At 34.2% G+C, this 126,281-nt stretch overlaps 5 protein-coding genes, 1 long non-coding RNA gene and 1 pseudogene across 8 annotated transcripts; 6 read left to right on the top strand and 1 right to left on the bottom strand.

Moving 5' to 3' along the window:
* Nucleotides 1-428: 428 nt before the first annotated feature.
* LOC126811694 (beta-1,3-galactosyltransferase 1) lies at nucleotides 429-2,869 on the top strand. Its single transcript, XM_056098859.1, has one exon. The coding sequence runs from the start codon at nucleotides 1,728-1,730 to the stop codon at nucleotides 2,757-2,759; it is 1,032 nt and encodes a 343-aa protein (XP_055954834.1). The 5' UTR covers nucleotides 429-1,727; the 3' UTR covers nucleotides 2,760-2,869.
* An 8,912-nt stretch (nucleotides 2,870-11,781) lies between these two features.
* Nucleotides 11,782-47,230, bottom strand: LOC126809997 (protein sidekick). Of its 3 annotated transcripts, none has more exons than XM_050534876.2 (34): nucleotides 47,047-47,230; nucleotides 45,717-45,995; nucleotides 37,953-38,240; nucleotides 36,285-36,396; nucleotides 35,415-35,638; nucleotides 33,906-34,056; nucleotides 33,230-33,357; nucleotides 32,612-32,728; nucleotides 32,279-32,443; nucleotides 31,129-31,422; nucleotides 30,343-30,483; nucleotides 29,851-30,042; nucleotides 28,960-29,583; nucleotides 28,515-28,613; nucleotides 27,839-28,030; nucleotides 27,127-27,497; nucleotides 26,201-26,450; nucleotides 25,484-25,599; nucleotides 24,731-24,917; nucleotides 23,800-24,090; nucleotides 22,965-23,163; nucleotides 22,512-22,615; nucleotides 22,320-22,390; nucleotides 21,755-21,977; nucleotides 20,097-20,212; nucleotides 19,499-19,682; nucleotides 18,714-18,851; nucleotides 17,553-17,714; nucleotides 17,199-17,324; nucleotides 16,291-16,464; nucleotides 15,675-15,809; nucleotides 15,119-15,272; nucleotides 14,473-14,617; nucleotides 11,782-14,052 (listed from the first exon to the last, which is right to left on the bottom strand). In XM_050534876.2, the coding sequence occupies exons 1-34, from the start codon at nucleotides 47,153-47,155 to the stop codon at nucleotides 13,795-13,797; spliced, it is 6,519 nt and encodes a 2,172-aa protein (XP_050390833.2). In that variant the 5' UTR covers nucleotides 47,156-47,230; the 3' UTR covers nucleotides 11,782-13,794. The 3 variants fall into 3 exon arrangements, with proteins under 3 accessions (XP_050390833.2, XP_050390834.2, XP_050390832.2); XM_050534877.2 differs by lacking the exon at nucleotides 21,755-21,977 and adding an exon at nucleotides 20,827-21,052 and having other exon boundaries at nucleotides 14,473-14,614; XM_050534875.2 differs by lacking the exon at nucleotides 21,755-21,977 and adding an exon at nucleotides 20,827-21,052 and having other exon boundaries at nucleotides 11,783-14,052; nucleotides 47,047-47,229.
* A 15,355-nt stretch (nucleotides 47,231-62,585) lies between these two features.
* On the top strand, nucleotides 62,586-81,068 carry LOC126810577 (85/88 kDa calcium-independent phospholipase A2). The gene is made up of 17 exons (XM_050535723.2): nucleotides 62,586-62,700; nucleotides 64,489-64,660; nucleotides 65,028-65,132; nucleotides 65,864-66,079; nucleotides 67,071-67,248; nucleotides 67,944-68,134; nucleotides 69,869-69,965; nucleotides 70,400-70,582; nucleotides 71,380-71,495; nucleotides 71,970-72,118; nucleotides 72,841-72,950; nucleotides 73,426-73,579; nucleotides 73,886-74,036; nucleotides 74,907-75,037; nucleotides 76,015-76,169; nucleotides 77,011-77,178; nucleotides 78,092-81,068. The coding sequence occupies exons 2-17, from the start codon at nucleotides 64,557-64,559 to the stop codon at nucleotides 78,314-78,316; spliced, it is 2,433 nt and encodes an 810-aa protein (XP_050391680.2). The 5' UTR covers nucleotides 62,586-62,700; nucleotides 64,489-64,556; the 3' UTR covers nucleotides 78,317-81,068.
* A 2,119-nt stretch (nucleotides 81,069-83,187) lies between these two features.
* LOC126811003 (glycerophosphodiester phosphodiesterase 1) lies at nucleotides 83,188-90,538 on the top strand. The gene is made up of 6 exons (XM_050536462.2): nucleotides 83,188-83,571; nucleotides 86,295-86,470; nucleotides 87,847-87,952; nucleotides 88,566-88,658; nucleotides 89,202-89,410; nucleotides 90,067-90,538. Exons 1-6 carry the CDS (start codon nucleotides 83,371-83,373, stop codon nucleotides 90,200-90,202), a joined length of 921 nt encoding a protein of 306 aa, XP_050392419.1. The 5' UTR covers nucleotides 83,188-83,370; the 3' UTR covers nucleotides 90,203-90,538.
* A 2,443-nt stretch (nucleotides 90,539-92,981) lies between these two features.
* On the top strand, nucleotides 92,982-96,740 carry LOC126811004 (glutathione peroxidase-like; annotated as a pseudogene).
* Nucleotides 96,741-100,769: 4,029 nt separating this feature from the next.
* LOC130010257 (glutathione peroxidase-like) lies at nucleotides 100,770-102,629 on the top strand. The gene is made up of 3 exons (XM_050536464.2): nucleotides 100,770-101,087; nucleotides 101,412-101,555; nucleotides 101,980-102,629. The coding sequence occupies exons 1-3, from the start codon at nucleotides 100,785-100,787 to the stop codon at nucleotides 102,250-102,252; spliced, it is 720 nt and encodes a 239-aa protein (XP_050392421.2). The 5' UTR covers nucleotides 100,770-100,784; the 3' UTR covers nucleotides 102,253-102,629.
* A 7,829-nt stretch (nucleotides 102,630-110,458) lies between these two features.
* Nucleotides 110,459-122,083, top strand: LOC126810752 (uncharacterized). Its single transcript, XR_007675288.2, has 4 exons — nucleotides 110,459-110,568; nucleotides 111,367-111,394; nucleotides 119,846-120,369; nucleotides 121,936-122,083. It is a non-coding gene; the product is annotated as an uncharacterized LOC126810752 (long non-coding RNA).
* Nucleotides 122,084-126,281: the final 4,198 nt, after the last annotated feature.

Here is a 126,281-nt window from a genome sequence, read left to right as displayed (position 1 = left end):
ATTTCTAACTTAAAAATAAATTGGGGAATGGGGTAGGGGATAATAATTCTCTTTAAAAAAACTAAAGAGATGAATGTTGACAGTTGTTGTCTCAATGAGCCATCTATTCTGTCTTCAAAACTATGCCATTCCTGTTAGAAACCATTAATAAATAAAGACACACTATAATGACAGCCATTATTCAACTAAAGCTTTTGGAAGTTGAAATTGCTCACCTTGTTACAAGAATGTATTTATAGAAAACAAAACGTATATATGTGGAGTTTAATACTTGCTTGTGGTATTGATTTGTTTATAGGACGATAGATAGCAATAAACTCTGCTTTAAAGCTAACATGAAATATTGGCCAATTAAACAGTTGGTCCTATTTGACATGCTTTTATTACTAGACAAGTTGCCTATTGATTCTTAGATGGTACAACGACCACTATACCATCAAATTACCATAACATTTGTAACGGTTTTCTGTCTACTGGGTTGAGACCACCATTTACAAGTTATAAGTGATCATCGAAGCTCTCTGAACGTTGTACTGTACAGAAATACTATACAGACCACGAAGCCGATAACTTTCTCCAAGTTCAACCAACCGATTCCAACTCAGTTCGTTATTGGAAAATAGACAACAAAAATCAGTTACATTTCTGGAAATATCAAGAAAACGTCGATGTTACATGCAATTTATTTTTGGTTGATATTTTACGGTGGAAGTGTTGGCCAGGATCCAGATTGGTAAAATTTCAATTTGTATTGAAATTGTTTATCGTTATACTAGACGTAATATGATCACGTAACGGGGTGTACATGTGTGTCAAATTTGTCAAACAAAGATGTTAATCTGAAGTAGTGAAAGTAATGTGCATTTATCTATATCGTAAGGAATGTACTCAGAAACTGCAGTGTTCATAGACAGAGAGATAAAAATATGTCAAATGCATTCTAAGGATGTGGAATAATTCATATAAGATCTCGTATGTATGTAAATTATATATTAGACAAAACCAACTATAAAGTGCTATTGCTATATCGTCCGGGCTTAGAATAAAATAAAATAATTATGGCAAAGTGGAAGTATTTTTATGAATTTGTGGATCTCCCAAGAGAATAGAATCGTCGTGTTGATATCTGCTAAATGTGTGTATTATTTATATGTATCTATTGAGTGCTGGTCTTTTCAAACCTTGGAAACAGTTATACCCAAGGGGAGTATATATACATTCATGATAATGAAAACTTCATCTAGGTTTTTATCTATAAGAAATATATTAATATCGATTGGTGGTGAGACTCTGGGTCTACAGAGTATTGTTAGACATTAGGCGCGAGACATAACTTTCATAATATTTCTCCTGATAAGATCATATGTTCTAATCATGTTCTGAGTTTGTAATACGATTAGCGGCCATTAGGGAATAATTATCCTAAGCACGCAGACATTTGTGGCGTATTAATTGAGTGACAGTATAAAATAGCACCAGCATAAAATGTAAGGAAAACTCAAGCAGATTTAACTTCCGAAAAGACATAATTCATAACTGAAAACGTTCATAGACGGAACGTTTTGGATATGTAGACTTTTACTCGATGATAGATGTCGATAGATAATAAATATTGGAGATAGAAAGTTTAATGCTAACTTCATCCCAGACGATAATGTGCTATGGAGAAGTTAAGGGGCCCTTTAAAGTCTTTCTGAACGAAGTCTGGTCACCAAAGTTTAATAACTATGGTTAAATGTCGACGTAAAGTGTGTCTTTCAGTTGTGAAAATTGGTTTCATTTTTTATATTTTTGTCTTCCTACTTCAGTTCACCAAAAATTATTACAGACTTCCAAATGGTGGTGTTATCGATGACGTCAGAATCAATGACGGGGTTAATGTGAGGGGATATCATTATTCTCGGCTACCAACTTTAGGAATCAACAAGCTGAAACCAGAAATTAATAGCAGGTCAACAATCTCAGCTCCCTCTGACGTTCATTTCAAGAAGTTCTTGGCGCCAGCTCTACTCATTGTTGTTTGTTCCCATCCGTCTCACGTGCAACATCGTTTAACAATTCGAAACACATGGGGTTACAATTTGTCTGAGGAGGTGGGCGTCATGTTTGTGGTTGGGAGAGACAAGAAAGGGGCGTGGGGGTCTGTAGTAGACAGAGAAAACGTGCTTCATCAAGATCTCATTCAAGTCAATACCGTCGAAGATTACCGAAATCTGACACGTAAAATGATTGCTGGACTTAACGTAATTATTAACGATTTTTCTTCCGCTCAATACGTGCTTAAAACGGACGATGATGCATTCATTAATGTGCCTTATGTTCTAGAAGAAATAACAAATAACCGATACTTCCTGAGTGAGTCCCGTATAATGGGTGCCTTGTGTATTAATGCCACAGTGATCAGAGATCCCCGTGATGTGTGGTCCGTACCATCAAAAACATTTCCCAATAAAACGTTTCCACCTTATCTAGCAGGAGGGGCGTATTTGTTTAGGACAACAACTCTGATAAAACTGATAAAGTTTGCCGACCATGCATCGCCTTATCTGCATTTAGAAGATGTTTACATTACAGGAATATTAGCCCAATCTGCAGGTATTAAGCATATTAGTCATCCCGGCTTCTCGTTCTGGAACAGTAAAAAAGCCAGCGCGTGTGATATTGTCAACAGACGTCGGATATCAAGTGTCAATATGTCTGATAAACAAATCAAAATATTATATAAACAAATACACAAATACTATGTGAAAGGGTGTTAAAACTTTCTAAATATAATGGTATAATATAGTGTTTTATCTTGTTCGTGTAAGATTCTGATAAAGATGATTGTGTTCATTTTCATGTTCATGAATCATGACACAGGCACTTGAAGGGATTAAAATAAATAGTCAATCAATATATATATAATATATATATATATATAATATATAGTCAAGCAGTAGTAAGAAATTTTATTTTAATCCCTTCAAGTGCCTGTGAATCATGAATATGTCTGAGCTAATTAAACGTTGACTTTTCTGTTGTCAGAGAATGAAATGGAATGGGGGTTTCAAAGTCTCTTCAGCGCAATTAAAGGAGCTAATTAAATCGCTATTCTTTGGCACGTCTAGAAATGGACACAGATGGGCCAGAACGCATATAATAATGTAATGTGAATGTATATAAACTGATTTATACATTCAATAATTTCTGTGTTTACTTTAATTTCAAATCAGTTATGTTTGGCGAAATACGCGAAGAGTCTGAATTGAATGTCGGGCTTTGGTGTCTGGCTATTCAAGTCTACACCGGTCCATCGAGCCGCTATACAACTGGCGCTCGAAAGCATTCTGGCATATGATTCGTGTGCCAATTTTAAAATTTTCAAAATATTGGATATCAGAAACCCAACTTTTCACGGTAAGATAACAACATAAATGTTGATTTAAATTGAACAATAAGTTGTGCTTGCAATCTCGAAGACTGTGGGTGATACTGAGTTAAAGACTTGGCTCCTTTAAATACTTTGGCCATTTTGAGACTAATATAGTTATGTTTAAAACCTTGTCATGTGTGCAATGGGACACGATTTGCGATTTGTTGTTGTCGAGGGCGGGGTGAGGGTCCACTGCCAATGTGTACACAGGGTCTTGGTTTTGTATACCATCTGGGCATTCTTGCATTTCCAGGAGCATCCCCTAAAGAGTGGGAACCAGGGGCGAAGAAGGGGTGAATAATTGTAAGATACCGTTTAGGTGACCTTCAAGTTAGAGATTTAATGATATCACCCGGTATCGCGGCTTGCCTCAGTAACGAGTTTGACTTGCGTATCTATTTGCTTTCCCCTTTTCATATGTCTCCTATTTTTTAACAGCCGCGAATTGATTATCGAGTTGCTTGATTTTTATTTCATTGTTTGGCTTCATGTAAGTCCACGATTTTCAGCATTCCAGGCTGTTTACTTCCAGTACATACCTTTGATTTAGTACGGTATTTGTTATTTATTTAAAGGCTCAATACCACTCTTGTTGTAACTGAATAATATGACACAATCTTTATTCTTGTCAACAAATTGCACTATTTTAAAATATTCCAATTAATTGATGATACAAATTCCATCTTAACACACCTAATTTAAAAAATTGGAAAAATTCAACTAAATGATTTGAAAAGCCTGACGTAAAGTTTTCAAATGTGACTTGGATTTTTAAAAAATTTTGAACCCTCTGGACAAGTAAAATAGGATTTAATGGATAATTTACACAACAGGTACTGATTTGGTATGGTATTTGTTATTAATTTATATATTTTATTTTGATATGGTATTTGTTATTTTTGTACTTGATTTGGTATGGTATTTATTATTTATTTATATATTTTATTTTTTACTGATTTGGTGTGGTATTTGTTATTTATTTATATATTCTACTCTGTATTGAATTGGTATGGTATTTGTTATTTATGTAGATGTATATATTTTAGTTTGTGCTGAATTGGTACGGTATTTGTTATTTATTTATATATTTTATTTAGTACAGATTTGCTGTGGTATTTGTTATGTATTTGTATAATTTACTTTGTACTGAATTAGTATGGTATCTGTATTTATATATGTATATATATATTTTATTTTGTGCTGAATTGGTAGGTATTTGTTATTTATGTATATATTTTATTTTGTACTGATTTGGTATATATTTATTTATACATTTTTATATTTTACTTCCATATTATAGACCTACTGTTTCATGTATTGTGTATAAACAAGGCCTATTATTTCCCTTGAAAACAAGTCTAGTGATTAGTATGGTGTAGCTATGATATGACACCATACTAATTCAACCTCAGACCAATTCTGTTTTGAATCCGATATATAGGCGAGTTTCTGTGTGACATCAGTGTTGTTGATCTACACTATTGTGACACCGGCCTAACCCTAGTGTAACGCAGATAAAGCCATAACCCAACCTTAACCCAACCATAACACAATACATGGATTAACCTAATTGTCGAAGCCGTGGTAAGTTTTTAAGGCAACTTCGGATGAACTAAGTTTGAAAAACTTTAAAAAAATTTTAAAAATCCAAAGCTGGCTTTTTGAAAGACATGAGTGCTTTCTGCAGTTTACTACGTACGGTTAAAACATTTCAAACTCGGTATAAGTCTCTCTCGTGCCATAATGTACAACTTATACGGAGTCCTCTATTCTATGGTGATGTCAAAAACCACTATACAAATTTCAGTAATCTATATTGATGTTTTTTTCTTTTTAATGTTTACAAATCAACCAATAATTTACACATCGGTGCATGAAATTAGGCTAATCACCGTAGATTTTACGGGTAATAAATTTGTAAGATCCGGAAATGGGTTTGAATCCGGTGGTTATTAAATACGTCTGATACCTTATCAATTTTATTGATCTCTATTATGGAGAAAGGCAGCGAATGGCGAGCGAAAGGTCTTTGGCCTCCAAATCTGAAGAGGAACTCTATGGCTTATAGTCCAGACAGATAATTAGGCACATGTAGCTGTGCAAGGTAAATTTAGAATGGCGAAACAGTGTGTGCTGTATCATTAAAGGGAGAATAACACTCTTGCTGGCTTGAAAGCTCCAGAAAATAAATAATATCTCTATCTAAGTACTAGATGTTTAAGTGTCCTACCTGTTGTGTAAATTATCCATTACATCCTATTTTACTTGTCCAGAGGGTTCGAAAATATGTTTAAGTCGAAGTTTCATTTGAAAAGGTTTGCGTTAGACGTTTCAAACCATTATGTTGGATTTTTCAAAATTTTTAAATAAGGTGTGTTAAGATGAAATTTGTATCATCAATTAATTGAAATATTCTAAAATAGTACAATTTGTTGACCAGAATAAAGATTGGGACATATTATTCAGTTACAACAAGAGTGGTATTGAGCCTTTAAAGAGAGAGAAAGAGAAATGGGGTTTCGAAACCACGACAGCTGACTCAATGACAGGCCTTATGATACAGCGCGCACTTGCTAACCATTCGGCCATCCAAAGCCCCCTGTATCATTAAACCGTTTAAACAGGACAATGAATCCTACTCAATCTTATTCAGAAGCCAGGCCTTAAACTATGCATCACTGACATGGGCGAACTTCAGATTTTCATATCACCTGAACGGCTATATAGAGTCTATAATTATTGCTTTTCATGCATAGGCAAACGCGCCATGGGTCGGAGGAAGGGGGGGGGGGCAGCTACCCTCTTAACTTTCGGTCAATCTGACTTTTCGGACAAACGGGTAAAGTGAAAATAAAAATATTTCATCTAGATGTCAAAATAAAATGCCAAAATCTAATTTTAAGTAACTTTAAATTGAATATCACGAATTTGTACTGAATTAACTATGGATTAAAACATTTTGTCGGGAGCACAACTTTGTGCGACATTTTCGGGTATCGATTATTAATAATGAATGCAGCTGCAACAGTGTAGTTGGATGGTGGGTGGAATTCAGGTCGGCATAGAGTGGGATTTTGGTTACAAAACCATTGGACAACTTTGGAGTTGCTTAACTCAGCAGAAAAGCGCATTTGCGGCTGTTAAATTTCCAAAATCTCCGTGGACTGTAAACGATTGATTGGTTGATTGGAATTCCAGTCAGCCATCTTAATTTGACTACATTAGACCACTTTGCAGTTGCTGTATTCACGGGCTAGAATAACAGGAAATGCATTTGCGGTCGTGGCGGGGTGGGCGGGAGGCTGTAACCCGAAAATGTTTCGGGCGTTTCGGATTCTGCCCCCCACCCCTAACTATCATCGAACCTGTACGCAATCTGTTTCACAGAGAATTTCGAGTCTTCTAATATCTCTGTAAAAGATGATTGCCTTTATTTAACACGTGCCGTTACTGCTTCGGGCAGAATGCTGTCTTTAGTCATTTTAATACGCATTTGCACTAAATAGGAAATAATTTTTACCTACAAATACGTCAAACGTCTTTATTTATTTTTCTAATACATCAAAAAAATGTTTTAGAATTTAATTTGTTGGTGGAGAAATGTTAATATTTGAGACTCATTATCAGTAATTGTAGAGGCCTAGCGAATATTCACTGCTGATCAGTGTGACCGATACGCCGAGGTATTTCATGACAGCGACAAGTAGTACATATCTAGAAACGTTGAAGAGTCGGCCTAAAATGTTTTAGAGAGAGAGAGAGAGAGAGAGAGAGAGAGAGATGCCCTACGTGACATGTTCACGTCTGACAGTTGTGTATTCAATTTGTGTGTTTCAATTTCCGTTATTGTGTCTTGGATTACCAAATTGTATTGCTGAATATCAATAGCTACAACATATGGGATTCTTTCTTACTGTTGAATATCCGTAACTATAACGACAGGCTTCTCTATGGTGTAAATCATGACTTTGTCAATTTCTATCATTTCAGTCATAAAAAATTGAAGAATAACCATTTTTGACGTTCTGAAAACCCATACAACTACAAGCATGAAGTCTTTAATAAACCAATGTCAAAAACAGGCCACGAAAAGAATAGAATTAGAAAGCAGTAATCTGTTATATTTATATTAAATAATTTTCATACACAGACTCGATTACAATAGAGCCAGTAATTTGTGATATTTATATTAAATCATTTTAGATTTATGGTTTATAATTAATTTTCCGGCGTGGTTTCCCCTTGTCAGTGATGCAGGACGGGGGGCCTGACAAGGACAGTTGTCTAGTCCTTCAGATGAGACGAAAACCGAGGTCCCTTGTATATATTGGAATGCACGTAAAATATCCCCTGGCAGATGGAATTCGATATAAGAGTGGGCAAAATTTCCCTCATAGCACACTGTATGGCATATGCCCGTCTTCATTAGCCCAGTATAGGAGCAGAACAGTAGGAGGTTAAACCCCATTTCATTTCATTTCATTTATAATTAATTGGTGCATTTCAAGGTGTTTGTATAAAGAAACATTAAAGTGTCGGATATAGGACAAATGAGGCCCTGTGCTATATAGTTAGGTTATGATGACCCTTACTTGGCACAATGGTAAATCCGGCACCGATAACATATTATTAACCATCGTCATACGTATAGCAATTATGGAACATTGTTTACAATGGTTTGGCAAACTAATCAAAATAGTTGATACAACCTCCTCTGGTGTTTTACCTCAAACTTATATTATAATAAAACTCCCACAACTTTATCAAAATTCTCAAGGTTTATTATTCGGAACTGAAGACAGAAACAATTCTGAAGAATTTTTTTCTGAGTACATAACTTCCTCGACATTTCCCAAAGATTTTGAAAATTCCGTATGAAAATGTATGAAATATAAATCTTCTGAATGTGGTTTGTACATATCGTGTATATAGCGATATTATAACTTAATAGTTCCTCTACTTTTCTTTTTTTTTTCCTTTTTAACATCTTTTCAATATATATTTATGTTTATACTTTTATGGAGAGGGGGTCTCCAATCCAGTTTCTGTGAATAAATATTGTTTAGAAAAAAAACAACAACAGTTATATATATATATATATATATATATATATATATATACACGCAAACGAACATCGATTAAGTAAAGCCTTTCTGGTATGTTTAGGTCAAAAGTTCATTTCAATCCGTTTATCATTATCAAAGATATTGTGAGTTGAAATCTTGCGACTGTATCTGAAGCACGATACTGGATCTTGGCCGATCTGGAAAATATCTTTCCATGTTTATACCCACAATTCTAACCCTAACCCTTCAGAATAGTTTTATCCACAATCCGCCGTTTTTACAGCTTCAATTTGTACGTTTGACATGTAAATTGTAGACATAACCCTAACCCTAACAGACTATATAAGAAAGATATTTTCCAGATCGGCCAAGAGCTAGTATTGCGATTAATTAGATGAATATGCCCGTGACCATTGCTTTACGAATCTTCAGTCAGCGGGCTATCAGAATTCAGCCGGGGAGCGCGACAACGCAGGTAACGTACGTATCGCCGAGATTAAACATTTGAAATTCGATCCTCTTACTAACTTGAGAATCCCTTTAGAAATATTGTCAATAATTCATTAGACATAATATTCAATCTATTAAATTTCTTTTTATATACTATTAGTTTTAATGAAGTAGCCGATGTCTAGATATAAATAGTTATCAATTATACAAACAATATGATTTATTGAAAGCCTTTATTTATAATTTATTGATTTACAAAATAATTCAGATACCGTTAGGCTATTTCTATTCCTAGCCGTTGAAAAACCGCTTTGTTAAAGAGACATCTTGCCGAGGTCGATTAATTATACATCTCGTTTGTGGTAAATATCCGTGCCTTATGGAAATTGAAAATCTGTGATTCGAATAAAAGTCCAAATATTTTCATTCACTTACAATGTACTGGTAACATTCTTTTTTTAAAAACTAATCCTTTTTTTAAAAAAACTATTGTTGGTAAATTGTACTTTTTGTTTCAAAAGAATCTGTTATGTAACTAAAAAATCGGTTTTTTTTACTTAATCTCTAACTCAATATCTCACCCAAAGTCTTCGACATTGAAAACACAAATTATTTTTCAATTTAAATCAACATTGATGTTGTGGTCTTACCGGGAAAAGATGGGCTTCTGATATCAAATATTTAAGACAAAATAAACATTTTACGTTTCAGCGCCATTTCTAATAAGGGACTCGAAGAACGAGGCTAGATATATTCCACAAGTCATGTCAAACGGTGACAACATATTCTTATCTGGAGTGCATGCGCAATAAATACTTTCGATGTAGACTGGAATAACCAGACGCTAGAAATTGTCATTCGATTGAGACTTAATTGGGATATTTCGCCGAACATTACAGTAAAAACAGAAACGATTGAACGTAAATCAGTTCATATACATTCATATTACATTATATTATGTGCGTTGCGAACCATTTGTGTCAATTTCTAGGTCCTAAATATTAGCGATTTAGGTCCGTTAAGCAAGGAGTACGTCTATCGGAAGTCTTATGCATGCAGGTCATTGCAATAACTTGCAAATATATGTTCATTCGTTTAAATATTGACCACGCTGATAGCCTCGTTAATATAAATTTCGTTCCGACGTGCGCGAGCAATAGAGAAATACAAGATCAAACAAAATAAAATCTCGACAAACTATCCCTTCAAATGACCTTTTTTAGAAATTGTTATAACACATACCTAAAATACCTTATAGATCTGATTAAACTAATCAATGAAGTGTGTCTGGTTTATTATATATAATAATAACTTGGTTCATATATAATTATAATATATTGATTTTACCTATTGTCAGAAAAACCTACATGCATCATTACGTTATTCTTAGATAATAAATACACGAAAAAACAATTGTGGCTTGCCATGGGTAGCTTATTTTAAACGGTAGTATTGTCAGGAACTACCATCCAACCATGTGAAAGAAAACAAAGCATATCAATGGATGTTGCTCAGTCAAAGAAGAAAAACGCCCATTGCAAAAACTCTGATATTTGGAATAAATATAAGGTTTTGATGTCATGGCATTGTTTTTATGACCAAATCCCAACGGAAAGCTAAAGGATGGTGTACTGTTGATACTTGATGTTTTGATAAAAGTACATTTCAGACCAGATGGGTTATTCTCTGTCATCTTGTGACCATACCAGGGTAGCTACAAAATATGAAATTTATCTGCCGAGGTTTATCACTTTGTCAATTCTTCCAATTCAACAAAAGAACTTTTATATGTCCACATTTAATTCTTGAAAATACACTTGACTTGTTCGTTGACTCATAAGGAAGAACACAGACAGGGCGTACATTTCGATTTTGTTTTAGCAAAAATGAGATCGACTGACGCAGCCACGAACCGAGCACCGCAGATTCGAGTTTTCTAGGGTAGTCCGGGGACATGCTCCTAAGGAGAAGTTTTTGAATCTAGAGTCTCTGAAATGCCATTTCCTGGACTTGGAGGAAGATTTTGCAGAATTCCGTTGGTCAGAAAACACTTATAACATGAGTAAAATTTGATTACTACGCATAGGAATTCATGTTAACTATTAATAATTTGGCAAGAATGTACAAAGTACTGTGAATCTGTGACAACTTGTGAAATGATTACATCATTTACATGGACCTACATGTATATCTTTGATTTATTGTTTTGGTGAATATAAATAAATTAGCATATGTCGTCATCTTTTCATCAAGCGTGCACCCTTAGTCAAGTTTGACCACAGAACAGCGATTTTGCCACGTATTGTGATATCCAATCGACGCAATCATACATATATTCATACATATTTGAGATTCCCTTCTATTTTGGCACCGTTTGTTTACCTCATTAATTCGATTTAGTCCCTGATGCATAATTTTGAGACCGACTGCAGTGATTGAACTTATTTGGAGACAACCATCCCACATTTATGCTCTGGACATCGCCAAATAAAATAAATTCTATTGCACATCCTGAAGTTGTCTCTCTGTATAGGTTTAATCTTCGGAAAACTAGTTTTTGCTGAAATGTTTTAAGACTGAGAGGTGGGGGATATACAGAATAACACTTTTTAATTTCAAAACATTCTAATCAATTTCAAAACGCTTTGCATAGTTTTTATTACAGTCATATTTCTTGGGTCAAGGAAGAAGACTACTAAACTGAAAATTTATATTTACCTATGTCAAGGACCGTTATCTTTAGAATTTTTACTTCTACTTATGGGCATTTAAAGGGGTATGAAATAGGCAATAATAATTTTATTATTATTTTGTATAAATAAAACTCAAAACTCAGACCATCATTTTAAATTTTTTTAATGTTAATTTGCATTTTTTGGTATAAACTGTACATTTTATGATTATTTAATTACTTGGGAAAAATTGGACCATTGCAAATGAGAAAACCATGCTTAGAAAAATAATTTACAAGACCAACGTGATTATACAAAAATTGTTTATCAAAACTCTAATAAATACTACTTTCACTTAAAATATATTTATATCTAATGGAACAATGCATATAATTAATATAGAGATATGAGACTTTGTATGAATGATAAAGACTTATTATTTAATAAATTATTGTATTTCAAAATTCATGAACGAATGATAAAGACTTGTTATTTAATAAATTATTGTATTTCTAAATTCATTTCATTCTGAATACAATTAAGTCCAGAAAAATTTAATAATATCAAATGGTGAAATATTTGTGTATCTGGGTTCAACATCACATAGAGGCTTTATTTCTTTACAAACAACAAGAATATAGTAATGAATATATGAAACAATTTTAAATAATATTAAACTGTATTCAACATGGAACAAAATCTTTCTTGATGTATATTCAACATGGAGCAAAACAATTTTAACTGAGTATAACATGGAGCAAACATTTTTTTACATGAATTCAACAGGGAACGAAGCTATTTTATGGAACAAAATTTTATGTATTTAGCATAAATATCCCAATAGCAGACTCAATAGAAATATAACATAAATAATGATAAATCAATTTTAAATAGAACAATAATTAAAATTAGAAGAAAAAATGAGACACAGATATAATCAGTGCCATTTTGTGTAACTGGTTTGAGCTGACAAGAGACAGTAATATATTACAATGATCACTGAGTGATTCATGAACAGTACCAAATAATATTCTATGTGAGTGCAATAGACTATATGACCGGCTCTGTGAATTGGGTGGAGAAAAGTTAATGTAATATGGCACCACAAAAATAGTTCAGAGCATATTAAATATATACTAAATATAGTAAAGAATTCTATCATTTGTACAAGAAGTGACAATAGTAGGTGATATTAATGTTAGGAAAACAAACTTATTAAAATCATATATTTATAGCAATATGCTATTTGTAATGCTACAGGGGAAGATTTTGAACTGAATTAGAGAAGCACAAGTTCAAACTGGTAGACAAACACAGCATAATTATATCTAAATATAATATACATTTATTTCTTTAGCAATATAAATAAAAAAAAAACTATTTTGTTAATTTAAAATAAAATAAAAAGGCACTGTTACAAATTTCTATTCAATAGAAATTCTAACTACAGAAAATAGTCAAAAGTGGATTAAGTATCAAAAATTCATTCTTTTGCCAATAAATTTTGACTATAAATATATAGCTCTGCCATTTATATGTAAACTGAGGCAAAATGGGCAAAACAAAAAAACAAAGAAAAATATCTACATATGTACATAGAAAAATATGTAACGGGATGGCTATATTTACATGATTCACAATGAGATCTAGATAATGAGAGTGATGGTATGGCATTTAGTAATCAAATACAATATCTCAATTAAACACAGAAATCACAAATAAAATATATATTGTAGTTGGGAGTACACATTCTGGAAATCAATTACGTTGGACTCAAAGTTACACCACTAACACACATGTACAAATAATGCTATATATATGCACTGTTAATATAGTGACAATGGTAGCACACAGGGAGATGTATTGTATGTAACAATATAAATATAGCATACAAATCATAATTACAATAATTGAATAATCATTACATTAAATCTTTCATACATTCTATATTGCAATCGTATATGGGACTGGAATGCTTGATTTTAAAAAAAATACTTTATCACATTATCCCTGGGCATATTCAACACTGCATTGTCTTTTTTCAATTTTTTTCTTATAAGCACCTTCCAGATCAACATATATAACTGACAGCTAAAAGTATTTGATTTCGTAAACGGTGCCACTTTCATGGAAAGGAGTTAGTTCCCATGTATTAATGCAGACACAATTTATTGAACACACAAATCAGCTGTCACACAAAAGATGAAAACCCAGCTAATGGTGTCCGTGAACGTGATTGATTAAACACAATATTTCCATTATTTAAACCCATGGCATAATGGCTGCTGTCTGCTTCACTGTCTGTATAAGCGTAAGCATTATAACCTTGGTTCAAGCGTACAGACTGTCTTACATCATAGTTATTGGCATAATGACCTGGAAACGGTGGTGGGGGTGGGGAAGCTGGTACTTTTGTTATACTTATATCATCACTTTCATCATCACTGGGCTGAAAATATCGTAATAAAAATTATTCAATTAAAAGTGAATAAAGCTAAACAAAATAATTCTAGTTCCTCCTTGATAAATTCATGTTTCAAAGGGCAATAACTATTCTTTGTTGCTAAACTCTGCCCTAATTTTGGTGACAAGGGCAGTAACTCTACAAGAATCAATGTGTGATTTAATTTTGATAGGATTCCTCCTGAAGACAAGCTGACCAAATCCAGTTGGTTTGAAATTTAAAAAAAAACCAATTCGGACAGGGTTGACAATATACTCCAACATGAAATGTGAGTGTAACAAGATTGATAAAGGTTATAGAAATAGAAAATGAAAATTCATTCTATAAAAACAGACAATGATGATTATTATTAATTTATTTCTGAAAAGCAGGATCTATTCATAAAAATAAGTTTAAATATCATACCTCAGTTGAATCATCCATCTCGGAAGGTTTATCTGTAATACTACTGCTATTATCATCTGGTAAATGAGATTTAGATGTTCCTGTAGCCAAATCTTCACCAGAATATGTAACACTAGCAGGACTTGGTCTGGGTGGAGATCTACTACTATAAACACATTAAATAAAGTGAATAAGTACTTTAATAACTATATCAATAGCTATAATTTGATATCAATAGTTATTTTTTTTTTAGCAATAGTTGTAATTTCAAAGCAATAGATAGGTTGTCATGAAATGAAACTTAATGCTTACAAGTCATCTGAGCAGTTTAAAAAGGTTGTCAGATATTTATTCTTTTGTAGGAAAAGGGAGTATTTACAAGACATTAAAAACTGATAAAGTAACTTGTTAAGTAATTAACAGAAATAATTAAACAAAAAAGGTACTGGTAATATTTTTGAATTATCGCAAATCATTAAATAGGATTCTCAGAAATAATATGCATAAATTTAAAGTCAAGCCTATATTTATAATCCCTGGCCCTCTCAAATCAATCAGATGATAACTTTAGCCTCCAGAGCGTCTACAAGCAATTATGTACTCCTTACAGCTAGGTCGAAGACAATATACGAACAAAATTTCAATGAGGGTGTATGAAAACACTTACCTGGCATATATATTTTTATTGTGACCATTTCTAGGTAAAGTACGACGTTGTGCTTGTGATTGTCGATACATCTCTATGTTTGTAAAACCATCGTCATCTGCTTCTGGTGATTCAGACATGACAGTCGTATTTGTATGAGATCTCTTCATTTCTTCTGGAAAAGAGTACAATAATAAACTTAAAACAAAATTTTATTTCAAGCAAAGAGAATAACTGACTTCAATTAAACATGTCTACTAAAATCCTACCACTTGTTTTGTTGCTTTACTAATAATCCAATGTTTTCATTTTATATTGCAATTTCAATAGTCATGTAACAGTTTGATTCTACAATTAACACAGGCAAAACACATTTCTTAATGCTATAGTTATAAATATTAAATAATTAACCTCCTGCCTCCCTTCACCCATCGAAGTGAAACAAATAATATAAGACAGTTGCACAAAGTACACACCGCATCCATTTGTCTGCCAAATTAAGATACATCCACTGTATCTTCTTATTAGAGTATAATGTGGATGAATGTATGGTTATTAAATAAACGCAGATACTTACTTTGTTGAAATCGTCGTTTACGACCTATTAGACATAATAATGAGATAATAATTAATATTATTATAACTCCTGCTAATGCTACTATAACTAAGAACCACCATTCCGTATGGAAGGGTTTAGCCACTGCAGCTACAGCTGTAAGAAAAAATTAACCCTCAATTAGACTTTTTAACAACCTATTTCACAATTATTAATAAAAAAGACAGATGGAGACGACTGGGACATTTCGTCCACAAATTGAGATATTTCGACTTATCTTTGGCTTTGGGTAGGGTTCATTTTATGGACCCAAAATAGACCTTATTTAATCCCTATAGCTCATACAGTTATGATTTAATTTTCAAATTTCAACTAGATCCACAGAATGTGATCATAACAGCCAGTTGATATTATAGAAAAAGTATTTTATTAAAATATCAAGCACCACGCAAATATCGCAAAGTTTTTTTTTTAACTCTTTTGGGTCTGAATATACAGTAAATCTTTCCATCTGTTTGAGGGTTGTTACTTCAATGTGTAAAATTCTAACAGAGAAACACACAAATTTAATCAAGTATTGTAAACATGATCTTTTTCTCTTGCAAATTAATGAAGATCCATTCAAAAGTGTTTTTACCTGGACCTGGTGTTTTAAATGTTTCTAATGAAGATGTAGGTTCACTGATACCATAAGAGTTGATAGCCATAACACGTAATTTGTACTGATGGTTTGGTATTAAACTCTGGTAACTAAGGACAACAGATGTTTCTGGGGAATTCTTCTGTAAAACTGTCTTCCAATTCTTTTTGTCTGTTGGGCATAAAGAATAGCATTATAAATTGATGTGCTACAAAAAGAGTTATTCTTAATTTCTAATTAAATTTATACATTCTAGAGTGCTATAGAGTAGAAGAAAATTAGTGTACCAGCATACAAGGCTTCATGTGTATCTATGAGTGATGACGGATAGTGACAGTGTCTACATATGTAAATGTTTTATTTTTACATCAACAATACATGTATGTTCAATCCATAGCTATCAGATAATAATCTATGTATATGAGACTTTTAAATTAATTAATAAGTTAAAAGATCACTTGTTAAAAGATTGGGCTATTTGTAAATAATAATAAATAATTGGGCTATAATAAACCAGTGATTGTTGTGTTTTTAATGTGCTAAATTGCTAAATGTCACTAAAGATTATATCTCATCTAAAATGCGATTTTAAAATAAGGCATCTCATGTAAAAGGTAACCATCTTCTTTAGGCCTACACAAAGTATTAAGTTACTTTCTTGATATAAACGGAAGGAAAATAAAATGTTATGGTCTGGCACTGTGATTTTATAAATAAACATGAAATTATTCACAATGGAATATCTCATGCAGATACTATTACGCTTCAAGAATTGGCACTATATCAAACAAGGCACAGCAGTGCACAAGATAATATATAAAAGCATGCAATATTAATAGGTAGTAAAACTTCTGGTGCATTATTCAATTTCAAAGAGATAACTCTGATATGTGGAGATCATTTACCTTGGTCAAAAACTTGTACCATATGACCATATATAGGTGCATCTCCTTCGTCACCCTTCATCCAGTTCAATATGACAGATTTATCAGTAGTTATTAATGTCAGATCTAAGGGCATACCAGGTGATCCTAGAAAAGTTAAAAGTCTATATTTGAGAATACATATAGGTAATTATAACATAATAACAATTTTATATTTTAATATTTCAATATAAATTTTAGCCTACACAACAATTTTATGTCAAATATATTGAACAAAAGATAATTAAATTAATAAATTGTTCAATAATTATGAACAAATATATCAGGTGTGAAAATTCATGCTGTTCATAAAACATTCAAATTAAAGGATCTTACCTGGTTGTGGTCCGGTTCTAACACTAGATGACCTCTCTTGACCTAAACCCTTTGATGTTCTAGCACTAACTTGGAATGTATAATTACCATATTCTTCTAGATTCTCTACACTAATACGGTGCTGACTACCATTTAACGTTAATTTTACTAATTTAGTTTCAGCTGTAAAAATAAATACAACAGTTATAATTTGATGATACGTTCAATTTAGGAAATTCTAGTTATAGGTCTGTACACCGGGTACACCCAAAACTTCTTTGTCTAAGCCATGGATGTTTCCAATTCTTCCTACTTATTTGGATGGAATGGAAAACAATGTCAACCTGTGGACAAATTTGAATGCACATAAACGAACCCTTGATAGTTGGAATGTGAAGAATAGGCAAAATTCTCCTTCGTAAAAATGCACACATTCGTGGTATTTAAAGAGGCATTATACAAGAGATAAATCTGCCTATTGCAGGTCTTTCTTTAGACCTTAAATGTTATAGAAATTATTAATTGGACAATTAATTAACATGACAAGAACATAATTAACACTCGATGCCATCGGATGGGTCCGATTTTAAGTTGATTAGAACAGGTTCAGTCATTTAATAATTTAATTTAAAACTGGATAATTGAAACTTTGTTTATTATCTTAACAACGGTAACAATGACAATCAAAGCTACACTGTTCTTCTAACCTATAACTTGGCTCAGAGTGAAGTAATCTGATTGAAATTTTCAACATATTCCCTTTTCATTATCTCTTTTTAAACTATTATAGCAAAAACTGTCAACTCTTTGTCTTATCTTACTTAAAATACAGATGTGACGTCACCCTTTGATGTTGGCGTACCATTATTTCAAATAATCGTACGGGCAACTTGCCAATCGTACCTTGTCAAATATTTGACGTATTTTACTGTAAACGCACGTGCAGAGTGTCTGTATTTTAAGATGTTTAATGGTCTCGAGCTGAGACATTGCGTAATATATTGTAAAAACACTCGGACCTGACGGTCCTCTTGTTGTTACAATATATTACTTAATGTCTCGCTCTCGACCATTAAACAATACATAAGCCCCTTTAAGGTCACTATTACTATGAAATAATAATCTAAGTTCCCATATTTTATTCTGAGAATTAGTAACATGATATTGTTCTGATATACTTACCATCATCTGGTTTGTTTAAAAAGTAGACCAGTTCATATTTGATTATAATACCATTAGATTCATCTGGTGGTAACCATGACACAGTTAAACTTTCTAATGTTATATTGGTAAATACTAGTGGTCCAGTTACACCAGGCACTGAAATACATAATACTCATCTGTAATATACACATGTTACTGAAATACAAAATACTCATCTGTAATGTTAAGCAGTGGACACATTAGCCGAATCATAAGGCCGAATCGTTCGGCAGAATGGGTAGACACACTAGGCAATTGCTTCGCCGGATTCACCAGTCGATTGCATCACCTTTCACGTCACATGATTAAACACGCTGGCGTCTATATTTCTTCAAACAATCAAGTGACTTCTCGATATGAGTGGATGATGAGTGGTGATTGGCTTATGAATTCTACATTCGGGCGAATGCTTTGACGAAGCGGACACACTAGGAAAATATATCAAACATGTTTGATTCGGTCGAATAGAAATTTGACAGAATGACAGTGGACACACTAGGAGAATTTCACTGTCAATTGATTCGGCCGAATCATTCGGCTAGTGTGTCCACCGCTTTACTGAAATTACATAATATTCATCTATAATATACACGTTTGCATTTTTTGAACAATATTTATTTTTTTTAAAGATCAATCCAGGCTTCAATTATCTAACTTATCACAAATATGTGGGCACCCAGTAACACAGCATAATTCTTCTAAGTTTTTATTATTCACATATGTTCAACTAGAAAACAGTGAATACAACCTGGATTAACACCTACCTGCTTCATCAGTACTAGCTGACTGAATAGAACTTTTGGGTCCTTCACCAGCCAGATTATAAGCTAGTACTGTAGCATAATAATATGTATATATCTCCAGTTTTTCTAATATAACATATGTATTAACTACTATCACTGGAGTTATCTTTCCACCATCATCAGTAGTATTACTCCAATACAACACCTTAAATTATAAAATAATAAACGTAGGATCGATCAGTCAAAACTGTAGACTTAACATATGAATTGATGTACTGGGCAGACCACGGAAGAGTTTGTTAAAATTGATGTACTGGGCAGACCTAGATAGGGTTTGTTAAATTGATGTACCTTGTACCATTGTGGGATAAAAATGGATGAATTGATGTATGAAACAATGGATTGAGGAACTGATAGATTGATGTACTATAGTATTCAATGCTAGGTTGGTAAGTAGTATGCACAAAAGCATTGATTACTGAATTAGTGAATGGTGAACTGCAGATCAAGTGAGAAATTATTGGAGAGAGGTTTCAAAGAGTGTATTGTTGTAATGAAGAGTATATTGTAATATTGTTGTACTACAGGGAAAGAAATCTTTAAACCATTCACTTCTTACCTTGTAACCAGAAAGTCCACCATTTTGTGTATCTGGAGGAGGTGGTTGCCAGGATACTTTAATTTCTGATGAACTAATGGTTTCCATTCTAACTTGTGTTGGAGGAGCGGTTGGAGCTGAGGGGAAAAACAAATAAATAGACATCCAAATACATCTAAACCATTTAGTAAGTAATACAGATACACAATTACTGTATATTAAACATTGTATTCATTTCAATGGTTCAATTTTATTTCAATAATTCGCTTGCGCCTAGGGGTCTTTAGGAGTGGGAGTAAACCAGATGACCTGGAGAAAACCCACGAGGTTGGACAGGCGACTCTACACCTTTTCACTAACAACCGTGGAATTGAAATCATGGCAGTTGACTCAATGACAGATCTAATGATATAGCGCGGACGTGCTAACCATCGGCCATCCAACCCTCTCAATCGTAAGGATCATAAATAAGAATTAATTTTACACAAATATATCACAGTGGAATTATCATATTCATGTTTATTCATTGTTAAAAATACCACAAATCTCAATATTCTATTAAAATATTCCCCAGAACCCCTCAATGTTGGCATTGTGATTTATGAAAAAAAGAAAACACAGAGGAAAAATAGCAGACATAAATTAAAAAAAATGAACATAGACGGATATTTGCAATTCAAACATGCAAAATTTGATTGAAAGCATTTTCAAGTCAAAATGACAGAGATTTAATTACAAATTATTGTCTTACCAGCTTCTCCAACAAATATTGTAGTAGGTTTACTAGGTGGCCCCCGACCAACATTATTTCTGGCCAAAACCCGCACTTCATAATATACAGACTTAACAAGTTTTGATATAACAGTTGAATAGCGATTATAAGGAACTACTTCTTCCGCGTAGTCTAACATTGAAAGTTGTCTGTATTGAACTATATAAGCCTGGATGGCACCATTCCAAGTAGAAGATTGAGGTGGCTAAATAAAATAAGGAGAAACAACCAAAGAAAATAAAGATATGTCCAACTAAAGAAAATACAACATAAAAACAAGGTACACCTTTGACCATATAAAATTGAAGGTGAGAAGAAAAAAATAATAAGCTTTATCACATGCAGTATTAAACTAATATATCTCACAAATTTCAGCGTAATACGTCGTATGTTTAAAACTTCATTCGATAGTCAAATAAGTATTTAAGAACAGCACATGTGTATGTGGGCTTTAATTAGGTCATTTTGGGACCAACATATGGTATATCTTTATTTCAATAATTCACTTACGCCCCGGAGTAAATTTAGAAATGAGTGAGTACCTGGAGAAAGAAAACCCAAGAGGTTATATAATGTGTATGTCACATAAAACCTAGTATCTATCTCTTGACTTGCATAGATACCAAGCCTTTTGATTGAGAGCACACACATCAGAACACTCACTTGGCCACCCAAAAGATTGATTAAAGACTTATTGAATAGAAGCAAATCTAATAATTTACTTCATCAATATAGAATTTGTATCCTATGAAATATGTGAGTATCTAGTTAAATTCTGCATGTATATAAACACATTAATAAGTGTAACTAAAAAATCGTAAACATAAATCAACAAAAAGTGTAAAAAGCAGCACTAAAATAGAGAAGATATTACAATATCGAATATGAATAATGCTTCTTTATTTACCAACTGACAAAGTGACAAATAGTGTCTCACTCCAAGGGCCACTTCCCCACAAATTATATGCTTGAATATTGACAATATAGGTTTGTGAGGTATCTAAATCAGTGACTGTTATTGGACATACACAATCATTAATATTAAATCTCCATTGAAGTGAGTATTCTTTCTTATATCGAAGTCGGTAACCTAATATATTGTCACTATTCCACATATCAAGGGGTGGTTGCTTGTAAAAAAAAATTAAAAGTTTGATAAAAATTACATATATAAGTTATATAAATACAATGGTCAACCATCACTTGGTACAAAATTTGTTCTCCATAGTCGTTTATCAAAAACGCTGCTCATCAATGCAGAGTTTAACATAATACTTTAACGTTCTTGGGATCAATTTGACATACCAATATGTATTTCGTATTGGCACTTACCAAACTATTGGAGTTTTTCCCCCAAAATTTATATTGTCTATGTACTATGGCCTGTCAAGCCTTTTAAATGGGTTTGAATTTTTAAAAAATCAAATAAACTTGAAAACATATAAATAATGGAAACTTGCGGATTATCTTACCTCCCATGTTGCATTTATAGATGTCATAGTAACAGCAAATACTCTTACATTTAAAGGTGCCCCTTCAGGTTCTGTTAAATACAAAACAAAATTAGCTTTTTTGTTTTCATACCAATTCTGATCATGATATTTTGTTCTACATATCTATAAATGTATTGTTAAAAATCATTGACAAGTTAAACAAAGACTTACTATCAGGTAGTGTTTGTACATCTGCTGAAGCTAAACTGAAGTCACTTGTTCCAATATCATTAGTTGCAGCCACTCGGAACTGATACCACGTATTAGGTCGTAAACTGAAAGGAAAATGAAATTGGTTAAACACAAGAGGTAAATGTTGTGCATTAATATATGTGTATCATAAACCAGACCTAATTCACCACAGCAGCTCCATATTGGGACTAAAGTTCCCACATTAACTAGATTCTAAATACCCAAGAACTAAACATAAGTGATGAAAAGGACATTTTTAAAGACAAATTTTCAGATTCAACTGAATAAAACAATTATACCAAATGAAAGGTTCTTTGTTGGAATCAACCATACTGTAATGACATCATACATCATATGAACTGTTCAAATTTTAAATGGACACATGTCATATTTCATAATACAAATAAGGAGAATAAATGATGAAATTCTTACTCTGTAACTGTGTGAGATGATTCATGTGGTGGAGTCTTCTTAGGGTAGGTAATCCAGTCACCATTACGTGGTTTATACTGTATTGTATAGTTTCGAAGTGGACCATAATTAAAATTACCCGGACTCCAACTTATTGTAACATTTCGAGAGTATACCTGAGAACTACCAATCTGTGGTTTAGATGGACTATCTGGTCTAGCTATTAATAGAAAAAGGCAATGTTAGAATCTAAAAAGTCATTACAGTCCTCAATATCTATATGCAAATAGGAAACATCCCAGTAGAATTAAGGATCACAGAAAAGAATAGGGAGTAAAATTTTTGACTGACAATCCCATCTTTAGTCTATACTATCATCAGTGAGTCTGTTTGTAGCTTCCTACCATAAAATAATTTAAAGATTTCTTGCTAATAATATAGGTGACCAATAACAATGTGATCACTACTGCGATCTAGGGTTAACATGGATTTGACTATATGCTATAAAAAGAGTTTTGTTACTTATGGCATTGTTCAATTCTGGTGCCATTCATCCAAAAACTCAATTAGCTCTGGGAGCTCCACATCAACAAACGATCATAATTATCTTTCAACAGCGGTAGACCTTCAGATCAAGCGAAAGTTTTGTAACTCAAAATCAAAATGCAATAAGTTTTGTAACTCAAAATCAAAATGCAATATAATTATTGTATGTCAGTCCATCAAAATTTCGAACTTATTCATTCATACTGTCCGTCTTCATAAGCCCTGTTGGCACAGAACTGTATGATGTTAAACCGTATTTCATTTCATTCATATTGTTATGTATATTTCAATCATTATAAATATTACATACCTCTATCAACCATTGTATAGACTTCAACCTCAGCTTTCTCACCCCATCCCAATCTTGTTCTAGCTACTACAGTAAATATATAGTAGGTTTCTCTAGTTAGACTAGTTACTGTATGATCTAATGTAGAATGACCCAGCTCTACAAAACTAATATCTATATTATCAGATTTCTTTCTATATGACACTTTATATCCCGTAATAATACCATTGCGTTCACTTGGAGGATTCCATACTATCTGAGCAGCACTGTAGTTAACCATCGGAAAATATATTATAATTGGGGGACCGGGTACTGAAAGTATAGAAAACATTTGGATTTTAATTTTTCTGATATACAATTTAATTGACAATTATTGCCAGCCAAGTACTGACTGACAAAAATTACCCATTGATATCGGAAAGGGAAGAGAAAGAGGTAGCGACAGAGGTGATATTGTTTTTGGATTAACATATGGTATATGAAGAAGCAGAAACAGGAAGAAACCTGCAAGGTCAAAACTACATAGACCTGCTGATCATCAACTGCTGGGTATATTGCATGAGGTGAGGTATGCTTACTCTTGATACTACTTCTCATTTAAGGAGTTCACAAAGTTAACAAATGTTGTAGTCAGATATGACAAAACGCATAAACAGGGATTAGGCAATACTCAGAAATTATCATTTTTATTGAATATTTTAATTTCCCGACCAGGGAAATAAAGTTTCAAATATCTCAAAATTTAAGACAAATAGACATTTCTATCATCTACCAGGCTACCAGCGACTATCTACATCTCTGATTGGCTTTTTCATGTTCAGTCATTCTCATCTTTTTAAAAGTGATGTTTGGTAAAATACTTTCACGAGTCGGCACTATATTCAAATTTAATGAATCAATTTATATTCCCAATCATCCAAATATAATTTACAAGTAAATAATGTATCCTTACAGTCCTCTTCTGTCTGTGCTACGGCTGGTCGACTAAGTACACCATCTCCCATTCTAGTATAAGCCTGTAGTTTTATCTGATATGTTACAAATTTTCTTAAACCTGTTAATACTAATCCCATAGATGCATTGCCTTCTACATCTTCATATTTAGCTGGTATTCCTTCTGCTTCAGATTGATATTCAACCTACAGAAACATTTATTTATAACAAACTTACAAAATGAAATTAAACAAGTCTCATAAATCTAATAGAAAACATTTGGCCTTTTAAGTGTTGCAATTAATTGCTAATCCAACTAGATTTGTAGAATAATGCTGTGTCACAATACAATCTGGGTTTGGTAAATACTGCGGTGCCGGTATTTACTTGAAAACCGGTATAATGCCTACCATACGAATAAAGAAACATACTTTATATCTGCTGTAAATAGACAAAATCTTGCATGTCTTCATAAATTTCACCAATATAACCACTGGGAAACCTAAGTTCTTTTAATTTTAGTATGATCCTCATTTTTCTGAACAAAAATCATTCTCGTGGTACTACCTAGGCTAATATTATCATTCCAAGCCAATCTACTTAACCCAAAACACAACCTTTTGTGTATGAATCAATGTTGACATTTACTGACCAATACAATTTGTGTATGAATCAATGTTGACATTTACTGACCGATACAATATTTTTTATATCTACTGTTCATTTATTTATTGCGAATAAAATGATGTGCGCTAAATATTATATTTCTTACCTTATAGCCTTGTATCATACCATTCTGTTGTAAGAAAGGTACTGGACCCCAAGTTATATTAATACTAGTAGAAGATGAAGGTAATGCTTCTACATTACTAGGACTTGCACTAGGCACTATAATAAATAAAAATAGAAACTTTTAACAATTTGCTTTAATAAAATCCAAGAAGATACATATTCTACACCAGAAAAATTCTCCATGGTTCATCAGTTTCTATAGTTTAAATAAATGTAGAAAATGATGACAACAACTTTTGATCAAATTTTAGAAAAATTCTAGGTTCTCCCTGTTCCGAGTGCTACTCTTAATCAAAAGAAAACATTAACGATGTCATTGTCACTACCAGATGTTTCAATCTGAAAATGGTGATGCTTGTAATAAATCAGTGAAATTTGTTTATTTTGTGTGCCGAGATCAACTTTTAGTTTTGTTTCCACTCTTCCCAAAGACAACTGGTAGTTCTTGGGCCTGTTTCACGAAATTTTAACTAAGATAAAATCCAAATTTTAGTAGATACTTCAAATTTGATTGACTAACCACTAAAATCAATCTAATATTATCCAATCAAATTACTAAAATCTGGATTTTATCTTAGTTAAAATTTCGTGAAACAGGCCCCAGGTACCTAGTGACTTCATTAACACAATTTTTAACTTAGTATGGAAAATGTCTTTCAAATGTGTTAGAATAAAGAAATAGCTGTATGTATCTCACCGGATTCTCTTGTACGTTCTGTAGTGACAGGACCAGATGAACTGGTACCAACCGTATTATACGATGACATTCGTACATCATATTCTATCCATTCTTGTAAATTAGTCAATATATAACTCTCTACATTCATACCATTAACTATTTTATGGGTAGTAAATGTAGAATCAGGTATAGTACTATTATTAGGTGTCATACGATAATCTAGATTATAACCAATGTCTTCAGAATGCCACTCACGTCGAGGTACAGGCTGAAAAATAAATCATACAAATGTATAGGGTTTTAACAATCTACTCTTCTGCATCAATAGGGCTAACGAAGATAGGCATGAGTACCAGAAACATCGACTGAAGGTTTGGACGGAATCACACCATCTTGAAACTGATGGAAGGATGTGGCTTAGACAGCACTTTATATTGTGTAGAGGCAGAATGAATGCCCTGTACTACACGGAAAATGTGTTGATATGTTAAGTCGTGCTATTTTTCAGATGACATATCCGCACGTTTCAATCAACTTGGCAGTGCTTGAAAGACCATCACTATCTCCTAATATAACACCAATTGAGCATCTATAGGACAATATTGATGTTTTTCTTCTAGGATTTCTAAATGAGAGCAGAAAAGGATCCCATAAGCAGCCATTCAGAGCTTTATCTCCTCCATACTGTTACAATGCATAGTGTGTGTGGATGCTAGAGGTGGAGACACAAGTTACAGACTCTGGATTTTTAGCTTTTTTGCAAACTTTCCAATATAAAGTTGTTACAGCCTCGATGGATTAAAGTTTTGATGTCGGTATATATCCAACTTACAATCATGCCAAAAATCACATTTCTGCTGTACTATGTGTTGCTAGCACTCCCTCTCAAATCAACGGTGTGTTTTCTTTGCGTCTCAGTATATATTACAATAAAAACTACTTACTGTCCAACTGATTCTAAGAGCTGTGGAATTGAGAGCTCTAACAGTTACATTCCCAGGTGGAATACCCGGTGCAGCCATCTTGGTTTGAACAAATCTTGTTGGCTGACTAGCGTTACTTCTACCCACAATATTTACAGCAGTAATACGGAAACTGTAGCGTGTAAAAGGGGTCAAGTTAAGGACAATTATTTGACTTGCTGTAGGATCAGATATAGTGTATATCTCCTGCCAAGTTGTACTTGACCCCACAAGAGCCTCAACAATCCACAGTGTAATAGAGGTTTTACCATTATAACCTTGTCCGAACTGTATAAGTACAGAAGTCGATTCTATGTTAGTTATACCAAGATTGCGTGGAGGACCAGGTTTCTCTACAAAAACAAAATAATAGAGTAAACATTTCCATGGAATTTTTACTACCAATTCGGACTTAACAGTATTTGAGCTATGAGTAGGGTCGTCTGCTTCAACCCATACCACCAGCCTTTGTGGATTTGGCCCAAATCTAAATTGATCACATAAATTCCTGAATTGGTATAGACAGTGTTTAGTTTAAACAATATTTTATTCAATAAACGGAATTGGATTGAACACAGGCAAAGGCCTTTATAAGTTCTCTCCAAACTCCAGATGGAGTTTAGTCAGCATGAAAATCGATTTTTCTTTCTACAGCATTTTTGTGATAAAAAAAATAGGAATAGTCTAAATTTACCTGGTGGAACATTGGATTCTATATCAGCTGATTTAGATGGTCCAGGTCCTTTCTTTGTACTAGCATATACATATATAGTATAATTTGTTACTGGTATTAATCGTCTTATAGTATAGGTTGTTAAAGATGGAGGTAGATCTATTTGTTGTCGGGTGTCAGACTGATTCTTTTTCTCATATAATAATGTATAACCTGTAATTAAAAGAAAACTATTGATGCATGAAATTAAGAAGCCCTCTCATTTGTCTATATTTGTTCAAATTTTAATTCAGGGCACAAATTTAGAAAAATCGGGGGTCTAAATGTTTCAAAATTGAATTCACAAGCCATGCACATTGTATTGAAAGAAATGAAGTCAGTCAATGGATTTCAATAGTTGTTTTATAAATGATATTCTATAAAATTAATAGACTGAAATAGTATTTGCTTAAAATAAATATCTTTTATCAATTTATCATTTCTGAAAGTGTGTTTTTGCATTTTACCACAAGTCACTTCACTATCCATTGATAAGATGTTATCAAAACTAATCATCTTAACTTATAACTAGATGGGGGGGGGGGGGGGGGCTTTTTATCATAACTTTCAACGTAACTTTTTTATTTGCATATTACGTCATAAAGATTACATAATATACAATTTAAATCAATAAGGCATATGTTATAATCAATTTCACCTTCTAATATACCATTTACTTCAGCAGGAACAGACCAGTTCACTCGTACAGAACTATCCAATATCTGATCAAATTTGAGATCACCTACTGCACCAGGTACTATAAAGAATAAATGTAGATAATTAACAAACATTAATCGAGTAAAAATACCCCGCTGAACAAAAGAATTAATGAAATTTAAGCAGTTGCTATAAGGGTCTCGCTGTAAAGTAAGTACTGTGAGTGAATCCCAAATTGTCAGTGCAAATGGCCAAGCGCTGGTACATTAATTTAATGCTGAAATGAGTAAACATTAATTAAACCCCATTTTTGTAATACTTAGCAGAGACTTTTTAAATTGTAACAATACTACCATAATAAATAGGAATCTGGATAGAAAGTATCATTGTCACCATCGTTAGAGAAAAAGAAAAATGATGTGGAAAATGTTCTGGACTATACTAACCATCTTCTTGTGTACGAATTGTTTGTTCCACACTAGCAGGTCCTGAACCTTGAGTTGTACGACAAGTAATCCGTATAACATATTGTGTATACTTTAATAAACCATAAATTTCACTCGACATAGGACCTAGTGGATTATCTGCATTAGAAGGCACAAAAATAGCTCTTTCCATTTGAGGTACTGATTGACGACGTAATTCTATAGTATATCCCTGGTTTACTCCGTTAATTTCAAGAGGATCTGGCGACAACCAACTTGCTCGGATTGTTGTTGAATTAATAGCCTCAAAGGAAACATTTCTTGGGGGAGATGTTGGCCTCCCTTCTAAGGTCCAAACTTTAAATACATTACTGAAAACTCCAACACCTTTGATATTCATAGCAGCTATTTTAACATGGTATTCTTTGTGAAACACAAGACTTCGTAAAACATAATTCGTAGTTGACCAACTGGTAACATTCTGCCTATTTTCTGCGGAATCAGGAAGACCATCCACTTTATAACGTATCTGATATCCTGTTAAATCACCATTCCACGTATCTTCTTCTGGTGGTTGCCATTGTACTAATATCTCTTTATTTGGTCGTGGACTGCAGTAGAAGTTTTTAGGAGGAGCATTTGGAGCTGTGAAAAACAAGGTCATTATTAATATTCAGTAAAGTATGTTTTTTTTTTCTGAATATGTTAATAAAATTCTATTGGATCAAAAGAGTTTGGTTTTAAAATTTCTATAATTCATTACAAAATGAACCCAAACAATTTAATAAGTCAATAAAATCATGCGATCTGAACAAAAATATGTTAGATGTCAATATTGTACAAGAAAATAAATTGAAACTTTAAAGACATCAGATTTGTGTATGTTTTTGTGTATAGTATTGTATGACTTACGTTGTGGAGGTAGTTGTATAGGGGGAGTGGGTTTACCGACACTTGGTTGACCTTCACCTACAGCATTTATAGCACTAACACGGAATGTATAATAACGTGAGGCACGTAGATTAGATACAACATATGTAGTAACATTAGGTGGTATAATAGCTGGATATGGGTCCCATCTTGCATTTTCAGGTGCAGCACCAGCTGAAATAAATGAGAAATAGGTCTGACATGCATATACTATCTATAAAATGAAAATATATAGTAATATTATTATAAATCTTATCATATATCTTTAATAAATCTTCAATAGGACAGGATTCCTCTTGCTGGTCCAAAAGAATCTTAGGAACTTTAAAATGATCTATAGGATAGGCAGATGGAATTCAGAAATGCAACCTTGTCTAAACACACAAAAGAAATGTATTAACAAGATATTAATTCCAATGCTTCACAATAATGTTTGGAAGAGATCAAAATATTGTTCAATTTATAATAGTTTACCTTGATCGTTGACTATATAACTAATAACATATCGCTTGATAGGACTGTTACCATCGAATGTAGGACTCCAACTAACAATAACACTGTTTGATTGTGTACTATGTAGTACCACACTAGATATTACTGGAGCACTTGGTAACTCTGTAAAACAATATACATATATCACAAATATCAAGCCATCATCAATAAATTTTTATCCTATGAATATAGTCAATGACTTCAATTCTATCAACGAAAACAAAAAAGATAGAGAGAGAGAGAGAAATTGGGTTTAACGTCCACTTGACACAAACTAGGTCATTTCGGAACTAACATGGCTCAATTTTATTTCAATAATTCGCTTGCGCGTAGGGGTCTTTAGCAGTGGGAAGAAACTGGAAGACCTGGAGAAAACCCACGAGGTTGAACAAGCGATCCAAATCCTTGTCACGTACAACCGGGGAATCGAAACCACGCCAGTTGACTCAATGACAGACCTATGATACAGCGTGCATGTTCTAACCATTCAGCCATCCAACCAACAAATAAAGACAGTGACCAGTAGAATCAATTTTATGTCGGCTATTTTATTAGCAGATTCAGAACAGAATTGATGAAAATCTTGTCCGTAAATCTTTGTTATACTGCCATAAACTCTGATGATGTTAATCATTCAACCATCCAACAAGAAATCCCAAATTAATTTATGCTATACCAAGTCGACATATAAGTTAACTGGTCTCCCTAAAAATAAGTTACTAAGAACAAAAAACAGAAAGGAAAAATGAATAATGAAAAAATACTTACCAACAACCATTAATGTTGCAATACGACTGTCATTACCACCCTCCGACATAACAAAACATTTATATTTCCCTATATCAATACCAGATACACCGCTAATAATTAGACTACCATCGTTGGTTATTAATCTATGACCCAAACTAGCTATTGTCTCTTCTTCTTGTGTTGACCTTTTATAGAAATACCACTGCCATTGTGGTGTTATCAAATCATCATTCTTAACCCCACACTCTAATGTTACTGATGTGCTTAATATCGCTGTTATATTTTGTGGGGGACGAACGATTTGAGTTTTTGCTGAAAAAAAACCAAAATCATCTTTTATTCAATACCAATCAATAAAAATGGGGCTCTGTCAACTCGGGAATAACAACAATATTGTTGATTATTTGTTTTTCAATGAAATAAATAAAGACATGCCTATGTTTGGTTATCTGCCGAAATATCTTTAATCTGTAAACAAAACGTGGTAAACTGGACACTAGCAACACACAAAGTTGTTGATTGTTATTTCAGATTTTATTTTTACGCTAAGATTTGATCTAAAACACAAGGAAATATTTCATCTTTGTCGAAATTGTAGATCGCATGAAATAGCCACATGAACAAACTTTTAAAATCAATTTGTCTTTCTATTCAGCTGGCAGTCAAGAAATGCTTGATGGAATAGGATGCAGAAACAATGTTTATTTAAAAGCCAAATGATAAAATTCCAGTCCCAAATAAACACAGGCTCCATTAAACTGTTGCCATGTTAATAAATTTAAAGGAAAAATCTGACATAAATTTGTTAATTCAGTCCCAAGCAACCATCTGAAGATCTGTGATAAGCTTTTAAAGATATAGCAGTGTATAATTGTTCAGTGGAGGTGCAGACGAGCTTCTTGACTAACAATCATTGAGTATCGTAATGGAATCGGACGGTTATTGCTGCATTTCATTTGCCTTCTCGGAAAGATTACAAACAGTAGTTACTTTTATCAGGTTACTAAAAAAAAACTAGGTGGTGATCGAGCATTCTAATGAATTTACATAACCCATATATCTTGCCATAACAATCATTTCCAAATGATCAATATTTTTAGATGTAACAGGTATAGGATATGTCTTCACATTTTTTCCCCAGAGATCTTATACTTGAACCTGAACTTACTTATAACTTGTAGTTGAGCTTCAGCTGTTGCTTCTCCCTTTAAATTAGTAGCAATACATCTATATACAGCTGTATCTGATTTCTGGGCAGTTGTTATCAACAATGCTCTTTCTAATACCTGAATACTACCACCACTAACAATAGTTTGATCACCAGCACTTGTTACTGAAAATCAAAGTATATAATATGTAAAAAGATAATCAATCTAGAAGATATCAGTGGATCAAATTGACAAAATAGAGCTGCAGATGAATTAAAATAGATAAGAGTAAACTAGAAATATAATTATTAATTTGCCTTTAGTAATTACATGTATTATTCTATAAAACTTACCTTTAACCCATGATATAACAGGCTGTGGTGCTCCTGATGCTTCACAAGGAAATCTTGCTTCACGTTCTTCTACTATTGTTAAATTACTGGGTGATCTGGTCAGTCTAGGAGGAGAACCTACAATTTAGAAAGGATTATCATTTCTTTTGTCTACAGGAAAAATATATACCACACATTCTAATATAAACTATGACCAAATATACAGTAATTTGATATAGATACTGTGTAATATTCAATAGCCAAATATCTCTAATTTGATATACATGTACATACTGTGCAATACCCAATAACCAAATATACACAAATTTGATATACATACTGTTTAATACATAATGACCCAATATACAATAACATGATACACGTACTTCAAAACAACCAAATATACATTAATCTGTTATATGGAACCATATGCAATAACTGATATACTGACATGCAATGTCAAATACTAATGCAAAATATACATAGTTATGTGATTCAAAACTCTGGATTATGGTGGTTCAATAACAGACTGGATTTTAAAGTTTAGGCTACTGATATATTGTGGTAGTCTACAATTACAAAAATATTTATCAAATGACTGGTTTCTCAGCAGAAATTATAAATATTAAATATACATACTATTGACTTGTAGCCACATGGATCCTGAGTCTTCTCCAACATCATTTCGAGCAAAGCACTGATATATTCCAGCATCAGGTAAGTCTACATTTACTATCTTTAATGTTCCATTCGCAAAACCAAAATGTCTGTGAAACAAAATGCAAACTAAAATTAAGATAATTTCATAGTACCGGTATTCCCTTAGAGAAATGTTAAAAAAAAGTTTGCTGTAGAGTTTGTGATTCTGATGTTTGAAACGAGCGATTAAACTGAAGAGACGGTCTTTGAATCTTCATTTGACTTAATATTATAACCTTTTGGAATGGAATGGGCTTAATATAACGACACTTTGCTAATAAATCAGTTTCGATATGATCGTCATAGACATTGCTTCAATGTTTAATTCTATTTAAATCATTTATAAACTATAAATGAACTGAAATGAAATGGAGTGTTACATCCTACTGTTCTGTACCGACTGGGCTAATGAAGGTGGGCATATTCCAAACAGTGTGCTATAGGAAAATTTTGCCCAGATATCTGCACTATACAGCCTATTCTTATATCGAATTCCAACTGTCAATGATTCTTATACATGCACACCAATATGTTGTACACTGGACTTTGCTTTTTTGTCCCATCTGATTGACTATACATTGTCTAAAAACTACAATGAAATTTACATTAAACTTACCTTCCAGTTGTAAGAGTCTCTACAGCACGACCATTAAAATACCAGTGTAAGGTTGGTTCAGGTGTTCCTATTCCTTGACATGTTAATATAGCCGTTTCACTGAAATCTTTCTCCATTACGCCATCTAATTGTGTAACTATCTGAGGTACATCTGGTATGAAAAATATATTTACATATCATTAAGAAATTTCAAATAGATGCTACCACAACATCAGTAGTCTCTACCATTCTGAATTAAATATCTAGCAAATTCAACAAATCTTAGATGGGAACGAGTCATGCCTCAATCTAGGTATCATGGACAAAAACTGGTGAGAAAAATGAGGTTTAACAGCCATTCAACAGTTCATTTTTATTTCTATAATTCGCTTGTTTTCAGGGTCTTAGTAGTGAGTAACCGGGGAGAACCTTCAAAGTTACACAATGTTCACTACTTCAGATCATGTACAGATATGGGACCAAACTCATGCATGTGTTAGACCCCTCCTCGGATAGAAACTGATATCTTACTATTTTAGTAATGTTATTGATTTATTCAATGAATATTTATTCTACAAGATAATATCGAGCCACATAAAATGGACATGTCATACTCCACTGTCATCTTTGATTTTCAAGTCTACTTCAATAATATAATATTACCATATATTCATTAAAATAGCATGTTTTCTAAAACAAATTAGAAACATCACCTTGTTTTGACAAGCCCGTTAAACCTGCTTGCACAATAACAATATTGTATGACTGCAGTATGTCAATGATATTCTAATACAAAATCAACAAAATGTTTTCAAAAATGTCACAGATTCAATTTGGAGTCTGTTTTCTACAAACAATTTTAAGTGATTTAAAAATATTGAGTAGAAATAAGGAGGCCATTGGTCTAATAACATTGTGTGTCCACATTTTTGTTTGTAATAGGATGAAAGTTTAAAGACACATTATGCAAGATTTTGATAAAGAGTTGACTGGTTTTGCTATAATGGTTCAAAAACAGAAAATGAAAAAATATATATACTGAAAATTTCATTCCAGGGGCGTGTGCGGAAAAATGAGCCGGGGGGAGAAGGTGGGGGTGGGGGTGGGCTGATCTGGCATGACTAACCACAGAGCCTTTAGAGGGGTATTTGGTTCTCCCCCCCGAAAATTCTGAAAGTTTGAAGTTGATTTCCTTGTATCTGAGGCCATTTCTAGTATAAATTTACTCTTTTAAATGTATAGGTTCTTTCCTAGATCTCTCTTGTACAGAACATTTTATATTCTTTGAACAATGGAAAGTGCACAAAATGAAATATTTGTTTAATATTGATTGAGACATAATTAAAATGCCGTAATTTGCAGAAAATGGGGTATGGTGTTCATCAAATAAATTTTGTAAGTAGACTCTTTCAGTGTCATGCTTCTTTGGAGTTTAATTTATGGTCTCCCTTAGAAAAAGGTTCTTGGTGCTACGAATAATAACTGTAAATACAAAATGTCTGTCTAATTAACACTTGTAAATTATTTTACCTCTAATAGTGATATTAGCTTCAGCTGTTATAGAAGCGTAAGTTGGTCCACCAACGATATCTAATCTAGCCTCACATTCATACATTCCTTCATCACTCTTTACTGGATTCTGTATGAACAGTTGACGTTTAAAGGCACTGATGATATACCTATTATTCTGTTCTATTTGTGTTCTAGTTGATCCTCTATACACATACCAATCGATTCTCAAACTGTTGATAGGTCTGTTTGAAATTTATAAAATAAAATGTTTCACTTAATAAAAATTATATAAAATACATGTACTAAATTGACAGAGAGAGGAGAAAAAAATGGGGTTAAACGTCCACTTGACACAATCTAGGTCATTTGGGGACTAACACATGGTTCAGTTGTGTTTCAATAATTTGCTTGCGTGTAGGGGTCTTTAGCAGTGGGAGGAAAGTGGAGGATCAGGAGAAAACCCACAAAGTTGGACAAGCGACCCTTCTCCTTATCACGAACAACCAGGGAATCAAAACCATGGCAGGTGACTCAATGACAGACCTTATGATACAGCGTGCTCATGCTAACCATTCGGTCGGCCATCCAACCCACCCTAACTTGTCAGGAAGACTTGTCACTGCCCAGGTAAAATTATTTTCTGTCCCATTGTGCATATAATATTAAAATTTGGGGCATTAATAAATCTGAATTTTATATATTTATTTTGTACATCAGGCAATGAGTTACACATATCTAAACTTAATCTATTCAAATTCACTTGCAAGAACATCCAATCAAATATATCAATAACATTAAATATTAAAATCTAATTTAGTGAAATTTTCAAAGATCAAATTTTTATTTAATCAAAATTATTTTCAAAAAATTAAATTAAGAAAATCTCACCTTGCATTAACAACGCATTCTAGTTGAACTTGTTTATCACCTATTGTAGCAAAGGTATTTTGGGGTTGAACTACAAACTGTGGTGGAATATGGGAACTAGGATCACCTGAAGCTGTACAAGAAAACAAAAAATTAAAGATGTGCACTATGAATGTTATATACCGTTCAGACGCTTATTTTTAAACCAGTTCAAAATCGCCAGGGTTTTTAAGACAGCATCGTGTTGTGTTTACACGTACTATAAGCCAAACCAGTTTAACTATATGTATTCTGACCTCTTCGGTCAGAGTTAAATGTGCATGGGTAGCTTCATATTCTTTATTCAGTTCTCGCACGCTTTCGATAAGAATGGCACTGTCTGACCCTGATATTTTCATAGGAATTTAACTTACTTCATACTGCACATGCTCAAAGCAAGCTGGAGCCGGGGGTTTTTAAGCCAACCCGTTCAGACGGCCAAGTTGAACCAGTTTAAAATAAAAAAGCCTTCTCGAAGACAGGTCGCGAGCTGGGGTTTTTAAACTGGTTTATTTGTCCCACATGTGCATTCAGACGACAAAGTTAAACTGGTTTAAACCAGTTTAACTTAAGTGCCTGAACAGGCTATAAGTTGATTGGAAAATCACTTAATGACCCTTTTCATTAAATAAATCACATTAACGGTACTCCTAAACATTAAATCAATGTGTGTAAATAAGACCTATACATGTACATATATATAAACAGTCACATAATCATATTTTTTTTTTCATTTGCAAACAAGAAAAAACTCATTGATCAATATCCTGTACCATTGGACATGTTTTGGAAGGTACGGGATGGACAATCTCTGTGTTCTTGTTAATCAACAAGAAAAGACATGTATATGTATAGCAAATGGTATGGAAACAAAATCAGAACGGAGCCTATTCAAATAACTCTAACTTTGTTCACTGCGATATAAAGTACCGCATAGTTATCTTCAGTGCATATATTTATCAAATATATCATCAAATTTAAAACCTGCAGTAAAAATAAAATAATCACAGTGATTAATAAGATGAAAAACTAGTCAATGTTGTCCATAACTATCTGATGTAACTGGGGCCTGTTTCACGAAATTTTAACTAAGATAAAATCCAAATTTTAGTAATTTGATTGGATAATATTAGATTGATTTTAGTGCTTAGCCAATCAAAATTGAAGTATCTACTAAAATTTGGATTTTATCTTTAGTTAAAATTTCGTGAAACAGGGCCCTGGTATCTTACTTCACAATTAAACTTATAACAAATGACCCATCTGTTATTTTATAAAACAGTAAAGCACCACAGATAACATTGACGTCACATACTTAAATAATGGTTGGGAGCTTTTTGAGGTATTTTAAATAAAATAATCATGGTGATCAATGAGATGAAAGACCAGTCAATGTTGTCCATAACTATCTGATGTAACTGGTGTCTTACTTCACAATTAAACTTATTACAAACTTAAACAAACCACCTTTCTGTTATTTTATAAAAGAGTAAAGCACCACAGATAGCATTGATTCATTCCCTGATTTTAAGTATTTTAAATGGATACAAAGGTGCAACTCATGTTTTGGCTTTATCAGGGTTAATGCAACCATAGAATCATAAATATCACTGAAATTCGCAAGATTAGACAGAGTGAAAAATGAAATACCTGTAACAGTTAAATTGTAGAATTTTTCAAGCCTTTGACTTGTGGCCACATTATAAGCAATAGCTTTATATTGTTTATTGTTACTCGTCATTTTTACAGCCAATAAAATAAAATCTTGATTTAATGATATTTGATGATACATATCTTCTTTAGACATGGTTGTTTCGTTTTCAAGCCATTCTATCCTCGGATCGGGAACACTATTTATATTAGGTTTATTTAAAATCACAGCATTGCCTTGATCAACTTGTTTCACTTCTACAGCACTACCTTGTAACTGATCCATATCTAAAAATATATTAACGAAACAATTAAAATAATTTGAATGAAATATTCATGAATAATAGAATTAGTTATATAAAACAAAACAGTCACAAGGTTAGAGGGGTCACAGGTATACCTTGTAATTTTCTGGTGTTAATAACCCTGAGAAACAGAAACAATGTTATAAGGTGAAAAATTGTAAACAGAGTGGAATATGGATTGGAATATTAGTCTTAATAATTCTTGTTAGAATTTAACAATGATTGCCCAAATTTTGACGACCACATTTTCCAAATTTTCCATCAATAAATATTGGGATGGGGGGCACTGAAAGTTCCTCTGGCCCATATGCCACTGTTAATCTAACAAGCGGTTGGCATGCAAGATATGCCCACATTTTGCAAGAGATGGACAGAGAACAAGCTAAAAATAATGCAATTTTTTGTACAATAAGGGGCCATAATCCAGGACGTTATGGTGCGATATGCACAAAAACTTTTGGATACAAACATATATTTTAAGTTTCATTAAAATTGGATACATTTTAAGTTTCATCAAAATCAGATAAAAAATTGTGACTCCTAGAGGGTTCACAACCTTGGTATTACATACTTTTACATTATTTGCATACAAGGAGCAGCTATTTTGACGGGCAGTTTTGGTTCGATTTTCGAACTGAACCATCATTAGGGTGTAACGGTGAAATACTCCAGCAGTGATATATTTAAACATTTTGTAAATCAGATAAAAATTGTGACCTTAGGGACCTTAGTCCAGGGAGTTATGGTCCGATATGCACGAATATTGACAGGAACCAAGATCTTTGGGTTATAAACATACATTTTAAGTTTCATTAAAATCAGATAAAAATTGTGACTTCTAGAGGGTCTACAACCTTTGTATTACATACTTTTACATTATTTGGGTACGAGGTGCAGCCATTTTCGAAATTTGAACTCAATTATCATTAGGGTGTGAAGGTGGTATGTTTAAACAGTTTTTAAAATTGAATACAAATTGTGACTTCTATAGGGTCCACAAGCTAAAACAATCAGGGACCATATTATGGGCGCCATAATCCATTAAGTTACGGTCCTTTACATGCCAATTTCAAAAGGAACCAAGATATTTGGGAGATAAACCTATATTTCAAATTTCGTCAAAATCGGATCAAAATTGTGACCTGTAGAGTGTGGATGGACCTACAAGGGCGGCAACAACAATATACTTCAACATGATATGAAATGGGGTTTAACATTCTACTGTTCTGCACCAACTGGTCGGGTAATATAACATAAAAACATTTGTGCAATGACACTAATACTTTTTTTTACAAAGGGCTGGCTTAGTTTACTATAATGACAATAAAATGAACCCCCTTTGCAACAATAACCATGTATATTTATATTACAACCTGCAACATATTGACAATAAAGGTTTCCACTAATAAACAGTGGCTTTTGTCGACCAATATGTTTTTGTACATAATGTAATATGAAAACCATTACATGTTTTAATCATTTGATTACATAAGCATGGCATACAGTACATCAATCATTCATATCAACATTTATATACTCTATTTTTGTATTTCTTTGATAATTCCATTTGATCAAATTGGAAAGTACTGAGGAAAAGCGATTTATGTAATTTTGGTGTAAAACAGTTCAATTTTGGCACTTTCATGCCATCTTTATTAGCAAGTTTGGTTCAGAAAAGTAGGACATTAAACCCCATTTCCTTCATTGCACTTTCATCTCAAAAACAATGTATACATTTATTGTTTCTAAGAAAGGACAGAGGAGATTATAAAACCACACAAATATCACACTATTAATATATATTTCATTTGTTTTATCGTATCTTTTTAATAAATGCTTGTTTGATATGAAAGTGTTCTGAGCAATAAATGTATATGTGTCAAGTATTTTCAAACCTAAGATTTCACTTACATCCAATAAATATGAGAAATATATTTCAGATTTGTATCATAGAACATGTATTAAGATACTTAATATTAAGATACTTAAAGTTTCCTTCCCTGAGGGAGATACAGACTATGACATTGACATTTAAAATATTTTCGTGGTATCTCTACTTGACCTATACTTTACTTTGTCATGTTAGTGTTTATTGTGTAACTGACATTATAAAAAGAAACGATCATTTATCATCTTCATGGGGCTGGATAGTAATGTGTAATAGACATGAAAATTATCAATCAAGTTTAAAAGGGTGTGCATCAGCTTAGAGCATGTCACAACTGTGATATGGATTTTAGAGCAATATAAGACTCATTCAGGGCTGGGCGGAGTTAACTGGAAATCTATATACTAAGCTCTTTGTGAGTTCAGTATGATTATTTTCAACTTATGGACTTGTATATGAACAGAAACAAATCACCTTATGTAAAAGAAAAAGCATCTGCAATCATTTTCTTGCATGAAAATAGTAAAGATGATTAAAAATATTAGATAATTCTGTAGTGTCATGTTGGATAAACAGGAATATCTTACATTTGTAGACATATTTGCTATGTGTTAATGTTCGATTGTAATTTTGACTTTTTAACTTTTTTTTTAACTAGTTGAGCCAAAATTTTGACCACGCCCAACCCTGGACTCATTGTATTAATTTGCTTTAGGATGCATGTTTAGACAAATTCAAAATAGTTTAGTCTAATAGAAACATTTTACATGTAAGAAATTATTGGTTTCCCGACTTTCCTCTATTGAAGCTCATACTTAAATATCTTGTTAGCAGATTAAATTTTTAAACTAGGCTTCCACTTATACATTGGAAAATGAAATAGGTTTAACATCTAACTTTTCTGCAGGTCATATTGCCCTTGATTGTGTCGTAGAATCCTATCAACAACCCAATGATATTTTACAGTATCAAGATTTTACTTTTTATTTTCCAAATGATTTACAATGTGACAAACTTTATGGACTACTCAGACCTGTTGTGGGCTTATGATTTGTTGCCCATCAACAGAAATGATCTCTTAGATATTCAGTTTGTTACCTTACTTGATGTATTATTGTACATCCTGGCCTATATGTGGATGGGCAACTTAACCAGTTATTGACCCTGTGCCTATGCCAAAACCATCCAAACCCCTGGTAAATTAAATTGAACACAGCTGAAGTTAATGTCCCAATGCACAAGTTTAAGCAATATGAATCACTTGCAAACGAAAATATTGTGCAAGATGAATCTCTAATAGGAATATCAGTCTAGTAATGTTTCAATTTCATCCAGTATTTACAAAGATATGTGGAAATGAAATTTCATTGATCTATGCTGCTCGCTATGCAATAAATCCATCAAAATTTTGTTTTCAACAAAAAACTAATGATATGCCTGTTTTAAATTGATTGAATCTATGCTGGGGCATTACCTATCATTTGTATTTTGATTTTGTTTTCTTAATTAAATTTTAAATATTCAATTTGAGTACATATTAGTGTGCATTAAAAAATGAATAGAAATGGGGTGTAATGTCCTACTGTTCTGCTCAACCTGGGCTAATGAAGACAGGCCATGCATTAAGCTAGGAGAAATTGTATATTTTAGCGACAAATACCAATAGTAGATCTTTACTTAAATTGCCAGGGTAGAATAGGTGTCTTCCTAAATTTCTAATATATTAGATTAAGTAAGTAATAAAAATTCAAAAATTCCAAAGTCTTATGAAATGAAATGAAATGGGGTTTAGTTTAACGTCCTACTGGGTTAATGATAACGGGCATACCTCTTACAATGTGCTAAGTGGGAAATTTTGCCCGCACAGCGGCACTATGGCCTACTCTTAAATCACATCCAAGCGACTAGACAGCTGTCCTTGTCAGGCCCTCTGTCCTGCACCACTGACAAGGGGAAACCCCGTCGGAAAATCCCCCAAAGTCTTATGTACACAAGTAAATATCCTCTGGCTCATGAATGTTAAACTGTCTAGCTTCAGTTCATTTGATCTCTGATCAGACATCATCATTGATTCATGACAACGCTCTATTTGATATTGGCCTCTTCTCCCCAATTAATCATTTATAAATAAATACACTGTACATTGCTTACTACTTAATAAGCTGCTTTAGACAGAAAGATCTACATGTATATCATTTAGTTTAGTAGAAATAATCAATAAACACACAAAAAATACTGTGTAAATCAGGTATAAATTAAGTGATAACCCAGGTGACATCAACGATAAACTTAGTCTACAGAAAATAGGTCAAAACTATTCAACACTTTTGTAAGGTGAAACCTGTACAATCAAATCTTGTAGGCTGTTCCCAAAGGATATTTCAGTAAAAATATATTTTATTCTAATGTTTTTCATATTGTGTCTATGTAGCCCGAAGTAAAATATTAGTCAAGTGGAACAAAGTAGATCAATAGGTCTCTTTCTATATATATGATGAGGCATTTCTATGTAATTAAGACGGTTAATTATTGATAATTACATATTAATCATCTTTAGTAATACATCAATATATGTTAATAAATGATATACAAGTTGTAGGACCTCAGTATTTTAATGTTCATCAACCTTCTATATGTGTAACAGTATTATTTATAATGTCTTTAAATCAGTCATACTTGAGACTGCTCAGCTGCCTGGATTATCAGTACTCAAAGACCACTCAATGTCCCTATTATCTAAAAAACATACTAGGGTAGGCCTGCACAACAAGGTACCCCCACCACGACTTATCTTTTAACAACTTTTAAAGATATATTTCCTCATGAAATAAAGTTCCTATATTATTAGGTGACCTAATCATGGTCAAGGAAACATTATTAAATACCCTTTTCTATCTAAATTAAGTACATACACACGTAAATAGTATATATTTTTTCTTATTTTTGAATTTATCTTCAGAAACCCATTTCTAACCTTTCTTTGGATCAATATTAGAACCTGTCAATCTGATTAAAACACAGATCTATATTTTGTTTCGGTTTTATTATACTTTCGATGGCCTACACTACATGATGATCTGACAAGTTGTACTCGTAGGTTGTGTCAGGGGTCGTACAAGTGGCTTTTGACCCTATGACGTCAAACATTGATTAATCAATCAGCGTTGGCGTTTCTTGTGGTTTACCCACAGTTTCGTGCATGGCACGCCAAGAAGTCACCATAACAGACTGATTCATTGGCTTTTCCATCACTTCAACCAAAACGCCAGTAATATAACAACTCTTCCAGATCCTAGTGTAGTTAAGACGAGTGAAACGAAATTTTGAACTATAAAAAACGAAACGAAATAGGATCTGTGTTTTAATCAGTTTGAGAACCTGTCCACCAATTTTTTAAAAGTTTCGATCAAACCTGTCTGTACGTGTACCTGTAATATGGGTAATGTGAGTGGGGAACAGATTTTAATTCCTAGCCAGAAACTTTATCTAGAAAATGTGACTAATACCTATAATTTTTATATCAATAACCCTTACATGTAACATGCAATTCTCAAAATTTGCATTACGTTATTTTATGGATGTAAATCGTCTACATGCATATGAAATAAAACATTCGCTTCAACAATGAATGGACTTCACGGTAAATTAAGTTCAAGTAAATGGAATGAGAAACAAAAGTAACTGAACAATTCTAATTCCACTCATAAAATAAACTAAATGTCATTTAGCATCCAATCTACCACTAACATGTGAAGACGTTTGCCAGGGCAGTGGCATTAACCTCTACTTATATTTAAATGTGACAAATTCCACTTTCTCCTAGAAAAATGCCTGTAACATGAATTATATGTGCTGTTATAATTTAGGTATAGGACCACCGGTATACTTTTTTCATCTTTTCCAAATGAGTAGGAATGTTCTAAAATAAAAATACTCCACATTTAGTTGAGAAATGAAAAAAAAAGGTCCTAATATTAAATGAGTTAAATTGCTAATATTTGGGATCTAGAAATTGACACAAATGGGTCACAAAGCATTATAATAATGTAATATGAATGTATATAAACTGATTTACAATCAATCGTTTCTGTTTTTACTCTAATTTCAAATCAGTAATGTTTGGCGAAATACGCAAGAAGTCTCAATCGAATGGCAATCTCTAGCATCTGGTTATTCCAGTCTACATTGGTGATATTTATTGCGCATGCTTTCCAGATATGAATATGTTGACATGGCTTGTGAAATATGTCTAGTCTCGTTCTTCGAGTCCCTTGTTACAAATGGTCTAAAACACATGGTCCACGATTTGTGTACCAATGGTAAAATGTTTATTTTGTCTTAAATAATGGCTATCAGAAGCCTATCTTTTCCTGGTAAGATCACAAAATCAATGTTGATTTAAATTGACATATAATTTGTGTTTTCAATGTCGAAGACTGTGGATGATATTGAGTTAAAGACTTAGCTACTTTAAAATACATGTATTGGGTACAAGTATAAAGTATTAAAGTCCCATGTCTATTAAGATCAGAATGCTGTGAATGGACATAATAGGTGACAGACTTTGTTTAATACATTCAGTCTGTTGAAATACATCACTTCAGTTAAATACATACATGTACATGAACAGGAGTTGATGCACATGAATACAAATTAGGTTAAAGTTATTGAACTCTAATAAAATTCTTTCTTAGTGTTTACATGTACTGATTACTGAAAGCTAAGCTGATATATATGAGTATCTGGGAGAATGAAGGGGTAGAATCTCTCTCAAAATCCTTCAAAATGTCTTGTTTTCTGTTAAAGACCATTTCATCCCCTTTTGTGGGCCTCTAAATGGTATTTATCTCTAAATCATATCAAGAAAATGTTCATCATCAGAAAATCTCATTTTTATCTTCCTCAATATAGCATGTAAATATTAATAGCCTTACTCAATACATGTATTTGTATGCAGCAATTTGTGCAATTAATTTTCATATTTTGCATTATATATTTTAAACACGAAATAAATACATGTACATGTATGCAGTAGATGCACCATGGCAATATTATGTGATTCAATGTTCAATTATCCAATGCCAATTACATATATTTTTCTTGATAAACATTTCATGATTTCATTTCTTCAACATATTATTGTACCTATCCAAATTTGTTGTACTTGTATTTAATACTTTGTATATTGTATGCTGTCCTCAAAGGACATTTCGCTGCAATAAAATTCTATTCTATTCTATATACTACATGTATTTGAGAGACTGTAAAACAGGATAAAACATATTTCTCAGGCAAAAGCAGCATTTACAATATGGTACTCAGATTCAGAGCATATAATTCTGTCATCTACGTGTACTCCAATATGAAGTCAAGTCTTAAAGATGCAGAAACAGTGTTACAGGCTAATGTTTAATCGCAGAATTAATAATCTTCAGAAACAGAATTTCTCGATCAGAAGAGCTTCAAACAAATTGAGTTACCAGGAAATAAATTGTCTGGGTTCCATGTGTTGTGTAAGTATACAAGGAATGAAAACTTACTCCACCTTATCTATGCCAGAAAAATACTTACATGAAATGTCTATTTTAACAGCTTTACTCAACAGAGCACCTTTATCATTGCTGGCCAGACATCTATAATAACCTTCATGGCTACGATTTAAATTATATATCGTGAACACAGATCCAGAAGAATTTTGTGAGACTAAAACACCATCTTTTGTCCAACTATATACTGCTGGGGGATAACTACTTAATACACTACATGTTAACTGTTTACTACCCCCTTCTGGCTTAGGTATTCCTTCTGCTGGTTCTTCTCTAAATACACGAGGTGGATAATGGTCGATCCCTGAAATAATAAAACAAACGAATGAATGAAATGGGGGTTTAATGTCCTAATTTTTTGCCCCAACAGGTTTAATGAAAATGAGATAAAAATACAAGGCTTTAAAGATACATTATGCAAGAGTTAAATCTGCCTATTGCAGGTCTTTCTTTAGGCATGAAATGTTATCTAAATTATTAATTAGACATTAATTAACTTGTCCAGACCATAATCAACTGTCGAGGGCATCGCTAGCCTGCAATATTTATTGGATTAGGTTTCGATTTGCTGTTCGACTTCCATTCATAATTAAATCATGAAATGGATAATCGAGACTATATTTTTTATCCTACCGACTTTAGTAATGAAATGAAATGGGGTTTAACGTCCTACTGTTCTGCTCCGAACTGGGCTAATGAAGACTGGCTTTATGATCGAGGCTTGGCCGAAAATTCAATCGCTAAAATCTCGGTTCATAGTGGATCAATTTGACTGAAATTTTCAGCAAATTCCATTTACAGTATCTAGTTTTTAACTATTATAATAAGAACTACAGCTCTTTATCTAATCTCCCATAATGTATCTTTAAGTATTATTTGACAAAACTAAATCCTATGCAAAAAAAACTATAAATTACGTAATGGGTAGCATTGAATATTTCTTTCTATCAAGAATAGTTTAATAATATAAATTGGTTTGTTATTAACATTTAAGTTATTATAGTTTAAAAAGGAATTTTTACTTTTGTTTTACTGTAAATTTGGAGTGATTATAGAATCTGTCCACCAATTTGGCTTACATTATTTGTTCCCTGTACATGCAAAATGGCTTAGTTGAGCTAAGGGCAGATTACAATTAAATCTATTCCGATGGCACAGCAAATTTATATCCATGTGTACTTCTAGAATGGAAATCCCCCTCATTTATTCTACATTTATAATGGGCTTATGACAATTGTGTTATAAATTATATCTTTTAAAACACTGCATCAAAATATATGAAAAATAATTCATAAAAATTAATAAAATATCAGTTTGGAATGTAAATAATTTTTTAAAATAATAAAATATCTCACCTTGACACAGAACAACACAGGTAAATAAATATAAAAGTAAATAAAATATGACGGTAGAAGCACTGATTGGCGACATTCTTGAAACAACTATCATTTTCTTTCTATACATCTTGGAATATTTAATATGAATTGCAGATATTGTGCAATTTTTCACACCTGACACCTCCTATATAAGGCTTTGATCTTCTGCATGCAGTGCAGTCCCAGTCAGTCAATTAATCAATCAGAAATTTTCAAACAGTAGTTAAAACCCGGGGAATTATTTTCATTTTCAATATCCATCATTTATCCGTTGAATACCAATACATTATTCCAATTAACACAATATTATAATCCTAAATGGGCCTGGTGGTGAAGTGGTTCTCCGCATCATTGCAAATTTGATGTCAAAAGTTTATGTCGGGTGTCGACGCCATGATTGTTGTTTTCATTGGACTAACCTGTTGCACAGCTCTAAAACTAAAAGTGTAGTAACACAAATATTCACACGTCCAATCACAAGCTTTACAAATACATATAAAACAATACTTTCCGATATTACGTATTATATACTTCCTGCGTGTTTAATCTACTTGAATTTCTTGTTACAATATAAGTATTCCATATATGTAATTATGTCAAAATATCGGTTCAATTCAGTCCATAAACTTGCCCATGCTTTGTGTTTGAATGCAGGTGGTCACATGACAGGTAGAATCCAATTTGATTGGATTACAGCTGAGTCATAGCCAGGTAAGAGGGTTGATCAAAAAGGTGAAATGCCGAAAAGAAAATACCTGTTGTGTGACGTGTTGAATCAGGACATTAATCAAGGGGAATCCTTCGCTATTATCAATATTTTCATATGACTATCCCATTTAGTAATTACAGATTGTAGGATATGGTCCATCAGTCCGATTTTCATATATAGGCAAATTATATAATGATCACGATTGGATATCCTGTCTTACAAATTTGTACAGCTTACCCTCCCTTAAAAAAATATAAAACGATACAAAAGGCTGAATTGAAAGGAAGAAGTACCAGAATCAAATTATATCCGAAATATATCCGTATCAAACGGTTCGATGATTTTATTTTTAATATAGCTGGGTTATCCCCCCGCACCCATCAGTTTAATTTTCGCGTAAAACTCACGAAACAGCAAAATGTTTTAAATGCAAAACCCACAAATATTCTGTATTGATTTTATTGTAAAAAAAACAAACACCCCAGCCATAAACGTTTTTAAAACGCAACACACAAAAACTGTTTTTAGAAAGTTGTTATAGACATGGACTTTTGTAAATTGAAAGGTCTAGTCTTTTTTAACACTTTGTCGCCATAACGTAAAGTGTTAAATGATGTTGTCAAACACATTTCTGTAACATGTAACAAAGATTAAACAAATTGTAGATGTGCTCACGACCTGCGAATTACAACGATTCCTTACATTCCTAATATAAATATTAGTTGTTTTGGAGATTTAAATCAAATTAATAATCTTGTCAAATATAATTTTTCTTATCCTAAAGCCCTCGTGTACGAGAGGATATTTGCCACATTTTTATTTGCTGGCATGCATAGCTTTTCGTCAAATAAATGTGTCAAAGATTTGGAACTTATGCTCGTGTACGATAGGTCGTCAAATAAATTGCTGGCTTCATACACGGTCAAAGAAAATTTGAAGAGACCGTCAAAGAAACTTGTCAAATTTGCTTTGCTCGTGTACGGCGGGCTTAATACTGGGCCTGTGGTCGTGTGGTTATAACACTTTAATTATAAGTCAAGCAGTTTTTGAAATGAAATGGGGTTTAGAGCGTCCTACTTTTGTACTCCATCCGGGCTAATGAGGACGGGCAAACGTCACGCAATCTGCTATGAGGGACATTTTGCCCGGACGGCAGCGCTACGACCTAATCTTATAGATGTTTTACGTGTTCGCCAATGTGTACACGTGACGTCGGGGTTTCCCATCCGTACAACTAGACGTCGTTCCAAACCAGACCCTCAGCTCCGCACCTCTGACAATTGTTGAACATCTTGGAAGATGAGCGTGTTTATCTCAGGACTATGTTTTGTTTAGCCATACAAGAGACAATTGATCTAAGTTTTACAATTAAGATTTATATTGCAGATTTTGGGTTGTCTGGTTTCTTGCATTTGAATGTAAGGGACATACGAGCAAATAATGTTCGTCATCTTCGAAATTGTGACTTAGTGTTTCCATATTACCAATGACTGATGTAATATTTTGTGATGACACTGCAATGACTGTGATAGACTATATAGCTCAGGGCAAAGATGACGTGACGTACCTACCTTTATAAATTTGTAAGACTATAATAAATCAGTTAAACGAAGTAAATCTGACCGACCAAATCGACGAGACATCAAAATTAGCACCATTTACACAGATATACTTAAATGAAAAGTCTGTTTTAAACATTATTTTCAAATAAATTCTTCAAACATTTATACAAATTATGAATCATCTCCTGATGTGTAGCCTATATAGATATCAATCATCCTCAAACGTAAACCTCCGCGGAGATGGCAATGCACATGCGTAGCACGTACGTGTCTAGCCATTGGTATGGGACGTAAAATTGGGACCAAGTGTACAAATTCATATACATGTATAGTGCTTGTAATAGACAAAATTTCCACTCTTTGGCATTGTATACGTAACCATAACAAAAATTTCCATATTAGCCATAATTATTGAAATATTGTGTGTGTGTGTGGGGGGGGGGGGAGACGTTAAACTCCATTCATTCCATACATTTAGCTTTCAAACTTTCAAAATATACATTACAGTCTATATATTATTAAAATGTGATTTAACAGTTTATATACACGGGCCCCAGTTAAATCAATATACTTGACAAATTTATGCACTGTGCTCATTAATTGTGTTTAGTATGGAGATGTTTGTACGTAGTTTTAGAGTATAAAAGGCAACGCTGAAATCTGTTAAAATGTGTTTAAAGTATTTCTGTAGTCTTTACCTTCAGTTCATAAGATACACTGGTACAAGAAGATAAACAAGTGTACAACACGTACATAAATAAACTCCGTATATAAACATGGATCTATAAGAAAGTCAAAGTTGTGAAGACCTAGGTTAATAGTTCGATTTTGCATGATACATACTCCCTTTTATAAAATCATTTTAAATTTGGATATGATATTATATATAGAATATGCATATCTATGACTAAAACAAATATATCCTTGTCGGTCACTTTTTGCAATACTTTGGGTGCTATTGACAATAAACGCTCTTAAATTGCCTGGTCTTGTCGGTGATTATTAGATAGACAGCATAAAACGAATACGCTACAACTAGCCTGTGACGGTTGCAAAATCATAATCTAATCCGTTTTCCTGATTATTCATTACTTCATTCCACTACCGACATCTATACCCGTTCTTAATAGCCTACAAGTCATAGATTGGCTGAAAGATTAAAGTTATTTCAACGCCTGTATAAGAGCTTCTTTGAACGTTCTTTAAAAAAAGTGTTGTCCAATGTTTATTGATAGAATGGACAAGAATGTTAATATTGTGTACACCCCATTAATTAGCATCATTATCGATAATTAACACATTCTCAGTCAGCCATTTATTTACTTATTAAATAAAACCCCTATCGGATTACAGAATTATAATCCTTTTATTTATGGTTTATCAACAGAAACCAAACTGTATAATGATTAATTATTTGGCGTTGTAATCTTCACAACAATTCTAAACAACTATAATTGAGATGTTGATAAATACGACCCTGTTACTAAGACACAACTGGTATGAAAAATTAACAAAAATTGTATGAAGGTCTTTTTTCTAATATTATAAGGTGCATAATTAGACATGAATTTTGCCCTGGCAGTGATGTCACCGTCTTTTTATTGTATACGCCCTGTCTTCATAAAGTAGGACGTCAAATCCCATTCCATCTCCTTATTACGTTGTACACGTTCCGTCTTCTTAATGGGGGTCACGGTGGCTAAGTGGGTGAGACGCTGGCTCGCTAGCCTGGAAGTCGGGTGTTCGATCCCTGCATTGGCCGAGAAAGTTCATCCAGATTTTCCGGCCTGATTCCGCCTTGTCAGGGATGCTGGACGGAGGGCCTGGCAAGGACAGCTGTCTAGTCATTCAGATGAGACGAAAAACCGAGGTCCCGTGTACACATTGGCGTGCACGTAAAAGATCCCTTAACAGTTGGAATTCGATATAAGAGTAGGCCGTAGTGCCGCTGTCCTGGCAAAATTTCCCTCATAGCACACTGTATGGCATATATGCCCGTCTTCATTAGCCCAGTTAGGGGCAAAACAGTAGGACGTTAAACCTCATTTCATTTCCGTCTTCATAAAGTAGGACATTCTTATTACTTTGTACGCGGAGCCCCAACTTTTCGTCCCATTCGAACAATTTGGCATGCAAGCGGGCATGAAAATTCCGAACAACATTGACAATAATTAGACCAGGTAAATCTGGCATTTTTTGTAAAATTATCCAAGCAACTATAATATCATTCATGACCAAAGAAATTATGAATTTGCAGATATAATTGTATTTAAAAAAACTGAATGAATGTAATCTGCATTGGTTACCCGATAAGTTTTTTTACATATATTTATAATATATATCGCAGAAGTGTACTCGAGGAAACGGCTATGTCTGGAGAAAATTCTCCCCATATTGCACACGTATTATAATCACAAAATAAAAATCATTTTAGTATGAAAATGATCGAGGTAATGTGTTGTCAATATTTTCCTTGCAAAAAAAATATCTGTGCTAATGTACAGACAGTACAGACAACACAATTATATACACATTCCTTGAGTAGATAAAGATGATAGAAATGGACGTTGTTGATACTTGCACATAAAACAAATAAAGCTATGCATGGGTTTAGAGCAACATTTTTATTTAAGACGGCTGTATGCCATTCATGGTGCCCTCTTGTGATAGTCAGTGACCTTCAGGAATAGAAAACAATACCCTTTAATCACCCTTTCACGTCTTTTATCTATTTGTTTCAAGTCTTATCACATGGCAGTGTATTCCGAGTATGCCAGACAGTAAAGATGCTTCAAGTCCAGCCTAAACAGACAATTAATATCGTCCAGATAGATACCACGCACAATGTCTTATTATTGTAGCCTAATGTATTTATTGCCAGAGGGGGCCGTTAAAGTACCATAAATATACGCTCTCAAATCTTAAACCTTTGCGCAAATTATAATTAAATTCTCCAATGAATTTTAATTTTCGGGGGTACGGCTAAATTTATATACGCCAATGTGTGTATTACTACAGTGACCAAGAAGTGCATTATAAATAAACCGAAACGATTAATTAAAATATGCACACCAGAAGCCAGCTCATTTATCCATAGCGATTTTGGTTTAAGTTGGGATTGGCGAATAACCAAATATCTAAATCTATCCACCGTTTGAATCAAACTATTTCCTCAAGATGGAAAATTTAACTTAACTCTCTAGATCCACACGTTCTGTCCCTCAATAATCTTTTATATATGAGTCCATTAGACTTTAATGATAACTTTAGCTGATTCGTTCCTTCACTATTCGTGGGTCTTCTGTTTATAGATTGTGCATAAAAAAATTCTGTGGGTATAAAGTAAACCTTTTTATCGTGGGGCCGTGACATTTTTCATTAAACATATCGACATTCTCATCGCCATTGTTTGCTATTTGTTCTAGCCCTATACACAAGTAATTTATGCAGTTTTGAAGAAACAATAACAACCATTCATTTTAATCCACAGAATCATTCACAGTAGTATCCTTCTAAAATATATATATTGTCTTTGTCTTCGGTACTGTGTATGTGAAATTTTAATTATCTACGATCACTCACCGAATCAAGTTGGTGATATATTTGAAGGTTTATTAATTAAACTGAATTAATAGCATTTATTGATTGAAGCAGATAATACAGTTCACAATCTTGTGTAATATAATTAGTTCTGCATGGGCAACGTGTACGCAGGTTTCTGCAATCTTTACCAATCAGATGATACAATTTACATATTAAAAATAACACCGAAAACAAAACCACGATCGTGTTATCATTAAATTGTATTCTTTCATATTTCTGTTGATATCAATATTGTAATATAAAATCTCTTTATTTTGAGTGGAAAATAATCATTTGGTCGTGGGAATTTGCAAGGATAGCATTTACCCCTTCTTATGGCTTTTGTGTGTTTAATATTCACAATATTCCCTTGTCAATTCGATGTTTGTCAGTAAATGTATATATTATAATTCAATTGTATTCAACAATGGTGTGACCTTCTACACCGACACTTTACCTGACCGGCCAAACTAACCACAGCCCCTTAAGCAATAAGTATACTGAGAAACAGATGAACTATATGAAATAAATGCTATTCTTTTGTCTATTGTTATTTCTGTTTGATGTGAAATCAATACATATCGATGTCCGTGATGTGCGGGGTCCACGCGTCCATTAATCTGCTTTCAGAAATGTAAATAGCTTCTGTTCCGGAGTGCACACAGCTGTTGTATATTGTTAATAATGTCATGCACGTGCGATAGTTATCAAAAACTAACCTGATTCATCAAAGGCAATAATCGATACAGGTTGTAGGAATTGACCGTGAACAAATATTTAATGACAAAATCTTTATAAAATATATTACATATGTTGTCTTGGATTTAATTGTATTTTTATAAATGGCTCCATTCGACAAAGTTACGACATCTTGCAAATTTAACGCCAAAGAATGCAGTCTGTGAATAAATTAAATGTTCACGTCGATAGAATTCAATTACAGTCCTAGCAGATAATTTCTTTTCATAACCTGTGGTAAGAAAGTAATTCTCCAAAGCTTTAATATTACAAATTCTTTTATACCGTTTTTCTTTAGAGATGAATGATTGATATTCTCTAAATCTTTAAATATTGTACTAGCATTATACTAAAGGAGCTAAATCGCTAATATTTTGGATCTAGAAATTGACACAAATGGGTCGCAACGCATATAATAATGTGATGTGAATGTATATAAACTGATTTACATTCAATCGTTTCTGTTTTTACTGCAATTTCTAATCAGTTACGTTCGGCGAAATACGCCAGAAGTCTCAATCGAATGGCAATCTCTAGCGTCTGGTTATTCCACTCTATACCGTTAGTATTTATTGCGCATGCTCTCCAGATAAGAATATGGCGTCACCGTTTCACATGACTTGTGGAATATATCTAGCCTCTTTTTACGAGTCCCTTGTTAAAAATGGCACTGAAAAGCACCATGGTACACGATTACCAACGGTAAAATGTTTATTTTGTCTTAATTATTGGATATCAGAAGCCCATCTTTCCCCCGTAAGGTCACAATATCAATGTTCATTTAAATTGACAAATAATTCGTGTTTTCAATGTCGAAGATTTTGGATGATATTGAGTTAGAGACTTAGCTACTTTAAATCATAATGAATATACATATTATACGAAAGTATAACACAAATTCGTTAGCTAAGTGAACTCCTCAAATGAGATGTGGTACGAGGAGTTCTAGTTAGGATGAGCATACCCTGTCCCAACACGACATCCACCAGTACTGTATCAATATACATTAACCATAGTGCTACAAGATACAATATATAATACACATTACAATATACAATATATAATACACATCACAATATACAATAGACAGTATGTTACTGCCAGTCAATCTATACACATCATATAGTACAATATACAATAATAAAGGTGTTTCTGTTAATATACATAAAGTCATAATACACATGGCTATTGAAATATACAAAAAAGTGTTTTGTTTTTATAACGTATTGCTTATGTTGGAATGGATTCCAAACCCTGACTTTAATTCTAAACAGCGTCCGATTTAAACAAATTACAGCTTATAGGGCCTTACAATCCGCTGGTTCCTCACAAAATTTCCTTCTGGTGTAAGTTTTTAAAATGGGTCCTCCAAGCTGGACCGGTATATCACTTGATTATTAGAGTGGACGTTTAAAGCTATTTCCCTCAACACAACGAACATACAAATGCCATTTTCTACTGGTTTTCTTTTATTCCCTATTTTCATGTTTGGGTGGGTGGGGGGAATGGTTGATTATCTGTGATAGTATATTGTATGGAAGCGGACGTTAAACCCAATCACGTAGTGGTAGTAATACCCTGTTTGTTAAAGATACTCGTTGAAAATTATAGACCATATTCAGGTTAAACACAAGAGATGAAACACGTAAGAGATTTATTGATTGGCTGAATGACCAATCATGAAGTCAATAGTAAAAAATCAGATTAAATAGAATTGTAACTCGTGCTCCAGTATATAAACAAGTTGAGATCTTAAATCTAAACTATGTCAACATTTGACGGCCAAAAGTTAAGTATTGACACAAAGATCATTTTGTGTTAGCATGGTCTCATCCCAACTTGTACATTTTAATATGTCGATCTAGAACTGTTCTAGTAATGTTGAGTTCGAAACTTCTCGTATTTATGTTAACTACGGGTATGTAACTCGAAAAGTGTTTTCCACTTGCTAACTGAGCCTAAAATATATCTGTTTTGGTAGCAAACATAACGTGTAACTTGAATACACGATTCCTGTGAATACACGAACCAACGAACACATTATCCTTGTTGAAATGCACTGTAATGTAATGTCTTCAACTGATCATTTTGGCGTTTAGCAACAAGTGGTGAAAACGACACAGGGTATGCCTATTATTTCCATAAGATCTGATAGAGATAGTATCCTCTGGCAGTTTCACATAGATGGTTTAAAGTAGCTAAGTCTCTAACTCAATATCATCCAAAATCTTCAACATTGAAAACACAAATTATCTGTCAATTTAAATCAACATTGATGCTGTGATCTTGCCGGGAAAAGATGGGCTTCTGATATCCAATATTTAAGACAAAATAAACATTTTACCATTGGTACACGAATCGTGTACCATAATGCGTTTCAGACCCAGTTCTAGCAAGAGACTCGAGGAACGAGGCTAGACACATTGCACCAAACCAAACGGTGTTTTTATAGACTGGAATAGCCAGGCGCTAGAAATTTGCATTCGATTGAGACTGCTGGCTTATTTCGCGGAACATAACTGATTTGAAATTATAGTAAAAACGGAAACCATTGAATGTATATCAGTTTATTTACATTCATATTACAGTATTAAATGAGTTCCGACTCACTTGTGTCAATTTCTAGGTCCCAAATGTTAGCGATTTAGCTCCTTTAATGTTAGCACTTAGTGTACGTTGTTGACAGACTGGGGATAGGAGCCCCCCCCCCCCCCCCGAGTCTGGCCTAGTGCGTGAGAAACCTGATGGTAAATAGTGGCACGGTGCTTTCTAGAGTGTACCCTGGTTACCAAAACCTTCAGAGACTACAAACCACATGTTTCTAGAATTGGAACAATTTGCGTTTGACAATCTAGCCAATACATCAAAAACGACAAAAAGGGCACCCAAACTACTTAAGAACTATAAAGTCTTTAGGGGCCCCGACGGGCCCCGAGTGTACCATACTCGGTCCATCGCTGGAAGGTCATCGTTCGGCCTCCTGGTTATAGACTAGTTATGTCACGATATTGCACGGAATTGACAGGATTTTGTCTTATTCATAAACAGGGCCGAGGGAGCAGAAATAAAGTCTTCGGTGGAATTTTCCACAATGATTGACACCCGAACCAAAAATACTGGGCACATATCTGTGGAATAGAATTACTGAGCAACGTTTCAACTAGCTTATACCTAGAGGTATCGAATTCTCTAAAATTGTATATATAGCATGACTACTTTAAAAATCGTTCGTATGAGCCAGACTAACTGGTTTTCAGGTATTATTTATACTAATTCCCATTTGCGTAGTTCACATTCCTAATTTACCATTGTTGTTAAACCATTTAGTTGGGTAATTTGTTAAGAAATAACACTTTAGTGTGTACTTAACAAACGGGTTAATCCTTCGATTAAATAATACCAAACTTACAGTATAAAGTAGTTTCACTCGCTAATATTTGCGTTTTAAACCTTTGCTTAGTTGTTCCAAAAGCTACAATAGGTAGGAACTTAAAAATACTGTTTTAGCGATACTTGGTGGGATTCAGCTGTACCGTTCAAATGGACATATTTACATTTGAGACAAGTATGTAAACTCATTGCTGTGATACAGTCGTTTTTATTTTATATATTAGGGTCTTTCACATTTTGTATTAAGTGGGTACTTTTCTTTTAGATTTAAAAAACAATCTAAATAGGCAAGTTATTCGGAATAATTAACATTTATTTTCTTGTCGAATTTGTTTCTAACAAATTAGATTTGTAAAAGGTTTCTTAACCCAAACTTGCCGTTGTATGGATTTGCACCTACTGCCAGCGAAATATAACCGAATTTCATATAAACGAATGATCCGCCTTGAAGTGGTAAAGTAGCTGTCCATCCTCAAACTCTATACCCATTTTTATATACGACGTATTTATACGGGAATATGCGTAGGACATGTCCGACATATACGGACGAAACAGCATCCTTCGCGTAGATCCCGAGAGTACGCCTTTCTTAGATCTGAAACAGATCCTCTCGGGGGCGGATCCTGAGGGGGAGGGGGGAGTTGAGTGTTAAATTCGTGTGCTTTATCGTCTGATGGTCTTCTATCAGTTATAAAAATTCAACCAAGGGCATGATTTCTACCCAATCCGGACAGTAAAACCAATCAGAGCTGTTTAAAAGTCATAATATAGTATGGTTACATGATAACTGAAACCCAACCGACCCCCCCCCCCCCCACAAAAAAAAAAGATACATTTTATCAGGAACCTCTCCCCCCCCCCTCCTGCCAAAATTGCTGGAACCTCCCCTGCTCATTTTCAGGGCCTCTTTGACAAATTTGGTCAAATTAAGCAGGTTAATAGTATAAATAGTAATTATTTCTTTGCAATAGAAATGAATTAGACACTGTATTAACTTCATTGCACACTAGCAATCGATTTAAATTCACAGTAAATGTAAATAATCTGGGCTTTTTTGGTCAGGGAATGAGGTAAATATTTGTACCTTTTGTTTGTTTTGTTGATCATTCAGACTGGGTTCACGTGATGTGAGATAAACATTATCTCGATCAAAAGTATCTAAACAGTCAACAGTGATCATTTTATTGTATAATCAGATAGAGAGAGAGGGTAAGAGGAAGGGGGGGGGGCAAAATCGCCGATCCTATTTCCCCACTCCCTTTTCACGTTCCTATATAAATGTGTCTTCTTTTCTGCAGACAACTTCCAACACAGTAATTTATGTATTTTACAGCAGCCCGAATTGGGCAATATTTTCCAGGACCTTACTCAGTTTTTAAGGAAGATAAACCCCTATTCTTTGACACCTGGAATGGACACAAATAGGTCGTAACGCATATAATAAAGCAATATGAATGAATATAAACTGAATTACATCCAATCGTTTATGTTTTTACTGTAATTTCTAAACAGTAATATTCGGCGAAATATGCGAAGAGTCCACATTGAACGAGATACTAACTCGTTCAAACGAGATACTAACTCGTACAAACGAGATAATTAATTCGTTCAAACGAGATACTAACTCGTGCAAACGAGATACTAACTCGTGCAAACGAGATACTAACCCGTTCAAACGAGATACTAACTCGTTCAAACTGATTAATATTAATATTTTTGTTTGGCACTAATGGGCCTTCGTAAATATCCAAATCTTACACCACTCACATGTACAAATGTTCGAGACCTGTGTGACCTGTCCTGGGCAAGTGGTCTTTGCTAATAATACAAGCGGTTGTCATGCAAGAAACGCTCACATTTTGCAAACTTTAGATAGAAATAAGCTAAACAAGCTTGCCAACACTTTGCAAGAGATGGACAGAGAACAAGCTAAAAAAGGCGATTTTTCGGACAATCTGGGGTCATAATCCAGGAAGTTATTGTCCGATATATTTTGGATATAAACATATAATTTTTAAGTTTCTTCAAATTCGGATGAAAATTGTGACCACTGGAGTGTCTACAACCTAAACACGCGATTTTGCGTACCATCAGGGGCCATAATCCATGAAGTTAAGGTCCGATACATGCCAATAACAAAGGAACCGAGATCTTTGGGATTTAAACCTATATTTCAAGTGTCGTCAAAATCGGATAAAATTGTGAACGGACAGATGGACGTCAAGATGGGCGACGGCTATGTAACACCACATGAAAATGTGAGCGTATGAAAATGGTGTACCGTTCGAGGTGCAAAGGGACATTTTGATATTTTGTTTATAACGGACAGCTTTCTAGGGCGAGGTATTTATTATTATTATTATTATTATTATTATTACAGCATATTTATAGTGCGCCCTTTATATAACATGTTCAGGGGCACTTTACAAAGTGACAATATAATCATAAATAAACAACAAGATTATGGACATGTTAAAACGATTGTATACAGAGTCAGTTAAAAACCTGATTAAATAAATGTGTTTTAAGTTGTTTTTAAAAGAATATAGAGATGTACACTCCATATTCCATAAAACAGGTGCTTGATAACTAAAAGAGCGCTAGTTGAACAGTTGTGGGCTGGCTTTAAAAGTAGTTCATCTGATGTACGTAATGTTCGGCCAGGTGTATAAAGTTCTAAAAGATCTGAGAGGTAAACAGGAACTAAATTATTTAAACATTTAAAAGTAAGTAATCAAATCTTGGATGGCTGAATGGTTAGCGTGCGCTGTATCATAAAGTCTGTCATTGAGTCGACTGGCGTGGTTTCAAATCACCGGTTGTACGTGACAAGGAGTAGGGTCGCCTGTCCATCCTCGTGGGTTTTCTTCGGGTCCTCCGGTTTCCTCCCACTGCTAAAGACCCCTACGCGCAAGCGAATTATTGAAATAAAATTAAACCATATGTTAGTCCCGAAATGACCTAGTTTGTGTCGAGTAGACGTTAAACCCCATTTCTCTCTCTCTCTCTCTTTCTGATATTAATAAAGAACAATTTACAAATATTATTTACTTGAGCTCCCATAAGCACAAAACTATCAAAGATTGCATCGATGTTACGAGCAGAATAAGATGGAAATATATCACAATTACCAATTACAACAGGGGGGTTATCATGTGCAAATTTACTTAATTGATGCCTTGAGCCTAATAACAGATATTCGGTTTTATCATCATTCAATTTTAGAAAGTTCTTTGACATCCATTTTCTAATTTCACTAATACAGTTCTCAAGGTGCAATTTTGATAAATTGAAAGAATATGGACAATTAGGTGTGAATGAAATATATAATTGAGTATCAAAGGCATACAAATGATAGCTGAGACCATATTTTCTGACAATATCACCTAATGGTGACGTATAAAGGGTAAATAAAATCAGCCCAAGAACAGAACCTTGAGGAACCCCAATGACAAAACAGATTCAGACGACGATTTACAATTAACTAAAATGCACTGTTTTCAACCTCAAGATAGCTTTCTAAAAGATTTAATGCTGAGCCACAAATACCGAATTTAAAATGAAGTCTACGTTAAAATAATAGAATGATCCACCATGTCAAAAGCAGCAGATAAATCTAATAAAATTAAAAATGTACATTTTCTATTATCAATTTCCATTAAGATATCATTTTAAACCCGGGTTAAAGCTGTGTCGGTACTGTGAAATTGTTTATAAGCACATTGAAATGGTTCATACAAACAGTTATCATCAAGATGGGCCTTTATCTGAGAAGCAATAAATTTCTTTAATATTTTAGAAATAAAACTCATCACATTTCGTTATTTGAACGATCCTGGTGAGAATTATAATATTGTTAGGCACAGGCAACGGTTATTTAGACTACGGTATGTTTATCAAGCAAGCTAACATTAGGAATACACATTCGATCTGCATTAGTTTACTGACGTAAAATGCACGCATACAAAATTGACTTGATAACAGAAAATGTACATGTTCAGGACAAGACCTGCCGCAAAACAAAACAACCCAAACCCCTGTTCTGACAAATCAACAGGACTGTGCCCTTATCAAATATACAGGCCGCCCACATATGGCGGCCCAGGGCAAAAGTTTCAGTGACGTCTCTCGCCCATAGGGCTGGACAATAATTTCAATAAATCAATATATGTAAATTTTATTGACAACATTTTTTTACCATTAAAAATACGGCAATAACCAAATAATATATTGTTTGACTCTACATTATCGCCATTTCTCCAACAATATTCTTTCAAAGATTATTGTTTTTATTGAAACAAAGTATAAATCAGATTGGTCATACATAAGAATTACACTCTTAAAAATGTATATATGTTTGTAATTCACTGTCTGTACAAATTATTATGTCCACCATTGTATTGTAAACATAAGATTTAACTATTTTATATGTTTGGAGATAACTTATATAGGCCTTGCCTATATCGGTAATGTAAATTTTATTGGCAATAATTTTTTGATACCGCAATAATCCAATATATCGCTTGACTCTATATCTTATCTAAACATATGTAAGCTGGAATTAAATGAATTAAATTTACATGCTTCTCACAGAAAGTTGTTTAAAGGTTTGCCACCTTTTTTCGAGCCTTTTGTCTTGAAGCAGTATAATATTGCAATAATGGCAATACATTTTGTTTTTTTTATTGATATCGCAATAATGAAAATTTAAAATATCGTCCAGCCCTAACTGTAACTGCTTTGTTCAGATCGTGCGCTCAGTTGTTTTTTTAATGATTAAATACATTTTAAAACATAAATATTATACGTTTAACACTTTATCTAAATAATTATTTATTAAATCAACTTTATAATATGTAAAATTTTTATATTTATCTCCCCTTCAACTCCCTATTTGATCGAAAAACCCTGTAATATATCTTGGAAAAGTCATAATTCTACCCTCTTTATTTGTTGAAATATGAACTGGTTTACACAGGTTTAGGGGAAGCGAAGGCCGGTGATTTGCTATTTCAAAGGACCCCACCTCCCCATGCGAGGGTCCAGCATATATATCAGTCTTAGCAACAACTATCAAGCATCTATCATTATTTTATATCTGATGACCAACTAGTGGTCTTAGAAAAACTCCACAGTTTCAAGCGGCCATGGGCGTTTTATTGTATTGCGGCCACATCCGCGAACATTTCACGCGAAGAAAACAATGAGCTGTGGCTATAGAGTACAAAGATATAAAAAAAAAATAACTGTTTGGATTGGGGAAGGTGATGGGGTGCAGTCTATCTATCTTACTTGGGACCAAGCAGAAGCTATAGATTATTCCGTAAAAGAAAATTGTCCAGTTATTAGAACTGTATTGTTCAGTTGTATACTAGTCTAAACATATAAAGAACAGTATTAGACGTTATTATATGTACAGAAGAATCTGGAACATCCAAAGAAAAAAAAAATACAAATTTCAACACTCTTTTTAAAAAGCTTATTACAAATGGATCGCAACAGGCTTCCATAGTTTTTATTGCGTTCAAGGGAACTAACTCTACACTGTAAACATTTTTTTTTTCAAGGGCGAGACTTATGTCGCATAAGAAGAATGAATATTATCCTGTTAAAAGCTTCATATATTTTTCTATTAATGACAAAATCCTGAAAGTAAGACTAGTATTCTATTAGTACGGCATTTCTGGGGATTAGTGCAACCTCCGGGTCAATCATTTTCAGGATCTCGGACTTTAGCCCCACCTAATAATATTCATCATCATCATTCCTTTCATGTTAAAAAGTTAATTTGATTGAAGCTCTTTTTAAGGCCAAAAGTTAGGCATTGGTTTGATTATAAGGAATATAATGTGATTCATCTGGTCATATCCTTCTGGAAGGTGTGGAAAACTTAAAAAAAAATAGCACCCATGGATGGAACCTAAATATTAGGCCTATAGGCCTACTACCATGGTCTAATAATTTGTGATGTATTCAAAAAAGTTCTCTATTTCTGATGGCTGTTTTTTTAGTTGTAGTAAAACTAGCCAGAACTGAATCTGTGTAAATCTTGAGTATTACTTTAAGTTTAAAAGAAGACCAAATGAGCACAATTATGTTTTAGTTTTAAAGATGGGTTCCCGCATACAAACTGGGTGATGTAATGGTATATATGGACCAAAAACATATTCAAACTAATCAATTTGTCATAATTATGCTTCAAATCCTTCTCAAACATTGTAATTGCGAAGAAATGTCCTGCTATTAAAATTTGATCAAACCAGGTCATGTTTACGTCACGTCTTGGGAGTCAGAGGAGAATTCATTGCATACATAAGACGATGTTGTCTTTAATCGCTTACTATTTATTACAAATATCGAATCCTAATTAAATTCTCGGATTATCCACTGCCCGCGTCTTTTTCCGTCATTTTTATCTCAGAAAGTATTGTACGTCTAACTCTTCATAAAGTTTATCAACTTGTACATCAAGCGCTCAATGTTCGCTTGTGACCTTTGACATCATGCGTGCAGAAGTTCCTAATCGTCGGGCTGTTGATTAGGGGAACCCTTACATTTTTGTCCAGTATACACTCCATGAGTGTTTTTCGGGGAATCCAGTATTTTTCTAGTAAGATTAGATATCTCTACTTTCCATATATACCAAAATTGCCATACTTTTATTGGAAATAACCACCCGATAAATACTTTTCTGGGAACCCATCTTTAAATAATTTTCCCGGTAATATTGACAGGGGCATGCTCAAGATGACATTGGAGTTGACACCACGATATGGAATGACGAAAAGAGAATACACATCTGGTTACTTCAAACTTTAAAGGAGCTAAATCTCTATTCTTTGGCACCTAGAAATGACACAAATGGGTCGCAATGCTATGTAATATGAATGCATTTAAACTGATTTACATTCAATGGTTTCTGTTTTTGCTGTGATTTCTAATCAGTTATGTTTCTCAGAATACACAAAGAGTCTTAGTTGAATGGCAGTCTTTGGTGTCTGATATTAATCCAGTCTACACTGGTAGTATTCTTCTGTGGGATGTTTAGCCTCGATCATCGAGTCGCTTCATTACAAATTATGCTCAAAAGCATTCTGGCATGCGATTCTTGTGCCAATTTTAAACCTTTCATTTTGTCTTAAATGTTAGATCAGAAGACCATTTGTTCACATGAAGATAACATTAACGACATCAATGTTGATTTAATTTTAAATTGACCAAAAAGTTATGTTTGCAATGTCGAAATGAAATGAAATGGGGTTTAACATCCTACTGTTCTGCTCCGAACTGGGCTAATGAAAACGGGCATACGCCATACAGTGTGCTATGAGAGAAATTTTGCCCCAACAGTGGCACTACAGCCTACTCTTATATCAAATTGGTGTGCAGTATAATAATTCCAATGATCTTGAATATAAATTACTTATATTTTATAAACAGATCTGAACATTCCTCTAGTATGATAGAATAAGAACATACTTATTTGTGAGCAGAAAAAATACTAAACAATGGCCGGATATTTGAAGTCAATAGTTGGTGGTATATTTAATGCTGCAGCTGCTAATATCAATCCATATAAAATACAGATTGCTAATCCTGAGAGCTTTAAAGAGTAAGTAGGCTTATATGCGCTAATTATATGGATAATTTTCAGAAATCCAAGTGCTGATTCACTAAATTCAAGAGTTGTTAAACACCATGACAATTACTAAGAAATATGCAGGCTTTTTGGACCGACTGATTTGTCTCAAATTTTGCATACAGTTTAATTTGTGCATACCAGTTTCACTGTTTACTCAAATCATATAAAATCAAAAACGCTAATACCTTTTTTAAAGGGCTATTTCTCTTTCTAATAGGAATAGCCATCTGTAGAAAGTTAAGCCCCCTATATAGAATTTTCTATTTTGAATTATGGTTAGTAATGATAACAACTTGACATTTGACTTTATTTAAACAACTGTTGTTATATTTTGTAGTTTGAATATTATTACTAGAGATGATTGTTTGTATTTGTATAAAAGACCAGGGTGTGTAGAATGTGTTTTAATAAGTACAGCTGGTGTTAGCAGTAAATGGTATAGGTATGCACACATTTTTTGTGTTAATTGAAAATGAGATATAATTGAATTTGAGATATATGCGCAATGAATAAATGAATACCAGTTTCTATAATAGTTGATCATCAATGTTTCAAAGATGATGTCTTCCAAGGATGACAGATAGATAATGTTTAAACTTTAAAGTACACTAACATAGCAAAATTCTCATTCCATATAGTACAGGTATTAAAAGGACAGTCCCAGATTTCACAAATCAAATAAAAGTGAAATTAAGTATGTGTATGTAAATCAAGTGGCAATATAGCTTATTTACTGTATCTGAAAATTTTGAATGAAAATCAAAATATTGAGCCAGTCCAAAATGATCACTGGATTGGCTTAATAGGGTTACACAGCTCATTTATGGAATCTCAGTCTTCCATTGTATAAGTACAATAACTTTTAAATCTGACGATCACTTCAAATTATCATTGGATCTTTTAAAGAAACCTATTGATTTTAGGAAACTTTTTGAACTTTACATGGCACTTGATTGTCATTAGATCTTTATGAAATATTAAAGAGAAGATAATACTTTTTTGAGTGTGAAACCATGTCAACATTATATATCATTGGATCCTTAGTAAATTTTACTGGTATTGATTTTATGATAACTTCACCTTGATTATAAAACTAATACTAATACAGATAATTTTTAAAATGGCATAATTATATATCATTGTTTGGTTCCTGTTTTCTTTTTACTTTTGAAGTTTGTTTCGACTTACAAGTGAAGGAGATGCAAATGCGTTATTTAGTAATCTGTGTGCAATTTTACTACCATTAATTGTCAGCAGTAGTTCTGTGTACCAAGAAGACAATCTACAAAAGATCTGTGATAATATTCGAGAACATCCTACATGGAATGTAGCTCATGTAGCTGCTTTTGTTGGTTTGTTTGAAGCTTTCAGACATCCATCAGTGAACAAGTAAGAATGCTTCTTTTGGCCACTAACTTATGAGTAGTTTTTGTGTGAAACATTTTACTCTTGCTCTGGGCTTTTTGTTCTGGCAATAGGATGTTAAACCCCATTTCATTTCATTTCATGTTTTGTTCTGGCTATAGTGATGACCTTTTTCAGAATATTCACATGGATTCCATTCCTGTTATACATAACATTTTAATATACTGTTTATTAACTGAATCATTTAGACACTTCTCATTGAAATGTGTTGTATGTTGTCGTCACAACCATCTCTAAGAGCCTAAAATTATTATCCGATTGATTTTAAATTTTCGTACAGTGTTTATGTTCATGAGACGAAGAACCCTATTGATTTTCCGATAATTCATGGTGAGTTATGGCCCTTGTTCTCATAGAAAATCTTGTGGACGCTCTATCGGATAAAGTTATCATTATTTGACTAACTTGAAATGTATACACTGTCGACCCATGAGATGAAGAAATCTTTTAGTTTTAAATGATTTCCATTTAAGCAGGAATGCCAACATTTTATTGGCTTTATTTTTCAGTAATAGATCGATAGATATTTGGTTCCTTGGGAAGTTTTCCAAGGGGCTAACTAGGCTCAAAATGTTAGTTATCAATGGGAAATAGAATTTGAGCAATAATCAGTGCAAAATGCTCCCAAAACTGCAAAATTTTCTCATTAGCGTCACTCCTAAGACCCCAAAGGATGTTTCTACTGACATCTAGTGATAGAATTTGTAAACAATTTTAATTGCAAAACTGGTTTGAGAGGTGACAATGGCAAACAGAATAAAACCAATTTATATATCAAAAGTAATAAAATTACTAACTTTGTTCAGGCCCTTTGATTCCAGGAGCCCAACTTGATGCTTCTTCTGAAAGCATAAGATAGAATTGTAAATAGGTTCAAAGTGGCATTGCAATGCTCTGGAAATGCCATGTTTACTAGTTAGGTCCCCTTGATGTACCTTTGATTATCTTGTTATAGGTTTTTAAGCACAGGATGTAGTGTAACTGGTATAGGACCTGTTCACGCTGCTATATCTGGTCAACAAATACAGTGTGTACAAGAATTATTAAAATGTGATGCTAGTTTAGAAATAGCTGACACTCATGGTAATACAGCTTATCATCAGGCTGTTAAAATATTACCTACAGTTATTCCAGTAAGTTTAATTTTCTTATCTTTTTATTCACCGATGACATTCAACATGAGGACTGGCAATAAAAATTTTATGTGAAAGTTGCTGATTTCACTGTAAATAAATGTGGATTTAAGTGTATTCAACATGTATTACTTTGTTAAACAATTTCAAATCAAAACATTCAGAAATGATGGCTAGATTTTCTTCATGAGGTTGGTTATGTAACTCATTTAGCTTAAGGTATCTCATCTATCTCTTTCTCCAATTGTATGAGTGACTTGATAATCACAATTACAACTTACCACAATAACTTTAATGAGCAACAAGTTTTATTTACTAAAATATTCAACAGTGACTGCTCTTTTACATATAATGGCAATGTTGTAACTTGTAGTACAGTGGACTTTTAATTCAGACATTAAAGAGATCTGATCATAGTGGTGTATGTGGACTGTTATTTCAGATATTAGTGGACTACTTTGTTATATTTCAGATATTAATGAGATATGATCATAATGGTGTAGTACAGTGGAATATATTTTCAGATATTAGTGAACTATTTTGTTATATTTCAGATATTAATGAGATATGATCATAACGGTGTAGTACAGTGGACTATTATTTCAGATATTAGTGGACTATTTTGTTATATTTTAGATATTAATGAGATATCACGACTGTGTGGTAATCCAATGGACTTCTTTGTTATATTTTAGATATTAATGAGATATGATCATAGTAGTGTAGTACAATGGACTAATAAACAAGGAGAAACTGCCATATATACAGCTTGTAAGATGAATCTTCCAGATGCTACAGAGATGTTATTACATGCTGGAGCTGATCCTAATATATCCTCTACAGATGCTCTTCCAATACATATAGCTATACAAGAAAATAATCTACAGTTAGTATACTCTAAAGTTTTTATACGACCACATTTTCATGTGGACGTATATTGTTGTCGCCCCTGTCCGTCCGTCCGTCCGTCCACAATTGTTTGTGAACAGTCTACAGGTCACAATTTTTATCCGATTTCAATGAAACTTGAAATATAGGTTTATCACCCTAAGATCTCGGTTCCTTTCGATATTGGCATCTATCGGACCGTAACTTCATGGATTATGGCCCCTGATTGTACGAAAAATCACGTTTTTGGCTTGTGAACACTGTAGAGGTCAGAATTTTTATCCGATTTTATTGAAACTTGAAATGTTAGTTTATAACCCAAAGATCTCGGTTCTTTTCGATATTTGCGCATATTGGACCGTAACTTCCTGAATTACGGCCCCTGATTGTACGTAAAAACGCGTTTTTTGGCTTGTGGACCCTATAGAGGTTATAATTTTTATCCGATTTAAAAAACCGTATTATTATATCACCGTTAAACCCTAAGGACGGCTGAGTTTGAATTTCGTGAAAATCGGCCCAAAACTGACAGACAAAATGGCCGCCGTTCATTCTCAAATAGCGTAAAAATATGGTATATCAAGGTTGTGGACCCTATAGAGGTCACAATTTTTATCCCATTTTGTTGAAACTTGAAATGTAAGTTTATAACCCAAAGATCTCGGTTCCTTTCTATATTCGCGCATATCGGACCGTAACTTCATGACTTATGGCCCCTGATTGTACGAAAAATCACGTTTTTTTGGCTTGTGGACCCTATAGAGGTCATAATTATTATCCGATTTAAAAAATCGTATTATTATATCACCGTTACACCCTAAGGACGACTGATTTCGAATTTTGTGAATATTGGCCCAAAACAAACAGATAAAATGGCCGCCCTTCGTTCTCAAATGGCGTAAAAATATGGTATATCAAGGTTGTGGACCCTATAGAGGTTACAATTTTTATCCGATTTTGTTGAAACTTGAAATGTAAGTTTATAACCCAAAGATCTTGGTTCCCTTTGATATTCGCGCATATCGGACCGTTACTTACTGAATTATGGCCCCTGATTGTACGAAAAATCGCGTTTTTAGCTTGTGGACCCTATAGAGGTCATAATTTTTATCCGATTTAAAAAAAGGTATTATTAGGCTATATCACCGTTACACCCTAAGGACGACTGAGTTCGAATTTCGTGAAAATCACCCAAAACTGACAGACAAAATGGCCGCCGTTCATTCTCAAATAGCGTAAAAATATGGTATATCAAGGTTGTGGACCCTATAGAGGTCACAATTTTTATCCGATTTTGTTGAAACTTGAAATATAAGTTTATAACTCAAAGATCTTGGTTCCTTTCGATATTTGCGCATATCGAATTGTAATTTCCTGAATTATGGCCCTTGATTGTAGGAAAAATCACTTTCGTTTTAGCTTGTTTTCTATCCATCTCTCGAAAATGTGGGCGTATCCTGCCTGGCAGCCGCTGGTTAAATTTATCTGTCGACAAGTCATTTCTTTTTATAGAACACCTAATACCACATATTCATATATTTAAAATCTTCAAATTCCTAAAAAAAAAATGTTATTCTTTGGAATAGAAATTTTTCAATTTTTTTTTTATTGATTTCCATTTTTGAAATAGGATATAAAGAATTTAAAACCATGGCCAGATGGTACTCAAATTTGAGGCAATTTCATACTTTTGCATATATTTATCCCTCTAGAATGTTTTGTTCTTTTACAGATCTGCTGAATTGATTCTAAGAGATCATCCTGATCAGTTATCAGTTGTAGATAATAAATATGGTGCCACTCCTTTACATTGGGTTAAATCAAAAGAAGTAAGAATCACAATTAGTAAATTAATAATCCACTGTAAATTTATTCTTTAAGATTTTTTTCACTCATTACTAAAATTAATTATCTAAACATTTCTAAATTAAACATCTATAGGTCTGACTTAATATTTAATACTGTGAGGCCACAACAATTGATGTGTAGTTCTTTGGAACACCTAAAAAAAAATTATAGTAAAAAGACAAATGTTTAAACAGAAATGTTTGTTTTTTTCTTCTCAAAAGCTCTTAGCCCCAAATTTCAAGTTTTAAAATGTTGAAAATAAAACTTAGCTGATGTATGTGACTCAAATTAGCATACCGAAAAACTAAAATTCACTTTTATTTGGCTCAATATCATATATATTTCGACTTTATGGTATTTGAAAGTATTCAGTTATTAGTTATAATGACAGTGCGTTGTATGTGTTTATTATCAGGCTGTAGAGATGTTAGCTAGATTTGGTTGTAATATGAATGCTGTTAGTTCACATGGTGATACAGCTCTACATGTTGTAATGAAGAAGAAATTAATAGATTGTGTAATGTCATTATTGTGCTATGGTACAGATTGTAATATACTAGATAGCGATGAAGAAACACCATTGCATTGGGCTGTACAGGTAAATTGATTATATTATTGCATGTCTATAAATAACTTAGTAAAAGAAAATCTAGTGAGATCATTTGGCTTAATTGATTCATTTTTACAAAGTATTTATATAAAGAAAAATCATTTGGGGATTTGGGAGGATGTATTGTGTTCTATTTGAGCCACATGTGATATCAAGTGTTCTAGACAGAATACCCTGCCATTACCAACAGTGACATAGGCTAATATGGGGGGGTGGGGGTTAGTGAGCAATGACTACCAGCAGTCTCAACAGACCTCTTTCAGATGTTTCACACTAGGTTCTACATGGTCTGTGCTAACTTATATGTGTTAGGATTTTTAAGGGGAACAGGCGTGGTTCTCATATATTTGGTCCAGGGAAGTTGTAGGCAGAGGGGGAGGGGATACATCTAGATTCTTCACATATACATAGTATCAATATTAACAGTTGTATTGGTTAAATACTAAGAATTTAAAAAATTGTTTATTTGACGCAGAAGATATTACAAGAAATATAAAATGTTTAAATAGGACATCATAAGGATTTGACACTAAAGAGAATTGATGTTAGATTTGGGGAGGGGGGGGGGGCGTAGGTGTTGGCTTGAACAAAGTGTTATTTAGTAGTACCACTCACAGTCTCTACCCTTTAAATTTCCTTTGTATGGGTCCAATGCTTTTATTTTTGGTGATATTCCCCAAAGAGCTAAAAGAGATAATTCAATTTGTATTATACATTAAACCATGAATGTTTGGAATTTGATTTTCTCATCTACTATTCATATTGAATTTATTTTTCAATAATAGAATGATGATATTGAATATGTTAGAACATTTATTGTATTTGGTGCTGATGTTAATCAGAGAAACAAAAAACAACATTCCCCTCGTCATATTGCATCTACCTCAAAAGGCAAAAACAGGTAAGATCTAAATGTTTTTTCACACTTTTTTGGTATGAAGAGATATTAAGGAAAGCTTGCATAAAAGTAAATGTACATTTAATAAAAAGAATCACATAACCTTACACAGAAAACACATAAATATACATGCAAGTAATACATTGATAGGATACATGTTGATACAAACAATAATATATTTAATGAAATTCAACTAGTTCCCATAAATTTGAATTCAATCTCTCATCAAAAGCCAAGAACACATATAATGCCATTGCCTTGGCAATCAATTTTGGTGGTTCAAAATGGTTAACAAAATTGTATGAATCTCTGGATTTGCTGAGAAGGCTTAGTATAAATTTATGATTGTATTATACCTTCCCTGCGTAAAAAAATCAATAATTATCTTATAAAAGAACTTTTTGGTACACAAGTTACGTTTTGCATAAAATAGATGTCCCAAGTTTATTTTTAAAATTGTTTTTTTATCTTTTATAGAGAATTGATTTTATATTTATTACATATTGCTGGAGCTAAACGATGTGGTGTTGATATAAAGGGTTGTTTACAAGGATGCGTTGCAGAAGGAAGTCATAATGGTGTACCTAATCCTTCAATGAAAACATTACTTAAATTAGATAGTGTAGGTCAGTACATTATCAATAGTTTTAAGTACTATTACTGGTATATGATATATTGTTAATTTGATGTATTAACCGCAATACACACTTACCGAAATGGTGAAGTGTGAATGGCAATACAAATCTATTTTTGTTATGAAATACTCTGTAAGTTAAAAATATTTCTGGATCAAAATTACTCACATTGCACTGAAAACACCACTCACTTGCTCACTCACTGTCAACACAATAAACAAATTCTACTTGTATTGAAATACAAACAATTAATTTGTTCAGTATTTATGTTATATTTTGTTGTTAAATTTGTGGTGACCTGACTATAGCGCGATACAAATTCTATTGCAACGCTTGTATTGTGATACAGATTGAATTTTATTACGCCATTAGTTTTGTGATAAAACATTGTATAGTCACAATACCCAGCACTATTAAGTACATGTATTCAGATAAAACCCCAAATAGTTATTTCTTGTTGTATGTAAACTGTGTGATATCTTCCCATATTTTCTATGTACAAATCTCCAATGTAGTGTGTGTAAAATATCCCTTAAATTACGGTTAAAATACACAGAAGAGACAGAAATACTGCAATCTTTGGAAAGTTCTAAAAATTTCACATATAAACCCATGAAAGAATAGTCTGAAAATTGGCCTATTAACTTTAAGTATGAACAGTCTTTACTATACTTCACACTTCCTTGAGAAAGTTAATTTGATATTTGTTGTAGCCTTATTCGATGATTTATTATCTGCTCGTGTAACGTGTGAAGCCAAAATGGAACATGGACAGGGTTCTGTATTAGACATGGTAAATGCACCAACTAATGCTGGAGATAGAGTAAGTCTGATTTCTTCAAATTTATATTTTAATTCGAAACTTTACAACCTGCATTTTGGGACTAACATATGGTTCAATTTTATATCAATAATTCGCTTGCGTGTAGTGGTCTTTGGCAGTGGGAGTGAAACGGAGGACCCAGGGAAAACCCTCGAGGTTGGACAGTCGACCCTACTCCTTGTCACGTACAACTGGGGAATTGAAACCACGCCAGATAACTCAATGACAGGCCTTATGATACAGCGCACACTTGCTAACCATTCGGCCACCCAACCCCCCTAATTCCTTGAAACAAGTCCCATTCAAATGGCTGAAAAAAAACCCAAACAGTCTTAAATATCTTTGGAATTACTTACTGTCTTGATCTAAACATTGAAGTTGATAGATTTACATTGATAAATCATAACCATAAAAGTCCTTCATTAGCATCTGCACAATCTGTTATTAAACGAAACGAAATATAAATATTTTGTAGATTTTAAGTTTAGATGGTGGAGGAATAAGAGGTTTAATACTAATACAAGTACTAATGGAGATAGAGCATGCTATGGGCAAACCAATTCGTGAATGTTTTGATTGGATTGGAGGAACCAGTACAGGGGCTATTCTAGCTCTAGGTATTGCTAAAGGTAAATGAAAGCAATCACGCTCGCATAAATAGATCAAGTTGTATGTAGACAGGTACTGAAATTGGTTTAAACGTTTTCTATAGCCTGTACATTAGAAACAGATATTTTTGATTAAAAATTAATTTAATTTAACTTTCTTAGGTAATCCAATTTAATAGTAACATTCTGTTTAGATTAGTTTCTTCTTTTGACTGTAATAGAAGTAGGATTAGAAAATATGAATGCCTCTGTTTTAGAAGACATATTAATACATATTTTGGTTTTACTAGTTTATGATTATACTGTATTTGTTGTTATCTATTTTAGGTGTTTCCTTACAGTATATGAAGGGTTTATATTTTCGGATGAAGGATGAAGTATTTAGAGGGATGAGGCCATATTCTTCTGAACCTTTTGAAGAAATGTTGAAACGAGAATTTGGCAGTGACACTGTCATGTCGGATCTGAAACATGCAAAGTAATATAGTCTAGTTCCCTTTACCATATTTTGTTTACGTTATATTTGTTTATGAAGTCACTTTCCTCAGTTGGCTTGAAATGAAGATTTTAATGAGAGAGAGAGAGAGACTTCCACTTTACACAAACCTGGTGATTTCATCACTGCCTGTAGACATTCCTGCTTGTTATCACGAACAAGATTGGGATCGAAACCACGCCACTTGACTCAGTGACACCCCTTATGAGTGTGTTAGACCACTCAACCTCCAAGTTTTTAATGTGTCTAGATTAAACCAGTTGACAGATGAGAAATTATAGGTCAGGAAACAGTTTGTATTCTAAAGATATATTGTACATAGGTATAATGTACAATGTACATACATAATTGAAGAGGTTGTTCATAATTTTTCTATTGCTTAGTTTTACCACTCACTTTTACTTAACATTTGCCAAGTTTTATCATTGCATTTTGTGCTTACTTGTGTACTGTAATCAGCCAATGTAAGCACAGCTTTTCCAATCACGTCAAGACATCGTCTACTGACGATGTGCAGATGTCAGCTGTCTAAATTATATATTTATATATATTCATCTTATGTAGTGTAGAAAATCAGAACCTTAAATACATGTGAAATTATGCATATTGCAATCTGCACAGCTAAAAAGTGTAGAAAAGAAACCATATTATGTTTTGTGTCCTAAAGATTATTGTAGTAATGCATAAGTCAGGACTGCATATAAAACAGTATACTTCAAATTTGAATATCATGACTGTAATATTAAATCTGTCTTGACTAAATTTAACACAAAGTTTTGACCTACAATGGTATCTGAACAAAACTAAAGTACCGAATTTAGTTGTTTTTAGTGATTTATTTCTGTTTAATAGAGTTATGGTAACAGGTGTTAAAGCTGATACATTTCCGGCTCAGTTTCATTTATTCCGTAATTATATCAACCCATTTAAAATGCCTCATACTGGAAAATCTAAAATAAATGATGATGATATACTTCCTCATAGTAAGTATATATTTATATATACATGTAGATTATCTATCTCCTCTTGGCCAGTATATATTGTATATACATATTAATAGATTTTATACCTCAAATATCCAGGAAGAAACTGCAGCAGGTTAGTATATATTGTATACATGTAGATTACATACCGCCTCTTGGACCGTAAGCATATATTAATATATTGTATACAGGTAGATTATATACTGCCTCTTGGTAAGCATATATTGTATACATGTAGATTATTTACCGCCTCTTGGCAAGCATATATTTTATACATGTAGATTATATACCAGCTCTTGGCAAGTTTATATTGTATATACATATAGATTACATACCGCCTCTTGGCAAGTTTATAGTGTATAGACATATAGATTATATACCTCAAATATCCAGGAAGGGACTGCAGCAGGTTATAGGACTAAACTCTAATTTTGAATGTCCAAGATCTGATTCCTGGCATGTTACAATATATGAGTTCCACCTGCATATACATTGATGGGGTAAAATAACCCTTGATAATTGCAATTTGAAGAACAGTAGGTATTGACAAGTAACCATAGTAAAGAAAACTAAATGTTTCTTAGTCTCAAAAAATGACAAACAGTGAGAGAAATGGGGTTTAACATCCACTCAACACAAACTAGGTCATTTTGTGACTAAGGTATGGTTGGTTCCATTTTATTCAATAATTCGCTTGTGTGGAGGGGTCTTCAGCAGTGGGAGGAAACCGGAGGGCCCAGAGAAAACCCACGAGGTTGGACAGGCGACCCTATTCCTTGTCACGTACAAGCGGGAAATCAAAACCATGCCACTTGACTCAATGACACATGTTAACCATTCGGCCACCCAACCCCCAAAAATGCCAAATATAAATAGTTAATAAAACATTAAATCTGACTCCATTCCAGAATGAGCAAAATAGGCTACAATAATAGATGAAACATTTATCTGATGTTGGAATTGTGTTATATTTATAGATCAGCTGGTATGGAAAGCTGCACGAGCCAGTGGTGCTGCCCCTACTTATTTTCGCTGTCATGGTAACTTTATGGATGGTGGTTTAATGGCCAATAATCCAACCTTAGATATACTAACAGAAATTAATGAGTTTAATAAAGGACTCAAGATGGACGTAAGTATTTATATTTTTACCATAGAAAGGGCCTGAATATCTTCTTTTAAATTTCTTAAAATGTATGTTGTGTTATGTTATGTATGACCGGCTGTAGCTAAATTAGACAAATGTGTTTGACAGTTAGACCCCCTATTATAAAACAAGAAAGTGTGATTATTATTTTTTTGTGTAAAAATAAAATTATTCCCCAGATGCCGAAAGGCCAAAATTGGGTTTGCGTGCAATAGAGCCAAGCTTTCTTTGTTTCATTAATTTTCGATCAATATTTTTTGCATGAAATAAGTATTCAAGTGTATACACACCTCAGAGCTAGTATCTCAGCCATATACCAAGATACATGCATATATGTCACATACCAATTAAAATAACACATAATTTAAATTGATCCATAGTTTTCATTCACATATCATCTGTAAATAATGTTAGAAATAGAAATAAATTTACATATTACTTTTTTGAAGTTATTCGATGATTATTTATGTCAATGATGTGAAACGTCTATAACACTGTATAAATTTTAGATAAGATTTATTTATTATTTTATGGAAGTTCATTGAGGTGAGGGAAGGTCTGTAGAATATGTGTCATATTTTAATTACATATGGCTTCATTAACGAAATAACACACTTTTATGGAATAACAATTACTATGGTTTATTTCACTGCGACGTTTTAACCAGATTTCACAAGTCGTTATCAAATCGCAGTGAAATAAACCATAGTAATTGTTATTCCATAAAAGTGTGTTATTTGATTATGTTCCAATTACTAAATGCCATATTAACAGGATATTATTGGTATGATGAATATTTTAAAAAACATTACATTGTTTATTTCAGAATTTAGATGATCAGATTCGACCACTTGGTTGTGTTATATCTGTTGGTACTGGTAGATTACCAGAAACAGAAGTTAAAAATGTTGATGTATTTAGACCAGAAGGATTATTTGATGCTGCTAGATCTGTATTAGGATTATCAGCTTTAGGTAATCTTATAGTTGACCAGGTCAGTATTTACGAAATGAAATGGGGTTTAATGTCCTACTGTTCTGCTCCTAACCTGGGCTAATGAAGACGGGCATATGCCATACAGTGTGCTATGAGGGAAATTTTGCCCAGGCAGCGGCACTAAGGCCTACTCTTATATCGAATTCCAACTGCCAAGGGATCTTTTTAGTGCACGCCAATGTATACACGGGACCTCGGTTTTTCGTCCCATCCGAACGACTAGACAGCTGTCCTTGTCAGGCCCTCCATCCTGCATCACTGACAAGGGGAAACCAGGCCGGAAAATCTGGATGAACTTTCTCGGCCAATGCAGGGATCGAACACCCGACCTCCAGGCTAGCGAGCCAGCGTCTTACCAACTTAGCTTACACTCACTTTGAGCAATCTACATTAACTAAATACTGAATAATTATCATAAAAAGTAAATATAATAGACTGCCTGAAGGCTGAATATCAGCATAAAAAAGGGATACATTGCCAACAGTTTTACATTCAAAAACTAAGAATATAATAAGCACTGTTCTGAAATAGCAGACTCAAGGGGTTCAAACACTCCCATCACGCGCAGGGCTTATTTTTTTTCGCCTACATAAATTGAATTAACATCGAAAAAACAGCGAAGCATTGCCGCCATTTTAAATTCACTCCACTGGAGTCCACTCTAATCTTATGCATGGACGCTTCTAAATGAGCAAATTTCTGAACAGGCCCCTGAATAGTACTGTTACCAGTTCTTAGTTCCAATTCTGAACCATTTTGGTTTGGTCAATGTTAGGTTGTATTTTGTGCAAATCCAGTATTTTTTTTAGTTAAAAATTTATGTTAGTATAAATGCTTTTAGTAGAAAACCATTCTACAAAGTGTTTCAATATTTGATTACAAATTACGGAAATATTTTGTTATTTTTGTAGGCGACAATATCTGAAGGTAGACCAGTAGACAGATCTCGAGCCTGGTGTAGTATGATCAACGTACCATTTTACAGATTTAGTCCACAATTATCTGAGCATGTGGGTCTAGATTGTCATGATAATAAAACACTGATTAATATGATGTGGGAAACACAGTGTTATATGGTAGCAAATAGACATAGAGTAAATGAACTAACCTCATTACTTTGTGGCATAGAGCAGTAAGATTAAAGGAAATAATCTTGTTTGTATATTGATGAAAGCTATTCGGATCAACTTTTAGAAAAATTCTAGTTGCCCGATGATCAACGTACCATTTTATAGATTTAGTCCACAATTATTCAAGCATGTGGGTTTAGATTTGTCATGATGATGATAAAACACTGATTAATATGATATGGGAGTGTTAATGGTAGCCAATAGTGCTCCTACGGCTAGTAGGATAGTCGTAAACGGTTAGAACTGGACGGTTAAACAGTTCAAATTCAACGGTACGGTTATTCAGAGATGTCCCCCATTACATAGAATAGTGTCTGATTATATTCCTCTTTATAACAAAACTTGCCTGTTGTCATTTTGTATTTGATGTTTGGAAAGCAACAGTCGTCCTACGATGTCGACTGCTAAAAAATAATACTATTAATACTCGTCGTAGTCATACGACAAAGTCAACGGACCTGGTTCTGACTTTAGCTTTTGTTAATCCATTCTAAATACTTCTCGGCATTTCTAACTATATTCTACCTTGTTTAATATTTATATATAAATGTAACCACCATTCAAAATATATTAATAAAGGCTAGAAAATGACTTTATAGTAGATTTGTTACGACATTCAACACGTTTCATATCTTGTAATTTCTCGCAAGAATTCTACTTTGGATTTAAGTTAAATTAACCAATCATAAAAATTCTACTTGCAAGCTAGGAATTATTTCTTTATTGTCCAATCAACAGACGTATTCCAATTTACTTTGTTCTATTCTTAGTAACATTGTGTAATCGTAATATTATCGCCATATGTCACGTACGAAGGGAAACAGAGTATTGTTTTGTATATTATCGTAGATATATATTGAATTAAAAAATGTTTCAAATGAACCAAGTTAACCAGGTAAACAAATAACTACGGCCTTACATAGTTTAAATTTTCATTAAAGAATTGTACATTTCTATGAAAAGATTCCTGAAACTTTTGCACGTGTAATGCCTTTTAGGCGAGTATAGCGTGCGCCTCAGTAATGACTCGCAGCTCCTGACAAGCTCTGTTTTAAGTTTAAAATTGATACCATACAGTTAAACGGTTACTAACCGCTTAATAGCTACGGTTATTCGAATAACAAAAAGTCCTAACTGTAGGAGCACTAGTAGCAAATAATCCATTTGTATCTATATTGATGAAAGCTACTCAGATCAACTTTTAGAAAAATTCTAGTTGCCACTGTTCAAGAGGGTGTGGTTGGTTGGTCGGAGTGGTCTAACATGTGTGCTTTAGATCATAAGGTCTGTCATGGAGTCAACTGGCACAGTTTTACTGCTTAGCTTGTATGTGACAAGGAGTATAGGGTCACCTGCTCAACCTTGTTCGTTTTCTCTGGGTTCTCCGGTTTCCTCTCACTACTAAAGACACCTAAATGCCAGCGAATTATTGAAATGAAAGTTACAATATCTTAGTCCCAAGATAAACCAGTGGACATTAAATCCAATCGCTCTCTCTCTCTTTTTTTCTCCCACTGTTCATGAAGTGTACCCTTAATTAAAGAAGACCATATTAACCTCATAAATACTAACAGATCTTATAATATTGGCATCCCCATGCTTATAAATGGTGATGTTAGTAAATCTGTCAAATTAGTTTATTTTGTGTATCGAAACTAACTTTTAGTCATCTTTCAGCCATTTCCAATTGGAAATTGGCAGTTTTGGGTCCACCCAATCTCTTATATAATATTTGATGTACAAAATCTATAATTTATATCATAGGCTTGGTTGCACGCTTCCTTTCTTAATGAAAGGTATGTATCCTTAAAATGTTCTAGTTAATTTTAGTGAAGAAGGTCTCTGTGGGTCCAGGCTATGTTTGGGTATCCTTTTCCTCAATAAAGCAGTCATGTCAAACTATAAATATTTTAGTAGTTTTTCTCCAAATAATGGCTTGCATCTTCAAATTGCTTAATTTTGGTTAAATTTATAGAGCTATTTTATTGAATCCAGTATTATTTTGAACAACACACTGTTATGCAGTGTAACGAGGCGAGCTGTGATATTCAATTTTGTTTTATTTAAGGTCTATGATTATTTGTGGAACCATGAGTTATAAAAATGTAGTAATAGTTATTTATGATCATACCATAATGGGATTATGCTATGCACTATGTGTTAATATGTTTTACTATATTATATATTATGTATGGGTTTATATTGTTCTGTATAATTTGTTTTGTTCTGTATTGTACAATTGGTATTGTTCTGTTAAGGTCACAACATAAATGATAAAAAATTACGAAACTTTATTTTTAATACACTTCAGTATCCAGTCATGATGGTTTATCTTTTGGTTTTCTTTTTTTGTTTTCTTTTTTTATATTTTGTTGGGGTTTTTTTCGGGGGGGGGGGGGGGGGAGTATAAACACTTGGTTAATCACATCTTGATATATACGGTAAATATATAAAGCGCCACATTAATCTCTGTGATGTTAAACTATATAACTGGTAAATGGGTCTCATGTATGGAATGATGTTGATGAAATTGCTAGCTGCCAGCTAGGTGATTAGATGGAGGATGGTGTCTAAGATCTGTAAAAGAATAAATCAAAGGGAGGATATCCTACTTTAAACAATTTTTGTTTTTGAAAATTGAATTGCTTTGATACTAGATAAAACATTTAATATATTGTTTTCATTTCTTATATATTTATTATATTTAATCTGTTTAAATTTGTAATATTCAAAATTGTAGTAAATGTTACACACTCAGGATTTTGTGTTACGGTTAAAATGTAAAATGAATGGAGAGTGAAGAAATAAGCAGGATTTGATACTTAAGAACGTGTGTACACAAGATTGCAAGTGGGTCGCTTATGATGTCAGATTCTTTGGGGCTTAAAACTATAATATGTCCTCGGTTTCAAAACATCCCAACTACCAAGAAATATATATTTGTTAAAAACCTGATATCTTTTGAGATACTTTACTAGAAATTTGTTGACAATCAAAATTTTTGTTACCGTAGCCATGTATTACACTTGCAAGTTGCAAAACATGAAGGTATGGAAGATTAATGTTGCCAATATTATTTCAATATTCACGGTGCAAACTGCATATGTCAGCAGTTCAAAATTTTCAATTTCCATTGCTCCACAATACCAATGTCACAATAGATTGATCGCGTAAATCCTTAATTTCTGTATGTAAATGATGTTCCTCGTAGATTCCATATAAGGCATATGTTCTAATATGCTAAGCTCTATTATGCATTTGCATAATAACTATTATACTGTATTTTGTATTATTGAAAAGTGTACTCTGTATTTTAACACTGTGATATTGGTATTTTTTCGGGGGGGGGGGGGGGCATGGCCTTGCCCCCTGCTGGCTATACGGGCCTGGGTTGATGCTCTGTAATAAATAACTTATTAGAAAATTCATTAAAAATATACTTTCAGATAAAAATAAAATACAGGATGAAACTGATGACCCATCAATGCTGGGGGAAACATATCTTTCCAGATATATTAAAGCTGTTATTTAATTATAAAGCCTGTCATTGAGTCAACTGGCATGGTTTCGAATCCCTGGTTGTACGTGACAAGGAGTAGGGTCGCCTGTCCAACCTCGTGGGTTTTCTCCGGGTCCTCCGGTTTCCTCCCACTGCTAAAGACCCCTACGCGCAAGCGAATTATTGAAATAAAATTAAACCATGTGTTAGTCCCGAAATGACCTGGTTTATGTCGAGTGGATGTTAAACCCCATTTCTCTCCCTCTCATCTTAACCATTTCTCAGATGGGAACCTATCTGGAAGCTATGACCCATAAAGCTGTTCCAAGCTTATGTAGCTAGCTCAAGAATATAAGAAAATCACACATGCAAAAGTCCCCAACTAAATGTATAGGGTGAAGGGGTGGGTGGCTTTAAATAAATACACGTGGTTGACAAATAAATATAACACAAACACGAAACCGAACAAGGAATATAAATATAAAAATGGCAATAAAGGCATTATACACCTTTTACAGGTTATATTATGGAGTAACAGATTTGGTGCTCGGGCTGTATATTATTTTATACAGAAGTTCTATTTGGCAGTTCCGTATTTTAGTTGATGGTGTAGTAATTAAATTTAGATTAATTGGAATATATTAGGTTTTTATATACACATATTGATTGATTAAGAAATTCGTGAAAACGATAATTTAAAATAAAATACAATGAAATTCATCGCCAGTATCATTCAGATTGCATGGTGTGCATTTTCTTTCATTAGCCTACCTTCTGATAAAGCCTTATCATCAGAGAGAGAGAGAAATGGGGGTTAAATGTCCACGCGACACAAACTAGGTAATTTTGGGACTAACACATGGTTCAATTTTATTCAATAATTCGCTTGCACATAGGGGTCTTTAGCAGTGGGAGGAAACCGGAGAAAATCCACGAGGTTGGACAGGCGAACCTACCGATCCTTGTCACTACAACCGGGGAATCGAAACCATGCCAGTTGACCCAATGACAGACCTTATGATACAGCACGCAGGTGCTAACCATTTGGCCCCCCCCCCCCATCCCTCCTTATCATCAGCTTACATTAATAAGAATATTATATAAGAATTAACTCACATTAGTACATTAATAGATATTCAAATTATAGCCTAACGTTAAAGGAATTTAAAAAATAAATAAATCCACATCAGCCCATAAATATTTGTTTCATAAATCAATACAAAAAGAATTGTTTTTGAAAACATAATCTGTAAAATGTCGCGTGGTCCATTGGTATTTTCTCATATTGAAACAGCAGGCAATGTGCCAATGTTGACGCATGTAAAAGTTTTTTATAAAGTTAAAGAAAGTTATTTCCCTTACACTAATAGCTGGCAACAAGTGGAAAAGTGAATGTAAAAATTGTGGCGAGACTGTCACGCTTGAATGTCCCCGCCAAGTAGATGGACTTGAACCGGATACTCACCGGAACTTAAAGAAGTACTTTTTACCGGATTTTGAAATCTGTTTGTTTTTATCTCATTATTTGTTGCAAGTTTCATAGTCCACAGTAGCGTGCATCATGATGAGTTTGTTATTATTTGCTGTGCCAGTCGTTCTATATGTTATAGTAAAAAAGTATAGGTTTAAAAAATTACCCAAACAAACTCATGATGACTTTATGAAGTTGGTATGGAATAAAGATATTAAAAATCCAGGTGTTATATTACACAGAGGTGGTAATGTAGATGCACCAGAAAATACACTAGAAGCAATTAAACAGGTATATTATGATCCAGGTGCACCATAACTAACAGTAGACCAAGACAATAAATTAAACCATAGAATCTGGAGCCTGAAATTTTATCAGCTGACTACTGCCTGACAGGGCTATATAATCAATGACAATATATTACACATGACTATGTCCAAGTGTATATAGAATAGAATAGAATTTTATTGCATGGAAATGCCCTTTGAGGACAGCATACAATATACAAAGTATTAAATACAAGTACAAAAAATATGAATAGGCATAAATTCAGAGCACTTATAAACAGCATAAAACCAGCATGGTAGGCCTACATATATATATATATGAAAATACAAAACAAAATGTACAAGGTATAAATCACATAACCATGCAGACAGTATGAAACCCACATACGATACAGGGTATAACATTATATATGAAAATACAAAACAAAACATGCGCACATAAAAGATAATAAAATATCATGCATATTTAACATATCAATAGCATAAAACCTGCATACATGGTACATAAATATATATATATATGAAAATAAGAAACAAAACGTACAAAGTATAAAATCACATAACCTGACAGTATAAAACCCACATACGATACAGCTTTAGGGTACATTATAAATGAAAATACAAAACAAAACATGCGCACATAAAAGATAATAAAATATCATGCATATTTAACATATAAATAGCATAAAACCTGCATACATGGTACATAAAAATATATGAAAATATACGAAACCAAACGTACAAAGTATAAAATCACATAACCAGACAGTATATACGATACAGGGTATATAATATATGAAAATACAAAACAAAACATGCACACGTAAAAGATAATAAAATAGCATGTATATTTAAAGGAGCTAAATCGCTAATATTTGGGACTTACAAATTGACACAAATGGGTTGCAATGTATATAATAATGTAATATGAATGTAAATAAACTGATTTACATTCAATCGTTTCCGTTTTTACTCTAATTTCAAAGCAGTTATTTTCGGCAAAATATGCCAGAAGTCTCAATCCAATGACAATCTCTAGCGTCTGGTTATTCCAGTCTACACCGATAGTATTTATTGCGTATGCTCTCCAGATAAGAATATGGGGTCACCGTTTGACAAGACTTGTGGAATTATGTCTAACCTCGTTCTTCGAGTTAGTTGTTAAAATTTGCGCTGAAATGCATTATGGTACACGATTCGTGTACTAATCGTAAAATGTTTATTTTGGCTTAAATATTGGATATCAGAAGCCCATCTTTTCCCGGTAAGATCACCAATGTTGATTAAAATTGACAAATAATTCGTGTTTTCATTGTCAAAGGTTTTGGATGATATTGAGTTAGAGATTTAGCTACTTTAACGTATCAGTTGTCTCTCCACAAAAAAAGAGAAGTAGACATAGGCTGTGTCACTTGTGGTATGCATACTGTCCTTAATGGACGTTTTGATGCAATAAACATCTTATCTACCTTATCTACCGTATATATTTTTGTTGTATATTGTATGTATGGTGTATACAGGTATAGTGCACGCCTATGCAAATAGAATAGTAGGTCGATGGGATGTGTTTGTTTTAAGCTTTGATCAGCCATTTAATTATTGATCGCCCGGTTGTACTTGACAAGGAGTAAGGTCGCCTGTCCAACCTCGTGGGTTTTCTCAAAGTCCTTCGGTTTCCTCCCACTGCTAAAGACCCTTACGCACTAGCGAATTATTGAAATAAAATTGATCCATGTGTTAGTCTCGAAATGACCTAGTTTATGCAAAATGTAATAAAGACTTAAAAGCCTAGATCTATGCACTTCTGAAATAAGATATTATCATAACATCATCATAATTGTCTTTATCATTTTCAACTAATTGGAATTAAATACCATCATTCATGTGCAGGTGGGTGGTTGCATGGCCCAATGGTTAGCATGTGGCGCTGTATCATAAGGCCTGTCATTGAGTCAACTGGCGTGGATTCAAATCCCCAGTTGTACTTGCCAAGGAGTAGGGTTGCCTTCCAACCTCATGGGTTTTCTCCAGGTCCTCCGGTTTCCTCTCACTGCTAAAGACCCCTACGCACAAGTGAATTATTGAAATAAAATTAAACCATATGTTAGTCTCGAAATGACCTAGTTTGTGTCGAGTGGACATTAAACCCCATCTCTCTCTCTCTCTCTCTCTCTCTCTCTCATGTGCAGGTAAAGAGCTATAAGATGGGCCAGGGATTTCTACCTATTGCAAGAGTATAATTTGTTTGGACCAGGCTTGAATTACCCAGGCATTATTTTTCCATTCTGAAACTCTTGGTTTTAAATAAAACTAGGAATATACAAATAAACACAATCAGACTGATGTTGTCATATTAGTGGATTATTTCAGTAAATTGCATCATTAAGCTGCCACTAACTACACCTATATGTTAAGGGTATATATTGTTCCCAATTGTTGGTTTGACATATCCCACTCTACACTGCTTGACTGAAGCATCTTCCATGAGTCATTTCAGATCCCTTATTGCCTTGTATCTACTGCAGAACCCAACAAAATTTTGTGTTATTTCAAGTAAATGATTGCCCTTGTTCCAAAAGCACTCTGCATGCTCAAACATCTGCAGTTTTTTTTTTTTTTTAAAAGTTCAATTGCTGTGATGGTCCTGCTAGTAGCGTTTGATAAAAACCTTGTGACAGCTCTACAGGCTGGATTTTACGATTTATTTTAAAAAAATTTATATTGCAGGCTAAAAAGAGTGGATGTTGTGGTGTAGAAATAGATATAAATTTTACTAAAGATGGTGTAGGAATATTATTACATGATGATACTGTAGAAAGAACAACAGATGGAACTGGTAATCTTGAAAACTTTACATTATCTCAAGTACAACAATTAAATGCAGCTGCAAAACACAAGAAATGGTAGAACATTATTTAATTACTGAAAATGATATAATTGTAAAAATTTTAATTTGTTGTTGATGCCATACTCCAAGCACGATTTTATTAGTGGGTAGGGGTGGAACAAGTGAAGAATTAAATGCAGCTGCAAAACACAAGAAATGGTAGCACATTATTTAATTACTAAAAATGATATAATTGTACAATTTTTAATTTGTTCTTGATACCATACTCCAAGCACGATTTTATAAGTGGGTAGGGGTGAACCAACTGAAGAATTAAATGTAACTGCAAAATACAAGAAATGGTAGAACATTATTTAATTACTGAAAATGATATAATCGTAAAAATTTTAATTTGTTGTTGATGCCATACTCCAAGCACGCTTTTATAAGGGGGTTGGGGTTGATCAACTGAAGAAGGGCATATTATCTGTATGCAAACATTGTTGAAGAAGATTCTGCCCCTCCACTGGCTGAAAAGTTTTAAGCCTGTTTTTGAAAGACCTGTACAAAGTCGATGGTTTCCTTTTTTTTTTTCTACATAGTCCCCTTCGAGGTGTGAACACTTTGCCTCTACACTGTATGTTGCAAGGCCTAGATGCCGGTCAGGAAGCCACCCTAAAATAAGTCGTTCACTGGCTAGTTCCTTATTCATTTTTGGAAACAGGTGGAAGTCTGACGGGGCCAAATCTGGGCAAAAAACTATCAGGATTGGTTTCAAAATGGCACAGATTGTCACAGGACGTCAGGAATCTGACACATTTCTGATCCACAGTCAAGAGCTTCGGCACCCATTTTGCAGAAACTTTTGCCATTCCTAACATAATTGGTGATAATTTACTCAACCCTGACATGAGAGATGCCCACAACACTGGCAATATGTCGAGTGGTCAATCGTGGATCACCCATCACCATGTCATGTACCCGGGCAATGTTTTCTTGAATAGTTGCTGTTTATGGCCTTCTAGGACGTGGGTCATTGTCAAGGCTTAAATTCCGCATCCCACTTCTTTGCTGTGGAAAAATAAGGTGCATCATCCCCTGAAGTGCAGACCATGTCGGCATGTGTCTTTGTTGGGGTTAGTATTTTCAGTTGCAGGTATTTGATGACTACCCTATAGCCAATTTTGTCCATTTCTAGTGATTTCAATGGGTAGGTTCCTAACACAAAATGGTCTGGTACGAAGACAATAATAACACTACAGTTGCAGTTCTTATGTCTGTGATTCATTGATTGTACTTGTTGGTGGCAAAAGTTGGTGTTCCAACACAATTGATCTATCCTTTTCAGGCTCAAAACCTTTCAGCCAGCCCTTGTATGTATGTGATTCCATTTAATCTATCTTAAATATGAATAGTTAACAGAATCCCTGTCTTTTATTATGTGTTTTTCAGTAAGGAATTAGGACATTGTAAAATACCTACATTAGAAGAAAGTGTGGATTTATGTTTGGAATTAAATTTACTGACATTTTTAGACTGTAAAGGAAATGCTAAAAAGGTATAGGTATATCTTATTTGAATAGCATTTGATGTAACCATTATTGTTTTTCTGTCCATTATCCTGTTTCTAGCAAACACTCTAGAGATGACATTGGCCATCCAAACTTATAGAAGTTGTTTACATTAGTTTAACAAAGAAAATCTATGTAATTTCAATGATTTCTGCTAATGATTTCCAGAGTGATTACCCTTGGTCACTTTGTAGAATTTGTGAATTGTCTTTTGACATAATTTATCAACTACTCTGCTTGAATTAAGCATTTTTTGCATTTCAGTGACTTCCAACTTAGACTAATTTTGGTGACAAAGTTCTCTACTGCTCTGCTTAAAATTGATAAGATTGTTTAGATTGTTGATACAAATAAACCTATATAATTTCAGCAATGGTTCTAGAGATATTGCCTTTGCTCTGGTGACAAAAAATTATTAGCTAATTACCTGCATGAAATTTATATGCCTTATGCAGATTAGCGAGAAAAAATATCAAATTGCAAAATTTTTTATGGAATGTTGGATGACTTGGCAGCTTTGGACAGGTTTTGTTGACTGGCAACCTATATTTAGTAAATTTTATGACCTGCTATGCAATTGTATTATTATGTTGTTTTCAGACAGCAGATTTAGTGTGCCGACTATTTCAAGAAAAACCTGAATTATATAAAACAGCTGTTGTTTGTTCCTTCTTTCCTCAGATTATTTATGCTGTAAGTTTTATATTTATCATTATCTATGTTGCTAAGAATTTTATTATTTGTTGATAAGTACTGGACCATAAGGAAACAGTAGCAGCTTAGGGTCTTATGACTAATATTGAAAGTCAATCAAATAGTATCTATCCAAATAGAACCTACAGTGTACTTCTAATTCTGACATCTTGGGCTTTTATGTGGTTATAAGGATTAAGTTAATTGGAATGGAATGTTTAAAATGGGTTATTGGCCAAGAAATGGCATAGATTTAAGGTTGAGGTCAATTGGAATGGAATATCATAACTGTATCTGTGTCTCCCTTTATATGGTGTGTACATGGTGTATAAACTGTATGGTGTCTGGCCAAGAAATGGCATAGATTTAAAGTTGAGGTCAATTGGAATGGAATATCATAACTGTATCTGTGTCTCCCTTTATATGGTGTGTACATGGTGTATAAACTGTATGGTGTCTGGACCATAGCCTGTGATATCACCCAGATGGAAACGGACATATATTTCATCTTAAACTGATTACGTTTTTTTCTGTCTTTTGTAGGTAAGAAGTAAAGATGCATCAATAATGACTGCTTTAACATTTAGAACCCATTGGTTAAGTCACCTGGGTGATGGAACTCCAAGATTTACAGGATTAACACAATCTCTAGTAGAAAGAGCAAACAGTATTCTAAGATTTGCCCATTCTTATTTTTTATGGTATTTTTTTGGTAACACATTTTATCTCCTCAACATGGACATGCTCTCCAGGTAAAATATCATTATATTGAGAAAATAGGCCCAGGAATGCAAATAACACCTGGGATATGCAATAGACATGTCTCCAGTTCAAATCGGAGAAATAAACAAATTTCAGATTTCAGAGTCAAATGCATTCAAAGTTTGTCTGAGGTATGACCACAGCATGCATAAAATCTACTAGATTAATTGGTGGTCTGTCTGTTGTTCATGACACTCACAATTAATGTGGATTGGATTGGAACCGTTAATAATTTTGTCCAATTTGGCACAATTTAGATTCAAGATTTTTGTTTGGGTGCAGAGAAAGTAAGTTACTTCAATCTGAATCCCCTAAAGAACATCAATATGTAAGAAAAAGCAGATGCAATTCTGTTCCAAACACTTTCTCAAATTGTTTTTTTTATACCTGTATTTAATGTGGATATATTATTGTCAACACCTTTGTCCATGATTTGTTTGACCAGGCATATTAAGGAGCCTGACATGCCCTGTCTATGTTTCAAACTCTGATGAATTGTTTGTAGATATAATTGGTTTTATATCCTAGATTTGAAGGCCGTAGTTGAAGGTCATTTTCTTTTTTTTTGAAACTTTTCACACATTGTCAATCTGTCAGTGAATCAGTTAATTTAAAGGAATTTCTTACTTTTTATCTCTATTTACAGGGACATATTTCTACAATGGAAGAATCGTGGAATACACTGTATACCATGGACAGTTAACCATCCAATAATGAAAGAATATTGTCTGGAATATCTACATTGTCCCATTATAACAGATGGATTGGATACTAAGCTCTGATATAGATGTGCCTAGGACAACAAGTCTTTCCAAAAAGAACAATGACTGTATGTAGACTTCCTATGAATACACCAGTGATCAAATTTTCTTTATTTAAGAGTTTGAACAATATTTTTATGTTGTTATATTATGATATATTTGTTATATATTCATTTCGTTTTCAAACTTACATTCCAGGGTTTTTTTTGGCATAAAATCATTCATCAAAAATATTCAGACAATTTATAACAAAACTGTAAAATGCATAAAACTATATTGGACAACAATACTAAATATAATCACAAAAAATACATTTATATACATAAATAAAACAAATATCACAGATTTGTGTATATATAAATATTGAAAATGTAAATAAAATATAATCAGATTGTATACATTTAAAATTTGGAATAAACATTTGTTTCTTTTAAAGAATTTAGCATCTTGCAATATAGCCATGACTGACAAGGTAGAAAGGCTATGGTACATCTTTGAGATTCAAGCACTCAGTTTAATATGTTTTACTGCCACAGGAACTTAACAGTGTTATGTCCGGCCCCAAAGAAAATATGAAATTGATAACACAGCCTCGAAATAGTCAAGGCCTGTTATGAGTAAAAAATGTATTCAGTTCAATTATTAGTGTCTTTGTCCCCATCTTTAGAGGAAGTCAAACTTTTCGGGACAGGGATCTGTCCTATCATCCATTATACTTTTTGGAACACAATAACGGTGTTTTTAATTGATCTAGAATGTTTAAACTTGTTATACCGAGATATCGTGTACACATTGGCATGCACTAAAAGATCCCTTGGCAGTTGTAATTTGATGCAAGAGTAGGCCGTCGTGCCGCTGTCTGGGCACATTTTCCTCAGCACACTGGATTGCGTGTCCGTCTTTATTAGCCAAGTCGGAGCAGACAAGTAATACGTTAAACACCATTTTATTTCATACTTCGTAAAGATGTTCATTAGTGAGTGACTGAGTGCCTTTACCGAGTTTGTTGATGAGAATTTTCTGATTAGCAACTTTCTGTGCTTTTAGAACACAATACCTCTGCTTCTATTTTAACTAGAATGTTTAAACTTGGTGTAATTTTCGCTGGGCGAATGTCATGGCTGAATTTGATGGTGATAAATTTCTGCTAAAGCTAATATAAGTTTGATTTTAATTGAGTGAGAGTGACCAAACTTGCTGAGCATTATTCCACTACATCAATATCTTGACCAAGTTCTCTCTCTCTTTAACTCGTGGTAATCAGCCCTGCATTAACTGTAAATAGTCTTTGTTCATTCCCAGACCATAATATTTTAGTTCCCAACAATATGCTTGAAAAGACCCATTTTAAAATAGGCAAATACTGCAATGTAATCAAAAGAATTGTATTACATAAAAGATCATTTATATAAAGAAGGGAGTAAGGAAACGATGAATTATAACTTTAGGCTTAGAAGCAATTCTTGCTTTTCACTCCATGGGCAGAGATAAACAAATGACTGCATTACCAATTTAGCAACAAAACTCGAAAACCACGTCCACCACCATAAGATATTTACGCTATTTGAACCCGTCGTCCCTTACCGACACAGTGTCTCGGGATCAGTAAGACATGTTCGATTTCTTCGGATTTTCCGGCGTAATTGTACCCCTCGCCCCGCCCTTGTCAGTGGTATAGTCGTTCGGGTGGAGGTGGGGGGTCCTGTGTACACATTGGTGTGAACGTAAAATTTCCCTAAACTATGGTGGCTGAAAGCGTCCATTTAGATCGGCGGGTTTCCAGAGTCGCCGTTAAGCCAGCACGACGAAAAAGGCGCCGATCGGCGACTTTTTCGTCGTACTACCTTTTCGGCGACTTGCTTAACGGCGACTCTCGTGTTGTGAAAGTCGCGGGTCGCCGATAAGGTAGTACGACGAAAAAGTCGCCGCGTTGTATCTAGAAACACGCCGATCTAAATGGACGCTTTCAGCCACCATACTAAACAGTTGGAATTCGATATAAGAGTAGACCGTAGTGCCGCTGCCAGGACAAAATATCCCTGATAGCACACTGTATGGCGTATACCCGTCTTCATTATTCTGGTTGGTGCAGAAAAGTAGGACGTTAAATCCCATTTCATTTCTTGCCCTCTGGATTCCAATATGTGTAATGAGATAAAGGCGGGATTTCTGGTTAGTTCTTCCCCACAGTTCTTGGTTTGAGATGCGATCTGGCCACCTTTTCTAAAACAAGAAATGTTGATGAATACCTGTAATCTGCTTTTACTAAGCAATTGAGTAATACAGACTTACATTCTGTGCACGTAAAAGAGTCCTTGACGGTTTTTATTTTAATACAAGAATAGGCCGCCGTGCCGCTGTCGGGGTAAATTTTCCTCATAGCACATTGTATGGCCGTGTTGATTAGCCAAGTCGGTGCAGAAGAGTGGGACGTTAAAGCCCATTTCAATTCATTGCCTGTAACTAAACACACGAGGAACCCGAGGAACCAGATTCCGGTTATTTGCTGCTTTTAAACTACCCCTATAGAATATATTCAGTGTTCTGAAAATTCACAAGGAAGTTAATTTTTAATGAATAAATTTGTGAAGTAATAATATCGTAGATAACATGGCCTATTGATATGTTGCGATATATTTATCAATCAATAAGTAGAGATCTTTATCACAGATTAATTACAACAATACCGAACCTTGAACCAAATATCCTTGAACCCAAACCACGAGACTCATACATATACAACAAATTTTATTCACACTCGTGACTATAAGAGCATCAATTAAAAGAAGGCAAGAGCATCTTTTTCTTCAGTAATACAACTGTGGTCAAGATGAACACGGTCGTGTCCGCTCTCCTGTTGGCCGTTGTTGGCCTTCAGGGAAGCAGAGGTGCTTCGTTTAATTGTAATCAGCCTGCCCATTCCGGGGAAAATATATACCAGTATACTATTCCAGATATTATGAATGCCAAGAACATCAGTCTGTCCAACTACAGTGGTAGAGTGGTCTTGGTAGTGAATGTGGCTACCTACTGAGGTTTAAACCCCCATTACTACGGTCTAAATGCACTACAGACCATGTACGGGGCCCAGGGACTCTCGGTTTTGGGATTTCCTTGTAATCAGTTTAACTTGGTAAGTTAATTTTCATGAACAACCCAGGCTATTTTTTGACTGAATATGTATTAAAACTTTCGAAGTCTCTCTGATATTTTTAATTAAGCCCTGCTAATCACTGACAGTATTCCAAAGAGCGACTAACGACGAAATATATGCATGTCATTTAAATTTTGGATAAGGTATGTAGAATATGTATAGCATGTATTCCCTTGTCGGTCACTTTTTGCAATTTTTTAGGCGCTATTGACAACAAAGAACCCAAAACAAAGCACCCTTGTCGATGTTTAGTAGTACTGCTTTGATTGACTGGGTGTTGAAAATTTGAGTAAATAGAAGTACTCATAAGTTGGGAATACATGGAGATGAATAAGAAAGAATTGTCCTTTTAGAATGACAAGAACTCTTTGATTTCACTGGAACATGAAGGAGTCCATTTTGATGTGTAAGGTCTGAAAGTTTATATTTGCCGTTTTGTCTGGAATAGTGTAGCTCTAAACTTCGTAGGCATTAAACATCAGTGTATTCTACCGAAATGAAAACGTTATTGTGCCAATCAGTTGTTTTGCCGGTTTTTCACGATCGTTAATCTGGTCAACCTAATCCAAATTTTGCTATATCAAGAGGTTCTGCTTCTTTAATTTTATCACTTTTAAAATTAATTTGAAACAGTATCCAACATAACCCTAGACTCGCCTAATTATTGAAAATCAAAGTTCTGGTCTCACTTGCGAAAAGCATTCTTGACGAGCGTCCGCTGAACTCTTAATAATAATATCATCTATATTTCAACGATGAACTGTTAAAATGAACACCAGCGATACTAACGTGGTCAAATCCCAGCAAATCGTAAAATATTTTTTACACCAACCTTTAAAGACCCCCAGAGCGTTAATTCCCTTTTTTTACATAAGAAGTGTGAGTTACTGTATAGTTTAGTGGTCAAAGATACCTTCTCTTCTCCGATTAGTTTTTGATTTCTTTTTTTCAGCAAGAACCAGGAAATAACGGCACCGAGATCTTAAATGGAGTAAAATATGTGAGACCAGGGGGAGGTTTTGTTCCTAATTTTCAGATGTTTACAAAGATAGAAGTTAATGGTGCCAACGAAGAACCATTATATACTTATCTTAAGGTAGATATTGTTAGCCCACCAAATCAATGACCCAATGGTCTTATTTCGTAATCACAGTACGTCGTTCGTCTCTGAGAGTGGTGGTCCTTCTTTCAACTGATGTTAATCGACCTGGAATGGGCGCGATGCCTTAACGTGGCCAATCCAGGAATTTCAAAAATACATAGGAAATTTCAAACCAAGGTAGTAAGTATTTTGATTGAGTGGAGCTGGTTGAGACTCCATGGGTCTTTAAAGTGTTAAACTTCAGCATTTTTTACTATTTCCCAAAAGCCAAATTAGTAGGATCCATATTAGTTCAGGACAAGTTCTTCACTTAATCTGCTTGATTAAGATGCTGCTTGGGTAGTGGTAATTCCGATTTGTTTATATATAGCTGCTCGGGTTCACAGGGACTTATCTAGAATTAAAATACAGATGTGACGTCATCTTTTGATGTTAGCGTACCATTATTTCAAATAATGACACGGACAATGTGCCAAGCGTACATTATTTATAATAGTAGAAATGTTGGACCATCGTAACGTATTTCATTGCAAAGCACGCGCGAGTGTCTGTATTTTAAGTGTGGTTTATTGGACTCAAGCTTAAGACATTGCGTAATATATTGAAATAACACACGGGGCTAACGTCGACCATTAAGCCACACTTATTCCAACCAATTTGATCAGCCACACAGGGACCCTTCTCTAAATACCTTTAAGGATAGATTTAGACACTTTATTGAACTAGTAGCTTTTATAGATACCCACGAAATATTTAATATAGAGATAGCTTAATCCAGCTTGATCAATAAATATATTTGTTTCTAATATAACACACATCAGTTGGTTAATCTCGCTATAAGAAATACAATTTAGCTAAAATATAAGCAATACAGACCTTTAACGTATAGCGAATATTTATAGATGTTGCACTTAGTGGTATTTAGTGTTCTCCAATAACTGATTATTCTTTATCGGGGCTGTTGACTGTGCTTGATAACGACAAGAAAATTGTTGTTGAATCGACGCTCCAATTCAAAATTCAGTAACTGCCTTTCAAAGATTAGTTAGACTTTGTTAGGAAGATGTTTGTACCGGTTAAGATTGTCCTTGTATTGGCAAGTACACGGTTTAACTCGGTCCTTAACGCCATCAAATTGAATATTTGTTTCACGTGCTATTTTAGCAGAGGGGTATATAAAGAACAAGTTAATTCTCGGCTGTTAAAAAATTTATACAATACTAAAGCAGGAAACCCTACTAACTTGAATCCGACATCATTTCACTTGAATCCCATGTTCTGCCCATGTCTACCCATGCATCGGGAACCTATTCTAACCGGTACCAAGCCAAACATTATGAGTTTCTATATATCAGGGCCCTGTTTCTCGAAATTTTAACTAAAGATAAAATCCAATTTTAGTAGATACTTCAATTTTGATTGGCTAAGCACTAAAGTCAATCTAATATTATCCAATCAAATTACTAAAATTTGGATTTTATCTGAGTTAAAATTTCGTTTAACAGGCCCCAGGATATTTACTGTTTCTTGAATATCTGTGGTGTCTATCTTCATGTCTATGGGGCATTTAATGTTGCTAACAGTTTTATTGTTCGGTTTTGACCTACAAAATATTGAACCACAATACAGTCTGTATCGTTTATAAAAAAAAAATAGTAAGTATTCAAGAATGTGTATTTTTATCTTTTAGAAATACTGTCCACAGACATCCAATACCTTCGAGGCTGATCTACTACATTATGCCCCAATTCGCGTTGGTGACGTTCTGTGGAACTATGAAATATTCCTCGCCAATAGACAAGGCGTGGTCATGAAACGTTACAGTTCAGACACCAATCCTTTAGATCTAAAATCAGATATAGAGAATATGTTGAAGATGAAAGCGGCGCCTTCTAGAAAATTGGAAAAGAAAAGGAGGTTGCAACAGAACAGAACTGAAAATAAAATACCCACTGAAATAATATATTAGATATTGACGCTTTTGAAACATTGTGCTGAGTTTCTTTGCGGTAATTATAATTCCTTTATGATGCCTCTTCGAGTATGTTTAAGGATATATATCAATATAGAGTACGCTCAGAAGTTTCTATGGTTACCAGACAGTATGATAGAGACTGCTAAAACAGAATAATCTGGTGGCGGTTTCTTGATGAGAATCCTGGGTAAAAAGTTTTAGTGCATTTGGCTTTTTATCTGTCGGGAAGGAGTCTGGATGACCTTGAAATGGACAGAGGTGAACCCTCGTTGATTTTATGACCTTAAAACTATTTGTTATGGCCCTTTAAAGGGAATTATGAAAACTGCATGCGATTTCCAAATGTATTTGGAAAAATAAAATATTTTATTTTAATGTGTTGGTTATGGGTCTTGGTTTAAATCAATTATCAGACTGAGCAACATATTCAAATTTCAGATCGATCGAAAGATAACCGTGGCCCCTTAAGTAGCCCCGTTTCGAAATTCAATATGGGGTTCTTCCTTTGGCCGAGTTGAAAAATAATTCAAGTTTGGTATAATAACTGGGGCCACCTAGTGTTAACGATATTTAGCAATCAAACGAATAGCAATAGTTCGCGTTTAACCAAGCTGAACAACCATGTGGACGGAAAACCATGGCAATCTAAAACGGAGGCGTGTATCATCACCCCTCCCCCTTTCAACAAATCATTTTTAGACAAACGGTTGCCCTGCAGGATACGCCCATATGTGTGCTGTATGATGTATGTATGAGTCCCAATATTAATTGTAAGAGCGACAGGTCTGTCTTTACATTTTAACCCAACTTTTTGCACACTAGGCATAATGAACTAGTGATCATCTGATATTTGAAATCAACAACCAAGGTGTAACAATCAAATAAAAATGCTATGGGATGTGGTCTCTGGCAACATCACCCAACGCAACCAGTACAGCAGCCAATGAGTCTATGCGGAAAACATCGGGGACAAAAGCAAGGAACCTCCATTCGCGATGGTCCTCTAAGTGTCGAAAGATATATTTAGCCACGTTCATCGAGACGGTTCATTCAAATGGCGCCGGAAAGCATTCTGGCAATCGATTCGTGTGCCAATTTTAAAATATTTCATTTTGTCTTAAACATTGGATATCAGAAGCCCAACTTTTCACGGTAAAATAACAACACCAATGTTGATTTAAATTGACCAATAAGTCGTGTTTGCAATGTCGACGACTGTGGGTGATATTGTGTTAAAGAAAGACTTGGCTCCTTTAAAAGAACCAAGTCATAGTATGTGAATGCAATCAAGTGTGCACATGGAATGGTCGCTTACCATGGCTGCTTTTGAAGGCAAGATCATAAAAACGCAGAATTATTTTTTTTAAAAAAACCCAGGATTTCAAGAGTCATTAGCGCCTTGGAGATCTTGGTCGATGACTAAAAAATTAGTTGGGTTGATATCGTGCCTGTTCAAGTTAAATTGTATGCAAATGTTGACAAAATAATATTTCAACTTAATATCTTGAAAATAGAGCTTAGTAACTTGAAATGTCAACGCAATATCGTAGAATTTGAACTAAGTGTTATAAAACTTCAACTTTGTATCTATTGTATTATTTATCTTTCATATCTAGTAACATTCTAGATATTTATAATTACAACCTCCTTAAATAAAGTCAGTCACCTGACATTGAAGGTTCTCGACGTAGACAAAACACCAGAAAGTATACTGACATTTTACCTTATCAACATTACTTAGACCATAATTATCATCAAAACATTTTATTCACATATTTTAAATGCATTCGTCAGGTTTTAGAGGGAGCGGGCGAAGTTAAATGCGTGGCGTTTCGGCAAAATGTATTAATGTTTCACATACAAACGCTTTCAATAAAAGCCTTGTTTACAGAGAACGGGGAGGTCTACGGTCGAAACCGGGAGATTGATAAACTGGAAAATATACACCGGGTCCAACTAATCACCGACAAATGGATGAATATGGATGAATTGACTGATACGTAGATTTTTATTTTGTTCCCCGTCTTTACCCATAGAAGACTTGGTCCTCTCTTCCGAGCTGTAGATGGATGGTCTCGCCTTTTCTTGTCCTACTGTGGCTCGGTTAGTAAGGAAATAAAAAGAAATTGGGTTTAACGTCCTGGAATTGTGGTTCAAAGCTCCGTTAACTTTTAACGACTCGTTAACATGGAGTTAACGGATCATTAACTTTAATGGAGAGAAAGTCTGTTGCTAGAAGCCCCGTTAACTTTAACATGGCGTTAACTTGCCGTTATATTTAACGGAGGTGTTGGTTATCTGTTTAACGATGGCATTAGTCGGCTGTCAGTCGAGGTATACCCTTAGTAAAAGGTCATAGATTACCAGTGTAATTTTCTGTAGAACATTCTAGAGGGCTGGGCGATGGGGGGGGGGGGGGGCTATTCCATTTTCTATAAGATGAAATGCTATAATATTCTACAAAATTTGGGGGGCGTGTAGGAAATAATGGCCTCAAATATGCTACAGTTTCTGTAGTGTAAATCCCATGATTTTCCCTGCAGATTTATGCTAAAGTATTCTATAGTTTTTTTTATAATGTTTTCTGCAGTAAATTCTACAGTTATATTTTTGTGAACAGACTGCACAGTTGTCCCACTGTCTTCAGTTTCTTGTTAATACTAACTTCTATGAAGTTGTTATACATGTACATTGAGTTTAAAAATTTACAATTCAGCCAATGAACAAGCAGTCTTCTCCTGGACTAACTTTTATTTTCCGTTAGCTAAAGGATAATGAAATTGACTTTTAGCAAAAGAAATTTAACGGACCGTTAACAAACGACACGTTAGCAAGATAACAACCCGTAGAGTTTTAACGGATCGTTAAAATTTCTTAGTTTTGAGCAGCCGGTCCCTGTTGTTCTGCAGCGACTGGGCTAATGAAGACGACGGTTATTAAGGTGCTGGCTCACTAACAAGGAGATCTGGGGTTCAACCCTAATGTGGGCCGTGAAAGGTCCCCGAGATTTCCAAACATGGTTTTTATTTGACGGTGGTGCAGGACAGAAGATTGGCAAGGAAGAGTAGCTATTCATTCGATGGGACGAAATGCCGAGGTCTCGTATACACGCTGGCGTCCACACAGAATAACCCTTTGACAGTTTGAAATCGAAATAAGAGTTGACCGCAGTACCGGTGTCTGGGCATAATTTTCCTCATAGCACACTTCATGACATATGCACGCCTTCATTAATTATCCTGGTTGATGCAGAGAAGTGGACTGTTAAACCCATTTAATGTCTTGACCTTTGGATTCCACTCTTAATACCTAACGTGTAATGATATAAAGAGGGGATTACCTAGGGATTTCTGGTTTGAGATACGAACTGGCCATCTATTCTGAAACAAGAAATGTTGATGAATACCTGTAATTTGCTTTTACCCCAAGCAATGGATTAATAAATTCTTGTTTATTTTCACGATAAACGTTTTGTTGATTCTTTATTCTGGTTGTAAAATGGCGAAGAGACTACTTATATATGTGAACAACAACTTCTACAATCGACGTTGATCGCATCATCCAATTTGCCATTGACATTTAGGATCTTGGTAATATCTTGTAGAGCCATCGCCTGTGTCGTTGACGAGTGTGGATGATCAAGCTGTTTATTTTTATATGGTACAGTTAGTTCCTTGAGGCCATAATGCTTTTATTATTCTCCAAATCGTTGGCCTATTCAACACATAAAAAGTCTTCTTGAAAATCATAAATTTACTGAATAAGTTACTCTTCAAGCGTCAACTGGGACAGACTTATTTTGCATTTCCTTTCAACATTACTCACAGCCGGGAGAGTTAATATTTTCATCTGCCCGCGTCATTGCTTGCAATAGGAAGAAGTAATGTTTACATCTCCACACGGCATTGGGAGAATGCTTATTTGCATCTCCACACGGCATTGCTCTTAACTGGTCAGAGTTAACGTTTTCACCTCGATTCACCATTGATCTCACCTGGGAAAAGTTCAATTTTCATCTTCAGCTAACAGTGTCATTAAATTTTTCGAGTGACTTTGTTGCGTTCCTACATTGTTTTTTTTGTACTTTATTCAGCAAATTGGGTTGTACTTTTATTGTCTCCTTGACCACTTTGAATAGATGATGACATGGCATAATTGAATATCATGTGATAAAGGATTTATAGTATCTTTAAGTAAACAAATAGATGCGTTTATCTCAGATTAATTACACCAGTATCAAACATTAGACTAAATAAACCTAAACCACGAGGCTCGTAAATATAAACAACATTTTTATACTCGTGATACGTGAAGGCGACATATAAAAGAAGGCAGAAGTTGTGTCTTTTGCAGTAGCACAACTGTGGTTAAGATGAATACGGTCGTGTCCGCTCTCCTGTTGGCCGTTGTTGGTCTACAGGGAAGCAGAGGTGCTTCATTTAATTGTAACCAGCCTCCTACGTCCAGTGAGAATATATACTCATATACGCTACCAGATATTATGAATATTAAGAACATCAGCCTATCTAACTACAGTGGAAAGGTGGTCTTGGTAGTCAACGTGGCTACCTACTGAGGTTTAGCCCCCCATTACTTTGGTCTGAATGCACTACAGACCATGTACGGGGCCCAGGGATTTAGTGTTTTGGGATTTCCTTGCAATCAGTTTGATTTGGTAAGTACGTTTTTGTACTTTCCCATATTTAATCCAAATTATCATTAGAATATGCTCAATTGCAGAATCTTACTAAATTGTTATTTTATTCAATTCTTACAACACTTCAGTTTTCATCAATACACGTGACACCTCAAGATACTGTTCTTACTGAGCTTATTTTTGTTTTTATATCCAGTTAGAACCAGGAAATAACGGCACTGAGATCAAGATACTGTCATTACTAAGCTTATTTTTGTTTTTATATCCAGTTAGAACCAGGAAATAACGGCACTGAGATCAAGATACTGTTCTTACTGAGCTTATTTTTGTTTTTATATCCAGTTAGAACCAGGAAATAACGGCACTGAGATCTTAAATGGAATCAAATATGTGAGACCAGGGGGAGGTTTTGTTCCTAATTTTCAGATGTTTACAAAGATAGAAGTTAATGGTGCCAACGAAGAACCATTATATACTTATCTTAAGGTAGATATTGTTCTTTTATAGTCTAAAACATCAATATTAATTATATATCTATCTTCGCCTACTGTGGCCTTCTGGACTTCTGCTTCTGAATAAAAATCCTTCTTATAAACTACATTAATGGTTCCTATCAAATTTGATACGGTCAAAAGCCTTCGAGTACAACTTGTCAGATCTTCGTGTAGTGTAGGCCGTCAAAAGTGTTAAAAAAAACGAAACGAAATATAGATCTGTATTTAAATCAGATTGCTTAGTAACTTAACCCAACCTATCCATAGGCTTTTGTCTTTGAATGTGTCTTCTAAGAATCTTAATATAAAAGAAAAGATCAAAATAAAAAAAAAATTATACAAAAATATATACACTATTGTCTAATCTATACTAAAATCTTACTAAATATAATAACCATTTATTTTTTTTTTTTTAGAAATACTGTCCACAGACATCCAACACCTTCCAATCTGATCTATACTATGCTCCATTACGTGTTGGTGATGTCAACTGGAACTATGAAACATTCCTTATCAATAGACAAGGCGTGGTCATGAAACGTTATGACCCAGACACCAATCCTTTAGATCTTAAATCAGATATAGAGAATATGTTGAAGACGAAAGCGTCGCCTTCTAAAAAAGTGGAAAAGAAAAGGAGGTTGCAGCAGAACAGAATTGAAAAAAATATCATTGAAATAATATATTAGATATAGTCGCTTGAAACATTGTGTTAAATTTCTTTGTGGTAACTATAATTCCCTTATGACGCCTCTTCGGGTATGTTTAAGGATATCAATATAGAGTACGCTCAGAAGTTTCTATGGTTACCAGACAGTATGATAGAGACTGCTAAAACAGAATAATCTGGTGGCAGTTTCTTGATGAGAATCTTGGGTAAAAAGTTTTAGTGCAATTTGGCTTTTTATCTGTCGGGAGGAGTCTGGATGACCTTGAAATGGAAGAGATGAACCCTCGTTGATTTTATGATCTTAAAACTATTTGTTGTATGTGCTTTGGGGGGAATTATGGTAACTGCAAATTTACGATACACAAATGTAGTAATAGAAAATAAACTGTGTTATTATTTCAATTTTTTTCACTGCAGGTTTTATATTCTGTTCAAATAATGTTATGTATCAATTTGGCCAGTATGAGACGAAATATTACACATTTCTGTGCACTTATGTCAAAATGCCAGCTAATGCATCTTAATACATACCATAGCGTACTCATTTCATAACGACTTATTGGTTCGTGGCAAACTATTAAACATAGTCTATTGAGCTAAATCTGCGTATTGCAGGTCTTTCTGTAGACCTTAAATGTTATATAAACTATTAATTAGACATTTAATAAAATGACAAGGCCATAATGAACTCTCGATGCCATCTGAGGGGTCAAACGGCCGTTGATGACTAACCGTAAAAATGGATAATCGAGACTTTATTATCGTAACAACGGTAACTATGACAATCGAGGCTACAATGTTATTAAAATGAGGATTTCTCGGCTCATAGTCATAGTGAAGTAGGTTTCCCTTTACATTATCTTTTTTTAAAAACAATTATAGCGAGAACTGTCAGCTCTTTATCTAATCTTCCATAATGCCGCTTTAACATTGAAATTGACTAATAGATTCGTATAAAAAGGGAACCTAATGACTAAAACGATATTACAAAATGATTGCAGTTGTCGAACTTTATGGTTTTATATTGAAAATATGATAAATGGCAAATTCCCTGGGCTGATAGTCCGATCCTTAATGTAAATCCGTCGTTTTATCGGGTAGAAATCGTGGAATAAGCTTTATTTTGAAGGTTTCGATGTTTAATGACAAAAAAAAAAAACAATGTTGACATTTATTCTGGGTAGGTATTCGTGGTATGGGAGGTCATTGTCTGAGGGTAGCCATTTTCGATAATATTCCAACTTATTTATTTATATATTCCACCTATTTATAATGTTGTCGATATATCAACTGTGATTTGGCACTGTATTAGTATTCACAGGGGTCATGACTATGTTTCAGATTTTTTTCCATCATTTCATGAAGATATTTCCAGAGTAGTGTTTGGTATCAATATATATTGCTGCCACATGTGGCGGAAAAATCGAACGATTTGCTGATTTTGTTTAAGTAGTTGTCTTTGGTGTCAATATATATGTTTTCGGTGGCGCAGATTCGATTTCTGCCATATACAACTGCGTAAAATGATCAATGACCAATTTAGCATATTAGCAAGTCAACGTGGTAGTCAACGTGGCTACCTACTGAGGTTTAGCCCCCCATTACTTTGGTCTGAATGCACTACAGACCATGTACGGCAAGTCGGCAGAACGTTGTCTAAACGTATTATTATCATATATTTACGTGTTGTTGTTATTTACGTGTTTCTGCATCCAATTCTACTACGTAGGCTATTAGCTTGTAGCACATTCCTAAAAGCCGGTACCGTGTCGGGGCCATTTGGTATATTATCTAACAATGAAAATTAATGATTCGAGATGACCACTGAGCTGATATGGAATTTCCTGGGAAATAAAAGGCTATTCACTAGGTCTCCTGGCATGAAGAGAGCGTAACGGCAGCGTGGAGCTTGCGCCGCATTGACACTAGCCCATTATGCTCCTGCCACGACCACACCAAGCGCTTTCTACGCCCAACGCGCTCAAGATCTTTATACACTTATGTTCAAGCTCTGGCTACGCGCACCCTGTTCGCACCATGCTCTCGCTTTTAGCAGTCAGACTGGGATACGTTCTCTCCACACTCCCTACTAAGCGTAACCCGCTTTTTGGGCGCACCGATAGTGACTGCGCCATGCTCACTCCGTCCTCATTCACATTCAAAGCAGAGAACAACCAAACGTCAAGCAACCAAGAAACATTTTTAGTTTCTTGATGTTTCCTCTTAGGATGCTAGACTGGAATTGATGGACGAGGCTCAGCACCTTCCCTATATATGCAAAACGTAAGAGCGAAGCGAGCATGTTGCTAGGAGCTTCGTTCCTGTCTGGTGGCAACGTGGTAAAAGGTATTTGGGGCGTGACTGTAAATGAAATACTTGTTAAGAAGCCCTCGTGACATAGATTATGGTATCAACTGATTTCCAAGCTGAATGTGGAACGAGCATGTGGAATGCTGTTGCGTTGGAAACATAAAGTATGTCAACACTTAAACAACGAAGTAGACGGCTACTTTTACATCACTGCCACCAGTTCTTTCAATGGTGGTGGCAGTGATGTCATAGATGAATGGTTACGTCGTCTTTTAATTGGTGATATTGCTTGTTTGCAACAGCATTTCTTTGAACGACTCCTTCCACACGCAGCTTTATGTCAGTTGATAATATAATCTATGCCACGAAGTTTTTTTTTATAGCAAGTGTTATTTTTTCATTTGCAGTCCTTGTATGCCGCTACATTTCTGTCCTACTTTTTAATTTATTAATTATCTTTTCAAAATTTGTAAATCTCACATTTTTAACCATCCTTAATTTTGTATTTATAACTGACAAACAACATAAACTGAAAGTCTCAACGGCGCCAAGTCTTAAAATCAGACTAATCGACCAAGTAAATGCACCTTTTCCCTCGAAAATCGATATTAGCTCAATGGTCAACTCGGAAGAGGATTTTTCATCGTTGGATAATATACCTTATGGGTAAAACACGGCATACCATCACTTCACGTAGTTGTTAATGGCAGAAATCGAATCTGCATCCAGAAAACATATTGACACCAAAGACGACTACTTAATCAAAATTAGCACATCGTCCCATTTTCCCGCTATAAATGGCAGCTTTATTAGAAATATGCTAAATATGTGAACATGTAAACGGCAGAAATGGAATCTGCGACACGAAAACAGATATATTTACACCAACGACGACTACTTAATCAATATCAGAACACCGTCCCATTTTCCTGCCAATAATGGCCACCATCTTGGAAATATGCAAAATAAATGAACATGTGATCATTTAACGCAGTTTTAACTGGGAGAAATGGAATCTGTGCCCCTGAAAAGATATATATTGACACCAGAGACGATCACTTAATCAATATCAGCATATCGTCCCATTTTCCCGCCAAAAATGTCCACCATCTTGGAAACATGCAAAATTGGTCTACATGTGATCATTTTACACAGCTGTAACTGGCAGAAATTGAATCTGTGCCCCTGAAAACATATGTATTGACACCAAACACTACTACTTAATCGAAATAAGCACATCGTCCTATTTTCCCACCAAAAATGTCCGCCATCTTGGAAATATTTTCATGAAGTGATCGAAAAGAATCTGAAATATTGTCACGACCCCTGCCAACATTATTACATTGCCAAATCACAGTTTATATGTCGATAACATTATAAATAAGGTAAAAAATAAAAATAAATTAAGTTGAAACATTATCGCAAAATGGCTACCCTCAAATAATGGCCTCTCATACTATGAAGACCTACTTAGAAAAAAAAGTCAACATTGGTTTTTTATCATTAAACATTAAAACCTTCAAAATAAAGCTTATTCCTCGATTTTTACCCGAAAAGCCGACGGATGGGAATTATGTAACAAACCCAATCGGACTATGACGATCCAACACTGTATCAGATTCTAGACAACCAAAGACTCCCTTCAACGAAATGGGGGGGGGGGGGGAGGGGGGGACGTTGTTTAAGCCAAGACAAAATTTTGTGAACAATCTAAATTTCCAAAAATCATTTAACAAACCTATTGGATCAACCCAATTCATTACTTCAGAGGTTTAGCTCCTTTAAAACAGCGTTTGGCTTTTTTTTCACCTTGTCTTAGAATTCTGACAACATATACATTATCGACTATTTATACATTTTCTATTAGTTAAACCATACTACACAGGTAACTGCCTCATTGCAATATGTCGGACTATAGATCCCCCGAAGTCAATTGTCAAGACAATACCCTAGTATTGATTGCTATGACAAAGTCTGTCATGGCAGGCAATCGGGTTTTATTGTGTGACGCCAGGTTAACTCGGAATAAAGGAAATCGTCAGTGGAACAACAGAACAAATCGATGATTAGATGAAACAGTGTAAGAATAACAACTTCACATTTACTGCGTCATTCTGATATTTTCTCTCTCCTCGGTCATATATAAAGCGGATTAGTTTGACAACAAACAATACCATCTATTATTTCTAATCTTGATAGAACGATATTAAACTAAAGTAAGACCAGGTAATCATAACAACCCCTTTTAGCCGCCGGCCACAGATAAAAAAAAAGTATAAGCTAATTACAGCGCGAAATATTTTTCTTTTCGCACCTTGACAAAACAGTTTGGCACGCAAGTACAATGATTAATGGCTTGTATTTAAAAGTCCACAGAATATGTGCCAATTAAACCGTTTGTTATAAGTACACGCTGGCAATATAATTAAACGTAAATACAACTACTAATTAAGATATTAATGCTATTCAGCATTATTGTATGGATATACCGGTTTTGTAATAAACAAATATATAGTGATATTTCTTAAAGACATTAATTGTATTTTAATACAATTTCGTGTTTAAAAAAATCATGAATAAAATTTAAAACTATCAAATATTATACATTAAAAATATCTCTGAATTTAGGCAATTTGAGGTATCGATGTGTGTTCTCACTACCATTTTAATTATTTAAAAGTCAAGACCTTCTGATTGAAAAAGAAATAAATAAAAGCCGTGGCTTAGATGTCTACATTTACAATAACTTTTAGGGTTTGTTTTATCCCTAATGGCTATAGCACACAGATAAACTCAGTTCACAACTCATTTGTACCTAAATCAAATATGATTGAGTGGGTTTGTTTGTTTTTTTTTTTAAATTCCCTCTAGAAAATATTTCTATGTAGTTTTATTTAATAGATATACTTAAATAATAGTGTTCGGCACGAATATTCGAATATTCGAATATTCGCTCGTCGAATATAATATTCGAATATTCGCTCGTCGAATATAATATTCGAATATTCGAATAGCAATTACCATATTCGAATATTTTCGAATATCTATTATTTATTCTATTTGCTCTCAAATTTTATTAAAGGCGACTTCCCTTGCCACATTTACATTCAAAGCTTACTTAGATTACCTTACCGCAGCTTGTAAGGGTGCTACCCCTACATAGATCTACCGTCTTCAGAGACAGTTATTCTGTATGTAGCATGTTACCTACTTTGGTTAGCCAGTTAGTTCCGCGATGGAGTTGGCTGTCTTGACCATAGAGGTGTATATATTGACAATATATATACCTCAATGGTCTTGACTAATATCACATCAAGGCTAATTTTTGGGACCACTTGAAGTTGAAACATGGCTACGTAGCTCCAGATACTTCCCCTGCACGGGACGCGGGATCAGGCAAGATTCCGCCAATTAAACAGTTCTACACACAGGTCTTCAGGCAACAGCAAGTAAGATTCAGCGCAGCAAAAAAAATCACTGATCAAGTTTGAGAAACTGATCAAGTTTGTAGCCAAGCATTATCAGCCCCTCTCTCTCTTATTCACAATGACCATTTTCGGGAATTGGTAGAAGCCCCGAATCCATCACACAATTTGCCGTCAAGTAAAACATTAAAAAAAAGAATGGAAGAAATCTATGATGCCGTTCGTTCCGACGAACGTCAAATCAGGAATGACCCAAGTCAGAAGATAGCCGCTGTAACCACAGATGTATGGACATCAGATGAACAAAATGAGTCTTGCATTAATTTAACCGCTCATTTTGTATCACCAGATTGGGAGATGGTGGCTAAGACTCTGGAAGTGAAATCATGTCCAGGTTCACATACCTCGGATAAACTAAAAGAGCACCTGACGGAGATGGCAGATGACTGGAGTGTAGTTGAGGTCCGCGTCTATTTGTTGCGATGCCATGGACGACCGAGGTCTTGTGTACAGATTGGCAGTTTACGTAAAAGATACACTGGCAATTGCTAAAATATAATCTTGTGTATTGTTCACATGTCACCAGAAATTTCACGTATTTCATAATTAATTAGAAATTATAATAAATTGAATATAAACCACTTTAAATATATTTATATTAAGATTTGAAAAATATTCGAATAGTATTCGAATACTATTCGAATACAAATTTCAAGACACGTCGAATATTCGAATAGTATTCTTGTTCGAATATCCGAACACTATTAAATAACAATAAATTTCAAGTTTAATACTAGAGTGTCGTTACTCTGAAATTCTATTGTGGCACTGTTATACTTATTTTTTGTCTTTGTAAAAATCAATGGGTTGTTAATTGTTTTAAGCAATCAATATTTTTGCATTAGGATTACAACGATACAATACACAATTTATTAATAATACAATGGTTGTTATTTTTCATTCTATCATTCTATCACTATCTCTGAAAATGGATATGGAAATATGAGACGTGCCTACAAAATTCTATTCAATATATTTTGTAATAACAGGATTTCCCGTAGACTTAATAAAACATTTATTTAATAAGACTCATAAAAGATAAAGAGATTTTTAAGACAGCAATTGTTCTCATTTATGCAACGTCGCCTAAACAGCAAATGCGTCGGAATAAATTTATTAAATCGGCCTTTTTACCTGAATCATATTTAACTTTCGATCGTGTGTTTCTATAGTATTTTGATTTTGTACAGAGTATACTATATTAGTGAGTGCCGGGGGGGGGGGGGGGCGCACCACACACAAACAATTACACAAGTCAAACCTACGGACAGGACACAATATACAAACATCTGTCGATCGTTAACCGTTTTTCTTATTGTTAAAACGTTGTTTTGTTTGGGTTTTTTTTTTAAAAATAACTTCCAAAGGTTGTTATTTGATTAATTATGGGAAGAACTGGATTGATCAAAAGAAACGTCACAAAGCGACCTAATTGTATAAAGTGGAGATAATGCTGATGTAGAGATTCGGGATTTCCATCTTTTTTATTCCCTCAATTATCATAAATTTCCTTTCGACTAGGGAGTCTTCGTTCTTATAACAAAACCACACGTATACTTGAATTTGAACAAGTTTAACTGTTGAAAAGCAACACCCAAGGTATATAATTCGATGGATTCACGAAATCAAGGGATTATAGCCATCTTTGCTGTGCAAAAGTTTTGCCCTGTATCAATTAATGTAATAGTTATACCTAATAATATTTCAGTATTATTAGAACTGACGACAATAATTACACATATTTCAGTACTATAAGAACTGACAACAATAATTACACATGTGATTAAAATCCCAAATAATGTAGAAATCATTGATTCAGAACAATTCATGTTAAATAATATTAATTATTTTTTTAGAGATCGATACTTTATAGTTCTGTATAATGTTTCTTTAATGCTTTTATCGGTCTAAGGTCTTTTATGACAAAAGTATTGATAAAGCCTATTCAATACTGAAACATAACAAGAAAGCGGCGGAAATCAGTATTCAGAAAGTAGAACCAAGCCAATATTACCTTGGTGATTCCCTTCAATAAGAAATGAGTATTGAAATGTGATATTATTCTTGTTTATAATAGACCTTAATAATTCTAAATAAAATGAAGAAATGATTGATCCCATCTCGCCTTTAAATATAGTTTAAAGACATAAATATTTGTAGAGGGCGAAATCAATGAAAAGTTCTTCACTTTTATGTTAAGTAATATTTTATAAACAATAAAACGCTTTTTGTGTTAGATAAAATCGTTTGACATTAATGTTATGGTCCGATGAAGAATATCGGTGAGAAATTATATCAATATGTTAAACAAAAGGTAAAACGCGTCCTTAAACAATAGTTTAGATCGTCATGCGTCAACCTGACATTGCCATGGGACACGGGACTCATCCAATCAGCGGTAACTTTGTATAAACAGCACCAGACCCCCATGGAATTGGTAATTTCAGTGAAACAGAAGTCAGTGCCGAGACCGTGGAAGATACAACCTAGATAATGCACTGATGGATTTTAATATATTTCAACCGGTATTTCTACTAATAGTAAGTACTTATTATCCTAATTTATAAAACTATACTATCTTATATCTTTAACTTCTTTGGTTAGAAATAAGTTTTTAAGTCGCGGTGACTTTCACAATGTTTTCTCTAATTTTACCAGTTGTTTTTTGAAATATGCAATAAATCTTGATGAAACATATGAGATGCGTTTTCGACTAATGTGGATCATTCCTTAAGAACTTGAACGCAATATAAACTACATGAATTATATTTATAAATGATTAATCTATACATGTATATAAATATATGTAGATCAGTACAATATAATCTAAAATCGCGATTAAGAATAAATACATGAAAAATAGATTAAAATTTGAAATAGTAATAATGATTACTTCAATGGGATGTGGTTAACACGGATATTTTTTAGTTCTGTTATGCTCCTCACATGCCAGTAGACCCAGACATGTATATCAAGTAAGACATTGATTACTATCAAAAGAAAGGATTTTGCAATTCTGCATGCTTTGATTGGCTAAAAGCTATTAAAATATAGCTTTTTAGCCAATCAAGGCATGCAGAATTACAAAAGAAAGTTTAATTTAATTTGAACTCGAGAAGGAATTGTATACAAATAGAATTTATATACCAAACGAAATAAAAATCAAGAAGTCACTGTGGAAATTTTATTGTTTATATAGCCGTGTCTTATTTTTTTTAAAACAAAAATTCCTGGCTTATATATTTACTGAATGCATTATTAATTATATATCATGACCCTGGACTAATCTGAATTGAATAAAACATTAAATCTATATTTCTTTTCTACTCTCTTTGCAGGTAGCCATTTTAACAGTTGTAAAATCAGGTAAGATTAGTTCATCTTTTATAATTTGGAAGATAATTTTGTTTAATGGACATTTCAAGAAAACTATACCACCGCTTCATGTGTATAGTTTTACTCCATATTTATGATAAAATAAGACCCGCCATGTATTGACAATTTAAAGACACAATAACATATTGTACACATTGTATCCTACAAGTAAAAACAATATGAAAAATGTTAATGTTAAACAATTATTAGTATTTTATTTCTCTGAGAAACGGGGGATCACGTGGCTAAGTGGCTAAGACGCTGTCTCGCTAGCCTGGAGGTCACGTGTTCGATCCCTGCATTGGCCGAGAAAGTTCATCCAGATTTTCCGGCGTGTTTTCCCCTTGTCAGTGATGCAGGATGGAGGGCCTGACAAGGACAGCTGTCTAGTCGTTCGGATGGGACGAAAAACCGAGGTCCCGCGTACACACACCCTACGTCTTGAATCAATGGCCGTTGTCGTTAACGTGCTACCATTAGTTAACACAAGACCTCGATTTCAAACGACTATACGTTTTCCATTGGCAAGTCTTCTGCGTCTCGCACCACTGACAAGGGAAAGCTTGGCTGAATAATCATGAGGAAATTTCTCGACCTAAACTTGGATCGGACACGTGACCTACTGATTAGTGAACTGATCCAGCACTACAGAAGTAAAGTCTGTGCTTTAAAATTAGTTTAAGGAGATTCAAAGACTTTCCTTTTAAAGATACATTCCTCGGAAGTATTTAAACGGTTGTTATTTCCAATGAAAATATAGTAATTTTGGTATATATATGAAAAGTAGAGACACCCAACCTTACTAGAAAAATAATGGATTCCCTAAAAAAAACAAAAAAAACCCCAAAAAACATGAGGCGCCCACAGAACAAAAATGTAAGGGGGTCGCTAACTGACAGTCTGTATCCTCGAGTGAGGGGCATCTCTTATGTGATGATCTAATGGCTACCGGTTGTGAGAACATTGAGAGAATTAAACGTCCAGTAGACTAAACGGCGGAAAAGAAGTTGCCAGAGGATAATCCAACGCTTCGATATTTATGGTAAATGGACAGCGACTATCTATTTCACAGCTTCTTTAACTCTGTGCAAGATGTCTGAGCTTTACGTGCATGCGCAGTATAGGTCTACGCGTGACACCACAGCATACGGCATCGATAACACGTTTAAATCAGATGTATGACAAACTGGTCCGGGCAGAACTTGTGCCTTTTACTCATTTTACGTATTCGTGTAGTAGTTTGTTTATGTACCCATTCACAATAAGAAGGAAATATTTTTATTCAGATAACCGACGCCTTTATTTCTTTTTCTTACTAATTTAAAAAAATATTTTAGAATTTAATTTGCAGAAGAAAAAAAATGATAATTTTGATAGCTAATTAACTCGCCCGATGTCGTCCTTCTCAGTGATGGTATATAGCGGCCAAGCGAATATTTACTGCTGATCAGTTTGGGACAGCGACTAACGACAAATGCTAGCCGTAAATGAATTGTTCCCCATTCAAGTCGCATGGCAAACAGGATTGCTTATAATAGATTGGGATACTTTCCTTCCGATTATAAGGGATTCGCAGAAAACTATTCTTAAATAAATTAGTTTGAATATGTTTTCAGTCCAAATATATCATCAAATCACACAAATTGTACGCAGGAAGGCATCTTTAAGTGTCTCTTTTGAAAGCTGAGTTTTATAGCTGATCTTTAAGTTTTAATATATTATTTGATGTATATTAGCTTTTCTATATTTGTAATGGCAATTGAATACAAATCGATGGAATACCGTCATTAAACAGCTTTCATTTAATATCAGTTTTCAAAATACGAACTGTGTTGATAGAATAATGATTAGGACTGTATAGTATTACTGTATCTAAAGGCCGAGGTCATTTCAGAAAACTTTCGAATTCCGTATAATTCTAGCAAATAAAAATATCAAAACATGCGTGTTGGAAACATCTTATCCATTCGAAATACACACGCGAATAGTAATCATGATGACGTTACTGAAGACGTACGAAGACATTATTTCTCATTGACTGTTTCTGACGTCAGCAACGTCAAAAGAATTTTAATGTCAGAAATCAGTGCTAAATGTTGGCTCGAAAACAAGTTAACTTGATTTTTTTATTAATACATAAGAGATCGATGAAGCTGGATATAACATTGATCTCAAGTTTGTCAACATAATTTCAAAATATAGATCTACTACCGTGTAAGCTAAATACGGTATTTAGTCAAACAACGCAATATGTGCCCCTTAATGTGTTGGGGCCCGGGACATTTGTCCTACTTTGACCCACTCTCATCATTTCGCCATAGATGCGATAATGGTAAGAACTACAAGATCTCTCGTTAATACTAAAAGGTATACATTCGCAGAAAAATGAGACCAAGTGAAAGTTAACCCGTACGCTGTGACTGAAAAGATGGACCTTGTTTTCGCAGAGATTTGTATCGCTGACAATTTATGCTGGTTCTCCTGTATCCATTAACTCAAACATCCAGTTTTATAGGATTCGCGGAAATACCATCCGCGATACTGTCATGTAGATAGAATTCTAATATTTCAGACCAGAATCTGGAATAACACCAACAGAGCATTGTCTGGGAACATAACTTGGTCTACATCTGGTACACACTTTACAGCTACTAATGCGATAATACTTTAAGCTATTATAAGCAGTCGTTTTTCCCTGTTAGTTTCGTGAAATATTTGGGAAAAAGGACATTTTTTTTCCGGAAGCACCGCCGAAACATATTCTTACTGTTTAGTTGTGAATGTTCTTGCAGTACTGATGGTGAAGTAAAGGGTATTAATCTCATATTTCACCAGTCCTGAAGAATTTACATTGGCTCCCCATTTGATCCAGATACCAATAGGCCTACACAAGTCAGTCTACGGCATAGTCGCCGCACAGTACCCCAGTAGAGTAGGTAGACAATATCCAGCACACCCAATGGTGACAAACGGTTCAAGATGTCTGCAGCCGAATTGTGGAATGACTTTCCTCTGGCGATAAAACAAATCGGGGACACCATCGGTTTCAAATCCAAACTAAACAATTGGCGCATTTGAGTAGGGATCCAGAAGAAGAAGCGCTATATACATTTATTATTATAACTCGGCGCAATAACAAAACATGCCAGAAATTCGATTTAATCTTGCTCGTTTTGAAGCATAGACAGTGGTAACATGTGTAAGAATCTGGGGGTAGCAACGAAGTGACTGCTATAGTGGCGGTAGCAACGAAGTGACTGCTATAGTGGTTTGACCCCCTTACATGCTTCAGAGAGAGAGAAATGGGGTTTAACGTCCACTCGACACAAACTAGGTCATTTCGGGACTAACATATGGTTTAATTTAATTACATAATTCGCATGCGCGTAGGGTTCTTTAGCAGTGGGAGGAAACCGGAGGACCCGGAGAAAACCCACGAGGTTGGACAGGCGACCCTACTCCTTGCCACGTACAACCGGGGATTCGAAACCACGCCAGTCGACTCCATGACAGACTTTATGATACAGCGCGCGCACGCTTACCATTTAGTATCATTGAATTTTATTGATTATCTGAAAGCACCGCGAAACATAAAATATTTAAGTTATTGACATACTTGTACGAACAGTTGTATTAAATGCGGTAACAATATAGCGCCAGGGGCATGGTCCCATGATTTTTCATAAACGAGCAAGATCCCGTCCGTGCCCCCCAAAAAACAATATTTATATGCGGGTGAGGGATAGGGGCGTCGGGGTAATATTGGGCTGTGTGGAACATGCTAGAGTCGATTTGTAGCCTATTGTAGCATATCTGACCCACGGTATATATGATTATAATTATAGTGTTTAAAACTGCACTGAAACCGCGTGATTTTTTCTCATTTGCGAGGGGGCACAAAAACTCAAAACCATGACGCAAAACTCGTGATTGCGTCCCTCTCACTTAGCCTCTGTATAGCGCAGACTAACATTTAACAATAAACCCAATAGCATACCTCAGTATTTTTCTAGAGGATTTCTATTTAGGGTTTGTTAAGGTTGTTTTTTTTGTTGGTTGGGAGGTGAGGAGGGGTCTTCATTAAAATCTGGAATTTAGCGAGTTCTGTAAATAAAATAAATACCACTAAATTTTAAAGTAACGATAGGTCATTTGTAGTTTTCGCTTCGATATCAAATGTCTCACGGCTTAAACAAAATACCAACGTTTGTCTATGTCTCTTTTTTCTAGCACTTTTCCGCGTGTAATCGGGGGAAAAGGCATGAGTTATAAAATGTTTTGATTCCAGTTTTCACATGGAACCTATTTTATATCAGTCGAGAATCGGGTTATCATGTTGCTTCACTTTATGAAAATCTCTGCTAGAAAGCTAATCAACAAACTAACAAATTATTATTAGTATAAATCTTTGAATTGGTGTTTTAATGCCTATCTTTGTACTTTTTTACGTATTAATCTTAGGTCTACTTTTCATTCATTCTACGTTTTGTGTATGGGTGACCATTGGCCTTCGCAGTTTTTACCAAATCATTTTCTTTGTAATCTGCATGACTTATTCTATTCCAGGTGTAACCAATGTCTTTCATCACACTAGCTATCATTCCAATCGATGTACCCTTTCGGTCTGCCAGCTTTCTGACTTCCGGGTTACTTTCATCTGGTCTCAGAACATGTCCAACATATCTCCACCCAGTTCAGACTGACACTTCTACGTTACTAACACGATCTGCCCAGCTCACACCTAGTATCATTCTGAAACATCTATACGTTCAAACATTTTCGTCCTACTTTCCATCTCTCTATTGCTTTTTCCAAGTCTCTGTCGTATACAGAAGCCACCGTGGCTCAGTGAGTGAGACGTCTTCATTAGCCCAGTCGGTATAGAACTACAGGACGTTAAAACCCATTTCATTTCATTTCATTTATGTCGTATAAATGCTGGGTTTTCGTTGCTTTTGTGGATTTTGATTTCCGTTTCATTAGCTATATCTCTTGACCTCTAGAAGTTTCCAAGATTTCTTGCTTTCCCGATTCTGATGTTTATTTCTTTCGTGATGCCACCACTACTACTATTACTGAAACCTCTTTCCAAATACCAGAACGTGTCCACTTGTCTTGTTCTCCATCCAGTATAATCGTCTTTTTTTTACAATGTATCGAGCCAGGGTGTTCCAGCACTGGCTCATTAACCAGAAGGTGCCGCGTTCGTCTCCGGTGTTGGCCGAGTAAGTACCTCGAACTTCCAGCATGGTTCCCCCTTTACTTGCCAGTATGTCGTTGGGATGGAACAAAAAACAAACGAGGTCCTTTGTACACGTTGGCGTGAAAGTAAAGCGGCTTATATAATATACTAGGAAATAGACGGAGTAGGTAATTTATTAGATTTTATCTGAAAATCATTAAATGGAATTCCAAATGATTCCACGCTTTTCATAAAGGATAAAACATTGCTTTTAATTATAACATAATATCACACGATACATTGCTATAGAAATCATACTGTTATAACAAATATTTGAAAACTGTGTTTTCATTCATACGGCGCCGTTCATATTTAATAGCACTTCTGGATAGCACACAAAACCATAATAAGGGAATGATAATATTAAGATAATTGCCTCTGACTTGTGTAATCAATTTTATTAAACGTCAATTAATCCGTCTCTTAACTACAGTGGACCAAGTTACACGGTACACAAATAGACTGGTTTTAAACAAAGGGGATTTACTTGTTCAGATTCGATCGTAAATTTGTTATTGATGTAAGCGGGGTTTTTTACCTGTTGGTACCATAGAAACGAGGTAAACAATGGCACGAATTGTGAATACATGCAATCAATGGAAGAAAGCACTATTCAATCTTTTCAAGAGCCCCTGATGTCCGGATCTAAACAAGCTCGCTTCTCGTGTAAATATCTCTTCATGATTTTTCCCGAGCTGATTTTAGAAATCAATAGAAAACCTTTTTAATCTCAAGAAAAGATCCGGGAAGTTTCCACGACCAGAACACAATCAATATACGTTTATATCGTGTAACACCTGATCTATTGTCTCGATGTTTTCCTTTTGTATTATTCATTTATATTGACAATCAACTCCGCACTTAAACATAGTATGCGCGGAGCTTTCACTAAATTAAACAATCAGTTGAAGATAATCGTTCAGAAACGATGGTGCCTTTCTTTGAAGCCACGTATATTTAAAACGTTTAACTCAAAAGCGTCATAAATTCAAATTTGACAGTAAAAATAATAATATTTGGTTATCACATATACAAACAGATCCTTTCTTGGTGAAAATTTTCAAAAATGTGTCAATTTCACTGAGAATAAGACAAACAGAAAATACTGTTCATTCTTTTGAAAGACATTTGGTTGGCTGGCTAATTAAGGTTAAAGGCAATATTGTGCTTTCTTCACGGGCCCGGAACATTTCTTCTTAATATGCCTTTCAGGGAATGAAAGTAACATCTAGTTTTGCATTGATCAACATTTAATCATTAGACCTTAAATGAAACATTCTGTACGCAACATTTTTGAGTTCCAGGCAAAAGCGTTTTATAGCTGAGGCGCCAGCCTCCTTGCAAAAAAAAATCAAAGAAGTTTAAAAAATAAAACAGGAGAAAAATGCTAAAACCGATGAGAAAAATGAAAATGTGCCCTGGTTAGGGAGGGCCCTAAAGGCAGACAAGAGGGTCCCGCATCTGACAAAAGGGCCCCTCTGGTCAAAGGAAAGGGCCCCTGAGTCCGAGTCAATCGTTTTCTATACACTGATACTGGAGGATATGTCAGAATGCACCAAAATGTTTTCTATTTTGCAAAATTTCTCGACCTCCGGTGGCCGGTGGCAGAGACCCCCCCCCCACGAAAGAGGGCCCTCAAAATAGTATAGCCTCCGCCATGATAAATCTTAAAACGCCCCTGGTTTCAGGTAACGACAATGCAGAATTTCAATTTCAAGAATCAAGATTCATAAAAAAAAATGTCTGTTAGATGTCTTGATTTGGCAAATACTGACAAAGAATGAAGAAAGATCATGGTTCTGGATCAGCCTCCACTTTCAAAGATCAAATTGTGCTTTAAAGTGATCAAAGCATTTTGGTTCTGGCAATGCAACAATGATTTTACTAGCTATCGTTGGTATTGGAATGGAAGCCATTTTAACCGTGACATGACGACAGACAAGTATGCCCCCCCTGTGAGTGTCTTACTTAGTAGACAAATATAACAGCAGACGATATGAAATTGAATAGGCCATTTATTATTAATAAAATAACAATAATGTAACAAAAATAGACTAGAACACAAAATACCACATTGGGAATGATTATTATGAATTTCAATACTGATTAGCTAAATATATATTTTGTTAATAAAGATGGGGTACAGTATACACCGCCAAAGATTGTGAACACCACGGGAGGTGAAACTGACTAGGCCTTCCGAGACTTAAACAATCCAGCCCCATCACGACACTAATTGGACAAGTGGTGAATTTATGCTGGGCTATATAGCCTACTGCATTGTAAAAAGATGCAAACAATCCAAAATTGGGAATTAAAAATGATTCGGTGTCAAAAACATTTATAGTCTATGATCAATTCAAATATTTTCTCTCTTTGCTATGCGATATTAAAATATTGTGTTCTATTAAATTCCATCCAAGACAGTTAGGAAAATATAATTTATAGGCCTACTTGTAGATCCAGTATCATATGTTAGTCACTAGGTTTGATTGTCAGTGGCTAACTGCATGCGCGGGTACTACGAATAAAAGTATGAATAATCCATTTATTAATCTGTTTCTATGAAACGTGCAAATTTGATCTTCTCGTCGGTTAGGGTGATGCGGGAAAGGGGATTGAATGTTATATTCGGAACCAGACATCATCCACAAATCACTACAGACACCCCCGTTTATTAACAAATTTCTCGGCGTTGAGACCCCTACCCCCTTTACCTAATATCCCGCGTCCACAACTAAGTATGTAAGTAAATTTATAGCATAAAAACGCCAACGAGGACCAGCATACAATTACAAAAATTACATTACAATACAACAAATATACATGTAACAAATAAACGAACATTAATACAATACAACAAATATACATGTAACAAATAACGAACAACTAAAAATGCTATAATTATGTATCCAAAATGTGTGCGTTTGTCCTACCTCAATTCTAACAAAATTATGCATATCTGTAGTTATTTTGTGCACCCCGATATCTTTGGTTTACCATTATAACTATACTTCTATGGGTAGTATATTAAAATAAAGCATCAGTCAATCACAAACACTTACCTGTGTTGTTGAATATTGGTAAAGGCAAAAGGGGTAACGAATATTTAAACACAAATTGGCCCTAATCACCTTTAATAACTACAACCCTTTAACGTGAATTGTTAACTCACATGAGTTTATTTTAAATCTTTTCAGCTGAATTTAGAGGATGCTACGAAGAAAACAAAAGACGCCGAACAATGAACGTAAACCCAGGAGACTTTGATCCTAATAACCTCACACCGGGTTTATGTGCGTCTAAATGTGGTCTATTTGGCTATGTGTATGCTGGTGTGACTGGTGGTAATTTCTGTTTCTGCTCTAATCAGGAACCACCACCTGGAAATCGTAAACCGAGTGAATGTACCATGCCATGTACGGGTAATGCTGCAGAAAAGTGTGGAGACTTAGATCATGTGAGCGTTTACCAATCTTCACAGCCAATTGTTGGACTTCAAGTCGAACCGAACCCACCATTAGCTGGATTCGTTAAGACAGGCGACACAGTAACCTTTGATGTTAGTGTTGTTAGTGCTTTGGGGGCTTATTATCAGTTTAGTTATGATGACGGGGCAGAGAGAACACCCAAGAATGAAACTCAAATGTATACACATAGCTTTAACGTACCTGGTGTATATAGCGTCAAGGTGTATGGTTCTGATTTGAATGACACCATTCCGGTAAGTTTAATTAGTTTTTATGATCTATTAAAGGCAGAACAAGCCAGGCGTCTTCAGATAATAATGTATATAATAATTAAAATTTATATCAGAGGTTAAAATGAAATGAAATGGGTTTTTTGTCCTACTGTTCTGCTCTGGCCTTCTCTTATATTGAATTCCAACTGCAAAGGGTTCCTTTATCTGCACCCTAATGTGTACACAGGACCTTGTTTTTTTGGCCCATCCAAACAACTATACATTGTTTCTTGCCAGGCCACCCATCCTGCACCACTGACAAGGGGTAACCATACCAGGAAATCTCTTTCTGGGTCAACACAGGGATCGAACACAGGACTTTCATGTTAGCGAACCAATGTCTTAATAACTGATCCACCGTGTCTGCCCAGAGGTGAAAAATATAAGTTGGTGTTGTTATGTAATGAAGAGACCTTTATGAATGGGCAGGTGTATATGAAAAGACCTTTATGAATGGGTTGGTGTGTATGAAAAAACATTTATATATGGGCTAGTGTATATAAAACAACATTCATATATGGGCTGGTGTGTATGAAAATGAAACGACCTTATGGGCTGATGTGTATGAAAAGATAGCACAATAAAGATTGTTGTGAATGAAATCAATGTAAAGTTAAAATAGAAAATGATTGGTGTGAAATCAGCAAAAACCAATAACCTTACGATGTCCATAACAAAAGTTAGAATTGATAGATTTGAACACTTTTTGGGCACAACAAGAAAGGCATCTAGTTGTTTGGATGGGATAAAAAATCATTGGCAGCATCTTATAAGATGTCCTGACAGTTGAAAATTAAGTTGACTGTACACAGTTGTTCATGCAAAATGACCTAATTGCCCAAACCATCTTCATTAGTTCGGTTAGTGTGGGGAATTGAGAAATTAAACCCCATTTCATTGTATTTCACCATCCTGTCATTGTGTTGATACCTTGTAACTATTTATTGAAGTGCACGTTTTTGGTTCTGATAAACAAGAACCTTTTAGATTTTAGCAATTTTCTTTTTTTATATATATGATGCCTTGATATGCAAATAACATAATTAAATCAACCTGTCCATAATATGATATGATATAATGCATTGGCCGTTAAATTTGTAATAAACAACAACAACTGCGCGCTTTTGTGATTTTCAATCAGTGCTGAATTTAGAGAGGTCCTAGTCTATTGCATTTATGAGGCCCCTCCCAATTTCCCACCCTTATGACTAGAGGATGATGGCAGATGTTTAAGACAACAGCAAAACGGCTTATGACAGGGTCAAAAACAGTATACAGCTTGGCTGGAGGCCTCCTAGATCTGGAGGCCTTAGGCTTCGGGCCTGCCAAGTCGTAGGTAAATCTGGCATGTGTTCAGTACAAAGAATGTCTTAACTTCTTGTAAAAGTTAATAGCAAAAGGTAGCAGCGGTGTTGTGTTCAAAGCTGGGTATGCTTACCCATTCTAGAACAACTGATACCACTTTCCAATTCATATGTATTGAATAGATGGATGTTGGTAGAATGGCTGTGTTGCTTTTATAAAGGAGACATGTTTTTTGTGTTACAGGAAGGTCAAGCTGTAACCACAGTAGCTGTGAAAGATGAAGTTGGAACTGTGTTTGTAGATTGTCCTGATATGTGTGCTACATATGAATACTGTTTGTGTGAAGCGAAGACATATCAGGGTAGTGAGATGCAATTAACTGATACTGTGGATAGTGTCGCACAAACACCTTTCAAAATAGCAGGTAATGTTACCATCATGTTATAGGTCAAGAAGAAGAGGGGGTGAAGGAGAGGGGTTTATAGATTTAACTCTACTTAAAACATACTAAGTCATATCGGGATTAACATATTATATCATTTTATTTCATTTATTCCTTGGGCAGGCAACCCTACTCCTTGTCACACAGTGCTTGGCTCAATGACAGACATTATGACCGTTTCATTTGTCTCCCATCCCCCCCCCCACCTCCGCCCCCTTTATCAAGACTCCACTCTTCAATAGTTTTAAACTTCAATTAGTTACACAATAAAAGATCATCAAATTGTTGTCACTAGTGGCTTAAACTAAATATTAAATTAGTATGATACATATTCAAACTGAAATTAGTAATTAAAATGATAGATACTGTTAGATTTATAAAGACAAGGGTTTAGAAGGGATAAGTTAGATGCTAACTATTAGAACAATTCTACATTTCCTACAATATTTTTATAAAAGATAAAGATACATTATGTGAGATTAGATAAAGAGCTGGCAGTTCTCACTATAATAGTTAAAACTAGATAATGTAAGGATATTTGCTGAAAATTTCAGTTAAATTGATCCACTATGAACCGAAAATTAAGCGGTTGAAATTTCGGCCTAGCCTCGATCATCATTACTAAAGTTGGTACGATAAAAAACATAGTCTTGATTATCCATTTCATGATTAAATCAAGAATGAAAGTTAAGCAGCAAATCGGATCATAATCCAATAAATATTGAAGGCTAGCGTTGACATCGAGAGTTGATAATGGTCTGGATAAGTTAATTAATGTCTAATTGATAATTTAGATAGCATTTCAGGCCTAAAGAAAGACCTGCAATAGGCAGATTTAGCTCTTGCATAATGTATGTTTAAGATACCCTTTATTGAAGTTGAAACAAGTACATGAGAACAGTATCAAACTTGGTCTACCTACATTCAATAATACAATTTATTGATAAAGGAGAATATCAATAATTATTTATAAATAAAATATTACATGCAGTTATAAATCCCTACTCATTTCCTTGTATTTGATATCAAAGTCAACACTATTTTTGATATAAACATAATCATATTAGTTCAGAAACAGTTAAAAGCATTCTGTTGAATAGGTGGGTCTCTAAGGATTCACACTTGACTTGAAATAAATACTTGTGTTAACCCCTCGAGATTAGTATTAGAATTAGTCTTTAAAAGATGATTACTTTTAATTTAATTGTTAGATTCAGGAGTTGTCATGGCTCAGTCAGTAAGGCGTTACCTCATTAACCTAGTGGTCCAAGGCTCGATCCCAGTTTTGGTTGAGAAAGTTCCCCGGGATTTTATAGCATGGTTTCCCTTGTCAGTAGTGCAGGACAGAGGGTCTGGCAAGGGCAGTGTCTATTTGTTCGGATGGGATGAAAAAATGAGGTCCTGTGTAAACAAATTTATACAATAATAAATTGTTTTTTATACTTCATCCAATTTCCAAAAAGTAAAACAGTATATGGCATGGATTTTGATGCCACTTAGAAAGGAAATGTTATTACAGTACCTTCGCAGAATCATTAATATTCCCCTGACAATATCAATGAGAGTTATAAATTTAATTAACTAAAATTTTATTTGTTATCTGGTAGTATAACGGTTTTCAAGGGAAAATATATAAAAATAAGATGGTATAAAGAATCATTTATTTTCGTATACAAAAATGTCCTAGGGGAGAGAGAAATGGGGATTAACGTTCACTCGACCCAAACTAGGTCATTTCAGCACTAACAGATGATTCAGTGTTATTTTGATAATTTACATTGAACGTGGGGGTCTTTAATAGTGGAAGGAAATCGGAGGACCTGGAGAAACCAACGAGGGTGGACTGATTGCTACTCCTTGTCACGTAAATGCTGGGAATCGAAACCACCAAATATTGAAATATACAATACACGTTTTTAAAGTTTGAATTGTGTCAGTTCTGTAGATGAAACTTATGTAATACTGATGTTTATAGTAAGAATGGCTATTTGACTAGTAATCCAGAATATTGTGCCTTTAATATTCCTCGCCCTCCGAGAAGAAATCAACTTTACTTTTTACTTTTTTCTCTTCAGATCCTGTTTATGATACAGTTGGATTTGCTATCCAGTCAGTAGGACCATATGATTCCAATGCCAATGGAGACGGTTCTTACATCCTCAAAGCTTCCGAATTCAGAATGGAAGGAAAGGTTTTGGGAGTCCAAATTTTGGGTGAAACAGCAGGCTCAATATCTGTATTGGTATGTATAATGATATTCCTGAATACTCTGTAAACTTAATTAAGAATTGTTGTGAATAATGTTTAATTCATCCATTGTTCAACTATGGTGTTCTAGAATGGGTGAACATACATTTTCACTAGTTTGTTTTAGCGGTCAAACAGAAAAGAACAGCACAAAGTGTTTCAGGTTAAAGAATACCTAAACAGTGCTGTTATGATGTGACAGGTAATCTGGGGTCAAAAGTAACAAAATATGTTTATTAAAGATACCTTCACTGTATCTTTGATATCGTTGACTAAGCAACAAATATAAATGAAAATATAATAGATCAAAGTCGTTAGTTTATAAACATAATGTGTATTAGTTAGTTAAAATTATTAGTAATCAGGCAGTAGTCATTCAGTAGGTATTTTGTCACTAAGGTGTTAAAACTATGACTATAGTCCATACACCACTATTGTCCAGGTTTGTGTATTCAGTGGTGATAGGTGTAATAAATAGTCACTCTTTTACACCAGTACTGACATCTTTTACAATTGTATAATTTATAATAATGATCACTTATATGATTTAATGACAAAAGTTGTCATTACTGAAAGGCCTAGCTTCATTAGTCAACGGTTTCAGATTACCAATGCTTCTGCATACAAACTAGGTGATTGGGTGATACATTTGGACTAAAAACATATTCAAACTAATTAATCTATCAAAAATTTGCTTCAGATCCCTCTCAAAACATTGTATTCGCGAAGAAATACCCCAAACTATAAAATATCTATTAAACATACATTATGCAAGAGCTAAATCTGCCTATTGCTGGTCTTTCTTTAGGCCTGAAATGTTATATAAACTATTAATTAGAAATTAATTAATGTATCCAGACCATAATCAACTCTCGATGTCATCGCTAGCCTGCGATTTATTGTTGGATTATGATCTGATTTGCTGCATAACTTTCTTTCTCAATTTAACGATTAAATGGATAATCAAGACTATGATTTTTGTCGTACCGACTTTAATAATGAAGGCTGAGGCTAAGCGGAACTTTTGATCACTTATTTCTCGGTTCATAGTGGATCAATTTGACTGAAATTTTCAGCAAATTGCCTTTACATTATCTAGTTTTTAACTATTATAGTGAGAACTGCCAACTCGTTATCTAATCTCCCATAATGTATCTTTAAAAAAAGTAATTGTTGTGTCACGTGACTTGGCTGTCGCAGTACCTAGCAACAGGTGCGAAGCCAGAGCAGAATTTGTTGCATATAAATGACAATGCTATCTTTAATCCCTGTCACTTTATCATAAATATCGAAGGATTATCCCCTGCCCACATCTTTTTTGTCTCAGAAACTGCTGTAACTTAAGTCTCTCACTTATTGCACGTGCACTCACCATCGAGTTTGTCAACATATACATCAAGCGCTCCCTAATGCTAAGAGCTCAACAATCTATGCGGGCTACCTTTGACGTCACTCGAGCTGACAGCCCTTAACAGTCAGGCTGCCGATTAGTGACACCCTCTCATTTTTGTCCTGTGTGCATATTTCCTGGGTGTTTTTCAAGGAATCCATTATTTGTCTAGTAAGATTAGGTGCCATACTTTTATTGGAAATAACCACCTGATAAATACATATATTTGTATGAGAAGTATCTTTAAAATGTCAATATAATACATACTGATATGTTTCTTTATTACATTTTAGATTTTAGAGCCTGATTGTGCAGTTGGCATTTACTGTCCAGAGAGTAATACCTGTGAAACAACTTGTTTCGGATATCAAACCATGGATTGTTCAGCCGGCATTTTTTGTCCAAGTAGTAAAACCTGCACCTCATCATGTCCTGTGGCTGTACGTCCAGAAGGCACATTTGACTACAAGTTAAAACAGAAAGAAAGTGTGACTATCAATGTGGGGTTTG

This window comes from Patella vulgata, chromosome 2 (assembly GCF_932274485.2).
Source record: "Patella vulgata chromosome 2, xgPatVulg1.2, whole genome shotgun sequence".
Taxonomy (NCBI): Eukaryota; Metazoa; Mollusca; class Gastropoda; family Patellidae; genus Patella; species Patella vulgata.
This window is presented reverse-complemented; position numbering and strand designations above follow the sequence as displayed.

Bases quoted from the DNA above. Each gene is read 5' to 3' on its own strand.
- LOC126811694 (XM_056098859.1), top strand. From the start codon at position 1,728: ATGGTTAAATGTCGACGTAAAGTGTGTCTTTCAGTTGTGAAAATTGGT.
- LOC126809997 (XM_050534875.2), bottom strand. From the start codon at position 47,155: ATGTATAGAAAGAAAATGATAGTTGTTTCAAGAATGTCGCCAATCAGT. The intron at 45,996-47,046 runs GTGAGATATTTT...TTATTATTTCAG, and splicing joins CTGTGTTGTTCTGTGTCAAG to GGATCGACCATTATCCACCT. The intron at 36,397-37,952 runs GTATTTCATTTT...TTTCTTGTACAG, and splicing joins CTACAATTTAACTGTTACAG to CTTCAGGTGATCCTAGTTCC.
- LOC126810577 (XM_050535723.2), top strand. From the start codon at position 64,557: ATGGCCGGATATTTGAAGTCAATAGTTGGTGGTATATTTAATGCTGCA. The intron at 66,080-67,070 runs GTAAGAATGCTT...ATCTTGTTATAG, and splicing joins AGACATCCATCAGTGAACAA to GTTTTTAAGCACAGGATGTA. The intron at 68,135-69,868 runs GTTAGTATACTC...GTTCTTTTACAG, and splicing joins ATACAAGAAAATAATCTACA to ATCTGCTGAATTGATTCTAA.
- LOC126811003 (XM_050536462.2), top strand. From the start codon at position 83,371: ATGATGAGTTTGTTATTATTTGCTGTGCCAGTCGTTCTATATGTTATA. The intron at 86,471-87,846 runs GTAGAACATTAT...TGTGTTTTTCAG, and splicing joins GCTGCAAAACACAAGAAATG to TAAGGAATTAGGACATTGTA. The intron at 89,411-90,066 runs GTAAAATATCAT...CTCTATTTACAG, and splicing joins AACATGGACATGCTCTCCAG to GGACATATTTCTACAATGGA.